The sequence below is a fragment of the Marmota marmota genome, unplaced genomic scaffold (assembly GCF_001458135.2).
Source record: "Marmota marmota marmota unplaced genomic scaffold, marMar, whole genome shotgun sequence".
Classification (NCBI taxonomy): Eukaryota; Metazoa; Chordata; class Mammalia; order Rodentia; family Sciuridae; genus Marmota; species Marmota marmota.
The window spans coordinates 9,621,159-9,765,337 of record NW_026000168.1 but is presented as its reverse complement, the minus strand read 5'-3'; the positions used below and the strand labels follow the sequence as shown (position 1 = coordinate 9,765,337).

General features: G+C 41.5%; 3 protein-coding genes and 1 long non-coding RNA gene across 23 annotated transcripts in view; 2 read left to right on the top strand and 2 right to left on the bottom strand.

Moving 5' to 3' along the window:
* The window catches only part of Itpr1 (inositol 1,4,5-trisphosphate receptor type 1), a 389,291-nt gene extending 382,300 nt beyond the window's left edge, over positions 1–6,991 (bottom strand). For 17 of the 19 annotated variants that reach the window (XM_048787038.1, XM_048787047.1, XM_048787040.1 and 14 more), the window contains exons 1-2: positions 6,730–6,985; positions 5,818–5,894 (exon numbers count right to left, since the gene is read on the bottom strand). The gene's annotated coding sequence lies outside the window, so the exon portion shown is untranslated. Of the gene's footprint in view, positions 1–5,817; positions 5,895–6,729 lie in introns of all 19 variants that reach the window. The other 2 variants (XM_048787037.1, XM_048787039.1) reach the window with 2 other exon arrangements.
* Positions 6,992–28,693: 21,702 nt separating this feature from the next.
* On the top strand, positions 28,694–111,754 carry Sumf1 (sulfatase modifying factor 1). 2 transcript variants are annotated; one of them, XM_015494945.2, is made up of 9 exons: positions 28,694–28,986; positions 39,499–39,672; positions 43,455–43,529; positions 61,914–61,996; positions 63,557–63,679; positions 64,405–64,519; positions 71,463–71,576; positions 100,274–100,333; positions 110,663–111,754. In XM_015494945.2, the coding sequence occupies exons 1-9, from the start codon at positions 28,717–28,719 to the stop codon at positions 110,771–110,773; spliced, it is 1,125 nt and encodes a 374-aa protein (XP_015350431.1). In that variant the 5' UTR covers positions 28,694–28,716; the 3' UTR covers positions 110,774–111,754. The 2 variants fall into 2 exon arrangements, with proteins under 2 accessions (XP_015350431.1, XP_048642993.1); XM_048787036.1 differs by lacking the exon at positions 71,463–71,576.
* Positions 111,755–115,265: 3,511 nt separating this feature from the next.
* Positions 115,266–117,195, top strand: LOC107150039. The gene is made up of 2 exons (XR_001504523.2): positions 115,266–115,492; positions 116,856–117,195. It is a non-coding gene; the product is annotated as an uncharacterized LOC107150039 (long non-coding RNA).
* A 14,439-nt stretch (positions 117,196–131,634) lies between these two features.
* Positions 131,635–141,905, bottom strand: LOC107150038 (histone-lysine N-methyltransferase SETMAR). Its single transcript, XM_015494944.2, has 2 exons — positions 141,711–141,905; positions 131,635–133,151 (listed from the first exon to the last, which is right to left on the bottom strand). The coding sequence occupies exons 1-2, from the start codon at positions 141,825–141,827 to the stop codon at positions 132,360–132,362; spliced, it is 909 nt and encodes a 302-aa protein (XP_015350430.1). The 5' UTR covers positions 141,828–141,905; the 3' UTR covers positions 131,635–132,359.
* Between the last annotated feature and the right edge of the window lie 2,274 nt (positions 141,906–144,179).

Below are 144,179 nucleotides of genomic sequence, written 5' to 3'. Positions count from 1 at the left end.
AGAGTCCCTGGTATCACCTCACAGAATTAATTTACTTGAACAAACGAGAAATGTGATACTTAATACAGCCTTGACCTCTGTGATAAGATAGTAACATATGAGTAATGTTTTATCTTCCAATTATTTTTCTGAAAAGAACAGAATAAAGCAAGTGAGAAAAGCTGCACTCGGTGGTGATGGATCTGAATGATGTATTTTTTTTCACTGTAGGGATTTCATACCTGCCATCACCCAGATGAAATCCCATCGGCAGGACAGACAACTTTCAGAAAAATGAAGTCACAGATGTCTATTAAGAAGGTATTCAAGATGTTCTGGGTGCAGAAAATAAGTTTCCATATGGAAGCTACTGAATGAGTTCCTTGTTATGAAATTTAAATACACACATAATTTTTACACGTGTATAATAAGGGGAAAGCCAGGAACCTAGTCTTGGATGGTTGGAACTGTTGCTATCCCATTGCTTATCTTCCTAACGTTTCACTACAATAAATACGTGTGTGTGTCTCTTCCCTAATAACTCAGTTTGAGGTTTGCACCAATGAAGACATCCACTTGGGTTACAAGCAAGAGTCACTGATATGGGGTTTCTTATTCCCCAGGAATGTTGGAGAGCACAATGGTGGTCTTCATTCTGTAACCTTAAAATGAGCCTGGACAGAAGACAGGGTGGCAGGAGGGCAGAGAAGGCTTGTGCCAAACCCCCCATGTTACCATGAGATCCTTAGAATCTGAGGTGCAAGGGCTGGGGTTGTGGCTCAGTGGTAGAGCACTTGCCTAGAATGTGTGAGGCACTGGGTTCGATCCTCAGCACCACATAAAAATAAACAAATAAAATAAAGGCATCTGTCTATCAACAACTACAAAAAAATTTTTTTAATAAAAAAATTAAAAAGTAAAAAAAAAAAAATTTGAAGTGCAAACCAAATTCAGGTTTCCCTATTTATCGACAAAGATTCCTTTCCTACTAAACTGAATTTCAATCCCAGGTAAGTCATGTGAGTAACCAGACAGTCTTGAAGTCTGGGTTTCCCACCTAGAGTTTTCCCATCTGATACGGGATCTTGCTGCCCTCTCCAGAGGCTCTTTGGAAAAGATGATGGAATCCAGTCATGTTGAAAACCACACTGAGAATTCTGTCAGGGGCTAGAAATCCTCAGGAAATCACTGGTGGCCTGAGGAATCTGGCCCTCTCACCAGGGGACCTCGACTCTCCTGCCTAACCTGACTCCTGTCACTATCCCTGAGCTGTGGTCACCCTGGCCCCCTTGCACTGCCTTCAACAGGTCCCACTTGCTCCCACTGCAGGGCCTTTGCACAGGCTGCCTAGACTTAACAAGTATCCTTTTTCCAAGATAGCTCCGCGGCTAACTGGTTGACCTTCTTCAACAAATCTCTCGCTCACACATCACCAAAGTAGCCCTTTCTGATCTCAACCCCTACCTAAGTACTCCCTTAGCTGGCCCCACCATTCCCTGTGTTGTTGCTATTATTTTTATTGTGGTAAAGCACACATAATTTTCCACTTTTAAGGATCACAATTCTGTGGTGCATTCACCTCACTGCCACTCACTTCCACAACTATCTTTTTTCCAAACTGAAACTCTGTATCCACTGAACAAACTCCCTCCTTCCTTCTAACCCTCCCACCCCCTGGCCCAATCAGCACACTATATTCTGGCTCTGTGATTCCTATCTTACTAGGTACCCCAGGTAAGCAGGATCATAGAGTATGTGTCTGGGTCCTTGTGTGTCTGGCTGAATTCATCAAAGCATCATGTCTTTTAAGTTACATCCATGTTGTAGCACGTGTCAGAAGTTGCTTCTTTTTTAAGGTTAAATAATCTTCCACTGCACCCACACACGCTTTGTTTATCCGTTTATCCATCCATCCATCAAGAGACTCTTTGGTTGTTCCAACCTTTGACTACTACGAATAAGACTCCTGATAACAAGGGTGTGCAGATACCTGCTCAACTCCCTGATTTTCAATTCTTTTAGATACATACCTATGAGTAGAAATGCCACATTCCATGGTGGTGATCTATGTTCAGCTTTTTTGAGGACCCACCATTCCATTTTCCACGGAAGCTGTGCCACTTTGCATCCCCCTCATTCTTGTTGATGCTTGTTATTTTCTGCTCCCCTAACCCTCTCTTATTTTTCTCCATAGCACTTAACAACCCGTCATACTCGATTACCTGCTTATTTAAATTGACTCCCCCCTCCCTAACTAAAACTTAACCTCTTAGGGACAGGACTGTTTTCTCACTGCTCTATCCTAACAACGGGATTTGCACATAGCAGCTGCACAAGAAAATCTGCTGAACAAATAAAATGCTTGAACCGCAACCACTTTAACAGGCTTTTCAATCTGCTAAATAGATTCGCCACACCACGTTCATTAAACTCTACTGGGTTTTGGGACTCTCAAAGTCTAACAGGTGATGATGATGATGATGTCGGCTCTATATTCAGCTGATCCTCATTAGCAATCATCCGGGAACCACAGACACGGTGACCATTGGAAGGAATCATAAAAATTGTGTCATTCATGTCATTAACTTCAAGCTTAATCACACAGTCACCAAAAGAGCCACAGCAAAACTTAAAACAGCAAAAGTGGGACAAAAAAAAAAGCACTTTTAGTTCATAGAAAGCCTGCAAATGCAATATGTTTTAAAAGATCAAACCAACAGCAAAAGACATGGGACAGTGGCCTTGTGTAGACTCCTTAATTAGACGTATCCAAGGACAGCTTGACCTAGAAACCTAACTTTAGGCCTACTTTTAAATTTTTTCCCCTGTCGTTCATATTTGGTGTTTGTTGTTTCATTTGGTTTGTTTTTTAAGAGCTGCATGTAAAAAAAAAAAAAAAATCAGAATTTCCATGAGCTCATCATAAATGAGCTAAAAAGCCACGTGAGTTTTTTCTCTGGAAGTCAGTGGGTTGTATTCCATGGATCAGAGGCAGAGTCCATCTCTCCCCCAGATCTACCTCAGCTGAAAATACTTCAAGGGAAAAGGCCACAGATCTTTCTTGTAGAACTAGTCTATTCTCCTCTAAGCAACCATCCCATCTCTCAGTCTTCAACAGAAGATGCTCAGGCTGGAGATTTCGTGCAACAGTAGAGCACTTACTTACCCGCCTACACCTGAGGCCCTGGGTTCGATTCCCCAGCACCAAGAAAAAAAAAATAGAAATCCATCTCCCTCCAAAAAAACACCCATTCTATTTCAAATGGATGACACTATTGTCAAGCTTTAAAGACTTTCACGGGACTTGATGTGAAGACTAATAGTAATTAATCTGGAACATGACGATCTTTCCCAGCACAATAAAGAAAATCTTGATGAGATTTTATGTACTGAACTGAATTAGTCAAAGAACAAGTTGTTCTTTCAATATGCGCACTCACATGCGCAAATACGCACACTTGAAAGAGAGATGAAAAACTGAAATATTCTGCGCAGCCGGTGACGAGATAAACAGGAGGGTAGATGAGAAACAAGTATTTAACAGATCGGACTAAATGCGGTTTAAACTCTTAAATTCTCCGCATGGAGAAACACCTGACCCTTTCAACCTGCGTGGACACCTTGATGTAAATGATCAATATGTAGTTCAGGTGGGCACAGTGGCGCACTCTGTATTCCCAGTAACTAGGGAGGCTAGAGGATTTCAAGTTCCAGGCCAGACTGGGCAACTTAGTGAGACCCTATCTTTAAATAAAAAGGGTTGAGCTGCTCACGCCTGTAATTCCAGCAGCTCAGGAGGCTGAGGCAGGAGGATCATGAGTTCAAAGCCAGCCTCAGCAATGGCAAGGTACTTAGCAACTCAGTGAGACCCTGTCTCTAAATAAAATACAAAATAGGGCTGGGGGTGTGACTCAGTGGTTCAGTGCTCCCGAGTTCAATTCCCAGTACCTAAATAAATAAATAAAAATAAAATAAAATAAAAAGGTTGGAGATGTAGCTCAGTACTTGCCTAGCATGAGAAAGCCTTAGGTTCAATTTCAGCACCCTCACAAAAACAAAAAATGTCTACGTCAGGTACACATCGACCTCAGAGGAGCCTAATGCTGAATGTGGACAATATTCCTGGTGATTTTGTGTGGTACTCTGATTCAGACTTTCGACATATAGTTTTCCAAATGAACTTGTCCACTATTAAAGGCCTCCTCAAATATCCACTCTTTTATCCCCATCTATGACTATGTCATCTCCTCCTTCTACCAAGTATAGTTAGCTCATCATCGGTACGACATAAGAATCATTTCATTAACAGCAGTCAGTTTACTCCCATAATACTGCTCCAATGTTTGGGGTCACATGTTGCTTCCGAGCAATGTCACACTCTATACCTTTTCTTTACATACCTGGCTCAAAGGTGTGTGTATGTGTTGTGTGTGTGTGTGTGTGTGTGTGTGTATATATATATAAATAAATAAAATAGAGCCACATGACATATGGCTGTGCATCTAGGTTACAAGAACGTAAAGTGCCAGTCTTGATATTTTAGCAATCCAGTAGTGGACAGTCTTTGGACCAGTTTCTCCTCGTCTGCACCTCACTCTGAAGGGAAGAACTCTACCTTGTCTTTGGCCCTATGAGCTCTCACACAGTCATGAGTCAATTAAACTCCAAGAATGAACTAGACCTTACACATCCAAATGCTTCTCACTCCACCAGCACTCCTGAGGATCTTATCAACAGGAAACAAAAGCACTATACTGCTATAATGAAGCGTCTGGCTTTTATTTTCTAATTAGAAAAGCCCAAAGATTGTAGCCCAGGGAACAGCTAAATATTTAGAATGTTAAAGAAGTTACCAAGACCCAGGCGCCCTCTGCCCCCCCACCCCCATGGCCCTGTTGTTTACCCTGCTCTAGACCATTTCAGAAGAAAAAACTTTTGTCGGCCAAATCTGCAGCAATGGGGATGTACATGCACCCGTTGAGACCTCCCTCGCCTGAAGTGCAGTCTGACCATTTTGGGGAAAAAAAAATAGGAGCTGTTGTGTTTACAGATAAACGCTGCCCTGGCTCCTATCCCACAAGAAGCACCAAAACAGTAGAGACACATCAGATTCCTTGACATGCAGGTAGTTTCAGTCAGGGTATTCTTCAAGAACTAACTTCCCATTTTAAAGTTCTAATTCTTTCAACTTGCCAGCAACCACTTTCATTTCTTGGAATTCAACCTACTCTAATTAAACACATGCTCACACTAACAAGAAAAAAAATTGACTGTTTTTGAAAGAGAGAGGCATTAAATTTTTGCTTACATATCTTGGCAGATGAAACACACTGCAATCATCAGAATCTAAAACATCAGCTTGCTTCTCAGGTCAGCGGTGTCCCCCGCCCCCTTTACAGCTCCATTTAATGCTTTACATCCTCAAAAGCCTTCATGCTGTTTCACTTTTACACGCCTGTAATCCCAGCCATTTGGAGGCCGAGGCAGGAGGTTTGCAAGTTTGAGGCCAGTCTCAGCCACTTAGCAAGACCCTAAGCAACTTCGTGAGACCCTGTCTCAAAACAAAGAATAAAAAGAAAAGCCTGAGGATATGGCTCAATAGTGAAGTCACCCCTGGGTTCAATCCCCAGTACAAATAAATAAATAGTGCAAAGCAGGGCTATCCACCAGCTCTCTGCTTCCTAAAGCCCTCATTAAAGGCAGTGACAAATTTTGAAGACCCAGCCATGGAGTTACCTTTCTTTCCTACTCCCCACTCCCATGATTGCTTAGAGAAAACTAAACAGATTAACAACAAAAACTCATTATTGACTACAGCACTCAGGCTTCCACACTCACCTGACCCCGGGTCAGGCACTCTGTTACCAAAGTACGCCCAGCCAGGAATGCGAATCCTACTCCTCAGTAGTCAGCGCCTAGATATTTAGAAAGAAAGACCACTGAGTATGAAACTCTCTGGGTCTCTTAACAGAAATGCTCCTCCTAATTTCACCTGTTTTCCCTCTTTAGACCCCTTCCCTGGAGGGACACTCTCCCCTCCAAATTTGGCAGAAAGGTTGGTGGGATCACCTGGCAAAGATTACAGGTAACTTCGCTTGTTTATTTCCAGGGCATAACTGACAAGTGAGACCGGGCACGCACAAACTTCGAACGAGCATGAAGCTGGGTCTAAGCGAAGTGTTTGGCAGATCCCAAAGCACTCGATTCCCCGCGCGGACGATAAGTATCTGAAACCCGCATCCTCATTGGGCAGGAGCTCAGTCCAGACTTCTGCCCTCATCGCTCCCCCAGGTTTCCTCCGTTTAAAAAAAAAAAAAAAACCCTCCCCGCGGGGGCCCCCACGCATGCATTATTCTCCTAACCATGCAGCGCGAGGGCTACATTTTTAGAAAGATTGCTTCCTTGAGCAGACTCACTTATGACACCCCCTCAACCCCCCTCCAAAAAAAAAAAAAAAAAACTATTTCCTGCAGCTGCTCCAACAGTTTCCAACTTGGGGGAATGCCATTTCGGTGCAGAATGGGGAGCCCTCAAAAGCCAGGCACAGGAGTCCAGGGAGGATATCTGGGTTTGTTTGGTTTTTTTTTTTTAAAGCCTGAAAGGAGACCTCCAAATAAACTGCCGGCAGTAAAAGAACCCCCACATACATGCCAAGTGCATGCAAGAACTCCCAGAAAGCGGGGCAAAAACTTCTGCGCCCGGGGAGCCAATGCCAACTCCCCGCGCCCTCTGCCCGGCCCCAGCCTCTACCTTGGTGCCCAGGGAGCCACTCCGACTTGGGGGAGCAGGACGAGGAGAGGGGTTAGCAGCCGCTAGGTAATCCCATGTCCGCGAAGAGGGAGCTCGTTCCGTTAGGATGGAAGCGAAACACCCACACCTCCTCTCGGCGTGCGCTTTCTCTCTCTCTCTCCACCCCCTGCCTCCTCCTTCTCCACCACCACCTCCTCCTCCGCTCCTCCCACCCCAGCAAGCTTGAGGAAACGCTTCAGCAGAACATCCACATGGTTACTGCACTTTGAAGCGGCTCCAGGCGCTTTATATAGGCCGGGAAGCTCCCTGGGCAATGTAGTCCGAGTCCCTGGTCGTGCCGGCGCCCGGGGCTCTTGGGAGGAACTACAAGTCCCAGAATCCCCTGGGCTCCCGGGGCTGGGCTCTAAATAGATGCGCGCGGGGACGGGGGAGGGGCGTCCTGCGGGGCGGCCCCACTGCAAAGTCGGCTCCGCTCCGGGGCCCGCCCGACTTGCAGCTCGCGATCCCCCAGGACAGCCGGCCCGGGGCGCCCCCCACCCCTGGGGACTTTTCTCCTGTGGCTGTGTCCCTTACCCTGAATCCAGGTGACACAGGGGACCGGGAAGCGGGGAGGGGCTTGAATTTCTGCTTTGGGAAGTTTTTTTTGTTTGTTTTTTTTTTTTTTACAAGCTGTTGTCCACCCTTCCACCCCCACCACCCCCTCTTTGGGTCCCTGAGCCAAGAATTTCAGAAATCCGGGGCACAAAAACGCCAGTGTTTGCGGTCAAGGATTAAAGGCGCGAGGTTGTCTTTATTCAATCTGCTCTGCCCTGCTAGTCTTTCTTGAAAAAAACAAAACACAAAAAAAACTAACTCTGGAAGCGACGGTCCACGCAACCAGGAACAGAGGCGGGTCGCCTGAGAGCACTTTTCTGAACTGCGTGCGTCTTTCGTCGCCCGGCAGGAGGTAAAGGAACGCAAACCTCTCTGGTGCGCAAATAAAGGAACCGTGTTGTGACTTGCCAGCGCAGCGATTGAGACGCAGAAAATAAATAGAAACGGCAATCTCGTTTCTGAGCCTGCTTCTAGCAGACCCCCTGCTCCTGGAAGCTGTAAATGCTTAAGTAAATAAACCGCAAACCAGAAAAATAAGGGCTTTGAACAGAGCCGCTTGCACAGAGATGCGCGTCCAGGCGAGGCGCCCTCCCAGCATCTCCAAAAGGGGCGAAATGGATTTCAGCCCACTGCCAACTAGTGCTTGAGGTCTCAGGCTATGAGATGGCGTGGGTTCTGGGTTTTGGAAGGAGAGGAAGGGCTTTGCTTCCTACCTCAGATGACGTGTATTCATTCCACAAACGTTTCCTGAGTGTCTACTGGGTGCCAGGAGCTGGGGCACAGTGGTGAGCCAAAACGCAACACAGCATCCCAGACAGGCGCTGCCTGCTGCTGCGTAAGACCTGCTAATAACAACAGTAATAATAATGATTAAAAAGCGGCTATTTTATCGAGCCCCAGACCACGTGCGCTTTCCATGCACCTTGCATGGAAAGTTTTACCATCTCTAAGTGTATTTTATTATCTTTGTCTGGCAGGTGCACAACTGAGGGCTCAGAAAAATCAGGTAACGTCCCAAGATGTCACTCACAGAGAGTTAAATCCTTGCATGCTTGCCCCCTAGAGTCTAGCTCCATCACCACTTCCTTAAACGGTCTCCCTCCACATTTTAGCAGCCGTCTTTGAGCCCTTAAGCAAGTCATTTTCATCTGTTTGCTCCTGTTCTGCCACCAGAGAGAGGCAATTTATTAGAATTTGCCTACTTTCTATCTGGATCACTTGACAGAAGAGCCTTGTGAAGCTTTAGGTACAGATTAGAGATGCACCACCGGTAACAAATTATTACTGTGATAATAATGCCCAAACTAATAATTACTGGCATTTATTGGGTGCATGCCACGTGCCACTCATTGTTTTAAATTGTTTATGTATATCATCTCACCAAATCCTATTAGTGACCTTTTTTTTTCCCTTTTTCTTTTTCTTTTTTTAATCCGTGAGAAAACAGGCACAGAGAAGTTACATCACGTTCCCAAAGTCACACAGGTGGCTGAGCTGGACTCCCAAAACCTTGACCTTTATTACTGCCCTCTACTGGCTCAGAGAGTTTAAACATATGCAATGTATTATTTAAGGCAAAGCTCTTAAGTTGACCAATTTAGGTTCATTATGTTTCCTTCCGCCCCTCCTCTCAGCACAATCCCCCAGTTATTGGGCACAAGAGTCTAATGCCAATGTCTCCCCTATCCTTCCCCATCATCAAGAACACCTCCCAACTGGCCACAACAAAGGAGTACAGAGCTTTATGTGTTCTAGTGAAAAGCACCTGTTCCATTTTCAAAGGGTTGTCAATTCTACTTTGCTAGCAAAGAAAACAAGTCTATGAAAATGTAACAAGTAAATCAAGAAGGGTATTCATTTCACATGCTTCTAACTCAGAAATGCAATGAAATTCGTGTGTGAGTTTTCCAAAGAATATTCCCATACATTTAAGAGCTGGAGTTAGGTAGCTTTCATCTTCGCTGTACAGTGGACATTTGTCCCCTGTTTGCTTTACCACTGTTTTCCCTCCCAGTTCACAAGTTTCATTAAAGTCCGGGACCTTGTCTCATTTATGCTCACATATCCCACTTTCCCCCACCCAGCAATACTTAGTCTTCTACTTTCACATTTTGGCAGATGTAAAAAAAAAAATTGTTGAAGCCTTTAAAGGAAAGGTGTGTCAGGCGTATGGCAGGTAGCACGACTGTATTTTTGAGCAATGGAAATCTCCCAGCCCACTCATATCATGGACTGCTTTCTCTGCCTGTTTGTGCATGCAGTTCTTTTCATCATTTTGCAAGTTCTGGAAGCTGCTAAGTCACTAGAAGGTAATTTTACTAATTTTGCTGTGATGAAAGAGATTCTCTGTGACGTCGTATGATTGATGAATGTCAGAATAAAAGGGTCATTTGCACAGTAATTCAACGTGGAAAGTACATATTAAATTTCAAAGATAGTGTCAAAAAGAGCAACATATCTCAATAATTTATATATTGATTACATGTTGAAATTATAATATTTTGATTATATTGGGTTAAATAAAATAGATTATTCAAGTCAATTTTGCCCATTTCTTTTTACTTTTTTTTTTACCATGGCTACTAGAAAATTTAAAATTACATATGAAGTTCATATTCTATGCTATTGGAACATAAAGATCTAGAAAACTAAAAACCTGATTCTCAAGATTAAAATTTAAGATGATGAGCAGCCACGAAAATTGCTGTTCATGACTCTGCCCTTGAAATGCCCATTCAGGGAAGTAGAGGGCTTCGCCGAGTCAGTATAGTGTTATAGAGTGAGCCAAAGTCTGAAGAAGGCTCAAAACTAGCACACCAGCCTACCCCCAGGGAAGCCCTACAAATAGAAACAGGTTTCGTTAGCAGTCTATGGCTGAAAACTGCGGCTGAATTCATCTGCCAAGACGCCCACCCTCAAGTGTTGCCCTGATTAAAAGGGCAAGATGTGCTGGAAAAAGGGGGACTCAGGGGGAAAAAAATGGACTTAACACATAGTAGCACTCTTAATATCCAGGTTTATGTTGCTGAGTTGATTGACAGGGTGATACCTCTAATCCTTCCCCTGCAAACCCAATGAATCAATGCGTTATAGGACAGGAAAGGACTCTCAAAGTTCACCTGAGCTGCACAAGAATAAGAGAATTATCAACTAGTACAGAGAAACTGATGTGTTCTGATTCATTACTCCCCTCCAAACTAAACCTCAGCTTCTCAGGACAGCACTATTCCCAATTTTTTCCCAGGCAGGAGACTTCCATTGCCTATGAATGTCACAATAAGCCTCACTTGCTTTCGTTAATAGCTTCTCTAAGTCACTCTTAAATGGCAAGACAGAACTTCTAATACTCAAGTCATAACAGTCTATCTATTTTTTGGTGCTAACTTATCACCTGGTGTGATAGATTGCCATTGACCGTGAGAAGTGTCAACAAAGAGAAATAGATACTATACAGCCAATACCAATATGGTCTTTCTTGGTAACTTTACCCATTTCCTGTGGTGGTGGGGTGGAGTCAGTCTAGCTTGAGAATTTTATAAAATTCATGAACGTTTGTCCCAGCACAACACAGACACTCAAAATTTTAGCCACTCTGAGTTTTTTTTCCTAAACACCCACAAGAGTAGATTATCTTCTAGCTCCATCTTTATATATATATTTATATTTAGTCATAAGTGGACTCAATATTTTATTTTTATGTGGTGCTGAGGATTGAACCCAGTGTTTCACGCATGGTAGGCGAGTGCTCTACCTCTGAGCCACAACCCCAGCCCTGGCTCCATCTTTCTGTGATTTTATCTTGCCAACCTGATAAGATCTTTGAAGACAGGGACTTGGTTCTATATTTATGTGTCTTTTATAGCACCTATGTCAGATCTGGATAGAGAGTGTGTGTTCAGCTTTAGCAGCTAATTAACTGTTAGGGCTACAAGAGTTCACGGGAGAAATGAGCTACAAACACATTGCAGTCCTACTTGAGATGGGAAGAATGTAGTTGGTATTCAAACAAGAGCAGGAGAGAGAATCATGTGGTATGGAGCTAGGAAGAGGAAAACATTTTCTCAGTCTAGTTTCCTGGCATCCTATGATGCTGGGACAGGTCATGTTTGTGTTGTGCTATCTCTGGAGTGCAGAAAAGGTTGCTTCTTCAATCACCTTGTGAGTGGTGGGAACTTGGATAAATTATCAACAACTTAACATCTGGAAAGCAGCCTTGTAGCTACAAATGAATGCAAACCTGGGGCTGGGGATACAGTTCAGTGGGTAGAGCATTGCCTAGCATGGTGTGAATGGCCCAGGGGTTGATCCTTAGAACTGGAAAAGAAAGAGCTACACTTTTTACCATCTCTGATGATAACATTGTCAATCTTGTCTACAGTCACCTAAGCAAAAAAAGAGAGCTGCTAATTTTTTTGCACATTATTTTCTTGTGAAATAGGCAGAATCCAGGGTTTATGATCAACTCTGTCACTTTTCCCAATCTCCTTCTTCCCCTCTGTAAGAGTGTCGTTGTTAATTGCTCTAGTGGACAAACTGGATCTAGAGCTTTGGAATGTCTTATTGTCTTATCCTACTGTTCGAACTGAAATGAAATCTGTGTGTCAAAAGAAAAACATGAAGCTCTTCATTACAGAAGAATTCAGCTAGTAGATGTAGGAGAAGTAATAAAATTAAAAATCACCATTCTGTAGCTTCCCGTGGAATACTTTATTTAGACTAAGATTTCACAAAGTATAATCTCATGTTATCTAAAACTCACTCTCCCCAAAAATGCCTATTTAATTTATAGAATATAGAGCATTTAATAATTTTCTACGTTTTTTTCCTAAATTCTCTACAGAATTTACAGAATATAGAATATTACTTCTTTTTATATTTACACTTGTCTGTCTTCCTCAAAAAAGCTACGTAGCTTTTGATGATGGTGCACACCTATAGCCCCAGCTACTGAGAAGGCTTAGGCAAGATGATCAAAAGTTTGAGGCCAGCCTCAGCAACTTAGAGATATCCAGTTTCGAAATAAAATGGAAAGGGCGGGAGTGTGTAGCTCAGTGTTAGAGAGCTTGTCTAGCATATACAAGGCCCTAGTACTAAAGAAGAGGAAAAAATAAATGAATTTTGTGAAATTAGTAGATATTTCTACCCCCTTTTGTGAGAGTTTCACAGGTAGGCTGTAAGAGTAATTATTTAGCTTTTGGGGTTTTGTATGTAAGAAATAAATTAAAAAAGAAAGAAAAAAAAAGCAAGCTAGTTACTCTAACTAAGCAACTTTTATATCAATAGCCTCCAAGTTATGAATAATTCTATTACTGTAATACATCCTTCTTAAGGTCTTTTCAAATCAACCAGAAGAGCAAAGGGAATTATGTATCCGAAAGGGTTAATGGAAAACCTGAGAACTTTTGCTGGCTTCTTAATGATCAACAGACTCAGTCACTAACCCAGGAACTGAATTCTACCTAATTCAGTTACCAATCAAGGGGAACCTGTCACTTCTTTCACTTCCCATCCTGTACCAATTACGCAGATTTAAAAAATAATTAACTGCTTCCTTTTGTTCCCTATTAATTCTGTTCCCAGATTTTAGGTAGTATTTCCCTCTAGTTGTATTTTTGGGATACGAGCAATTCATGAGGCTAGCCCAGGTGAAGAGCTGGAGGCCTGTGAAACAGATCTTTAAGGTAGGTCCAACCCTGGGAAGTGAGATTGGATGGGTGGAGGGTCAGGAGGAAGCATCCAGGGACATTTTATTGCTTGAGTGCTGGGCTGTCACTATTAGATTGATATTTAATGGGTAGCTACCTACTCTAGCAGGTGCTACTCTGGGTACTGGGGAAGATGGAAAGAAGGAGTAGAATGCAAATTATTATTATTTTTTTAATGCAAATTATTTTTGCTGTCATTACTTTCCTTGCAAAAAAATTTCAGACAGGATGCTTAGAGGATGACAAACAGGATGCAGAGACAGAAGATGGCAGGTTCAAGGCCAGCCTCAGCAAGGTAGCAAGGCCCTAAGCAACTTAGCAAGACCCTGTCTCAAAATAAAAACAAAAAACTGTGGCTCAGAGTTAGCATATTCCTGGGTTCAATCCCTAGTACCACAAAAACAAAGCAAAACAAAACAAAAAACTGTACCTGTGACAAAGATGATTCTTTGTCATTGAAACATTTATATTGAGCAAAGAAAGTTGCTTCTGAGTAGCTTCTCTAATCAACAGTCCACTTGACCTATCTTTTTTTTTTTTTTTGAGAGAGAGAGAGAGAGAATTTTTTTAATATTTATTTTTTCAGTTCTTGGCAGACACAACATCTCTGTTTGTATGTGGTGCTGAGGATCGAACCCGGGCCGCACACATGCCAGGCGAGCAAGATACCTCTTGAGCCACATCCCCAGCCCCCTATCTTTTTTTTTTACATTGATAATTGTGATACCTTTTAGGAGGAGGAGAAGGATGAGGAAGTAGAAAGTGAATGTATTTTAAAGGTAGTCTAGGTCTGAGTCAACATCTGAAATACCTTAAGAAACAGAAAAAACCAACTATCCTTGAAGCCATTCTGTAAAGATCAGTTTTCATTAGGAAAAAAAAAATGTCGGGCTGGGGATGTGGCTCAAGCAGTAGCCCGCTCGCTTTGCATGCGTGCGGCCCGGGTTCGATCCTCAGCACCACATACAAACAAAGATGTTGTGTCCGCCGAAAACTAAAAAATAAGTATTAAAAAAAATTCTCTCTCTCTCTCTCTCTTTAAAAAAAATGTTTTTAACTCTATAAATTTTATCATCAAAAATCAATAAAGGGGGCTGGGGTTGTGGCTCAGTGGTAGAGTGCTCACCTAGCATGTGTGAGGCCCTGAGTTTGATCCTCAGCACCACCTATAAATAAATAAATAAAATAAAGTTAAAAAAAAATCAATAAAGGTATTCAATCCAAGTGCAGTGGTGCACACCTATAATCCCAGCGGCTCAGGAGGATGAGACAGGAGGATTGCAAGTTCAAAGCAGCCTCAGCAACTTAGTGAGGTCCTGTCTCAAAATAAAAAGGTCATAGCTCAGTGGTAGAGCACTTACTTAGCACATGTGAGGCACTGGGTTCAATCCTCAGAACCACTTAAGAACAGATAACTAAAAAACAAAAGGTATTGTGTCCACCTACAACTAAAAATAATAATAATAATTAAAAATAAATAAATAGAGCTGAGGATGTGGTTCAGTAGCTAAGTGGCCGTGGGTACACAAGAAAAAAAAAAAAAAAAAAGAAGAAGAAGAAGGTATTCAAAAGAAAATAGTTAATGCTTCTTAAAGAGTCCTTCTCATAGGAAAAGCTAGTCCCTTCTTTCTAAGATTCTGAATACAATGTCTTGTACCCAAGGAAAGAAACATTGAAACAAAGCTCAATGAAAGAATTTTTATGTAGTAGCAACTAAATATATTTTTATTTTCCAAAAAATGATTCTGGTAAGAATTCACTAATTATTTTTAACTTGTGCATCACTGAACAATTATTTGGCTTTCAGAAAAAGCAAAGTTGTAAAGGCCATCTGGTTTTGGTTAGAGAATTGGGATGAGAAGTGACTATTAGAATAATCTTTGTATTACAACACTCGTCCTGGCTTTTCTTTTTTTTCTTTTTTTAAGAAGTTATACATTCTGACCCCAAATCACTATTAGAAACTAGGTTCTCAGATTAAATGGGCTTTTATTTCCCTCCACATATTTTCAGAGCATATCACAAGGGAAGAGACACCAATGCTAAAAAGAAAATGGGATTTCTTAAAATGCTAACCTATTTGGGAACAATGTTTTGAAGCAATAGTGGTACTGGTGATGTGTTAATCCACAACGCAAGGTAAAATAAATAGAAAAAAAAAAAACCTTTTCATGTGTTCTATGGAATAACTTTTCATCAGCAAGTAAAGTTGATGAATTGCAGCTGTTAAATTTTGAATCTTGTTTTGTGTCCTTCCAGTTAAAATGTGGTAGAGTTGGGTGTGGTGGTACACACAGGTAATGCCAAGTCCTTGGACGGCAGAGGCAGGAGGATTGCAACTTTGAGGCCAGCCTGGGCAACTTAGCAAAATTCTGTCTCAAAATTTAAAAGAAATAAAAATTAAAAAGGGCTGGGTATGTGGTCCAAAAATAAATAAATAAATAAATTACAGTGTAAGAGACTCTTGAGGAAATGAGAAAATGAATCGTAAAGTTTGCCTTAAAAGTCGACTTCCATCATGCCCCCAGAAAGAAGCCCGCTCAGGAAGAGAAGAAAATTTTTTTGCATATAGAATGGGATACCCTTTAGACACATGTATTTGGCAAATATCAACATCCATCAAACACTCGATAATAAGGAGGTTTGGGTAGATCTGATAATGAATTTTAAATTAATTTCTGATCTTGGGTCCTTTTTCCAAATTAATTTCTGATCTTGGGTCCCTGTTTCTACCACATGCTTGGCACATAGCAGATACTGAGTATTTGTGGGGCAGAATGTGTTGATTTGATACATGCACATACTATATAATCATCAAATCAGGGCAAGTAGAATATTTGTTGTCTTATGTATTTATCATTTCTTTGTGGTAAGGGCATGAAAAAAATCTCTCTTCTAGCTATTTTGGAACATACTGTCATTAATAATGGTCTCCTCCTGTTCCATAGAACACCTGAATTTACCCTCCTATCTAACTTTGTACCTGTTATCAAGCCCTTTCCATCCTCCCCTCCCCAATCTCTGGTAACTACTCTTGTACTCTCCTTTTATGTGGTCAGCTTTTATAAAATTGACATATGAGAAAGATAATTCAGAATATTTCTTTTCTTTTCTTTTTGAGATAGAATCTAGGGCTGGGGATGTGGCTCAAGCGGTAGTGCGCTTGCCTGGCATGCGTGCGGCCCGGGTTCGATCCTCAGCACCACATACAAACAAAGATGTTGTGTCCGCCAAAAACCAAAAAAAAGTAAAAAAAAAAAAAAAAGAGATAGAATCTCACCACATTGCCCAGGCTGGTCTTAAACTCATTAGTTCAATGATTCTCCTGCCTCAGTCTCCCCAATGCCGGTCTCAGAATTTGTCTTTTGAGTCTGGCTTATTTTGTTTAACATAATGTCCTCTAGGTCCATTCATTTTGTTGCAAATGACAGGATTTCATCATTTTTATGACTGAATAGTATTCCATTTTACATGTGTATACCACATTTTTTTATCCAATCATATGGTTGTTTTTTTTATCCAATCATACGTTATTGGATATTTAGGCCTATTCCAAATCTCCACTATTATGAATAGTGTTGAGATAAACATACGAGTCCAGGTATATTTTCAATATACCGATTTCATTTTCCTTTGGATATATGGCCAGTAGAGGATTTGCTTGATCATTAATATTTATACTTTTAAGTTTTTTGAGGAACCTCCACACTGTTTTCCAAAATGGCCAAGCTATTATTACATTTCCACTAACAGTGTGTAAGAGTTCCTCTTTCTCCACAACCTTAACAGCATTTATTGTTTCTTCTCTTTATGATCATAGCCATTCTAACTGGGGGGAGGTGACATCTCATTGTGGGTTTGACTTGTATTACCTTGATGATCAATGATTGAAAAGCAATTTCTACAAAAGGATACTTAATAGTGAGATGTTTTAGAAATTGGAGCAACTTGCTCAATCCCTTCTTTGGCTGATGAAGAATATAAAAACTGACTCTTAAAGAATCAATGATCCTAGGCCAGATGTGGTGGCGCATGTCTGTAATCCCAGCTGCTTGGGTGGCCAAGACAGGAGGATCTCGAGTCAAAGTCAGCCTCAGCAATGGTGAGGTGCTAAGCAACTCAGTGAGACCCTGTCTCTAAATAAAATACAAAATAGGGTTGGGGATGTGGCTTAGTGGTTGAGTGACCCTGAGTTCAATCCCTGGTACCAAAAAAAAAAAAAAAAAAAAAAAAAAAAAAAAAATCAATGATCCTTCCAGATTACACTATGCTGAGATGAGAAGATCAAACTTCCTGATCCCAGAATCCAACTCAGTCCACTGACTCTCAAGTCAGTGCAATTCAAACTACTAATTTAGCAAACTTTCCTACCTATTCTCTTGACCAGTTCTTTCATATTTTTTAAGCATTTATTGTCTTCAATGTGTTGGTGCTGAGTCCACCCCAGGTGCAGATATATATTTATTTATTTATTTTAATGTGGTGCTGGGGATTAGAACCTAGGTCCTTGTGCATGTGAGATAAGCACTCTACCAACTGAGCTATATCCCCAGCCCTCTTTCATATTTTTGAAACAGAAGGTATGATTGAAGTTCTAATGCTACTTGCTTTATTACATAAATTTTATTATATAACAAGTTGAAGTTGGAGGTATGGCTCACAGGTGGAGCACCTGGTTACCATGCACGAGGCCCTGGGTTTTATCCCAACACCTACAGCCATGTATGCTCAAAAATAAGTTATAATAAATCCACCTTTGATTATAGTGAGCTTCATTCCACTGAGTTTTGGGCTTGTCCATTAATAGGACTAATTTCCCCCAGGCACATTTTTCCACAGGGAACTCATAGAAACATCCCACTTTCCCAATGACCTAACCTGTTCTGTTCCTGTGACCCAGAGAATGAATTCCTCATAATGGAAAGAAAAGGGTGTCCTTCCAGGGGTGACCTCTTTTGTTCATACAATGGTAATATCAATTATCCTAGAATGGGAAGAGAGAGAGAAAAAAATATATATATCCAAACCCTTTCTTTCTTGTTAAATTTCCCAGAGGAGAGAGCCTGGCATAGTTTCTTTTTATTCTCTTCAATTATTTGCAAATTAATTTGCTCCTGGTCCAGTTTACTTCTATTCATTTCTACAGCTATTGCATCACACCTAAATGAATTTCCTCTTTCTATTGTTAGACACATTTTTTTTCCACAAAATATGTGAAAACTTTCTGCTTCCTCTTCATTCTGCTTTGGGGGCTAAACATTTTATTCAGACTCTTTCCTCCCAGAGTGCTCTAGAGTAAAAGAAGTAAGGTGATAATCCATGGGTGGAAAATTTGAGTGTTGCGGGGGAGCAGTTTGTGAGGGCACACTTATTGTCTACAAATGGCTTTTCCGTGGGTGTTCTTCTGGTGCCTTGTAGGTTTATTACACTCAGTAGCTTGTCTTTTAATCATCATAATAATGGTAAATGCATTATAATAGAAACTACTTATTAAAATCTTACTATGTGCTCAGTGCTTTGCCTAGACCAACCCTTTTTAAAAAATATTTTTTCTAGTGGTAGGTGGACACAATACCTTTATTTTATTTATATGTAGTGCTGAGGATAGAACCCAGTGCCTCACATACACTAGGTGAGCGCTCCACCGCTGAGCCACAACCCCAGCCCCTAGACCAACCTTTTGAATCCTCATTATAAGCTTAAGAGATGGGTTTTATTTAACTCTATTTGTAGGATGAAGAAAGGTAAAAATTCCAAAATTTACTTATATTGCCCAAGAGCATTTAATGGGAAGGAGCACGGGTTGCTTGATGAGCTAAGCCAAATCTATCGTCAAGACACATCAACCAGGGCTTCTTTGCAGAGCTGGAGTCGGTCACCAAGCTGTCTGTACTCATGTGATCACATGCAATCAGATAATAAGTAACCTCATGGAAACTCAGAGCAGGTTTGAAGGAAAGTCATTTGTCCCGAGAGCAAATCAGAAGCAGAGATGGGACTCGCAGGGGTTGCTTGAATCCTGAGCTTTCTTTTCTTTTTCTTTTGAACCCTGAGCTTTATTTTTTTCTTTCTTTGTCGTCATCTTCTTCCTTTTTTTTTTTTTTTTTTTTTTTTTGATGATACTGGGGATTGAACCCCAGAGCACTTTATCACTGAACTACATCCCCAGCCCTTTTAATTTATCTTGAGACAGGGTCATGCTAAACTGTTGAAGCTGGCCTCAAACTTGTGATCCTCCTGCTTCAGCCTCTTGAGTCACTGCACCAAGTCCTGAGCTCTCACTCACTCTGGATTCTCACACTATGGTTTTTAACATCTGCAGCAGCAGCAACATTACCTGGGAAGTTGTTAGAAATACAAATTCTCAAGCTACACCTCAGATCCACTGAGTCTGAAATTCCAGGGGTTGGGGGCAGGGACAGGTAGGCAGCAATCTGTGTTTTTTTTTTTTTTTTTTTAAACATATTTATTTATTTATTTAGTTATTGGCAGACACAACATCTTTGTTGGTATGTGGTGCTGAGGATCGAACCCGGGCCGCACGCATGCCAGACGAGCGTGCTACCACTTGAGCCACATCCCCAGCCCCAGCAATCTGTGTTTTAACTAGCCCTCCAGGTCATTCTGATGGACCCTGAAGAAATAGCAGCACCTGGCTATGCGTTCTACATACCATGCTTGTAATTAGGGAAATAGAGTCTGTCTGGAAAATGACTCCAGAGCTCTAACTTGCCTGGCCAGGAACAGGCAGGGGCTCATGACTTCCTGTTTCTCAGTGGGAGGCTGCAGAATTTCCATGGTTTCAGAGACCACCTCAAGAACCCCAGGGGCTGGGCAGTTTGGCAATCTTCTGAATTCCCTTAAACAGGGAGCTCAGACTGTTCTAAGCACCATGCAGATCAATTACTCTCCTCTCCTAGCAAAAAAAAAATAGCAAGGGGAAGAGGCTGAGGGGATAGACAGAGTCCTTCCAGTGGCACACAGCTCCTCTGTGATCCAGCTGTGTCCCCACCGAAGCACATCACCTCCCTCTTCCAAGTTTGCCAAGAAAATGGAGACTCATGCATCTGCTGGCCCTTCTGCCCACAAGTTCCAACCTTCACCGCGTGAAATTGCTGGAACTGAAATATATATTTGGACTAGTTTCCTCTTGCTGCTGTACAATATGCACAAACTTGCTTTCAATGATACAAATGTATGGCCTTACAGTGCTGTAGGATCAGAATCCCACGTGGGTTCCACTAAGCTAAGATTCACGTTAGCAAGGCTGTTTCTCTCTGCATGTGGGGGGGCTCTCAAGGAATCTCCTCTTGTCTTTCCCAACTTCTAGAGCCCTCACACATTCCTGGCCTTGGCTCCCTTCCTCCACCTTCAAAATCCACACTGTAGCACACCTGACCATTCTTCCACAGCTTCATGTCACTCTAGGCACCACCAGGGCTGGTTTGCCTGCTTAGGAGGACCCTTGTGGTGGGACATTGGGTAATACGAGTTAATCCCCCCATCTCAGGGAATCTAATCTGACCACATCTCCAAAGTCCTTTTTCGCCATGTAAAGTAATACATTTGTAAGTCCTAGAAAAGAGGATATGGACATCTTTGGAGGCAATTTGTCTGCTTGCCAGAATTTTCTCTTATAGTATAGGGCAGTCTTCTCTTTTAGAGATTACATTTGCAAAATTTGGTAGGAACAAGAAGAGAAGATGAACTCACATTTTATTTGTCAATTAGCAAAGTGTGGAAAGGAATTTTCCCTTATTCCATTTACTGAAATACAAACCTCTAATTTTATTTTTTTATTTTTTGGGGGTACTAGGGATTGAACTCAGGGGCATTTAACCACTGAGCCATTTCTCCAGCCCCATTTTATATTTTTTTTAGAGGCAGGGTTTTACTGAGTTGCTTAGCATCTCACTTTTGCTGAGGCTGACTTTGATCCTCCTGCCTCAGCCTCTGGAGCCATAGGGATTATAGCTGTATGCCACTGTGCCCAGCAATACCTCTACTTTTAAAAGGAGGGAAATGGAACTGTACCAAATTATAGGTATTGACAGCTCATAAAATATATCCAGATTTCAGAAACCATAAAATGGGAAAGAAGCATCTCTTAGAAGCACTGTGATGCCACAGAATTATCTTCTAGTGTTCATGTGTCTCTTCTTATACTTGCACACTTGATCTCAGTAAGGCACAGTTAGGAAACAAAGAAACTCAGGCTCATGGAAGTTTAATGTATATAATGAGTCAAAGTCCAGTTTTCAACTCAACTCCGTGGCAAGTTCCACCACATTAGGCGAGGCTGCTCCACATAGGGATGATGGTTTTCATCTGCCTAGAAAGAAGGTATTCTGCACGCCTGTAATCCCAGCGGCTCAGGAGGATCCCAAGTTCAAAGCCAACCTCAGCAATGGCAAGGCACTAAGCAACTTGGTGAGACCCTGTCTCTAAATAAAAAAACAAAATAGGGCTGGGGATGTGGCTTCGTGGTTGAGTGCCTGTGTTAAATTCCCAGTACTAAAAAAAAAAAAAAAAAAAAGATCATGNGGTAGCCCTAGGCAGGAGGATTTACAAGTTCAAAGCTAGCCTGGGCAGCTTAGTGAGACACTGCCTCAAAAGAAAAACTAGGGACTGGGGTTGTGGCTCAGAGTGCTTGCCTAGCATATGCGAGTCCCTGGGTTCTATCCTCAGCACCACATAAAAACAAATAAAATAAAGGTACTGTGTCCAACTACTCCTAAAATGTAAATAAATACACAAATAGGAAAAACTAAAAATGGTAGGGCACCCCTGGGCTCATTCCCCAGTACTGTGAAAAAATAAATATGCCTCTTTGTGATTCTGGTGCAAGCTCCATGTCTGCATGACCTACTGATTGGATAGAAGATGGCTAACCTGACTCCTCTGAGGGAGGTGGTGTGAGGAGGAGGAGCAAGGCAACCCAGGGTTCCCCACAGTGGCAGCTGCATGGGGAAACAGACACCCAAGTTAGCAGCAGCTGAAGGAGGCTGCGTGGTAGTGTTGAGGCCACCAAGGTCAAGAGCATGCTAGAACAGGAACTGTGACTAAGCAGAAGCTGTAAAGCCAACAAAACAAAACAAATTATTAAAAGGAGAGGGTGAGGAAGGCGGGCCAACCGGAAGAGAAGAAGCAAGCATGCAGGGAGAAGCAGATCTTGGAGAGGTGGGAAGTAAGTTCAAGTGCTTCTGTCTCTGAGGTCCCCGGAGCTGCCGTGGCCTTGAGACCAGGCAAGTGCTCTGCTCTGAGTAATACCCCTATCCACTGAAGCCTGACAGATTTTTTTGTTTTTTTTTTTAATATTTTTTTAGTTGTAGATGGACCCAATATCTTTACTTTTATTTATTTATTTTTACGTGGCGCTGAGGATTGAACCCAGGGCCTCATGCATGCGAGGCAAGCGCTGGACCACTGAGCTACAGCCCCAACCTGACAATTTTGGATTTTTATAGATCCTGTCTTAGTTGTTTTTGTTTTGTTTTTGGTTAATGGGGAACTGAACCCAGGCAAAGGCGCTTTACCACTGAGCCACATCCCCAGCCCTTTTTATTTTTTTGAGTCAGGGTCTCACTAAGTTGTTTAGAGCCTCACTTAGTTGCTGATGCTGGCCTCCTACTGGGATCCTCCTGCCTCAGCCACTGAAATCCCTGGAATTACAGGCATATGCCAGCACGCCAGGCTTAGGTTTCTTTTTTTGTCTTAAATTCTTTAAAAATGTTTTTTAGTTGTAGATGGACCCAACACCTTTATTTTATTTATTTATTTTTATGTGATGCTGAGGATTGAACCCAGTGCCTCACATGTGCTAACCAAGTGCTCTACCACTGAGCTACAACCCAGACCCTTATTATTATTATTTTATTATTATTCTCTTTGTGGTGCTGGGGATTGAACCCAGTGCCTCATGTGCCCTAGGCAAGCACTCTACCACTGAGTTACAGCCCCTGCCCCATGGGTCTTTGAAATGTATTTCTTTGTATTTTAAGAACATGTGGGCACACATATGCTTTCCAGGAGGGAGAGAAGACAAAAAGTATCTGAAAGACAAAAGCGGAAACAAATACTAACACAACATTCTCTGAATACCACCTTCTCTCTGGCTACACCACAAATTAGCAAAACTGAAAAGCCTAAAGCTAGCCCTGGTAAAGGGTGTGTATCTTTAGACTTAGCTAACTGGAAGGGGACACAGGAACCATGTGGGCTGAGTCGCATGGGAGCCAAATTCTCTACCATTAACACACAACCTGGCCCTCTGACCCTCTTTCCCATAGTCTAACCCTTGCTGATGCCACTGTCACCACACCAGTCTCTTAGCTGTTCAGTGAATACACAAGGCACTTCCAGACCCAGGGTCCTTCAACTAACTTCATTAGAGAGAAGTGGCAGCAAGGGCTATAGACATGGAGAAGGGGATGTAGCTTAGAGGTAAGACATTTGCCTCGCATGAGAGAAGCCCTGCGTGTGATCCCCAGTACTGAAGCCAGAATTAGACAGTCAGTCAGTCTAGACAGGTAAATCGAGTCAGGTAGATCAAGGAGGCCAATTTTGACTGAGTCCAGGAAGTTGGAGACTGTCCCCTGAGGGATTGAAATGTTAATTCCTTCAGAGCCCTTCCTCCACCCTGATCAAGAACCTGCCCCTGCTCCAACCTGTTGCTAAGGTAACCTGTCCCAGGAATAGCCCCTCCCAACAGGAAGCTATAAGATTGTTAATTAAAGTGTCCAGGGCTGCTCCATCCCGCCCTTCCCCCTTCCACCCACCTGTTTCCCATCTTTTGGCCATCCCACTGAGCATTCCCGGGCCTAGTCACATAGGGAAGGAGAAAGATAAGGGGGGAAAGGCAGGAGAACAAAGGAATCCTAGGACATATAAAAAGGGCAGAACAGCTCGCCTCTTGGAATACCAGGATACCAGCTATGGTCCCCTTCTTCCTCCTGGGAGAAATCTATGTTACCCCCTTTTAAATAAACCCTGCTTTATCTGCTTGCCTCCTTGTGCTTCTCTAACATTCAAATTTCAATGTGTGAGGGAGCAGGACTCAGTCACCAATAACTGGCAGTACCAGTAGCACCCAAACCAAACACATATGCACATATTAACCAAAGGAAACAAAAGACTATCTAAAAGTTATAGAAACAGATAAGAATTTTTGGGTTGGGGATGTGGCTCTGTGGTAGAGGACTTGCCTTTATGCATGAGGCCCTGGGTTCCATCCCCAGCCCTGAGAAAGGGAAAACAAAGCTTGCATAAGGACCTCAGTGGGAGACAAGGCAGGAAAACACCTAGAGAATCACCCTAATTTATACAGAGCTGACTGCGCAGAGGCCTCTTCACCTAAGCATTTCTCAGTTAATATTTTTCACTTAGTGACCACAAAGAAGTTCTATGATGGACAAAGAATGTTTTTCCTGGGGAACCCACAAAGCTCCATCTTTGACAGTGATTCCTAAAAACAGCAAATGTTTTTGGAGATATGTTAAATGTCAGGCATCAGGCTAAGCCTTACATATTTGATCTCTTTTAAGCCTCATAAAACCTCTAAGGAGGGTCTGTTTGTTTGTTTGCAGAGCTAGGGATTAAACTAGGACCCTGGGCTCTGATTGTGGCTCAGCAGTAAAGCACTTGCCTAGCAAGTGCAAGACACTGGGTTTGATCCTTAACACCACATAAAGATAAAGAAATAAAATAAAGGTATTGTGTCCAACTTTCAATTAACAAAACAAAACATAAACCAGGACTTCTACCATGGAGTTGCACTCCTAGCCCAAGAAGGAGGTATTATCATTCTGAAGCACACATATTTCTAGTAAGTGGCCATTTTGTGTGTGTGTGTGTGTGTTGAGGGTTGAGCCAAGGAGCACCCTACTGGTTTATCCCTGAGCTACACCCCCAGTCCTTTTTAATTTTTATTTTGATACAGGGTCTCCCTAAGTTGCTCAGGGCCTCACTAAATTGCTGAGGCTGGCCTGGAACTTGCCATCCTCCTGCCTCAGCCTCCTAATGGCTGGAACTACAGCTATGCAACACAGTATGATGCCTAATTTTGCTTGGTTTTGCTGAGACATAACCTGTTAAAAATGAGATTATTTGGACACTGCTCATCGTTTACCTAATCGTAAAGTTAGTTTATCTTCTATAATGGCTTACCTGAAGTTACGTCAGAGCCACTGCGCCCAGCTAAGTGAGCAGCTTTAAACACAGCTCTGTGCTAGTCTGCAACCTGTACCATTTTCTTAAGAATTGTCTTCCTCTTCGGAGAAAGATAATAATTTCTGTCATTTACTCATATATATCCATTAATTCAAGAAATGTGCACCCTGAGGGCCCATCATGGGGCCGACCTTTGCCACGTTGTGCCTGAAGGGCGCGTGACTCACCTGAGGTGGAGATTCAAACAAGAGATTTATTGGGGGGCTGCCTGAAGGGAAAGAAAAGGAGAGGCAGAGAGAGAAGAGGAGGGCAGAGAGAAAGAGAGAAAGAGAGAAGAGAACAGTGAGAGGAGAGAAAGAAGACCAAGAGGGCAGACAGCGTGAGCTTGCAAGCTTCCGCTTAAGAAGGCTTGCGTAAGCCACGTGGCGGATGCTGATTGGCAGGGTGACGCTCTTCCGGTTGGCGCCTTTTGGAGAGGTCTAAGGGATTCCGTGATGTTCTCGCGAGATGGAATCTCGTCTTGCGAGACGGAAGCTATACTTCAGCACGGAGTCTCCCACACACCCAACATTGCCGATATACCGATCAACAAAATATCGGGGTCCTCACCTTTATGGAGCCTCTAGCTTAATGCTGTCACAGGACTAGAACAAAGACCTTCAGGTCTCTGATGAGCAGTTGACCCAGCGTGTGCTGAGACTGACCATTTGAAAGAGATGAATAAAGATGACCTTTGACCTAGACTGTGGAATATAGATTGTGCACAGTAAATACGTAAAAATTTGGTTCAGACATGGAACTTGCAGCCTCATCAATGATGAAATGGGCAGAGTACAGCTCGCTCTTGTCAATTGTTTGCAATCGAATGAGAAAATGTGTAAAAGCTGTTATAAAATAGTCAACAAGGAGGAAAGGACTTTTCTTTCTTTTTTTTTATTTTTATTTTTTTTAGTTGTAGAAGGGCACAATACGTTTATTTTATTTATTTACTTTTATGTGGTGCTAAGGTTTGAACCCAGTGCCTCACACATGCTAGGCAAGCGCTCTACAACTGAGCCATAACCCCAGACCAGGAAAGGACTTTTCTTAAAAAAAAAAAAAAAATCATGTTAAAGCCAAGAGAGAATAATAAAATAAACACCCGGATACTCATCAAGCGGCTCTAACAGTCATCAACTGATGGCCAATTATACTTTTCCTTAGCTACTCATCTCATTGCCCATTTTTGGGGACACAAATTCTCAATGACATATCTTTTGCTCCATTCTAAGAAAGGGACTTTTTTTTTCCTTAAAAATTATTTATTTATTTATTTTTATGTGGTGCTGAGAATCGAACCCAGGGTCTCACACATGTGAGGCATGTGCTCTACCACTGAGCCACAACCCCAGGACCCCCTTTTTTTTCTGAAAAAGTAATTTTTAAGGAAACACAGTCACAAATACTATTGTTACTCTTAAAAACCTAAAATAAATTTACAGTAATTTTGTTTTCAAATATCATAATTCGATTCAGCGATCACATTTCCATTCTTATAGGCTGAATGTCATTTTTAAAATCCATTCAAAAATCCAAAATTTAGGGCTAAGGATGTAGCATGCTTGAGGCTCTTGCTTTGATCTTCAGCAGTGCAGGAAAAAAATTTTTTTCTAAGATTGTGAAATTGGAAGATTTTTGAGTGCTAATGTTATGGTCAAAAAGTTTGGGAGTTTGGACCATTTTGGATTTTGCATTTTTAGATTAAAAATGCTTTACCTGTGAAGTCTATGCCAGAACTCCAAAACTGGAAAAAATTTGACATTTGAAATACTTTTAGTTCAACTAGGTGTGGTGATGCAAACCTGTAATCCCAGTGGCTCAGGACGCTGAGACAGGAGGATCAGGAGTTCAAAGTCAGACTCAGCAATTTAGTGAGTTGCTAAGCAGCTCAGGGAGGCCATGTCTCTAAATAAAATACAAAACAGGGCTGGGGATGTGGCTCAGTGATCAAGTGCCTCTGAGTTCAATCCCTGGTGCCAAAAACAAAAAGTGAAAAACAAAAACTTTTAGTTCCAAGCATTCCAGATAAGAATAGACAATATTCCAGATAAAAATAGACAATATTTCTATTGATTCACCAGGTGGTACAGATACTGTTGGTGTGGGATAAAACTTTGGGAGGTATGATTTGGCACGTCCTGCAGCCTGGATTTCTCTAACTCTATCCCTTATTCAAACTATCTCAAAAAACTATATCAGTAGGGCTGGGGTTTTAGCTCAGAGATAGAGCGCTTGTCTAGCATGTGTAAGGCACTAGTTTTGATTCTCAGAACCACATATAAGTAAAATAATGGTCCATAATTAAATAAAACAAAGGTCCATCAGCGACTAAAAATATATACAGATAAATAAATTTTATGTCTTCAGTTTGAATCATTATTTAGATAAGGCTCGCGTGTTGCATCTGGGTGCTGTTTTTGGTTTTGTCTGTTTTTTGAAATAGGGTCTAGCTATATTGCCCAAGCTGGTCTCCAACTCCTGGGACTGAAGGAATCCTCCCACTTCAGCAGGCTAAGTAGCTGAGACATTGCCACCAGGGCAGACGATTGCTAGGTCAATTTTAATCAGTAAATTCTCTTTTCATCTTTTAATTTTGCATTTTGTTGCTCCTAAAACTGAACAGTGCTTTTTAAAACTGATGTACATTAGAATCATCTGGAGATTTTGTTAAACCACCCATTACTGTTTCCAGAGATTCAGTCAAGGCTACATTTCTTTGCTTATTTATTTATTTACTTTTTGGTGGGGGGTAAAAGAGATTGAACCCAGGGGCACTCAACCACTGAGCCACATCCCCAGCCCGCTTTTGTATTTCATTTAGAGACAGGGTCTCACTGAGTGGCTTAGTGCCTCGCTTTGAACTCGTGATCCTCCTGCCTCAGCCTCCTGAGCTTTTGGGATTACAGGCCTGCGCCACTGCGCGTGGGAAAAGTACATTTCTAGGGCTGGGGTTGTGGCTCAGTGGTAGAGCGCTTGCCTGGCATATGTGAGGCAATGGGTTCCATTCTCAGCACTGCATATAAATAAATAAAATAAAGGTCCATTGAGAACTAAAAAATATTAAAAAAAAAAAAAAGACAATATTGATTCACCAGGTGGTACAGATACTGTTGGGGTGGGATAAAACTTTGGGAGGTACCCTTTGGCACGTCCCGCAGCCTGGATTTCCCTAACTCTATCCCTTACAGTGGTATCTTTCAACATCTCTATTTCCTGTCAAGGGAAATTTATTGAATTCCATGAAGGAGAGGATAACAGTTTAAAACTCAGAGTTTGAAGTTAGATTCCCTAAGTTTAAATTTCGCTTTTGACACTTCACTGCCATGTGACTTTGGGCAAAAAACCACTCCATGGCTCTGTGAGACCCATATCACAGGAGAAACTTGAGGATGAAGGGAGACGATTTTGAGAAATAAAGGGCTGTCCCTTTAACGAGAGCGTGGCCACGTGACCCACGGGGTCACATGGCTCGTGGAACAACATGGCTGCGCCCGCGCGAGGGCCGGCTGGTGAACGCCGCGCCACGCCCGCTCCCGAGCTCCTGCTGCCGCTGCTTTTGCTGATGTGCGGGGCGGCGCAGGGCGAAGAGGCCGGGGCCGGTGCGGGCGCGGCGTCCCTCGCAGGCTCCTGCGGCTGCGGCACGCCTCAGCGACCCGGGGCCCCCGGCAGCTCCTCAGCCGCGCACCGGTACTCGCGGGAGGCGAACGCCCCGAGCGCGCTCCCAGGAGAGCGGCCGCTCGCTCCCGCCAAGGTGCGCCCTCAACTCTCCTCTGGCGGGTGGGGGGGCTGCAGGGCTCTAGGACCCGGTCGCAATGGGCGCGGTCAGGGGAAGGTTACCGGAAGGCAATCGAGGCTAGAGCCACACCCACGCCACGCACCTGCGGCTCCCATTAGACCGGCGCTCCTCCTGCCCGCCCTTCCCAGGCGGGCTGCGTCCTGGGGCTCCCGGGTTGTGAGCCCTGGACTTAGTTCCCCGCCTTCCTCCTTCCCCCGTCCCGTGGTCCACACGTGAATTTTAAGTCGGATAAGTTCAGGTTAAAATCCCCAATTCTTCTCTCACTAACTATAGAAAATTAGGATCAGGATCTCCAACTTTGCACTGCACTGATTTGCAATCGCCTGCCTACCTGAGGACAAGGACTTGGACAGTTTATTCTGTCACGCTGAACACAAGGAAGGTCTCAGCCAACTGGTTGCTTTATTATTTCTTACTTATCTGTTATGTCTTGCACAGTGGCTGGTTGTGGAGGGGCTAGGATTTGTACAGTATAAGCAGCAATAACAACTGGTGGTACCGATCCTACCTGCCAGGGACTTTGCATTCTGGTACATCTGAGGCAAACCTAATGCCCCTTCTCGTATACCTCGTGTACCCTATTCTTTTTCCATCCCAGTTTTCTCCTTTGGGATTTTTTTTTTTTTCTGGACAATATTCAGGACTTGGGTGAGAGGTAGCATCCACTGCTGGTTAACCTGACCTCCTCCGCTTCCCTCCCCTTCATTATTTCCATATCCTGTCCCAGTAGTATGTGTTTTTTTTTTTTTTTTGACATAACAATTACTAAGAATATTTGTCTCTTCCTGCAACTGGACACTGAGGGTGATGGAGGTTAGGACAATGATTTAGTCTTTGAGGTATGGAGTATAGGAGGTTGACAACTGGGCTTCTCATTATTTCTGTACACTTTTTGGCCTTTAAAGTTTTTTCGTTTTTTTTAAAGATAATGTGGGCAAGGGCCTCATTATTGGTGTTTACCTTTTATGGAGGTCCTGATTAATTTTTTTAGTTGATATTGACCATACTTAATTTTAACCTCTAAGTTACATGCTAACTGGTAATCTCTCCCTTTTTCTAAGAGAAAACTCCTTTATTAATCTATTTTGTAACTAACAGGACAGCTTTCTTATTTGCATATGCATATTGATCTTTCTCAAAATTTTGTCTTGAAACTTGTGGCCAGTGTTGAACATTTCTCATCTTTATATGCTCTGCCTTTCTGTGGGTTCCAGAATGGAATGTGAGTCACCATCATCTACAAGATACATATCTTTTGTCCCTGTAGAGTGGTTCTGTGCCCTTACTGAATATTGCCTGGGTCATCTTTTTTTTTTTTTTTTATTGTTGGTTGTTCAAAACATTACAAATTTCTTGATATATCATATTTCACACTTTGATTCAAGTGGGTTATGAACTCCCATTTTTACCCCATATACAGATTGCAGAATCACATCAGTTACACATCCATTGATTTACATATTGCCATACTAGTGTCTGTTGTGTTCTGCTGCCTTTCCTATCCTCTACTATCCCCCCTCCCCTCCCCTCCCCTCCCCTCTTCTCTCTCTACCCCCTCTACTGTCATTCATTTGTCCCCCTTGTATTATTTTTCCCTTTCCCCTCATTACCTCTTGTATGTACTTTTGTATAACCCTGAGGGTCTCCTTCCATTTCCATGCAATTTCCCTTCTCTCTCCCTTTCCCTCCCACCTCTCATCCCTGTTTAATGTTAATCTTCTTCTCATGCTCTTCGTCCCTACTCTGTTCTTAGTTACTCTCCTTATATCAAAGAAGACATTTGGCATTTGTTTTTTAGGGATTGGCTAGCTTCACTTAGCATAATCTGCTCTAATGCCATCCATTTCCCTGCAAATTCTATGATTTTGTCATTTTTTAATGCAGAGTAATACTCCATTGTGTATAAATGCCACATTGTTTTTTTATCCATTCGTCTATTGAAGGGCATCCAGGTTGGTTCCACAGTCTTGCTATTGTGAATTGTGCTGCTATGAACATCGATGTAGCGGTGTCCCTGTAGCATGCTCTTTTTAGGTTTTTAGGGAATAGACCGAGAAGGGGAATAGCTGGGTCAAATGGTGGCTCCATTCCCAGCTTTCCAAGAAATCTCCATACTGCTTTCCAAAAGCCTGGGTCATCTTTAACCAGTCTTGTATTCACTTTCTATAATATTTGGAGGCATTCCAAGCCGTTCATAAAATTAGTAGTTGATGAGAACTTAGCTTACAAACTTTCAACCCAATCATTGATCCTAAGGTAACCTTGTTATCAAGGCCAATGTCTTCGTTGGAGGTAGTTCTTCACCTGTTTTCCTTGGTTTTAAATGATGTAGTTTATATGCAAATGACTAGTTTAATTCTGGCAGCATTTGTTCTAAATTTTAGGAAGTACAATCTTGCAGGAGAGTCTAATGATCATAGTGGTAGTTCTTCTATTCCTCTTGGTTTTCTGTTTATTTGGTTTGGTTCAACCAATGTTTGTTTTATATATATATATCTCTGTTGTGTGTGCTGGGCGTACAGAACAGAAAGAGAACTGTTCTCCACCTTCATAGCATTTCCACTTTGGTAGGTTCTGTCTCTCATTCTTTCAGATACACAAACACATTTGCACACACACACACAACTACACATAAGTATAATTTTGTGAATAGTAACAGTATAATTTTGTATATAATGATAGGCAGAGTAATGTACAGAGTACATAGAGAGGAAAAAGGGTTTCCTGCTTCTTGAATATGTCAAGAGGTGCCTTTTAAAAAGGTCATTTGAGCTAGGTCTTGGAGGAGATATTTTCAGGAGCTGAGGATTGAGGGTCAGATTGAAGGACATTCCAAGGAGAATAGCTTTGGCCCAAAGCACTATGTAGGAAGCATTTTGTGTTCTGGGACATGTAAATGATTTAAGGTTTCCTGGGAGTGACATTTTTCACACTTTTTTTTTTTTTTCTGGGTACCAGGAATTGAACTCAGGGGCACTTGGCCACTGAGCCCCATCCCAACCCTATTTTGTATTTTATTTAGAGACAGGATCTCACTGAGCTGGTAGGCACCTTGCCATTGCCAAGGCTGGCTTTGAACTCGCAATCCTCCTGCCTCAATCTCCCAAGCTGCAGGGATTACACCTTTCTTAGGTGCAATTCCTTTTTTTTTTTTTCTCTTTTGCATTAAAACAATTTTTTTTTTTTAGTTGTAGATGAACACATACCTTTATTTTATTTCTTTGTTTTTATTTGGTGCTGAGGATTGAACACAGTGTCTCATGCGCGCTAGGCGAGGGCTCTACCAATGAGTTACACTCCCAGCCCTCTCTTTTGCATTTTAATTGATTTAATGAGCACTTGGTAAAGTGGGGACACAAAGAAGCAAGTAATACTAGGCTTTCAAGAAATTTGCACTTTCACTGAAAAGTATGGTAGTAAGAATCTCCAGGAAACAACATGCATTATAAATTTGACTTAAATTCCCTCTGATTAAGAAATACAGTTCTTACTGAGAAAATTATCCTAACAATGTTTCATATCACTTATTCTTTTGTAACAAAGTGACAGGATGTTTTAGTCTCCATGGATCATTTAGAAGAGGAACGTATAAGGCATTTAGGGTCATGAGGTGCCGAAAGTGTGTATGGTGCTTCTGTGCATAAAGTCAGTTAATGGCTTGTCTGAGGATGTTTCTGATGGTGTGACATTGCCTTGGCATAAAAGCACAATTGATGGCCATCTCTTCTGTGAAACCTTTCTTCCAAAAAGTAGGGTTTCTTTCCTCTGAATTTCCGTAGCATATTTTGTGGTTGTTGTTTTCTGATGGCAACTTATCTATTTAGTTTATTGGCGGAGTTGTCTATCTCTGCCAATAAACTAAATAGATAAAATGAAGGCATTTTTAGACCCATTGTAGTCTCTTTGTCCAAGGTACCTCACATATCTTAAGCATTCTGTAACAATTCCTCCAATGATCTGTTGCCTTTTATGTGGATACAATATTGAAAGATTACCTGAGGAATAAAGAATATCAGATACTTTTGAAAGACATCTTTATAAAATAAACTTTTGCTGTACTTATCTTCCCCAGAACCCTGTGAGACTTATCGAATCTCCCACTTTACAGATGAGGCAACTAAGGCTTCATGGGGATGGAAGAAACTTTGAATGTCATTCCATGTGTGATTAATGTCTGCGGAGGCAGGAGGGTGAGAGAATGGTAAAAATAAATAAGCTCTGTATGGGTGGATAAGGCCGCAGTTTGTAGACAGATCTGGAGAGCTTATTTCTTTTCTTTTTTTACCAGACTTTCTGCTTAGCCTTTAGCATTTGATTTAAGTTTGAGGAGTGGAAAGAAGGAAAAGGAAGCAGACCTACACAAAACGAGTTGGGTATGATATTCTTTTTGTGTATAAGACAAAAATCTTATAGGAATAACTAAAAAAAAAATGATAATTAAAACTGGTGTAAGCCAGGTGTGGTGGCCCATGCCTGTAATGTCAGCCACTTGGGAGGCTAAGGTAGAAGGATCACAAGTTTGAGGCCAGCCTTAGCAACTTAGTGAGGCCCTAAGCAACTTACTGAGACCCTGTCTCAAAATGAAAAATAAAAAAGAGCTGGGGATGTGGCTAAGTGGTAAAGTGCCACTGGGTTTCATCCCCAATACCAAACCAAACCAGGCAACCAAACAAAAAATGAAAGCAAAAAGCCAAACTGATATAAGCAGATTAAAAAAAAATTGGCTGGACCTCTTATGGACTCTTCTTATGCTTGTGAAGTTCAAGAGTTTCTGTGGCCCCAGACATAGTGAGATTTCAGGCATCAGGAACTTCTGCAAGTCTCTCTGTCTCTTGGCTCTTCTTTCTTTTGTGTTATCTTTGCCTTCAGGTAATCTCTTTTCCTACTGATAAACTAGTTGGAGGAGAAAGAATTCCTCTTTCCTGGTAGCTCCAGCAAACATTCTAAGGTGAACTTTCTCTGGGTCATGGGCTTATTTCCAGTTTCATCTGTGTGGTCAAAGAATGCCACAAGTCATGTGCAGTGGTACACGCCAGCAACTCAGGAGGCTGAGGCAGGAGGATTGTGAGTTTGAGGCCAGTCTGAGCACCTTAGTGAGACCCTAAGCAACTTAGTGAAACCCTGTCTCAAAATAAAAAATAAAAAGGAGTGGGGAGGTAACTCAATGGTAAACTGACTAAAGTACTTCTGGGTTCAGTCTCCAGTATCCATCACCCCCAAAAAATAAAAAGAAAAAATAATGCTATGATTGGCCAGGCCTGAGTCACAGGAGGTGGAGTCGGGCCATCCAGTGCCACTTGGGCCACATGTACTTAGTTTAAAAGGTGATTTTCTTTTTTTTCTTTCTCTGTCCTTTCTTGGTGGTGGTGGTTTTGCAGCACTAGGGATTGAGCACAGGGTTGATCTTATTGCTAATTTATATCCCCAGTCTCTTGATTTATATCCTCAACTCCCTTTTATCTTGAGGCAGGGTATCATTAAGTTGCCTAGGTTGGCCTTGAACTGAGATCCTCCCACCTCAGCCTCCTGAGTAGCTGGTATTAGAATCATGTGCCTGGCAAAAAGTAGTTTTCAAAAAGGACTTTGGGTACTTTCACAAGAAGTAGAGGAACTGGCAAAAATAGTAGGGACGAGGGGCGTAACTCAGTGATGAGGTCAGGTCGTGGGCTCAGTCCCTAGCACTGAAAAAAAAAAAAAATTATAAAGATAGATGCCCACTGCTCTTGGCCTGAGTGTGTGGCCCATTCACGGTGATAACAGAGTCACTCTTGACCTCAGGTAGGCTTCTGGCTTGAGTGGCAGTGGCAGATGCTGTGCGGTGGCTGAAGAGGTAATTCACCTTTAGACTCAAGGAGGAATGAATTCCTTGACTCTGGACCTTCCATAAAGACTCAGTTCAAAGGGCCTTTTTATTTGGAATGGGGTCCTCTGCTACGGGTTTTACTAGAGGGACATTTTATATTTGTAGGACAGAAAACTTGACTTTATCAGTATAAGTTAGAAATTTCAGCAGTGCAGAACTATTTTGTGTATCACCTCCAGAATGGAAACTTAGTCTGCTCAGTGCTGTGGCGGTTAATGAAAGAAGAAAAAGAAACTAGGCCAGTAGTCCACAGTGGAGGTCGCGATGGTATTAGCTTTGTTGGTATTCACCTTGAGGCAGAAGGGGATGAAAAAAAATTAGGTAATTGTAAAAATCCATTAGGCACAACAGGCAGAGCTTCCTGTGGGCCTTGTCTGAGCCCAGGGGTGGACAAGTGTTCTCATTCCGGGCCCCACTTCCCTGCTTCTGGAAAGCGTGATTTTTTTCTCTTAAGTCCTTTATGGAACCTTTTATTAGATCCTCTTAATAATCATTTTAAGACTACTCTGGAAACTTTTGCCTCAAGTCTAAGTTTTCCTCCCTCTTTGTAGAGCTGCTTAAAATTCTGACTTCTAAGGGCTGTGGAATCTTGTGTCCCAGACACTTAGACAACAATGAGAATAATGGGGCCGCCCAGTTCAGTCCCTGAGCTGAGGCTGTTACCCAGGTTTCACTGAGACACAGACATGTCACCCATGTCTGGGACTATGTTATAAATGAAATCGAATTTCTATAATTATAGTTATGAATAATTCAAATAATAAATCCTCATTATATTCATGATCTCACTCATTCAGTCAGTCAAGATTTTTTGCACGTCTACCAAGAACTGCACGCCATGCTAGGTGCTGGGGAATATAGAAATGAGAATATTAACTTCCAGTTCCCAGTGAGCCTAGGATCTAGGGGGGGATGAAAACGGGTAACTAAGATACCGAGAGAGAGAGAATTGTTAGGATAGATAGAGGCTTGGATCAGAGGAACCTAAATGGGGCACCCATAACCCAGGCAGCCAGGGATGTGTAGGCAGGAAAGTCTTCCTGGGGGTGATCCTTGAACAATGACACCATCTACAGAAGCAGAGTGGTTCAAGAAGTGCAGCTGAAGTACAGAGTAGGAAAGGTGGAGAGAACTTAGACTCTGATGTTTAGATATTTTACCCTGAATGGTCATGGGAATTCCTGAATAACTTAAGTAGGAAAATGATGTGATCAGGTTGACACTTATATTTCAAATAGATGGTACTTTGAAAATTTTAAAAAATATATGTGCGAATACTGAGAAATTTCCCCCTTATCTATTAACCTTCCCCTCCAACAACCACCCCATGCATTTCTTGTGTATTTTTTTCAGAGCTGTGTTCTACAAATGGGAGCAAATACAAAAAATATACGAGTCTTATATTCTCTCTCAGTCTCTTTCCACAACCTCTCTTTACAAATGACAGCACTTCCTGTGTAGGATTGTGCAATGTGCTTTGTTCACGTAGCACTTTATCTTGGTCAGATCGCTTCCTATCAGAATGTTAGATATTTCCTTTTTTTTCTTTTTCTGTGGTACTAGGGATTCAACCCAGGATTGCTCTACCACTGAGCCACATCCCTAGCCCTTTTCATTTTATTTATTTTGAGATAGGGTCTCCCTAAGTTGCAGAGGCTGACCTCAAACTTGTAATCCACCTGCCTCAGCCTCCAAGTCCTTGGGGTTACAAGTGTGCACCACTGTGGCTGGTTTTCTTCTTTCTTAAGTCTGCTTAATTTCCCATTTTCTAGCCCACAATTAATGAACATTTAGGTTGTGGAAAGAGGCTGAGAGAGAATATTCCAGCCTGTTTCTGTTATGGAGCTGTTATAAATTGTGCTGGACATAGAAGGCTTGAGTTTTGCAGAAAGCCCTGCAGAATTTTTTTTTTTAATGATCTTTTTACCTTTATTTTATTTATTTATTTTTATGTGGTATTGAGGATCGAACCCAGTTCTTCACATCTGCTAGGCAGGTGCTCTACCACTGAGCCCCAACACCCCAGCCATCTATGGGAATTTGATACTTGCTGAATGAATGATTGAATGGAAGGTGGATGATTTAGAAGTAAGGAGGGATATGAACCTGTACAGTTACCTGGGAATAGAAAAGAGAGAGAGATGTGAGGGAGATATTTGTAGCAGCTTCAGAAAGGCTGGGTGACATATATATGCTGGGATTAGGGAACAGAAGTAGCCAAGGATGATTTCTTGGAATAGTAAAACACATTGGGCAAACGCTATGTTTATTACTTACATAGATGAGAATAGTACCATTTTTATCAGGAAATGCATGCACAGAATTGTAGCAACCACCAGCAAAGAGAGTCAATTGGAATGGAAAGTAGAATCAAGATAATCATTCATTTCCTGATTTCTGTTTCTCCAATCTTGTTTTTGTGATTCTTCCACTCCTATTGCTAAGCTGTATTCTTTCTTTTTATCTCAACTAATTATCTCTTTGACTTCTTTGTTTTTTCCTCTTTGATTTGAAGTCCTGTTTGTAGAGACTGACAATTCCTAAGCTGCCAAGCAGTCTCTGAGGTGACTTGGACTCATGATTTTAAAGTTAGACATTGCATCTGCAGAGTACGCTTCTGACAGATGGTATGGTTGAGAGTCTGCTTTTTATTGAGATATAATTGACCCATCATACAATTCACTCTTTTTTTTTTTTTTTTTGAGAGAATTTTTTTTTTTAAATATTTATTTTGTAGTTTTTGGCAGACACAACATCTTTCTTTGTATGTGGTGCTGAGGATCGAACCCGGGCCGCACGCGTACCAGGTGAGCGCGCTACCACTTGAGCCACATCCCCAGCCCCACAATTCACTCTTAAACTGCACCAATCACTGCTTTTTTTAGTGTAGTCACACCATTATTACTATCTAATTCTAGAATATGTCATCACCCCTGAAAGAGGCCCCATACTCATTAGCAATCATTTCCCATTTCTGTCTCCCCCAGCCCCTGGCTGTCACCAACTCCTTTCTGTTTGTGTTTTCATTCTGGATATTTCACATGAATCAGTTCACACAATATGTGACCTTTGAGAAATGGATTCTTGCATCTCGAGTCTCATTGGCGAGGTCCATCCATGTTGGAACATGAATCAGCACTTCATTCTTTTTATGACTGAGCATTATTTCCAATTAAGGTACACCACGTTTGCTACATATGCATCAGAGGATGGATATTTGAGTTGTTCCCACTTTTGCCCATTATGAATAACGCTACTGTGAATGCTTTTGTGTGGACGTAGTTTCATTTCTCTTGGATAAATATCTGGGGGTGCAAGGGGGCGTCCTATGTTAACTCTTTGTTAATTTCTTGAGGACCTGCTGAATTTTTTGTATTGCCTGCACCATTTTACATTCTTTTTTTGTGGGGGGTGGGTACCAGGGATTGAACCCAGGGATACTTAACCACTGAATCACATCTGCAGCCCTTTTCATGTTTTATGTTGAGACAGGGTCTCACTAAGTTGCTTAGGGCCTTGCTAAGTTGGCAAGGCTAGCCTCAAACTTGAGATCCTCCTGCCTCAACCTCCAGAGCCTCTGGTATTACAGGCATGAACCACCATACCCAGCTCCTGGACTTGCATTTTTTAACTGAAAACTTTCTGTACCATCCTCAGACCCTGTGCTCAGTGCTGGGAATACAGCTAGGAACTGGTGAACATGACAGTCCCAGTCTCTTCCCCCTGGGAGTTTAAGTTCATGTGTGAAGGTAGATAGGAAGAAAGTAATTGCAATTTGGTAAGGAATTATACAAAACATAATCCCTTAGTAAACTTTTCAGATTTTTCTGTTTCAGTGATTTAAGCCCTTCCCATTATCTTTAATGGGGAAAATTCATGCAGAGATGCCTCTGAGTTCAATCCCCGGTGCCCACCCCCCCACAAAAAAAGTCTTTGCTAATCTGACTTCTTCATAAGAAGAGGAAATTAGGACACACAAAAGAGATACCAGTGATATGCACACACAGAAAAAAGGCCATGTGAGCTCATGGTAAGAAGGTGGGCATCTAAAATCTCAGGAGAGAGGCCTCAGAAGAAACCAAAGCTGCTGACACCTTGATCTTGGACTTCTAGTCTCTAGAACCCTAAGAAATAAATTTCCATTGTTTAAACCAAAAAAGAAAAAAAAATTCATGCAGTGAGTATTTGGAGATATTATATATGGCATTTTTATGTTTGTTTTTAAAATTAATTCAAAAGAAATGAAAATATTGAAGAAAATATGTACACATGTATCTAGTGAAAAAACGTGGCATGCTCTCCCGGCACCTGTGGCTCCCCATTAGACGATTTGGTTTCTATTAATCCTGTTTGCATCCTGTGCGCAAATTTAGGACATGTAGAATTTGGACTAAACAAATTACTCTCCTAAAGAATTTTCACTTTTTTTTTTTTAGTTCATGGTTCACCTTCATTGGGGCGTGGAGTGATTTTGCTAATTTTATGGTGATTTCCTGGTGGGGGTTACTAAGCATATGTGCTTACTGTGGACTGAGAACTATACGCCTTGCCCAGGTGCAGTTTGTCTGCGATGCATGACTTCTGTGTCTCCCTGTTCACTGCAGATGGTCCCCATCCCTGCTGGAGTGTTTACAATGGGCACAGATGATCCTCAGATAAAGCAGGACGGGGAAGCCCCTGCAAGGAGAGTCACTGTTGATGCCTTTTATATGGATGTCTATGAAGTCAGTAATGCGGAATTCGAGAAGTTTGTGAACTCCACTGGCTATTTGACAGAGGTAATGTGGTGGGGACAAGAGGGAAAACTTAATTCTTTTCCATCGCTCTGAGAAATGCTTTAAATCACAGTGAACATAAGCCCTTTATTTATGTATTTCACTTAATTTCTCCAGAAACCCTGTGCAGGGGGTTTTTCTTCAGGTAGCAACTGAGGGTGAGAAAAGTGATTTGCTCTAAGTTGTGTGGCTAGTTACTGATGGAACTGGGATTCCAACCTGCACAGTGGGACCCCAGAGCCTGTGTCCTTAACCATAAAGGTATGTTGTGTTAATGCTCAAGCATGCCAGAGATGGTGACTGTTCACTCAACTTTTTGAGATAACAGACGTCACATAAAGTAAGGCCACTCTTCCCTGTCAATAACGTGCAACTTGGATGTTCCAGAAGCATTACATGTTTTAGGAATGATAGATGCAGGAGTGCAGGTTTTCATTTTTGTGGCTTTATTCCAGTGCCTCGACGGTTCACAGGATCCTCTGTGGCAGTTCCTGGCATTATCACGTGGTCACTGAAACACCAAGCAGGGCTCTGGAATTGGATGTTTGCCCTAAATCAGAACAGGAAGGGGAAGCTTTGGAGTTTATGAGCGTTTCTGTGAGGCTCTGAAATAGACTTGTTTTCTAAAACGCATCCCATTTTCTCTTGCCAAAAACTTTCCCCTTGTCTTGAGTATGTGGAGTTCCTGTTTTCTTTTCTTTTTTTTCATTTTTTAAGCACCAACTATCTTTTTTTTTTTTTAATTTAAAAGCATTAATTTGAGAGTGCATATGAAAAGCAAACTAATGTCCAGATAGGATTTTGCATTCTCACATTTCTTTGAAATTTCCCCAAATATACAAAGTGGTTGTAAATCTTTTTTATAATATTTGTCATAAGCAAACTTCCGTGTTCTTTTTGTTTGAAAAGAATATTCCAAGGTCAAGTTGCCAGTACTCTGCTAAAGTTAGAAGAAGATTTCGTGGGAAGAAGGCTTTCCTTAGACCAGGGTTCTCCATGAAGATTAGATAGAATAAGCAGAATTTAGCCATCCATGAGCACAGAGGAGGAAAATTTTCAGCTGGATATTTCTACCTGAAATTTAGCATGCCCTTCAATTATGACACAGACAACACACCATGGTAAACTTAGTACCTGTGACTTTGTTACCAATAGAAATCACAGACTTCATCAGGTACGGTGGTGCACACCTGTAATCCCAGTGGCTCAGGAGACTGAAGTAGGAGGATTGCGAGTTCAAAGCCAGCCTCAGCAACTTAGCCCTAAGCAACTCGGCAGCACCCTTTCTTTGAATAAAATATTAAAAAGGCTGGGGATGTGGCTCAGTGGTTAAGCGCCCTTGGGTTCAATCCCTGGTACAAAAAAAAAAAAACGACAAAGAAATCACAGGTTTACTTTCTTATTGTTATTATTCCAGATATTTTGATATTATTCTAGATATTTTGAAATACTGTTTGCATTCATCCCACTTTGAAGTAGGATAATTATGAGAACTAGTATCAGATCTTACTTAATATATTAATAAAAAGCATACAGGTGGGACTCGGGTTGTGGCTCCTTGGTAGAGCACTTGCCTGGCAGGTGTGAGGCACTGGGTTTGATTCTCAGCACCACATATAAATAAAAGAATAAAGTAAAGGCCCATCAACAACTAAAGAAAATATTTTTTTAAAAAAGCCTACAGGTGACTTTAACAGCCATTTGTTTTATTAATATTTGGATGTAACGATTGTTTTAGTAGTCTTATTGATTTTATTTTATACATTTAAATGTTTCATTCTGAGAAGGAAGTTTCTAAGCTTCAGTATGATGCCAGAGGGTGTAAGGCACAGGGACTTAGAAGCCCTACCTTGGACAAAATGCTTCATTTTTTTGTAGCACTTTACAGATTCCCCCCGCCCCCCCTTCAACTTTACTTTACATCCCACGCCCCTTGCCAGCCCCACTGGTCTTGTTTTTATTCTTTGAGAACCAGACCTTCTTTCCCAGCCTGGGAGCTTGGTTCATAGTTTTCCTCTGCTTGGAATCCACAGCTGCTTTACTTATCCTCTTTTTATAGGTCTGTCTCCTTCTCCTTATTTTCCTTTTTTGATTTTTTGGGAGTCAGGGTTTTGCTAAGTTGCTGAGGCTGACCTTGAACTTTCAATCCTCCTGCTTCCTTCTCCTGAGTGGCTGGAATTGCAGATGTGTCCACTGTGCCTGGCTGCTGCTTGTTCTTGTCATCTCAGCTTGATTGTCACTTTTTCAAGGAGACTACCTCTGTTCACTCTGTCAGAAGGAGGCTTTTGTTGAACTTTTTTTTTTCTTTTTTTTAACCTTACAAGGTTAAATGAAGTTATAATCATTTTTTTCTTTCCTCATTGGGCATGATTTTTTTCTGTATCAGCACACTTAAGCACAATGAAGACAGGGATCATGCCTTTCTGATATTGACCTTGTGTCCCCTCATTTAGTTCCAAATCCAGCGCATAGTGGGTGTTGGGTAGATAGTGTTTGTGGAATGAATAAATGGCTTGGGTTCTTAGGCATGGTGATGTCACCAGCAAATACAGTAAGAACATCTGGGCTGAGGAAAGGATGATAAGCGCCACCCGGAAGGGGAGCTTGAGGTGCCAGGGTAAGGCCTAAAATGCAAGGATGCAGTGCTCAGTCAGTCTCATCAGGTGAGGACAGCATGGGACCGGGCAGAGCTCTGGAGTCATGGGAAGTGCTGGCTGTAATTAAAGTAACAACATGGGAAGTTGCCCAGCGGTTGACCAGTGTGTTTATCTTGAACCACTAGTGTCAGGACTACAGGTGTGACCTAGGCAGAGTTTTTGAGCCTTGCCACAGCCCCCAGAATCAGAATCCCCAGGGATGGGGAGCAGCAGCCTCTGGTTTTCACAGGCCAAGGTATGATCACAGAGCTGGAGGCTGCTGGCCCAGTGTGAGAAGTGCAGAAAGCAGGGACAGCGCTCTGAGAAGCCGCAGCATCTTAGGAACAGTAGGAAGAGCCCGTGTATTTCAGGGGATGAGGATGAATAGTCGGATATATGGAGGAAAACTAGAGGAGGAGTAGGGTCACGGATGCCAAGGGACAGAGTACCCGGTTTTCAGAACCAGATCTCACGCAAGGAAGAGAACCAGGTCTGTGAAGAATTGAGACGTTCATATTAAGTAGAACTATTAAAGTTCAGGTTTCCATCTAGTGCTTAAATTAACCACTTGATATTTATAAACACATTTAATACCTCGGTGGAGCCAGAATGTGTCAGAATATCAGCAGTGGCATTTAGTTATTTTTGCTGAATTCCAGGAGGAGGACAAAGGACAAGGCTGGGTTACACAGTCTCATATGTATAGATTTCTATTATTTCCCTGGGCTATTTGTAAACTTGGGTAAATGTGAACAGTTTGTTCTGAAAAGCTAATCTCAGCACCCTGTGCAGGGGTATATACCTGTAGTTCCAGAGACTGGGGAGGCTGAGGCAGGAGGATTGCAAGTTTGAGTCTAGCCTGGGTAACTTAGCAAGACTCTGTCTCAGAATTGGAAAAAAGGCTGGGGACATAGCTCAGTGGTAAAGCACTCTTAACAACTAAATGAAAACAGGTTCAAAGAGCAACATTAACCTGTTTTAAGAGGGAGCCAGATGACTATAAGTCATTTCTGGGTCTTCTGGGAAGATGTAGGAAAAACTCAGGTTCATTGGGAGAAGAATCCTGTTAGCAGTGTGCAAAGAAGATGGCCTGCGTGCACCACATCACTGCAACCTTCTCTGGGTTTCTATTTCTTACCTTCCCTGTAGGCTGAGAAGTTTGGCGACTCCTTTGTCTTTGAAGGCATGTTGAGCGAGCAGGTGAAGACTGGCATCCAGCAGGCAGTAAGTAACCTTTAACAGGCTCTCCTACTGCTCATGGCTCCTTGGAAAAGGTCTGGGGGAGAAATCCAAACTCAAGGACCCCCTTCCTCTCCCTCCTAACACCTGGCCATTCTGTGGCTACAGATTTGCCCAGAGTGCCAGGCCCACAGACGGATGGTATCTGAGGAAGTGTCTGTCTGCCTTCTGTCCTGGGCGTCTCAGTTATGCATTGTGTTCCTAAGTGCAGCTCCAAACACTGGTGGGTGTCCCTTATCATAGGTGTGTGGAGAATGGAGAGCCAACTGAATGTTCTATTTCCATGCTCTTGATATCATCAGGGGCCAGGTGGAGACGGAGCTTCCTGTTCTGACATTCATGAACTCACATGGTCAGAGCAGTTTCCACAGAGGGCCCCTTTGCTGCAGATGTTCATAATGAAGGCTGGGGACTGGTCCTTACAGGCAGGGGTGTACTGTGTCATAGGAGGACCCATGGGATTTGAACTAGGTGTGTTTCTCTTAGACTGGAAACGGTGCAGTGTGCTTCCATAATAATAGAAGTATTTCATACATTGGGTGGACGAGTGAATTCACAGCACTATTTAAATAATTACCTCCTTGTTCTTTTGAATGTTGATCAAAATTAGGGAAGATTCAATTTTATGTTAGCTGTACTACTGCAGTGTATATATAGAGATTATGTATGTAATTATATTATGATTAATTTAGATTTCTGTACCAGCCATTTTAGCAGGGTCGTGACGTTTATGCATTTGCTTGTGTACATATCTCACAAAAATTTAAGAACAAGGGAAGGTGTGAGGCCAGGCTGGAAAGTCACACAGCAAAGGGGGCAGAGAATGCAGAGGCAACAGGAGACAGAGGGGGAGGGGTTAATCTACTCAAGGGAGGCTGACTAAGATGCAGATGTGTTGGGTATGGTGGCATGGGCCTGTAATCCCAGCAGCTCCAGAGGCTGAGGCAGGAGTATCGCAAATTTGAGGCTAGCCTCAGCAACTTAGGGAGGCCCTAAGCAACTTAGAGCCTGTCTCAGAATAAAAAGGAAACAAGACTGGGAGTGTGCTCAGTGGTTAAGCACCCCTGGGTTCAATCCATAGTACCAAACAAACAAACAAACAGATCTGAAGATGAATCTAGTTCCAACCTCCCTATAGTTTCCTTTGAATTATTGCCTGCATTTCATCTTTTTATTATTCTCAGTGCTGGGGATGGAGCCCAGCATCTTGTGCATGCTAGACAAGCGCTCTACCACTGAGCTCCACAGTCCCACTCCTGAACTTCATGTGTTGGCGGCATTATGTCCTCTCTGGAGAGTAGCACTACCCGAAAAATTGAGCTATCCTGGCTCACATTTTCTTTCTTTCTTTTTTTTTTTTTTTTGAGCTAGTGCATTCCACATTTTCTTTCATTTCAAACTAATGTAGCAAGACTTGATGTGGGAGGGGAATAAAGTAAAACAAGACATAGTCTCAAACCATGTTTTAGTGAGTCAGGTCACTTTTTCTGTATTTGAGATAAGTGTTTGAAAAATGTGATTTGGCTCCATTTGAATTTCACATTTTCTTTGCTCTTTGCAAGTTTGTATTACAGGTCTGTTATGTAATCTGATCTCCCCATCTTTTTTTTTTTTCCCAAGGGCTTGGTGGTCAATTCTGGCTGGTGTTGATGACCCAGCAGCTTGGGATATGGTGTCTTGTTTTAAGATACAGAGTTGGGGCGAGGGAGGGCATATGTGCTTATTTCTGTTCTTTGTGCGTTCAGATACAGGACATCTTGTCCCTGGAGAACCTACAAACACATTGGGCATGAAGGCAGAGGTGAATTATTGCTGGGCTCCAAAGGTGCCCTTGTAAGTGCATAGGGAAGTGTGTGTACCTGTAACCAGGAGGAGGACAAGTACCTCTTACTGGGTCTCAGTGTTGTCACTTGCTTAAATGCTCATAATGGAAAAGCAAACCTTTTAAGCTTGTTTGGAGAAGGCTGAATGAATACAATCTGTGGGTGATAGAAGAGCTCAGGTTTGTTTTCTTCATCTCCTGAGGCCTGACTTAGTTTGATGCATCAGATCTCTCCCCATCTCAGTAGTGGGGTTGAACCCAAGGGCTGTACCACTGAGCTACACTCCAGCCCTTTTCTAAAATTTTGAGACAGAGTCTCCCTAAGTTTCTTAAGGTCTCATTGAGTTGCTGAGGCTGGCTTTGAACTTGTAGTTCTCCTGCCTCAGCCTCCCCAGTTGCTGGAATTGTAGGTATGCCCCATCATGCCTGGCACTAGATCTTTTTTAAATTCAGTGTTTCTAGAAGCATAGGACATGAAATGATTCATAAGATAAATTTAAGATGATATTAGGTGGTATATGGGAAAGCATAAAATCACCTTGAATCATATAATGAGCAGTATCTTCCCTTTTCAGATGTGTCTCAAGATTTGATTAAGTCATCGAGTCTCATTTGAATGCTGTCATGTCCTTAACATTTTAAAACATTTAAAAATATATTTATTTATTTATTCTAATTAGGTATATATGACAGCAGAATGCATTTTGATTCATTGTCCACAATTGCAGCACAGCTTTTCATTTCTCTAGCTGTACAGGATGTAGCGTCGCACCATATGTGCAGTCATGCATGCACCTAGGGTAATGATATGTATCTCATTCTGCCATCTTTCCTGCCTCCATACCCCCTCCCCTTCCCCCTCCCCTTTGCCCGATCACAGTTCCTCTATTCTTCCCCTGTCTCTGTCCCTGCTGTTATGGATCAGTGTCCACTTATGAGAGAACATTCAGTCTTTGGATTTTCGGGATTGGCTTACTTTGCTTAGCATGATATTCTCCAACTGCATCCATTTACCTGCAAATGTCATAATTTTATTCTCTTTTAATGCTGAGTAATATTCCATTGTGTATATATACTATAGTTTCTTTATCCATTCATCAACTGAAGGGCATCTAGATTGGTTCCACAGTTCAGCTATTGTGAATTGAGCTGGTATGAACATTGATGTAGCTGTCTCACTATAATATGCTGATTTTAAGTCCTTTGAGTATAGACCCAGGAGTGGGATAGCTGGGTCCAATGGTGGTTCCATTCTAAGTTTTCTAAGGAATCTCCATACTGCATTCTAGATTGCTTGCATTAATTTGCAGTCCCATCAGCAATGTATGACTGTGCCTTTTTCCCCACATCCTCACCAACACTTATTGTTGTTTGTGTTCTTGATAACTGCCATTCTGACCGGTGTGAGATAAAATCTTAGAGTAGTTTTGATTTTCATTTCTCTAATTACTAGAGATGTTGTGTTGAGAGCCGGTCAGAATGACGCCTGGCATTTGTTGATCGATTGTATATCTTCTTCTGAGAAGTGTCTGTTCAGTTCCTTGGCCCAGTTATTGATTGGGTTTTTGTTTTTTGTTTTTTTTTTTTTTTTAAAGAGTGAGAGAGAGTGAGAAAGAGGGAGAGAGAGAGAGAATTTTAATATTTATTATTTTTTAGTATTTGGCAGACACAACATCTTTGTCTGTATGTGGTGCTGAGGATCGAACCCAGGCCGCACGCATGCCAGGCGAGCGCGCTACCGCTTGAGCCACATCCCCAGCCCTTTGTTTTTTTTTTGATGGTAAGTTTTTTGAGTTCTTTATATATCCTGGAGATGAAAACAGGGCTTGGAATCTTTCTCAGCTAAAAATTAAATAGTATTACTTATTTTCATTATTTATTTTAAATGTTGCCTTGCATTTATGCAGGTTATGCTAGTGATACAATGCTCCCCCCCAACTTTTGAAGACCTTTTTATTGCAAAATAAAATACAAATAGAGAAAGGTGACATAACAGAGGGGTAGCTTTCTGAGTTATTCTAGGGCACATGTCTGTGACCATCACACAGGTCAGGGATTAGAATTTGGCTACCTAGTCCAGCAGCCCCTACTGTCCCTAAGGTAGTACCTATCTTGCTTTTTAAAGCAGATGCACCCTTAAGTTTCTTTCTAGTATTATCACCCAGGTTATGTCCCAAGTTTAACCTTACCCATTTTAAGGAAACCTATGTCTTTTGAGACTCTTATAATCTGTAGGTTTCCTTTCCGTTGCCCCATCCCCCTGTCTTCCCTCCTGGTTTATCCCTTGAAGAATACAGGACCTGCAGACTGGCCCACATCTGAATTTTGCTGATTGTGCTCTGACAGTGCAGTTCAGCTCTTCTGTCTGTCATCGGTGACCTGCTAATTGGTAACCACATCCTCAGGTCTGATCAGACCCATGTTCGCTCCATGGCAAGACATTAAAGTGGTGTCTTCCCCCATAGGAGGCATCAGATACGTGCTCTTTCAGCTTCCCTTCATGCTAGCTATTGTTAATGCCTGGTGGCTAACTCCAGGAATTTATTGGGGGTTGTAAGAGTGATTATCTAAATAGCTCTTTTTCATTTATTTATCTACTCTTTTCATTTATTAATGGGGATATTTTCATAAAAAGGTCAGTTCTCAGGCTGGGGCTGTACCTCACTGAGGCACTGGGTTCGATCCTTAGCACCACATAAAAATAAATATATAAAAAGATATTGTGTCCATTTACAACTAAAAATAATAATAATAATAATAAAGAGGTAAGCTCGCTCCTCTTACTATTTTCTTAACCATTCATATGGGTCATAGAAGAAAAATAGGTAAATGAATCTTTACTAGCTTTTAAAATAATGAGTTGATTTCCCATTACTCTGTATAGGTGATGGGTTTTTTTTCTTTTTTTTTTTTTTAAATTGAACTTTTCATTTTTCAGGTAATTATAGATGCACATGCAGTTGCAAAGAAATGATACAGGGAGATCCTGTGTACCCCTTACTATGTTTCCTCTATTGTTCTCATAGTAAATAATTATACTATATTTTCACAACCAGAAAATTGGAAATTAGTCCAACCCACTTGTCTTCATCTGATTTCACCAGTTTTATATGTATTCATTCATTCTCTGTGTGTATACAGTTCTGTGCAGTTTTATCATAAATGTAGATTTATGTACTTGGAACCAGATTTTTAAAATCATCTTTATGAACTCAGAATTTAAACACATGTTGTGGGTTTGATTCACTTGGAATCATGATCCCTTGACTTTTGAGCACTGGATGCCATTTCAAGTTCTTGGGAATCCTTTTTTTTTTTCTCTCTCTCTCTTTTTTTAACAGCTATACTGAGATATAATCTACATGCTATGAAATATAACTTTTAAAGCAAACAGTTCCCCGGTTGTTTTACCATGTATGTATGGAGTTGTTTTGCCATGTATGTACCATCATCACAGAATGGAATAGGACATTTTCATCAGCCAAGAAAGAAACCCTTTGTCCACTTGCACTTTACTCCCCATTCTGACTTTCTGCTTTGGACAGCTGATCCTGATCCCTTTTGAACTGACCCTAGGAACCCTTTGTAGCTTCTTTGCTTTTTCTAAGGCAGGATATATCACCCTCCCCTGCCTGGAATTGTCCATTACTCTAAGCAGACATTACTTTTTGTAGAGAATAGTGTTTCTAGAACCTTCTCCAGGATCCGGGTGAACTTGCTGCTGTTAGGTTTGTAGTTGTTTCTAGATCTCCCAATGGACAGAGCTAAGATACAATGCCCTGTGAGTCCACATTGATACTTCAGGTTTTTAAACCTGTTCTGCATGTCATCTTTTCCTCCTTTTTTTTTTTTTCCTTTTCTTGTCCCGACACCGGTAATCCAGATTCCCAAGGACATAGGGGATAGAATTAGAGTAGTCCATAATTACTCATTTGTTTTATCCCAGATTACATACATAACAGTCTCAAAATAACAACACCAATGCTATCATCACCAGTGTAATTACCGAGAACAGGTTTAAAAAAAACCCAGACTTTTATATATGCTTTTCCTGTTTCTCCCCAGTTTTAAAATAGTCACACTAGTTCTGTATTATTGGAACATATGTCCATGCATAGAGTACTCTCTGCTTTTTAGCTCCTGTTGAAGCTTAGCTATCCAAGGATCCACATGGTTGGTGCTTTGTGACAGTGTTGCCCCAGTCATTTGACTTGGCAAAGCTCTTCTCCACCAGGTTCTTCAGGGAGCGGCCAGGGGACATTCATCTCCAGACTTTCACATGGTGACAGTGCTTTGTTAGTACTCTTTCTACTTCACAGTCACTTTTGTTGGACATGAAATCTTTAGTTCACATATATTTTCCTTCAGTGTTTTACATACTTATTTTTCTTTTGGATTGAAGTGCTGTTCTTCGAAGGGCCGCTGATAATCTCATTTTCTTCATCTTTGGAGTTACACATTACTTTTGCTTGACAACCCAAGGATTTATTTTTCTTTATTATCTAGTATCTTGCTGTTGGTCCCTGTGGTTAGTGTTTTTCACTTACAGTTTGCTTTTTCTATGTGTCGTACTTTCACAATTTTTTAAACATCAAGAGAATTTTAAATAAATTACTATTTTCGTGTCCTATCTTCAGGAATCTGTAGGATTTTTTTTTTTAGATTTTTTTTAATTGTAGGTGGACACAATGCCTTTATTTTTATTTATTTGTTTTTACGTGATGCTGAGGATTGAAACCAGTGCCTCACCCTCGCTAGGCGAGTGCTCTACCACTGAGCCCCAGCCCCAGCCCATGTAGGATTCTTTTTACCCATTTTTAGTGTTCATTCTTTCTTTTAAACAATTTTTATCTTTTTCTTTAACATATTCTTCCTTTTTGTCTTTTGCCTCTTAAGCAATATTTCTGAAAAGACTTTTTGTTTTATTTTCATTTGTATTTTTTTTTTAATTTCCGTACTTCATCTGAGTTCACAGATTAGGATTTATTTTATTATTCACATATCATTTTCTTAATGCCATTCCCATCATTTTGAAACCGTGTGCTGGATTTTTTTTTTTTTTTTTTTTTTTTTTTAATTTGAACACATCTTCTGCTCTGGTTTGGATATGGTTTGTCCCCAAAGTTTCATGTGCTAGGAACTTGGTCCCCAGAGTGGCAGTATAGACAGGTGGTAGACCTTTTGGCAGCAGATCCTAGCCAGCTCCCTTGCGCAGGCCTGTAATGCCAGCCTCAGCGACTAAACAGGGTCCTAAGCAATTTAGTGAGATCCTGTCTCAAAAATATAAAGGGCTGGGGATGTGGCTCAGTGGGTCAGCTGCCCTGGGTTCAATCCCTAGTATGAAAATAAATAAATAAATATAAAATTGATAAATAAAATAAGAGGTGGAGCCTATTGGGAGGTCATTAGGTCATTGCAGGTGCTGCCACTAAAAGGTTTGCTGCTGGTCTCACCAAGGTGAACTGTGAGGAACGAGCAGGCCTCACCTCTGAACCCCCCTCTGGCTTCCCGTCTTGCCACATAATTCCTTCCTCTTGAGTGTGCTCCCACCATGATCCCATCTGCCATGACATGGTGTATCCAAGGAGCCCTCCCCAGTGTCAGCACATAGTGGTGCCGAGTTCTGGGGCCTCCGGCACCGTGAGGGGGTTCCTGGGGCAGGACTATTGAAGCGTGCTCACTCCTTCTTCCTGTGGGCTCCCCCTCACTTGTTATTGGTGGGCACAGTTCCTCTGGTTGTGCTGTTCTTCTCAAACTGTCCTGTGCTTTTCTGTGACACCTGTTGGCTGCTGGGGATTTTCCAAGCTTATTGCTCTGGAAAGGTCTGAGTGAGGAAGAGGTATTTGAAGGGACCCTTGCAGATGAGGAAGAACTCATTTTGGAAACCACAGGGCAGAGCCTGCAGCAGAGGGTCTCCCGCGCCCATCACTAACTCCCCCCTTCAGCCCTGTGTGGTCAGGTCTCAGCTGACCCGCCCTGGGCTGTCATTCAGAACACCCTCCTGACATCCACATTCCCCGGGTGTGTTCCTGTGGCTCCTCGTGCCTTCCTTTCATAGTGTTCATCCACTTATTTGTGATGACACTTATTTGTGTAGATATTTCTTGAATACTTTACCCTCTCTTAGATTCATTCTGTGAGGGTAGGTGGGAATTCACGTATTGTCCTCAGCACAATAACTGTCTCTTAATAAGCACTTAATATGTATTTGTCAAAAAAAAAATGAAATCATGCCATTGGGTATCATCTGTCAGGCATTTAGTTTTTGAAAGCCGCAGGACTCAGACCTGATGTGACCTGTGTCGGTTACACAGTCAGCTTTTCCTTGGCGAGAGACACTGGTCTGTCATCAGGGTTAAGGTGGGTTCACGGTAACTGAGTTCTGGGGGAGGCAGTCCAGGCCTGGCCAATTGGATAAGATAAGAAGGTAACACTGTCTCTTGTGCCTTTCTGAAGAGAGCATTTGTTCACTTGACTGAGCAGTCAGTGTGGCATGAGCTCAGGAAGTGAACCATGATAAGGCTAGAGGAAGAGAGCCCCATACAAGAGGATAACAGACACAGCTTCTTTTTTTCCCCCAACCCATTCCAAGGCACTTGATCACAATTAATATATCTGAGACATGCTGAGCCCCAGAGGTTCAGATTAGAAATGCCTGTGTAAGGTGTCCATAAATTTCTTTTCAAGTCATGGGTCTTTTGATGCTTAACTGGGATTAAGAAATAAAAATGGTGGGCTGGGGTTGTGTGCCTAGTGTGGTGAGGCACTGGGTTTGATCTTCAGCACTACATAAAAACAAATTAAATAAAAAATGAAAGCTTAAATTTTTAAAAGTTAAGGAAAAAAAAAAAAAAAGAAAGAAAAATGGTGCTGATATCTCCTGGCCCCAAATGTTGGGGTTTCACCATCCACCTCCCTAGAGAAACAGGTCGACTGTTGATCAGAAAGCCTGGCCAGCTTCAAGATCAACTTAAGAATAAATAAGAATTTAGAATGAATAGAACTTCCAAAATGACCCAGCAGAAAAGCCTTCCTCTTATAGGTGAGCCATGGCCCAGGAAGGGGAAATGGTTTTAGTCAGTTCTAGATCTGTTGGAGGGGGCACCTGTTGCCTGCCACTCTTCCCACCACAGACTTCTGCTTCAACCCTTAAGCCAGGAGTTGATTCTCTCACTACAAAAGGATATTTCACTGAAAAGACTGTATTTAAATTGGTGTTTATCCAGAAGAGGGCCACCCAAGATGAGGTGGGGCTTGAGCCAGCTAGTGGGTTACAGAGGGATCTGAATGTCATCTTAACATCAGTTAGAAGCCATTGGATCTAACTAACATTTTAGAGAGACTACTCTGGCTTTGTGATAGTCCAGGGGAGAGGTGATGGTGCTGGGAGGCAGGGTGGTTGGAGTAGAGATGCTAAAAAGTGGTCTGATGTTTGAAAATAACTTCTGAGAACCTAGAAAAGGAAAGAGGAATCTAATGGCTTTTGGATTTTGGCTTGAGGAAACTGGGGAGAGATGGGGATGCCCTTAACTTTGAGATGGGAGAGCTTAGAGAAGGTTGAATGGGCTCCCAAACCTAAAGAAGACCTAAGAGGTGAATGAGTGTAGCTTATTCTACAGATGTTTGAAAGGCGAATGAAAGAGGAATTTGATTCATGCTATGTGGCCCCTGGAAACCTAATCAGGGCAGCAGGTGGGAGGTCTCTGGGAGGGATATCAGTTTAGCTGTAAATCAGAACTCGGTTTCTTAGAAGGATCTGCATGTGATGGGCTGCCCATCAGAAAGTGATGTCTGACAGATTGTTCATACTGAGACTGCGGGGGACCAACTGTTGGTTGCATTATATGGCTTTCTGCAGATGCCTGTCTCTAACCATGGGACAGAAGTAGGTCATCTCAAAATGTGAGCCTGGGTTGCCTTTGCAACAAGAGCGCCTGTCCTCTTTTATTATAGTGCTGTGTGGGGTGAGGATGCTTTTCTTTTTTCATTGTTTTTCAAATAATAGGTGCTGCTATGGTTTGGATATGGTTTACTAGGAAAGTTCACCTAGTGGAAGCTTGTGTCCAGTGGTATTAAGGTGTTGGAATCTTTAAGAGATGGGTCCTAGTAGGTGATCAGATCATGATGGCACTGCCGTTGGAAGGGTTTAGTGCCCATCTTTTAGGAAGTGGGTGAGATCTCATGTGCCTGGATTGGTTCCCAAGAGAGCTGGTTGTTACTGTGTGAGGCTACCACACGTGCTTGGCCCCTTCTGCATGCATCCAGTTTCCTTTCCACTTACCTACCATGTTGTGATGCAGTCCAGTGACCGTCATTACACCCAGAGCCATGCCACTTGGACTTTCTAGCCACAGAATCAAGAGCTCAGTAAGCTTCTTTATTTATTATCCAGCGTCGGGTGGTCTGTTATAGCAACACAACAATGGACTAAGACAGCTGGGATTATTTATTTGGTCGTTTACTACAAAGGCAACCTGTGTAGGAGAATCTTTTCTTCTTAGATCGCCTTGTCTAAGTTTCGTTTTCTGTTTGGCCCTTCTTCTCAGAAGCTTCGGCGTTTGTAAAACATCAAGAAATAACTCAGATGCAATCAAATGGCATTCAGACTGTCTTTAATTCCCCTGTCTCATACATTGGAAAAAAATGTACAAGTAGGCCATTAGCAATTTAAATATCCTAAATAGATCCTCCTTCTAAAGAGTTCTAATAAATGCCTTCATCTGGGATGCCATGATTAATACGTATATACTCAGTTCTCTTTCCAGAGGGAAATTACCTATGCCATAAATTAATGTGATGAGTTTTTAAAGATGATGATTTTTTTTTAGCAAGAGTTATAAAGACACACTCTTAGGTATCGTCATGCTGCTGCCTTTTTAAAAAATATTTATTTTTTAGTTGTAGTTGGACACAATACCTTTATTTTATTTATTTATTTATTTTTATATGGTGCTGAGGATTGAACCCAGGGCCTCGTACATGCTAGACAAGCACTCTGCTGCTGAGCCACAACCCCAGTCCTCATGCTGCTTCTTTAAATTTTTTTTTTAATTTTCTTTTTTTTAGTTGTAGCTGTACACAATACCTTCATTTTGTTTATTTATTTTTATGTGGTGCTGAGGATCAAAGCCAGTGCCTCACATGTGCGAGGCAAGTGCTCTACCACTGAGCCACAACCTCAGTCCCTGCTTCTTTAAATTTAGCAGAAGTAAATGAAGACGTTTGAAGATGTTCACTGTCATGTTATTGATAAAGCAAAAAGGCGAGGACAAACTCGAATATAACTGAGTGGTTTGATGTTTAGAGATTGGTAATTTGTGACAGATTGTCTTCAGAAATACTATGAAATCACTAAAAAATGATTGTTGTGAGTCCACTTAAAACCTAGAGAAATATTTAGTAAGACCAATGAAAATGATCCATATATAATTTGAGAAAACTGTGTAAAACGTATATGCTTATTGGTGAAACTGGAAGGTGAATATAAAAGTGAAATGTGTAGTTCAATGGTAAATTAGTAATTTTTAAGGAACATTTAATATTGCCTGCTTTTGTTTTTCAGTGTTAATTCTCACATCTGTTAAAAGGAAAAACTGTAATTACTTGTATAAATCTTCACCATTTACTAAAAGTAAAATAGCCAATTATAAAAATGTCTGTATGGTAAAAGTTCAGTAAAAGATATGCCAACATGTAGAGAGACACATCAAAAAATTATTAGTAGCATATATATGGAAATGTTTGTAATCATTATTTCTGGGTGGTGAGATTGGAGATGATGTCTAATGGAATTTTTTAGGCCATTTTAAGTATCTGAATTATTTTGAGTTAGCATATTTTTTATATGGGTGTTTTAAGTTTTTCCTTTTTTAATACTTTTTTAAATATTTTTTTTAAATTATATATGGATATGACACCTTTATTTTATTTATTTATTTTTATGTGATGCTGAGGGTCGAACCCAGTGCCTCACATGTATGAGGCAGGCACTCTGCCACTGAGCCACAACCCCAGCCCTAGAAATGTTTTTCTGCATATAATTTTAATGACTGTGTTGGCCTATCTGAAAAAGCATGCATTTTTCTTTCCATAGAGTATAACAAGTTGTCAAGGTACCCAATTTAAGATTTAATTTGAAATAAGCTGTCAGACTCAACTACCTATCTGTTTTGATGACGAATTCACTCTTTCCCTTTATTTAAGGCTCATCTCCAACCTTCTGCATTGTATTGGGTGTTCACTGTTCCATTTGATTCTTTCAGTTGTTAGATTCCCCTCCAGTTTTATTTATACTTCATGAATTTGAGTGGATCTGTAGTTTCTCATTGTTCACTGGTGCCAGTTGAAAAATTCTCGCAGGCTGTTTTTATAGGGGTAACTGTCATGTTTATACTACATTTCAAGAAACGTCCATCTTTTTAATTTGCTTGTCTAAAAGCATTAAATTTTTAAGAGAGCAGTTGTAAAGTTGTGAACTTGACATCTTTACACTCGACGTTGCATAATTACACCACGCTCTGTCTTTTTCCAGTGCCATTTTTATTCTGGGCTGTGTGTGTTTAAGAAGCATAATTTATCACCTCTGGCAAGAATAAAGGCACCTTTGCTATCTTCCCCTTTCCTTTTCTTTAAGCTGTTACTACAGATCTGGGTATATCTCTTGGGAGAGGTGGGAAAGGATGTCTTTGCTCTCTCAAGTCCATGTCTCAAGGGGACATCAGTGCCCACGCAGATCCCATTTACACTGTAATTGGTCACTGGCTGGCTGGTACAGCTGTTTCAACTTAAAACCCAAGACAGTTGCTATGGAGATTTGACTAGAAATAGGTCATGTTAAAGTCCTTTTCCCCCTGGATATAAGGGAGTCTGTAACTCTGGAAGTTGTCTCAGTCGAGCAGAAAATGTGTAGGTGGACAATCACATCACACACACACACACACACAAAAAAAAAAAAACCCACAAAAAATACTTTTTTTAGGATGCATTGGAGCAAATATGTCAGTCTACTCATGTTGCTTCTGCTCTGTAAAGAACACACCTGGAGATCATTCCTGAAAAAGGAAAAGGAATGGAAAATGTCATTATTTGCATGTAATCTTGATAAACTAGCTAATATACAACTCAAAAGTTGTTCACAAGTTCCTAAATGTACTAGAATAACATTCATTTTTCAAGACAGAACCAGATGTTCAAGAACAATTTTTTTTTTTTTTTTTTTAATGCTGAGTTAAGAAACAGTGATATTAGGAAAAGAAAGATGTCTGGTGTCATCAGATGGGAGTTGCATGAATTTGACCAGAAAATTCCTTGGCTCTTCCAGGGCCTGCTGGTAAGGATGAGGGAGGCCCTGCCTCTGTTCCCACCAGTCCTTCCGGTCAGATTCTGATTACTTGACTTCCTTTCTTTATGTGTCAGAGGGGACTGGGATTCTGCATCTGACCGTTCCAGTGGTGACTTGTGGTCTGTCTCACAGACGGTGAGGTGTGTCGTTTGGTGCCCATATCGGTGCCCAAGCATCACCGACACCCTCATTGTGCATTTTGTTTCAGGGAGTGGGTCAGTTTCCCTGAACATGGCTCTCACATCGTGGGTTCGGTGGAAGACACCACTCCATACTCTTCCCGAGAGTTCTTCAGCGTGTCTTTGACCACCTCCTCTTCTCTGGCACTTTTCTTAGCCTGTCAATATTCTGAAAGGGTGAAGTGGTGGGTGGGTGAGCCTCGCTGAAGAACTACTGGGGTAGGTTTTTGACTAGTTAGGATCTTGTTCATTGAAAGCTCCAAGAGAATGTTGCACCCTGTACTAGTATAAACGAAAAATACCAATAATGACAGCTGACACTGCTGCGATTCTTCCTCTTTACCTGGCCAAGTGCTTTACATAGGTTTCCTTATTTAGTCTTCACAGCGAGCCTAGGAAGTAGATGGTAGTATTTTTATATCTGTTTCACAGATGAGTGAGGTGGGGCCTGGAGAGGGCAAAGAGCCAGAGGAGCCTGTGTCTTGTAAATGAACTACTGTGCTTAAACCCCAGGCAGCTGACTCTGGGTAAGATGCTTTTACCCTCTGTTACTATGAACTATATGTTAACACTTAAGAAGAGTAATCTCTTCCCGATTATTGGTCCAGCTGGTGATTTGCTCCTTTCAGGGAACATCTGGCAACAGTGGAGATATTTTTTGTGTTCTGCAGTTTTGTGCTACAACTGGTATCTAGTGGGTGGAGGTCAGAGATGCTGCTGACCTTCCTAGAGTGCACAGGCACCCCTCTGCACCAAGGGAGTATGTGGCCTAAAATGTGTGCCATCATGCCCTGTAGCACTGTGGATGCCTGTAACCCTAGTGACTTGGGAGGTTGAAGCAGGAGTATCACAAGGTCAAGGTCAACCAGGGTGATTCAGACAGGGGGCTACCCTGTCTCAAAATGAAATAAAAACGGGGATGGGGATGTCACTCAGTGGTGGAACACCACTGGGTTCAGACCCAGTACCAGAAAAACAAACAAATAAACCAAAGTTGGTAAATGCCAAGGTTGAGAAAACCTTTTGGTGTTGAATGTTCATTCCTAAAAAGTATTCCTCTCCCAGTCCTTCACCCCTGCAAAATGCATGTATGTTCTTCTAGAATCTTTTTCTTCTGGTCATGCCAGTATCATTTTATGTATGTATTTGTAGAAACAGAATCAGTGTGTATGGTACATGTCACCTTTAATACACAATATGTGTATTCCCATGTCAGAGCATTCTTGGGTGACTAGCTGCGCAGTATGTTTGGTATGGATGAACACCAGGGACAGTTGGGTTATTTTGTAATTTTTGTTTAGAACAGTGTCATATGCTATGCACATGTCTCTGCATACTTGCTTCAGATCTCAGTGTTTTGAACCAAAGAACTAGGTTTTGATATTTGGTCAGGCACAGTGGTATCCTGGCTTCTCCATGCCTGAGCCAAGCTGTGCCCTGTTTCTCTGTGCACATCACTGAGATTGCCAAGGATCTCATGGCTCTATGACTGTATGACTTGCGAGCTAACAGTCTGTTTCAGATGGGTTGCTAGATAATTTCAGAAAAGAAATATTCTTTTTTTGCAATGGAAAGCAAACGTCTAGAATGAGAGAGAGGTGAGAGAGACCTACTGATTTGAATCTTGGACATGTTTTTGAAGGAAAAAGAGATGATTAGGTTCACACTTGTATTGCACTTTTTGCAATCACAGAATTAATTATTTTATGTAAAACAAATAATTGTAAAAATTGTGACTATGCCAACTGTCCTGAGTGGTACTCTGAGGTTTTCTGGGACTTTGAGATCCCCTTCAGGGATTAGGCTCTGGGACTGGCATACAGTGGCACTCAATAAGTATTTGTGACCAGTTGGATTTAGGGGAAAAAGAATGGCCTGACTGGCCCCTGGAGCACACGCCCAGGCCTTCTGTTGGTAAGCCACCGTGGGAGCTCCCCTTTTAAAAAGGTCCTGAAACCCTGGGGGGCTTCTGCCTGGAAGGCTTGTGTTTGTCTCTGCTGAAGCTGGGTGTGGGTGTCATGATCCAGCAGTTGCTCTCCACAGTGTACAGAGCATGGAAAGGCATGCGCATGTTTATTAAAGGTCACAGACTCGTTGAAGAATATTCATGGAAGCAGCAGAATTCAAAATAGCTCCAAACTGGAAATGCCCAAGTGCCTATTAGTAGTAGGAAAGATAAACCCATTGAGATTTTTTTTTCCTCTTCTGTGTACTGGGGATTGAACCAGATGGGTGTTCTGTCACTGCAACTATAATCTCAGCCCTTTTAAAAAACCTTTTTAGTTAATGACAGGGTTTCACTAAGTTGCGAGGGCTGGCCTAGAACTTGCGATCCTCCTGCTTCAGCCTCTGGAGTAGCTCTGCTTACAGACTTGGGCCACCACACCCAGCTGTGAGTTTTTTTTTTTTTTTAATTGCTAATGAGGAAATATTTCAAAACACAAAAGGGTCTGAGGAGAAAAGCTACCCCAAATTTAACAAAGGTTTACATGTTTCTGTATTTTGCCATTTTTATTTATGCTAGCCTTTTTTCTTTTTCTTTTTTAAACTTAAGAACTAGAACTTCCTGTGGGGTGCTTAGTGCTGGGGGTGGAGTTGGGTCGGGTGAGTGATCTGAAGGTCGCGTTGAAACACAAGAGTGGAGTGACTGCGGCTCTCTGTGCACATCTTCCCTTGATATGTGGCAAACTGTCTGTCACTGGCACCTGAACATGGAGTGGTCCTGTCAAGGAGGATGTCTCAGATGAGTTTCTGCAGTGCCACAAATGAAACAGAAAGAAACCCTGCCTTTGCACCCTGTGCTCTCTGGGGTGAGATCCCGTGCAGAAGTGCTGTTTAGGGACAAAATGCCTTCTGTGTTGAAATGGACTTTGCCATCACATTGTGATCGAGACCTTGCATGTTCTGAGCTTGTTGATGTTGTTAGAGATCAGACCGATGAGGATAGAGGGAACATGAGATGAAGAGAATAATTCTATAGAATGGGCCCATGTGCTTTGTTTTCCAAGAAGCCATTCACTTGCAGCCCTGACTGGCCTAGGTGGACAAGCTATGTTACATTCCTCAGCAAACTACCTGTTCACTGCAAGAGAAATGCAGGCCCAAGATACTGCTGATGGGAGGAACCCAGGAGACTCTTGTGACCAGATCCTGAAACTCTGGGACGTAAGGATAGTTCCTCTTAACCATAAAATCTACAATAATGTATAGTCAAGAATCCAATTAGAACTGGTCAGCATGCGCCAAGGTGACTGACTTACAATTGTCATGACAGTGGGGACTTGAAAGTCTGAAGTCACCCTGTTGTGTCAAGAGGTGGACCTAGGTGGAACTGTCTGGAAACTTCTCTGGGATCACCAATAAAACTGGTGTGCAGGAGAGGTATATTGTACCTCTCTGAGAGAACCCACTCTCTCCCTTGAGAGTGTCCCCTTTCCCTTTTGCTTTCCCTCAATAAGCTCATTCCTCTTACTCTGAGTGACATGTCTGAAATCTTTCTGACTTGGTCTCAAGAATCGGGGTTTGAAGGGGGTCTTCATGTTGCCTCGGTTTCTTGGAAGATTCCAGCTCTGAGAAAGGATGAGTGAGAACGGAGTCTGGGGCTTCCAGTTATAGCTATTGCTGGTAGCAGGGACACAGCTCCCTGTCACTTCCACTCAGCCATGCTCAGCAGGATGCTGTGGATGGAGAGTACCATTGTCATGGAGATGACCTTGAGTCCCATGGAGTTTATATTAGAAGACTCCTTTGCAAATTTCTGTTCTTCACTTACTATCTTTTGAGCCTGTCCTTGTTACTGATTGTCATGGGGAAGATCATGTGAGAATGGTTCCCTTTACTGACTGCTCCTTGAGTCATTAGCCTAAGCTGCTAAGAGCTGAGGTCCTAAGCCCTTTGTGCTGCATTTCCTCTTTGCTAAAACTCAAGATGTAGGTGCTGTTGCTGTCTCAAGCTTAAAGATGTTGCCAAGGGTCACAATGTAAACTGCAAAGCCAAGATTCAAATCTAGTTTTGATGGCTTCAAAGACTTGTTCTTCACCACTCACTGAGGACCTTTGCTGTTATTATTTTTGTTAAGAAGATGAACAGAACCTTAAAGGTCCAAGTAACAGTTTACTGAGCCTTTCCAAGATCTGGCCTCCTCTGGTATTTTGCGTTAGGGGAAGCATTTCACAGATGAGGCTCTCAGGGGCTGGCTAGCTAAGTAGTGAACTTACCCCAGCTCACACAGCCCATGTGGGGCTAGAAATGAAACCAAGGTCTTTTAAAAACATACTCCATTTTTCCTCAGTGATTCAACTTGATTTCTGACCACCTTGGTTCACTTTTGGCCCCACACTTAATTTTAAGGTTAACTGTTTCCCCATGTGTTAAAAAGGAGAAGTACAGTCTGTCTTCATTTGTCAGAGATCACAGAGGGTTAGTCAGCAGTGCATCTTTTTTTTTTTTTAAGAGAGAGAGAGAGAATTTTTTAATATTTATTTTTTAGTTTTCGGTGGACATAACATCTTTATTTTTATTTTCATGTGGTGCTGAGGATCGAACCCAGCACCCCGCGCGTGCCAGGTGAGCGCGCTACTGCTTGAGCCACATCCCCAGCCCCAGTAGTGCATCTTTTAAAAATTCTTAGAAGCTGGGCACTGTGGCGCACACCTGTAATCCCAACAACTTGGGAGGCTGAGGCAGGAGAATCACAAGTTTGAGGATAGTCTCGCAACTTAGCAAGACCCTGTCCCAAACAAACAAACAAAAAAAGCTGGGCATGTAGCTCAGTGGTACAGTGCCCCTGGGTTCATGCCTGATATATATATAATCTTAGAGCCACGCATCAATTAAATTCATACTTATTTCACCACTGTGACATTTTATAATATCAATTGATACTTTCATTGAAGACTTATTTACAAACCAATCTTATGATGTTTTGGTAGAGGTATATGTTTGGTAACCCAGATGGGGCTTTGGTGCTGAGTGCAGTGTTCGACCGTCACAGTGGCTAACATCAGCCTCTTCTGGGTTGCTTCGAGGTTGCAGCCGCTCCCTGGTGGTTACCTGTTAAAGGCGCTAACTGGAGACACCCAGAGGGGCCCGACTCTACTGTTCTGCACAGGTGAGTCAGGTGAGGCCCAGGTGACACGCTTCGTTCCATACAGATTCTTGTGCTCTTGAGAAAGAACCCAGTGGCCATCTTCAGCTATAAGATTATAGCAACAGTGACAAACCATCAGTGATTGGTAGGAAAATGAGATGACAGGAAATAATGTCTGTGAAGACCTAAACACTGCGGCCTCCCAGAAGGCTCTTAATAGATGGCCTCTTTCCTTCCTCATTTGGCCTGTCAAAGAGTATCTTCTTGCAGATTTCCCCCTTTGACAGGCCTGTTATAGATCTCATGTCATGTTTAATCTTTCCAGTGTGTCCATTTGTTCTGCCTCGTGAGTGCATCTTTATGAGGAAGGACTGACTGTCTCATGGATGGGCACTTGTGTCCTGCCAGGTGGCCCTTGAGTGAAGGATCCAGGTGCTCTGTAGTCCCGGGCTGACATACTTTGGAGCTACCATCTGACTCCAAAACCACAGAGCAGCAAGTCGGTCAGCAAGTCTCCAGGGTGGCAAGGAAGTAATTATCTCGAGCAAAAATAGAGTCGACTTTAAGCCCGGAGGTGGAGAGGGTTTGGGTTAGGATCCGTCCCTCCACAGCCCAAGCAGACTGCTCTCCTAACCTCATTTTTCAGGTGGCATTTTCAAGTCTCTATCTTCAGAGCATTCCTGGTTGCTCCCCTGATTGTCGGAAGCTGGGAGGACATGAGTTCAGCTTTAGGGATAGGCCCCTGTGACAAAAGTCAGAAATCTTTCAGGAGGGCCGGCCCCTGAGCTCCCTATTCATAACTTCTTTCCTGAGTTTATGGGGAGAGGAAAAAGCAAGCAGAAGGGAGGCAGAAAAATCCGAAGAGGATTATTTTTTGCAGTGTTGGGGATCAAAGCCAGGGCCTCGTGCATACTAAGTACGTGCTCTACCGTGGTGCTGCCTCCCCATGGGATGTATTTTTAAATTCATGTAGTAAACTGAATGGCTGGCTGAGTCAGTCTTCTGAGAAAAGTGCATCTTTTATCAGTGCTGGGAATAGTATCTGGCACATAATAGCTACTCAGCAAACATTCGTTGAAAGAATACACGAAAGTCCTGGAGTAATTACTGTAGAAAAACTCAAAGATGTATGTGGAAGGAACTCAGAATGTGTAGACCACTTAAAGACAAAGTGAGCAGGGGATTCAATCCAAGATGCCTTCCCCATCCCTCTGTCCCTTGGGGAAAAGGGAGAACGAGTTGGGATCTGCTCCAGCCAGGCAAATATGACGAGTCAGTCCTTTGTGGAAACATAGAAAAGATGCAGGGTTTGAAGCTGGGTGTCCTAGGTTGGGTTCTCCGGAAACTGAGGCTGAGATAGAGTTGACCTGTAGAATATCCATTGTGGGTCCCCCTGTGGAGGGGACAGAAACGCTAATGCAGGCCCAATAAATGGCATGGAGCTCTGGGCTGTGCATGGCCATGGTTTTCATCACGGGGTCACCAACCAAACCCAGATGAGTAGACCGGCTTTGCTGGAGCCAGTTCCTGTTTCCTGTTCCGGTCGGAGCCTCTGTTCACTCTGCTCTCCCTCCTCCCCAGGCCGAATCATCCGGTGCTCCACGTCTCCTGGAATGACGCCGTGGCCTACTGCACGTGGGCAGGGAAGCGGCTGCCCACGGAGGCTGAGTGGGAGTACAGCTGTCGAGGAGGGCTGCAGAATAGGTACTGACAGCCTCATGTTGCCCAGCCCTTTTTTGTTTAACTCCATGGAACTTTCTTTGCTCAGAAAGTTGGACACAAGCAGCTCTTGTTCTTCCAGGGTTTTCCTCTTCCCTGTGAGGTGACCTAGGTGACACTGGTGAGCGACCCCCTGACCTTTGGCAGTCCCCAAAGCCAGGTTTCCGGCCAACAGGGCTCCCTGCAGCCCTGAAGCAAGTTCCAGCGGTTCACGTACTGCTTGTTAGCCCCTGGAGCGGCTTGGCAGGCCGCCTCGCTGTTAGCACTTTCTTATTTTAGGCATCTTCTGAAGCGGTGCTATTTCTTCGCTTCTAGAGCTATGAGACAGAAAACTCATGCTTGGGTCACATCTTCTAGGAAAAGCTCCTTAAAATAGCCACGGCTTTATAAAAAAGTGTGGTGTGGCGCTGCCTGATCACGCTACCAAATAAGTCCAGGATGAGGCCTCCTTCCCCGGCTGTCACCAGTCCTGCTGTTAGTGATGGGACTGGTCTCCAGCCTTCCGAGTGCTCAGGAAGGACTGAGGTTGTTGGTAACTGGACATGAGCTGTTACAAGGAAACTAGGAAAAACCGATTAAAAGCTCTTCTCTCTCTATATATGTATATTTTAAAAGCTCACTGAGAGCAAGAGTGTCGTTCCCTCATCCCTTGACTTTAACCCAGAAGCCCGTTCCCTTTGGCAGGCTGATGCCCGTGTCTCTTCCAACAGACTTTTCCCCTGGGGCAACAAGCTGCAGCCGAGAGGCCAACATTATGCCAACATTTGGCAGGGCGAGTTCCCAGTGACCAACACTGCCGAGGACGGCTTCCAAGGAACTGCACCCGTGAGTAGTGACCCTGTGAAGGAGGGTGGCCGCGGCTGCGTTCATCGCTGTCACAGGGGGACCCACAATGGATATTCTACAGGCCAACATCAGTATTTAATCTGATGTTCTTTCTCTCTCTCTCTCTCTCTCTTTTGTACTGGGGATTGAACCCAGGCGTGCTTTACCACTGAGCTACATCCTCAGACCCTTCAATTTAATTTTGAGACAGGGACTTGCTAAGTTGCTGAGTTTTCTTTTAGTTGCTGAGGCTGGGCTTGAACTTACAATCCTCCTGCCTCAGCCTCCCTAGTAGTGGGGACTATTGGCGATTGGCCACCAATCGCCAATAGCCCCCACTTTTATAGTGTATTTTTTCCCCTGATCCCTTAATAAGGTAGACTTGTACAAATTTTAGAAAAACAAGACCACCATAAAGAGAAAGCTAAATTGATCTCGTATTGTGCCACCCAGAGAGAATCCTTGGTAGCATTTTAGTGCTTTTCCTTTCTGTTCATTCTTGGCTAGTGGATGTTGAGTGCTTTCAGTGTGCCAGGCATTGTGCTTAGCCATTTGCATGAATTGTCTCTTTTACTGTTGATTCAATTCTGTAAGGTAGGTACTATTTCCCCCATTTTCCAGGTGAGCATTCTGAGGCACAGAGAGGTTAACTAACTTGCCCAGGGTTACACAGCAGGAAAGTGGCGCAGCTGGGATTTGAACCAGGTCGGTTTGTTTCCAAAGCTCGTGTTACCATACTGGCTGGCATACGTGTTTCTGGTGTATGTACATCATAGATTTTTTTTACATATAGCATTTGGATCACACTGGACACAATATTTAAAATCCTATTTTTACCTACTTAATATAGGGAACATTTTTTTCATCCTTTCTTTCTTTTTTTTTTACATGAATAGTTTTCACCAATACATTTCTTTCAGCAGCTGGATAAACAGTCAAAGGAATAAATTTTAATTACCTCTGATTGTTGCAGATTTAAGTTATTACTGTTTTGTTTTGTTTTTTTTTTTTGACGGGGTAAAACATACAGTGAGTATCTCATACATAAATATGGAGCTGCATTGCTATCTCTGATTTTTAAAAGACAGATGCGTAAGGCTGGGGTGTGGCTCAGTGGCAGAGCGCTTGCCTAGCACCCCCCAGGCACTGGGTTTGATCCTCAGCACCACTAAGAAAACTAAATAAACAAAACAAAGGTATTTTAAAAAAAAAAAAAAAAAAAGACAGATCCCCAGCAGTGAAATTAAAGAGTCAAAGGTTAGAAAATGTTATTATTTTTTTTTTTTCCTTTTTCTGGTGCGGTGATTGAATCCAGTGCTTTGTGCATGGCTAAGCACGTGCTCGACCGAGCTACATCCCTAGCCCTACAAAACTTCCTTGGATATGACTTTGGAATATATGGCCCTGTGGTTTTCCAGAAGGCCTGCAAGAGTTCCTTTCTCCCTGCTCTTCTGCTGCATAATCATACACTAATGAAACTGTTAAAAAACTGTCTTAGTCCATTTGTGCTGCTATAACAAAACACCACTGGCAGGCCAGTTTATAAACAGAAATGTATTTCTCCCAGTTCTGGCAGCTGGAAAGTCAAAGATTAAGGTACCAGCAGCTGTGGTGTTTGCTATGTCCTCTAGAGGGGTCTACTGCTGTGCCCTCACCTGTCTGGGAGGCAGAAGGAGCACTTCCTTCAATCCCCAGCCCTTTTGTAAGGGTGCTAATCCCATGCAGAATCACTCAGCATCTCTTAGTCACCCTCCCCCAGAGACCACCCTTCTTAACACTGTTGCTTTGGAGATTAAATTTTAACATAAGGGCTGGAGTTGTGGCTCAGTGGGAGAGCACTTGCCCAGCTTGTGTGAGGCACTGGGTTCAATTCTCAGAACCCATATAAATAAGTGAATAAAACAAAGGTCCATCAACATCTAAAAAAAATATAAAAAAAAAAAATTTAGCATGAATTTTGAGGAAGACGCCATCAATGAGAGTAGAGCCAAAACATTTTCATTTTCTCTTAACACACTGAGGAAATAAATCTTGTGGGAAAATAGCCCTATATTAAATTTGTTGTTTAGAGAATCATTTTTTTTTCCAACAGTCTTTCAAATAATTGTCATGTTTTGAAAGCGTTTGTATTTTTGTTTGACACAAAAATAACGCTTCCCAAATCGATTTGTGTTTATTTGGTACATGATCAAAGGATTACAAAACTGCTGCTAAAAAATAAAATAAGTGAACGACCAAGTCATTTTTGGAAAAGATGAAGGACAGAGAAGCTCGTGACCTACCAGAAATTGAAAATTAATGTGACCTATCCTGATTTCAGCATTGTATTTTTTTTTAAGATTTAAGAGCAGTGAGTTTCTATACCTAACAGTACAGCTTCAAAATATCTAAAACAAAAGCTGATCAAAGTATAAAAAATGGTTTATGATCCAGCTTACTTGGTTTAGAAGACATGACACGAACATATGCTTATTATAGTTGTACACTGGAAACCACACGTGGAAACCAGCACCTTTTCCACATTCATTGAACAAACCTGAATGTGGGGGATACATGTGACCACACTTCACCCAGCAGGCGGACAGCTGTAAGCACTGCAGAGGGTGTGGAGGAGCTGGATCTTCACAGGGGCTCGTGGGAATGTAAGAAACTGCAGCCATTGTGGACCACAGTTAGGCATATCTTCAGAAGGCTGAACATTAGAGTTACTTAACACCTCGTAATTCCACTCCTAGGTGTGTGCCCTTTCACTTTTCAGAACCAATGACATCCTCATCATTTAAGTGGCACTTGAACTCTGGAGGCATACCTTTTACTCAAAGTACTCTTCTATTTCCCAGGACAATAAAATTCACCACCTGAGCTGGGGAGCTAGCTCCACAGCTCTCCCAGCAGCTGGGCTGGGTGGGGAGAGGGGGAATCAGCGTGGTGCCCAAAGAACCAGGCTGGAGAGGAGGCCACGGCGCCCACCTCCTTGGCTACTTTGCCCCACTCCTCAGCATTGTAGTTTTCAGAGCAGAAATGAAATAAAAAAGAAATTGCATGAGAATAGCCCTTCAATAACTGCGTACATTTATGTGTGTGCATCAAATTCCATGTGTGTGAGTTATGCATATGATTAATTAACACAAACCCATGGGAAATGCATGATTGCACAGGGGCAAAGACTAATCAAACCATGTGGTGCCAGTTCCTCCCTAGTTTCCTTCAGGGCGACTGCTGCCCTCCCAGGACATAGTTTTATTCAGTGAAGTCCATGACTGGAGGTCTTGAGGAAGAGATGATCTCAGCCCTTTTCTCCACTTCAAATGGGAGAGGAGCCAAGCTTGCTGCATGGAGCACTGTGCTGAGGGCACCTAGTGGGCCACCTTGGGGCAGCAGAAGTAGCACTGTGGGGTGAACAGAGTGCCATTGGAGGTGCTGATGTGGGTGCTGTCCTCCGAGTTGGAATCTGCCAGGGAGTGTGTGACATCTCATCTGAACACACAGCAATCCCTAAAAATGGATGGCACTGCAGTGTAGAGCTGGCACCTGGCCTTCTTGGCTGTGGATCCACGAGAGACTGTCAGGAAAAGGGCTTCAGCAGCTGGGTCCACTCAAGGATGGCATGCTGTGACAAGGAAGGCCACTGCTGTAAACCTCGAAGCCAAGAGGGTGCGCCTGAGCTGGGTGGTAGGTGCAGGTCTCAGTAGTCGATATGCACATGAGAGCTTTGAAGGCCAGAGTGTGGAAGCAGCCACGTGATCAGCAGTTGGGCAGGATCACGTGGTCCCCAGATGGGCCAGCCCCATTTGAGAGGCATGGGTAATGGCCTTCATCCCTGCCCTCATTTGGATCGGTCTGTGATAACTGTTTCTGATAGATGGGACAAATGATGGAAGTGCCTGTTTTAGCAAAAGGCCATGATACGGCTGTCTTGGGCCATCGTGCACTTGTACTGCACAGCACTTGCCATTACAGCAGCGCCTAGCTCTGTTTACCTGGCTGCCGAGGAAAATCGAGCTAGGTCCTGTCAAGTCTGTGTACCCTTGCAGAAAAACACGAAATTTGAGGCAAAATAAGGACATTCTTCTGATATTTAGAGCTGGAACATTGGATGGGGGAGATTAGCACATCTTCCTACCTGAAGAAGTTGCCATGGAAGCTACTAAGACAAAGTTAGAACAGTTACCAGGAGCCTCGAAAGAACTAATTTGAGATGCAGGTGTGGTGGTCCATGCCTATAATCCCACTGGCTCAGGAGGCTGAGGCAGGAGGATTACCAAATTGAAAGCCAGCCTCAGCAACTTATTGAGACCCTAAGCAACTTAGGAGAACCAATCTCAAAATAAAAAATATAAAGAACTGGGGATGTGGCTCAGTGATTGAGTGCCCTTGGGTTCCATCCCCAGTACCAAAAAATAAAAAAAAGGACCAATTGCAGAAACCAGACCTGAGGAGAAAGCAAGAAAGCCAGGGAGAGGTGACCCCCACCTGTGTTTGGAGACTTATTGTGACTCAGTCTTTCAATTGAGGCTTTTCCTGAATCCCCCTGAGCTGCTCTGCTGCTGTTCATGTGCTCTGGACAGTTGAGAGCACATATGTACTATCGTAAAGTGGCTTCCTCACTGGATCATACATTTAATTATTTCATATCTGACTTGAAACCAAGGAAAATACGTGGACCACGGTGAGCCTAAAGAATTGAATGCAGGGGCTGAGGTTGTGGCTCAGTGGTAGAGCACTTGCCTACCATGTGTGAGGCCCTGGGTTCGCTTCTCAGCACTGCATATAAATAAATAAAATAAAGGTCCATGAACAACTAAAAAAGTGTGTATATATATATATAAAAGAAAGAATTGAGTTTATATTTTGCTGGGTCACCCTCGTACCATTATGAGTTCCTTCTGGTTTTAATGGGTATCGCCTTGTTTACTTGAAGGTTAGCTTGTCAGAAGCCCTTGTCTTGTACATCTGTTTTCTTTTGAGGCTCCTGAGGGTAAGCTCTGGTTAATATGATTAATTTAACTTTGAGTAGTTGAAATTTTCACTTTTCCTACAGAAATACATACAGTAATTTAGGGGCTGGTGACCTTCTGATTTTACCTCAGACTATTTAAAGGGGGGAGAAAAACACCCAGATCTTTGGGTAGGTCCCATTATTTTTCCATTTATGGATCAGCAGCACCCAGAGAGGCTGAAGTACTTGCCTGATGTTAACTGGTAAGTTGGGACCTCAGCCTGGCTCTTGAGAGTGGCTCTGTCTGTTCTTTCTAGAAGCACCCCAGCCCCCCAATAAATGCTTCCTCCAGAATGTTTAATTTTAAAATTGTGCTTATTCTCCTGCTTCTCCCCTTCCCTTACTGAAGCACATGAATTTCTTCTTTCTGACCCTCTCCAGATTTTTTTAAAAAACAGCTCGTGTTATGGCCTCTCCCCGTCTCTGATCTGTCTTCCAGTGTCTGCTGAGACACCTCCACCTCTGTGGGAGACAATACCTTGGGCCAGAAATGTTTTCCTCTTGGAATTTCTGTGGCATTTTCTTTCCCTCTGTTACCCCGCTTGTCCCTTCTGCCTTTTAGAACTGGATTTTTAGCTTGTGGAAATTCCTTCTCTCCTCCCTCATTACGCTCTTGGGATCTTAGTCACCACTGAACCTCTCCCTGCCTGTAGTTGCTGGGCTTGGAGTAACTGAATGAAGCAGTGCCCAAGCACTGCTGTTTCCAGAATGAATGGTGATTGTGGAGGCAGAGCGTCAACAGTGTTCAACTTTCCAACTCATCAGATGAGCTTCTTTTCAGAGTAGCTTCCTAACTTTGATTGAAATGCTCTGAATTGCCCAAGCAGCAGATGCTTCCATATTCATGTGTACATGTGAAACCATCTGAAGCCACATAGAAATGAATGTTATTTTATTCATTCTTTCAGTCCTACTTCGTTAGCTTGGAAAAAGCACACATTTACCAAAAGATAAAAAGCTCCAAGGATAACCTGATTTTTTTTTCATTGAAAAAATGAAATTTTCCTTTCCATTAACAATTTCTTTTAAAATATTGGAGGGGAGGGAAGGAGAAGGTACTGGGGAATGAGATCTATCAAATTAAATGCATACAAAGATATGGTATAATGAATCCTATTGCGTGTAATTATAATGCACCAATAAAAATTTTAAAAAAAGATTGGGAGAAATTTTAAGTTATGAAACTAGCGAATCTGTTCTACATTTACTGTTATTTAGTTAAAGATTTTTTTCTTGCCCTCCTTTTTTGGATGCTTTTAGGCTATGACTGTGACAATTGTATGCGTCACTGTCTGACCTGCCTTTCAAATGTGGTATAATTCCTACCTGAATATGTAATTTGCTTCAGACTTCCATATGCCAGAGACTGCAAACCCACTATTTCAGGTACACTCAATAAGGAGTTCACATTTTCCATAAAAACAAATCCTCTCAGTTTTTAATGGTCATGGCTCAGGCAGGTCGGAGGGGGCTGATGGAGAAGACAGAGTGGACCTGGGGTCTGTCAGTGCTGAAAGACACTGTGGCCGGGGAGCTGAGCTCTGGGGACAAGACTCACAGTGAGTCCAGTGTGCTATTCCTCTTAATGATCTTGAAGGTCTCACTGTCATCCGTGAACACGTGTGTGCACAACACACACAAACACACACCATTGGAGATTTGACTTAGGATCAGTACTAGTCAGTCTATCAGAAATAATTGCACAGGCTTCCATGCTATTTAATGTAAACTCCTCTTAGATTTCTACAATCCCTTTGAGGACTCAAAGTAAAATAAAAAATGCCTTTTTCTTTGTTTTCGTGTTGGTCAAATTGTATTTTGACTGTTGGGAATGAAAATTAGTATTTCTACTCTGAAATTATAGCTCTTAGCACATTTCTGCCCCAGAGAGGTTCTTTTGAATGAGGGCAGTGCTTTGACAGCATTTCCCTTCTCTGCCTTTAGGTGGACGCCTTTCCTCCCAATGGTTATGGCTTATACAACATAGTGGGGAACGCGTGGGAGTGGACTTCCGACTGGTGGACCGTCCACCACTCTGCTGAAGAAGTGCTCAACCCAGTGAGTATCTTCCACTGAGCTGGTATCCTGGAAGGTAGCTCTGTCCTCTGGACAGACGAGAGCAAGGATTTCTGTTCTCACGACATGAATCTTGAATTTCTCTAAAGGGACACTAAGCATACCTTGCTTGAAGACTTCAAGTGTCATATAAAGTGTCTATGAACATTTTTTTCCCTTTTTGGTGTCAAGGATGAACCTAGGATCTCATGCGTGCTGGGCATATGTACCACTGAGCTACATCCCCAGCCCCTATGATCTTCAATTAGCTGCTGGATGGTAATGGTCATTAATATTTGAGAAATTATACTCAATCTCATAAATTTAATCAAAGAATGATATATAAATAACTGTGCAAAATTCATTAATGTTTTAGTATTAACTCCTAAGATCTGTTAGATGGTATTTTTCATGTAGCTACTTGGCTGAATTTTGATGGGTTAAAGTTTTTGATTCAGCAAATTATTTTGACAAAATGAGAATGTTGAGTAAATGTTGAGCCAGAAATTTGAGTCCTTCAGTGATTATTTATTTCTTGAACCTCTTCATATATCAGACTTTGTATGACATTATTCACTAATTTGTCCCTTTTTTGTATTCTGGTATAGGGATTGTTGAATGCAAGCTAGTATATTTCCCTACCTCTGAAACCACATTCTTCTACAAGATACATAAAAATTAAAACACTAAATGGGCATATGTTTGGAAAGCTCTTCCTTTAAAAAGAACATCTTTGAATATTTTTTGTTGTGTGAACAGATTGGGGGAAATTTTATGTAAAATTCCATATCTAGAAAACTAGGCATTCATAAGTCAGCTCAAAGGACAACAGTAAGCTGGCCATGCTGGGAACTGGGTGTGCTTGGTGTATGCTTTTGGACAAGCACAAAACACAATGATAAGGAAAATGAATTCTTCCAGCCTCTCCCCATTGGAGGGTCAAAAAGCTCAGAGTTATTGAAGAACTTGTCAGACTCTGTGACTCAGTTCATTTTTCAGAAAGTGCAGATAAGTTTCTGTTGGATATGCTTAATTTGTCCTCACAGAAAAAAATGTGCATAATCTAGAGACATAGATCTACTTTTTTGGGTATGAAGGCAGCAGCTGAGTTCTTCAGAAATTGTTGTTCTCCCTCCTTTTCTTTTACTTTCTTGGGGGACCTATGGAAGTAGCACTGAAAGACAGCCTGTCTCTTCAAAATGAGAATAAGATTGTGAAATTCTCAGGGAGTTTGTGGATGCCATTCTCTACTGGCAAAATGTGACTTGGCATTTGCTATCAGAATCAGAAATAGGTTTTTTTTTCCCTCTCAGATAAAAAGCATCTGCATGTTTGGAAGGGTGCACAAGGCTTCAGAAATCCTGGCAAGTTGTGAATGTATCTATCTGGCCATCTGGTGTTGAGCTGAGTGCTTATTAGCTTTCAGTCTTATAACTGCTGGGGCTTCTTCTAAGGATTTGCAGAAAAATTCAGATTTTTTTTTTTTTAATTTTTATTTTATCAGTCCCAGGCTGTGAACTGGAAGTTGCCCTTGTTCTAATGAAATTGCTCATACTTTAGATTTGTGTTTGTCACAGTGGCCTTGATTTGACCGGGCAGCAGTTGTAAGGACTGAAGAAAACTCACTCCATCCTTCGGATCTTTACAGCTTTCCTTCATTTCCAGTGCACGAGGTGTCATCATCTTTCACCTGGCTTATTGTACCAGGTTTCCTGGCAGTTGGGCTTCCTACCCTCACCCTGTTTGCTGCCTTGCAACTAGAGTGATCTTCATGGAGCAAGTTAAATGCTGTCACCTCCCTGTTTAAAATCATAAGGGGTTTCTTACTGTCTGCAGAATGAAGATTTCTGAATATGACTTCTGAAGCCTAAAATAATCTGGCCCTTGCTCATCTCTCTTTAGCCACACCTTTTTCTTTTTTAAACATTTAATTATGAAATGTCACAAAAATCCAGAAGAGTACAGAAAATAGTATAATAGATACCTATGTACTTACCACTTAGATTGAAGATGTGTTAACAGTTTGCTATATTTACCTCGATCTTAACCAAAGAAAAGGAACAAAACTGTTCTTTTCAACACTTGGTGAACTTCCAGTTATCCGTTACCTTGGAGTCCTGCTCCCCTGAATGCTGAAATGTAACATCAGACAAGCACCTGAGGCAAGTGGAGAGTAGAAAGGAAGAAGCTTTATTTAAAGGGTAGTAGAACAGACTTCTCCCCAAAGGAAGAAGGGGACCCAAAAGGTGGAATCCCTGGGATGAGGAAGCCCCATCCCTTTATACATCTAAAGTTTTCTTTGTTCTTTTACATTCTTGCCCCTTGTTCATTTCCCTTCTCTGCATCCTGTACAAGTGACTGGGAGATGCAGGTGGGAAAGGAAGAAGTGGTAAACAGGTGGGCTGAAGGGGTGGGAGGTGGGGAGGGGGGGGAGTGATCCCAGCAGGAAGCCGGGTGCAGGGTGAATTAATTAGCAGTTCCCTGTCTGCTCAGGGGTTGCTTTATTAACAGTTCTTTGGGAAGGGCAGTATCCGCCAGGCTTTTGGGGACAATAACATTTCAATCTCCCACAGCAGAGTCTTGAACCTTTTGGACCCAAACCGGTTTGGTCTGTTTCTCTCACCTTGGCTCCATTCATCCATCTATGCTGACTACCTATTTTTAATTCTGGCTTCATTGGTATTATCTTTTCAAAAATTTCATCTGTTGTGTTCAGGGTATACTATTATTTCACTGTGGTTTTTAAGTTATCATTTTTTAAAAAAAATATTTTTTGATTGTAGTTGGACACAATACCTTTATTTTATTTACTTAGTTTTATGTGGTGCTGAGGATCGATCCCAGGGCCTCCCACATGTTAGGCGAGCGCTCTATCGCTTAGCCACAACCCCAGCCCCTTAGTTATCATTGTTTAATGTCGTCCTCTGATAAGGAATGTCAGTTGTTGTTTTTGGGTTTTGGTCACATCTTGTTTTCTCACGTGTTTAGTTATTTTTGATTGAATTCCAGACATTGTATGTGAAAAATTATAGAAGTTATTTGAGATCTAGGTAGTTTGATTCTTCTCTAGAGCATATTTACCTTTGTCTCTGGATACTTCTATTTCATCTTAGTTCAGTGCAGTCAGGAATTGAGATCTGAAGTTGAGCTTTAGTCCCTTGAGGACTGGTCTATTTTCAGTTCAGCCTGGGAAGAGTTCTTCAAAGTGCCAGCCACTTTGTCTGGGGGGGTTTACCATGGTTTCTCCTCCTTTCAGGGCCTGAACTCCATTTCCCCCCTTAGGCTGTGAGTCTATTGAAAGTCCTCTTTCACATCTACTGCTGTTTGAATCAGTTGACCTCTAGGGAAAATAAGGTCACCTTTCTGGGTTTCCCTTCTCTCTGGGATTTGAGCTCAAATTATTCCAGCTCTAGTAGTTCTTGTCTGGTCTGATTAATTCCTATTTTTCTTTTAGGTCTTAATTTATTTGCCTTTCTTCCCTAATGGCTGCGTATCTCTAGTGCTTAGCAAAGAACCTAGTTTGTAGTCATTGATTCTTCAATATTCCAATTCCAGATATGTAGAACTGGTGGGAGGGGGTGCGATCACTGTTCAGACTCCAGGCATTTCAAAAGCAAACGCTGGGGCTGGGGATGTGGCTCAAGTGGTACCGCGCTCGCCTGGCATGCGTGCGGCCCGGGTTCGATCCTCAGCACCACATACAAACAAAGATGTTATGTCCGCCGAGAACTAAAAATAAATAAATAAATAAATATTTAAAAAAAAAAAAAAAAAAAAAAGCAAACGCTGGTTAGGAGCTTGCATTTTTAAGGAATGTTTTGACCCCAAATACACCTATGATTAGTAAGCATTTCAACCCACGATCTGACCTCTTCAGGTGTCACATATTTATGTTAGCTCCAAGACTAAGTCCTGGTGGCAAATAATTGTAAAGGTTTTTATAGAGCTTGGGAAAAGTCAGTTCCCTCTATGCAAAGGCTATTCAGGAAACACCTGTTTTCTTCTTCAGTGGCTTTCAGGGAGCAAAAGTTAATCATTAATTTTTATTTTATTGGGCAGTCGTTTATGGCAAAAGCAGTTTATGGAAGCAGCCTTGTGTGCTGTGTACACAGAGTCCTGAGAGGATGAGGTATCTGACCATATGAAGTGAGGGTTGGTTTGGTGCTGGGATGTGTGTGTGTATGTCCCTGTGTCTGTCCTTTTCTGGCGGTTTCAGAGCTCCCATGTTAAAATGGTATTGCGTCCTTCCACACAGGCGCTGCCCACAATGTGGCCATCACTGTGATATATTTTAACCCAATAATGTTTTATTTTATTTTTTTTGGTACCAGGGATTGAACCCAGAGGCACTTTACTACTAAGCCATACTCCAACTCTTTTAATATTCTTTTTCTATTTTATTTAGAGACAGGGTCTCACCAAGTTGCTTGGGGTCTCACTAAGTTGCTGAGGCTGGCTTTGAACTTGTGATCCTCCTGCCTCAGCCTCCTGAGTTGCTGGGATTTCAGGCATGCACCACCATGTCCTGCTAATGTTGTTTTTTTTTTTTTTGGTAAATGTGGTCTGTATTTTTTTTTCAGTTGCCTAAATGCAAAATCCATACAATCTGTGACAGCACGTAGTGCTTTCTAAAAAAAAAAAAAAAAAAAAGTAGACCTTATGTAACATCCTAGTTTCTCAACATCTGCCTTCTCGCCCTCAGTAGACAAGTCCCAGGCTGGTTTCTGAGGAAGACAGAGATGTGATAGGACAGAGTGATCTAAAATATTTTCTTCCCGCTCTGAGAAAACACTGCTGCACTTAAAGGGCTTCTCTTCCCCGTGACCCCTGCCCCCAGGAAAAGAACTCTAGTCTTGGAATTAGTCAAAATATCAGTTTTTTTAAAAATTTTTTTTTGTTGTTGATGGACCTTTATTATTATTTATTTATTTTTATGTGGTACTGAAAATCGAACCCAGTGCCTCACATGTTCTAGGCAAGCACTCTACCACTGAGCTACAATCCCAGCCCCCAAATATTAGTTTTAAATAATAAAATTAACCACTTAATAGTAAAGTTATATTTCTAAACTTAAAAATATAAAAATATTTCTTAAACTTCCTTATGTACAAATTGGGAATAATGATACCCCTCCCATGAAACTGTTGTGGAATCAAGTTTGTTAGTGTGTGGGAAAATACTTTGTATACTTTGAAGGCACTGCTGTTGGTGTTTTCCTTGTTTTGTTTATGTTATGTTTTGGCTGTTTTATTGATATATTACATGCTTGTAAGGGAGTTAATGAGAAATGTTGGCCCGTGGAAGCAAGGGAAAGAAAATTATAAATAATGATTTCTGGTTGTTTCTGGTTGTTGTTTGTACTGGGGATTGAACCCAGGGGCTTTCCCACTGAGCCACATCCCCAGCCCTTTTTCTTTTTTTATTTTGAGCCAGGGCCTCACTAAGTTGCTGAGGCTGGCCTTGAACTCTTGATCCTCCTTCCTCAGTCTCCCGAGCCACTGGGATTCTAGGCATGCGCCACGGTACCTGGCTCTGTAAGTGGTGATTTCTTGGTATTCCTCCAACCTGTGCCTTTTGTTGGCATATCAGTCGTGCTAACATCGGAGCCCGGGAAACAAAGTGTTCCACAGTGTGTTCCTCCTCACCCCTGCAGCTTGCCACATGTTAGCTAGAGATCTGTTTTGTTTCTGTCAACAGAAATGATATGAATCTGTTACACAATGGATTTGGATTTGGTTGTACAGTAGATTATATTAATGCTGGACATTTTGGAAATGTGCACCTTTTCTCAGAGCTGTTTCCATTTGGCGTAGAATTTATGAGAGAAGCTGTAAACCTCCCTGGTGGTGTACAGTTTGATCTTCACTTGTTTTGAAGTTCACCTATCCACATGTGGCATGTTAAAGGAACTCTGGGCACGTGCCAGTCCTCTGACTGAGATCCACATGTGGGCAGGTGCCAGACTTGTTAACCCTTCTTAGATACTTTGCCGTCCCATGATTGGCCTTGGCTTACGCGTGCATTCCTTTTTTGTGTCTCAGACCACCATGCTTGAATCGCTCCTCTTCCCTACATCCCTGCCTCTGGCCTCCCACTGATGCATGTCTCAGTGTATAAGAAAACACTGAAGAGCTCCGCAGACTGTCTTCTAGTCCTCCTCTCCCTGTGGCACTAGATGGCCCTTGATAAGACAAAGCCTGGCACCAAAGGTAAAATGTCAAAGTCATGCCATCCTCTGCCTTTGCTGGGACTGCCCCGCCCACCCACAGGCTCACCTGCTCAGCAAGCACCCTCCAGTGTCCAGTAGGTGCTGGGAAGGAGCCCATGAGGAATCCTTACCTCCCCTGAGGCCTTCACTCACTGTTTTCAATGAGGACATTCCTGGGGCAGGCACAGTCAGTCAGATGAAGGAGTAGCCTCTTGTTCAAAATGCAAACCAGCTTGGAAATGTTAATGGCATTCACTTCATAAAATATTAATGTGGCTGCAAATTATAGTTAAGAAGGGCTAAGGGGAGGGCTTAGTTGTGCCTCAGTGGTAGAGCGCTTGCCTAGCAAGTGTGAGGCACTGGGTTCAATCCTCAGCACCACATAAAAATAAAATAAATAAAATAAAGGCATTGTGTGCATCCACAACTAAAAAAAGTATATATATAAAATATTATTTTTTAATGTGGTGCTGGGGGTCAAACCCAGTCCTCACGCATGCTAGGCAAGCACTCTACCACTAAGCCACAACCCCAGCCCTAAAAAAATATATATATTGGGCTGGGGATGTGGCTCAAGCAGTAACCCGCTCACCTGGCATGCTCGGGGCACTGGGTTTGATCCTCAGCACCACATAAAAATAAAATAAAGATGTTGTGTCCACCGAAAACTAAAAAGTAAATATTAAGAATTTCTCTTTAAAAAAAAATACACACACACACACACACACACACACACACACATATATATATATTTTTAAGATTTTTTAAGAAGGGCTAAAGGAAAAGCAAGGGGATCAAAATGTCAGCCTCTTGGGACTGTGTTTCAGAAAATAATTTCATCTTTTTCTCCTTAGAGGAAGATGAAAATCTTCCAGAAGAAGTACTATGTTTCTCCTTTGCACTTTTTTCTTCATCTAGAAAAACAAAAACTAAAAGAAAAACCAAAAAACTATTGAGAAATAGAAATAACCATGAATGCAGATAGCTTAGATATTTACATCCTGTACACACATTTTCCAAATACATTTTTCTTGAAAATGGTGTTAATTCTTTCTAGTCTATTATTATAGAAATAGTCTTTGTTTCTACTTCATAATAAAATTGCTTTCAGAACCTCTTGTTATAACTGTTGATTCTCCTTGAGCAAGGAGAACAGGACACCAAAGTGCACCCTGTCCTCCTTAGTTTGGGGGAGCAGTGGATACAGGAATCCCTTCTTTGATGTCCTGGGCAGCTGTGGTCCTGCAGCCTGGGGGTAAAACCTTCCCGGGGAGCAGGAACTTTCTAACACCTGGCAGGTTTTTGGGTTAGCAGATGTCTCACCTTTTGAAGGTGCCTGTGGGCACCCGAGGCAGTCCCCCTGGAGTATTGACTCACTGGTCCTCATCCTGCCCTAGGTGAGCAGGGGAACATGTCTTCCCTCTGTCCTGAGCACAGAAGTTCCTAGATGCCTGAATGCAATTGTAGCATTTATTTATTCTCTTACTAGATGAGTCTCTCCATTTCTTCTGCTGCACCTGGGTTAACTTACTATTCAGGGCAACATAGTTACAATCCTCTGAATATCATGAGTGAAAAATAAAGCCCACNCTTGGAATTAGTCAAAATATCAGTTTTTTTAAAAATTTTTTTTTGTTGTTGATGGACCTTTATTATTATTTATTTATTTTTATGTGGTACTGAAAATCGAACCCAGTGCCTCACATGTGCAAGCCTAGAGCTCTGCCGATGAGCTACAGCCCCATCCCTAAAGTCCCTTTCTATGAATGGCACTCCAGATTACTTGGAACAAGAAGAGTTTCAGATTTGGGATGTTTTGGGATTGTTGAATATTGCACATACGTAATGCAGTATCCCACAGATGGAACCCAAGTTTGAACAAGAAATCCATCTGGTTCATATACACCTTAAACACATAGCCTTCAGGGAATTGTATATAACACTTTGAATAATACTGGGAGGAAATAACGTTTGTGGACATTGAACTATCAGAGTTGGAGTATCATTTCAGTGCTCAAAATGTTACGGATTTTGGAGCACTTTGGATCTTCAGATTAGGGATGTTTGATTTATAGTAGCTTTACCTTCCAACTTGTTATAACTAACAGACTGGGCTGTTTTTAAGTCGCTGATACACTGTGCATAGGACAGGGTTCAAGACAGAGTCTACTAGGGTTGGGGATGTGGGTCAGGCGGTAGCGCGCTCACCTGGCATGCGTGCGGCCCAGGTTCGATCCTCAGCACCACATACAAACAAAGATGTTGTGTCCGCCAAAAACTAAAAAATAAATATTAAAAAATTCTCCCTCTCTCTCTCTCTCTTAAAAAAAAAAAAAGACAGAGTCTACTAGAGTCAGCCCACATTCCTGAGCACTTGATGTGTGTTGGGCTACACCTGCTTTGGGGGATACAGGCATGCATGACAGGTCCCACTGTAAGGCCCCTGGGCAAGAGATTGGATGCTGAGCACAAGGATCAAAAGGTCCATCAGGTTAACATTTTCTGTGGGTAACACTGAGGCGGAGCCTTGGTGAAATATTTGTTCTCTGCAGTGGGACCTGAAGGCTTCTCAGCAAGGTCCTCTTAGAACACTGGCAGCAATCACCACGTCACTTTGCTAGGTTAGGGGGCTCCAAAGATAAGAAAGACAATGCCTGACCTTTTGGTGACTTCAGGACAAGCAGTTCCTTCAGTGAGTGCCTTGCCTTCTGCACCCTGAACCATTGCGGGGCCCTTCAACCTTGAGCGGGCCCCTCCTCCGTGCTCAAAGTGGCTATACAAGAAGTCGGTGTGCTTTGCGGGTGCATGTTGTGTATAGTTTGTGCGCTGAGTTGTTTCTTTCTGTCTTTCTGCAGTGTGTTCCCCACTCCTTGTGGGAACATGGAGCTGTTTATGGAATTTCTGTGGGCTAACCAACTAGGGGTGTTGCAGTGACTTGTGAATCGTCTTCCTTGCTTCAGTATGTGCAATAAAAGACTTTTGGTTCTGTTTTTCACAGCACATCACCCTCCTGGGAAGGGAGAGCCATATGCTCTGTGAATGAGGTGGCAGAAGGTCAGCATGATGGGTTGGGTTGTAACAGAATCGGTCAGTGACAAGAGCAGAGAGCTTGCTAATGTGGCTGCTTGTTGTGCTTCCTCGTGTGGGCTGTGCTGAGCCTGGGCAGGCCCTTCCGGGGTTCAGCTGCCCTTCCAGGGTCTGTGGCTGCTTTGGAGAGTAGGCCGTCTGTGAGCATGCCAAGCCAAGGGTAATACGGTTTTAAAATGATTCACACCTCGGTCCACATCCTAGCTCTGCCACTGTTGGCATGGTGACCGGGACAGCATGGTGAAGTCCTTTGATTCTGTTTCCTCATCTATACAACAGAAGGAAGAATAAAATTCACCAACACTGCGTTGTTCTGAGTATTAAAAAAAGTGATTAATGCTCTTAGCATTATGCCTGCACGTAGTAAGTGCTCAGTAAACGAGAACTAATGGTTATTTCCAGCATCTCTCAGTTGGGACATTGCCTTTAAATTCTTCCTCTGTCAGCACCACCTCTTGTTGTTTAATAGACTGGATTATGTTGTCTTCCTTTCCTCTGTTTAACAGCATTTTTAAGTACTTACTCTGTGCTGGCGGCAGACACAGACATCCCCTGGCCCTTGCCCACAGAGTTTGAATTTCAGATTCCTAATTGCAGTTACCATTTGCACAGTAATAGGCAGTTTTGGTCCACTGATGCTCAGGAAGCTGGAACCAAAGTCCAGGTTTATGGCTTCTTTTCAAAGGTGGTTTACTCCTTCGCTGCACCTTTCTTTACGTGGAATGGACTGGGGCAACAGGGCCAAGGGTTTGCAGAGCCTCTGTCTGTTGGCTCCATTAGTTATGCCCACAGCTGATAAAAAGTCAGGCGTGAACAGTTTTTCTGTGCTGAGCCAGAGACTCTGAATTCTAGGTGGAGCCAGGCCTCCATTTTGAGTGAATTCTCTCTTTCTTTCTTCTAATTAGGTGTATATGACAGCAGGATGCATTTCTATTCATTGTCCACAATCGCAGCACAACTTTTCATTTCTCTGGTCGTACAGGATGTAGTGTCCAGGCATATGTGCAGTCATGGATCTAGGATAATGATGTCCATCTCATTCTACCATCTTGGATTTTATTTTTTTTTAATACACTAGAAACTGAAACCAGGGGCACTTTGCCACTGAGCTATATCCCCAGAACTTTTTATTTTTTAAAATTTTAAGACAGGGTCTTGCCAAGCTCCTGAGGGTCTTGGTGAATTCTTGAAGCTGGCCTCTAATTAGTGATCCTCCTGTCTCAGCCTCCCAAGTCTCTGGGATTACAGTCTTGTACTGCCGGGCCTGGCTTTGATTGAGTTTTTTTTTTTTTTTAACTTCTTGTGTTGGTGTGCTTTGGGGAGGAACTGACAGCTTAACACTCATCTAGGGCCAGACCTCCCCTTCCAGTCTTAGCTTCCTATCTTCCACCTCTGTGAGCTTCTTTCCCATGACTTCATATCTGGGACCTCCCTAGACTGATTGTGTTTTGTTGACACTACAATTTATCCTTCATTATTCCTGCGGTATTTCTGCCCTGATTTTTTTTTTTTTTTTTTTTTTTGCTTTGCATTTTCATGTAAGTCTCTTTCATTACATTTGGTGTTCAAGAGTTTAACGTGCATCTGTATTGTGATCCACAGAATAATTCTTCTTCATGGTCCATATACGTGAATGATTTTCAGTTCTCCATAGTCGTGGACAATTTTCCCATGGTGTTCCTGAGCCAGAGATGGAATTATTACAAATGGATTGAGAAGGAGGAGAGTGGTCTCTTCCCACTTGAAGATGCTTCCTCAAGCCCTTCTCCATTCATTAATAATCTAGATTATTAATGTAAAATGTAGACTGGATTAAATGAAGGGACATGCCTAGGACTCTGCATCCTGGTGTAGTCGTTCAGACTGTTCCCCAGACTGCCTTGTGCCTTTGTGAGAAGTAAAGTCAAAGTGCATTTATGTAGTTTTTTTCCCCTTCTAAATTGTGCAAAATGCTTTCCTGTGTACCTCTGTGCCGCCCACCCTTCATTTACGCTCAAAATGTTACTATATGTGAAAGAAGGCCCACGCTATCACACTCATTTCTTTTTTTTTTTCACATTTAATGAACATTTATTTTTTTTTTATTGGTTGTTCAAAACATTACAAAGCTCTTGACATATCACACTCATTTCTGATGTTAATTCAGGGAGGGGAAAGAGGCTTTTTTTTTTTTTTTCTGGTTGGGAAGGGTACTAGGGATTGAACTCGGATGCACTCGACCGCTGAGCCCCATCCCCAGCCCTATTTTGAATTTTATTTAGAGACAGAGTCTCACTGAGTTGCTTAGTGCCTTGCTTTTGCTGAGGCTGGCTTTGAACTCGTGATCCTCCTGCCTCAGCCTCCTGAGCTGCTGGGATTACAGGCATGTGCCACTGCGCCCCATAGGAGAGAGGTTTGACTTTGTTCCAGATTCTGAGCTTCCTTTACCATCAGGATTTAATCCCAGCTCTTATGATCCCCAAACCTGTCCATGTTTACTGGGCTCCAGATATTATTTCAAATACAAAATAGAAAGGGATGCTCCTTCCATGTACTAATATTTCACCATTAACCTTGTATGTTAGATCAAGAGTTTCAAGAAATGTTATAAATACGAGAGATAATTTAAGAACCGTGGACTGCTCTGTCATGCTGTGACTTTCCAAAACCAAGTGGGAGGCAGAGAATCACACTGACAGCTTTCAAGATCTTGAGACTCTAAGTCAGTTTCTTTTGTTTCTTACCTTCATCTCTTATTTCCATTAAATTTTTCTTAAAAAGTGTTGACTTGCCAAGTTGTTGTTTTTATATCTGGCATCTAGCTTATTAATGAATTGAAGAATAATGTAGTGTCATTTCCCATTCCTGTAGCTTACCTGTAGTGACTTCCCTGTATCTCAGCGTGACTCATTTGTTCTTTCCCTAAGGCTCTGGAAATAAAACCAGAAGAGAAAAATAGAATAGTTAAATTATCTATTTTTTCTTAATCAGGTTATGCTGTGATTTTTTAAAAACGTGGACTCATTTTTAATATAGTGACGTGCATATCCACATGTCATTCTTTGCATAAGCGAATGCGGCCAGGTTTTCATATCCTTGACTTCTTCATTCAAGGATTCTACCAAGTGCAGGTTGAAAATATTCAGGAAAAAAAATTGTGTCTCTACTGAACATGTGTCAACTTCTTCCCCTGTCAATATTCCCTAAACAATATAATATGACAGCTATTTATGTGGTATTTACATTATATCATGTATTGTAAGTAATCCAGAGATCATTTAAAGTACAGGGGAGGATGTGCACAGGTTATGGGCAGACACTTCACCATTTTATACAGGGGACTTGGGGGGCAGGAACCCGGCCCCTGGGGACTCTGAGGGATGACTCTACTTTTCTCTATTTAGCAAAAATTATCAGCAATGTGCTAAGTGTCGGATTTGTGTGCTGGGTTCAGGGAATCTACAGACATGATCCCTTTCCCTCATGGAGTTTGTAAATGATAAGGAAGCCAGCAAATACACCAAATCCATAGAAATGCAAGCATATTTAATTTCATGCAAGGAGGAAACGTAGTAGGAGTGTCGAGAGCCTGTAGTTTGGAAATGGACCCGTGTTTAAGTCCCAGCTGAGTCATCCATGAGTGCAATAAGCCAAGGCAGGTTTCTTAGAATCAGCTTGCTCATTTGTAAGAAAGGAAATGGTGGTCTCCCTTGGGGATTATGAAGAACTTGCAATGTGATACTGTAAAGAAAATGTTCAGCGGAGAAGCCAGTGTGTAGCAAGCTCTTGATAAATGCCAATTATGACTACTGTGTTTTAAATGTAAGGGAAATTTAAATGAAATAAGCTAGAAAGCTATGAAATTATACCTTACTCTGAATCTAATCCATGGAAGACATTTATTCTGGGCCTTGTTAGGGATGTGGAAAGAGAGATGCCATCTGGTAGCATGCAATTATAAATTACAACACTTCTTTCTGTGGACAGTCTCCACATTATACTCAGCACAGGAAGTAAACACTGCATGTAATCAAGTGCCAGAACATACAGAATTGGGCTTTAAACACTTATGCACTTTTGAAATGTCCAAATAAAAGCATGGAAGTTGTCAAGTGGTTCTTTGAAAATAATGTTTAACTAAGAATATCATTTGATACAAGCTACTTGCTTTATTCTCTCCTAACTTGCTAATGAATTGTCCCTGAAAACAGAACACAGAAGACAGAGAGCCTAAGAGAATGTGATAAAGCCTTAGTGTATGTAACTGGTTATTTTTCTCACTTCAAGTGATGGTTAGAGCTATATTTGGCCTTCATAGGACTGAGCAGTTTCACAGTCAATCTGAGAAGTAGAAGTGACTGACGAGTCTGGAGCAGATCTCTCAGCGAGTGTAATCTGGATGTTGGTGTCATGTTGATGGTTTGGTCCAAGTTGACCTAGAAGTTGTCTTTGTGTCAGATGATGCCACTGTACACTCCTGTTCAGGATGCAGCAGACTGAAGAGTCTAGAAGGAATCCCTCTGGGATTGGACAGACCGTAAATGTTCTTTTCTGTTGTACATGAGCATTATAAACTTTCTGGGATTAGAGAACCACTTGTAGTAGTAGGAGAGACATTTCATCCAGTTGCTCATAGATGATAATAAAGTTTCTTTTTGCAGGGTTCACACATGACATTCTTTCTCTTAACAGTGGGTTTTCTGTGTGTAGGTAGACTGGTTTTCAGCACCTAGATGCTTCTTTTTCTTTTTTGTTCTAATCAGTTTTACATAACAGCCAAATGCTCTTGGATTCATTATACACAAATGGAGCACAATTTTTTACTTCTCTGGTTGTACATGAAGTAGAATCACACCATTTGTGATCTAGATGCTTCTTATCCTTGCATTGAGAAACTACCATTGATTTTCCACAGTTGTACTAATGTAAGCCTCTTAAGCATACGTATCTGCCATTGCACAGGGGAGCACATGTCACCATTTTCCTGGGGCCTTGTTCCACTTTGTCTTCTCTCCTTCCTGCCCGCCAGCTGGGGAGAGTGGCCAGGAGAGCTGAAGCCTTTGAATGAGGCATCTTACAGAAGGTTGCAGTTGTTTATCTCACATCTCTGCAAAAATCTGAGGAAAGGTCCCCAGAGTATGTGAAACAGCTTGATTTGAAAAGGTGCCAAGATGCAAGGATCTGGGGATCCAAAGATCCAGCTCTTGGCAAATGGCAGTTGAGGAAAGACTTCATGGGGTCTCTCGGGCAGCACTTGCCTTTGACAAAGGAGGGAACTCAGTGGAGTGGAGGGACCAAACTAGACACTGGTTCTCCTAGTACTTGTCCTGGGTGGCAGCACCCTGGTGATGCCTCTTGCCTGGGGTCTTCCTGTGGGGTCTCTGTAGGTTTTGTAGTCACTTTCTACTTGCAGTCTGTCTTAAGACTTTTTATTTTGTGCTTTTATAATGATGAATCAGGGGGGCCTCTTAACATATTTTTCTTCTTTCTTCCCTTGTTTGCTGAATCTCTGCTTTCTGGCCAAGAGTCATTACATAGAAACTTAAGTGCACGCTGACGGTTTTAGTCGGTTTTCTCATTTCAAAAAACCTGACAAGAAGAGTTTTAAGAAGGAAATATTTATCTGGCCCTCATGGTTTCAGAGGTCTCAGTGCATAGACGGCTGGCTCCTTTCCTTGGTGCTCAAGTTGAGGCAGAGCACCATGGCAGAAGGATCAGTTATATGTGACAGCAGAATGCTCTTGGATTCATTGTACACAAATGGAGCACAATGAGATGAGAGAGAGGGTGCTCTGCTCAAAAAGAACCAAATAAAATCCCAAAGGCCCACCCCCAGTGACCCACGTCCTCCAGCCACGCCCTACCTGACTAGTTACCATCCAGTTAATAATTCCTATCAGTGGATTCAGAGACTGATTAGGTTAAGGCTTTCATAATCCAATCCTCTTACCTCTAAACTCTTTGCATTGCCTCACTCATGAGCTTTTGGGGATACCTCCTATCTAAACCATAACAGAGTGGTCATCCACTGATTGAGCAAGTAGCTACACATCACTAATCTCAGACACTGTTGAAGTTCTAATGATAAAGCATGCTGTCAAGCTATCTGCCTTGTAGTAGAAGAAAGATAAATTTATTATTTTTCAGGAAGTGGTAAGAGCTAGTATGTTTTGTTTGTTTGTTTCTTTTTTTTTTGCATCAGGGATTGAACCCAGAGATTTGTAACCACTGAGCTATATCCCCAGCTCTTTTTTATATTTTATTTAGAGACAGGGTCTCATGAGTTGCCTAGGGCCTTGATAAGTTGCTGAGGCTGGCTTTGAACTTGAGATTCTCCTGCCTCAGCCTCCTGAGCCGCTGGAATTACAGGCAAGCATCACCATGCTTAGTTATGTTTTTTGTTTTTTCTGATACCACTTCTGACACCAAATGTGTGGGTATTTCTCCAACAGGGAATGCATATTTTTTTCTTACACCTGTTCCCCAATTCTCCAGTGACACTGGGTGTCCAACAGTTAATTCAGTTCTGACATTAACTCCTCAGCTCAATCCTCTAAGGTTTCCCTATTTCACATGCTAGCTGCAAATGGGGTTCCCAGGATACCTACACTTCTGCCTCACTGAGTGCAAATTTGGGAGTTCCCACATCCCCCTCTTTAGGTTTCATAATTTGTAGAACAACTCATAGAACTCAGAAAAGCACTTTGTTTGTGGTTACTGGCTTATTACAAAGGATACAACCCAGGTAGAACCAAATGGGAAGATGCGTTGGGCAAGGTAAGGGTGGCACAGGGCTTCTGTGCCCTCTTCAGGTGAGGCCCTGTCCCAGCACGTGCACATGTTCACTGCCTCAGGAGCTTGTTCTTGTTAGAGGATTTATGGGAGCTCAACTGATTAGAAATCATAGGCCATGGGGGATTTAAACCCGTGTCCAGTCGGGTGGGGCCAGAAGTGCCATCCCTCCAATCCTGGCCCTGCCTTTGTGGCACCCAGCTCTATCCTGACGCTTGCTGGGCCTCTCCTCTGTCCACTCTCCCCTCTTGCCCTGAGTCATCACATTAGCATACTGAAGAAAGGTGCTTTCCATTCTAGAGTTGCCAAAGGTTTCAGCAACTCTGTGCCAGGAACTGGGAAAAGACCAAATATTTATTTTTGGTTACACCACAACTGGGATAAAAGGAGAGAGAGATGTGGTACACACAGGAAGGAGGGATTGGGCGAGGTGTCATTTAACAGAGACCCTGGGTGGAGTAGCAAATCAAGTCCTGTGTCATGTGAGGACAGATAGAACAGTAAGGGCAAAGCACAGTGGATGTCACCTGTATGGGGGAGTATAATGTGAATGTGCACTACAACATTGCTTAAACCGCATGTCTGTTAGCAGTCTCAAAACACTGCCCACACGAATTCTGGCTCATTGAAATTTTAGGGCAATTGTCATTTATTTTTTAAAGAAAGGAAAATGTCAAACTCCTCTGTATTTATTACTTTATTATTCCTGTCCATGGAAGTGTTTGAAAACCATTCCAGTCATACGTAAGGGCTGATGAAACTCGACCAAGCATTTTGTGAAGTGGAGCAGTGGCGTCTATGGTGTGGGAGAAAAACCCAGGTGGCCTGAGTCAGTGAACCACCCATGACACTAGTGGTGTCGCCCTAAGTACGGATGTCCGAGTGGTAGGTGTTGCTGCTTTTGGTGTGTATAACCCTGAGTGGAAGGAGCAGGAGAGCCTGAGAGTTGCTCACTGAGCCAGGGGCAATGTTGGCTTCATCCACAGGCTAATGAATAGAAACAAATATGGAGGCTGGGATTATGGCTCAGTGGCTTGCCAGGCACGTGTGAGGCACTGGGTTTGATCCTCAGCACCACATAAAAATAAATAAATAAAACAAAGGTATTGTGTATATCAGCAACTAAAAATATTTTAAAATAAAAACAAATATGAACTCTTGACTCACATTTCCCTTGGATTTAAGCTGTTTTCTCGAAAGGGGTTCATAAATATAGAAATGTTCATGCACTACAATTTGAAACACTTGAGAGACTTACTTAAAAAGTATGGTACTCTATGAGGCAGCTCACAGGGTGCACTTCACCGAGGGGTGAGTCTGACCTTGGAGCCGAAGCCTGGACTGGAGCCCTGCTCCTCCACCTACTAGTTGAGTGACCTTGGCAGGCTGTTCAGTTCCTCATTAGTAAAATGGGACAAAAGACTCAGTACCCAGACATTCATGGTTTCTGTCTGTGCCTGGCACGATTGTTGATAGCTTCCCTTTCACTCCTTGAAAGTATTCTTATCAGAATAATAAATTACGTGATTTTACACAACTTATAGAAGTTGTGTCTAAGGTTGTTTTGCAGATTGAAAACAAGAAAAACAATACCCAGGTAGAACATGTGCTCAGTAAATATCAGCTACTGTTATTTATGTAGGTGCCACTTATTCTACCATTAGAATTAGTATTTTAAGTACCAAGTTTTATGCATATTACTCTGAAACTGGCAAGAATTGTTACCATAGACCTTGGACTATGAAAGGTATGTACTTTCTTGGGAAATGAAGAGCCATCATGGTGTGGTGTTAGTTAGTTTTGAGAATTCTTTTCCTTTTAAACCTAGCATGGAGGAAACGACTGTTTTCATTCATTTCACTAACAGAGTCATTGCTGTGACAGTGTGTGCTAGCTTCACAGAGAAAATAGCGTGGGGGTTGTTAATTTGGTTTATGTGTTTAATGTGCGATTCTTTTGTCTGATCTCTGCTTTTCTATCTTTGACCTTTCTTTAGGCTTCACCTTCCTCTTTTTTCTCTTCATGCAATAACTGAAGCTAATTTCAGTTTCTTTTTTGTTAGTCCTTATCCTAGGGGATAAATAAAATTCCACATGATTCAAAAAGCTTTATTTGAACTAATGATTTTATCTGCCCACTCCTAAAATCCTTTGTCATGTTGACATTGGATATAAAAAAAATGAAATTATTGGGATATTTTACTTTATTATTTCACATATTCACCTCCATTACAGGTGCTGCCAAGCCTAGAAGGCAGTTGGTCTGGTTAGGCACTATTATGGTTTGGATATGAGATGGCTCCCAGAAACTCATGTGTGAGACTATGCAAGAGTATTCAGAGGTGGGATGATTAAATTTTGAGAGCTGTAACCTAATTGTTGGATTAATCCAGTTGAATTGAATAGATTTCACTAGATGGTAACTATATCTAGGTAGTGGGTGGCTGGAGGAGGTAGATCACTGGGGGCATGTCCTTTTGGGCTTATATTTTGCCCTTGGTGAGTAGAGCTCTCTGTTTGCTGGTGGTCCTGTTCTGATCTGCTTTCCTCCACTATGCCCTTCCACCATGATGTTCTGTCTTATGTTGGGCCTAGAGCAATGGAGTTGGCCAACCATGGACTGAACCTCTGGGAACCAAAATAAACTTTTCCTATTCTAAGCTGTTCTTGTCAGGTCTTTTGGTCACAGCGATGAAAACCTGACTAGAATCGGCCAGGTGGGGTGGGTAAGTTTGAAGGCGTGTGGTGTGATGGTCTTTGATTGATGGTTCTCTGTTACCAGCCGTGTGACCTGACACACCAGTTATTTCATCTTGCCAAGCTTCAGTACTCCTCATCTCTAAAACAGGCATAATGATACTTCCTGCTTTCCGGGGTTATTGTGAGAATCAGATGAGATGATAAGGGTTGGGATGCTTCCAGTGAATATCAGGTAGCATAATTAACAGAGTTGCCAGTCATTTTAAATTCTGGGATGCTTGAAACAAAGTATTTCTGAAAAGATGGTGGAGATAATTGAAAAGAGAACTCCTTTTCAAGGTAGGTGAGCCAAAGCTGTCTCTGTTGATACAAACACTGCTCCTGTTTGCGGGTTTCTGAGCTGCTTATTGTTGTAGTGCCTGGTAACTTAACAGTGATGCTGCTTCAGTGTGCATGGAATCTTTCAAATAGACAGCAAGATGACTTTTCTGTTACCCTAAACTTCAGGCTGCTGGAACCAGGCCTGTGGGAGCCCGTGTGATCTGCTGGCTTGAAGGCTTGCCTGGAAGCCAAGTGTGCCAGGGAGCCCCTCTTCAGCCAACCAGGGCAAGGGCAGCTTAACTCTCCAAGGATCACACCCACCTCTCAAGGTTACAGAGTGGAGAATAAAATCTGTCCTTATGAACTCTGAAGTTTTTTTGCACTTGAACTTCTAAGGAAGTCTTTGATTGCTAATATTTTGGGGTCCTGGAAAGCATAGTCTTTTCTTCATTTCATTTACGCTGGTTTATAATTTTATATCTTTAACTTAAAAAAAATTTTTTTTACAGAAAATAATATGCCAAAGTAGAAAAAGAAATAGTATATTAAACCCCAGTGTCCTTAATATTCAGCTTTAATAATTATCAACTCATGACTAATTTTGTTTTATTTGTGTTTTCAACTTCCTTGTTCCTGGTAACTTCTTCTTCAGGATTATTTGAAACAAATCCTAGACTTCATATTTTATTTAAAAATGTCATCTTCTTGGGGCTGGGGCTGTGGCTCAGCGGTAGAGTGCTCACCTAGCACGTGCAAGGCCCTGGGTTCAATCCTCAGCACCACATAAAAATAAATAAATAAAGCATTGTGTCCAACTAAAAACTTAAAAAAAAGTCATCTTCTTTATTTTCATTTTCAAACAGCTTTATATTTAAATACTTTAAAGTAACATGCCCAATATGTTAACATAAGTACACACTGTCTTTATAATAGGAGTCATTAAAGAATTTTTTTTAAGAACAAATTTTGTTTTAATATTTATTTTTTTTACATGTAGATGGACACAACACAATACCTTTATTTTCATGTGGTGCCAAGGATCGAACCCGGCCCTGCCTGTGCTATGCGAGTGCTCTACCACTGAACCACAATCCCAGCCCCTAAAGAATTATTAATACTGATAAACTTTGATGGAGAGAGGGAAATACATCTATGAAATCACCATTTAGGACACTAAAAAAGTTTTCTTGTGCCACTTTGTAATCCCTTGGTCTGCCCTTCTCTGCCTGCTATACCCACACAACTCCTGATCTGCTTTCTTTCTGTCATAGTAGAGGTACCATTTTAGAAGCCTCAAGACCTGTTAGGAGGCTATTGTAGTTGGTCCAGATGAGAAATGCTGGTGATCTGGACCAGGCAGGTTACCATGGAGATGATGGACTGTAATCCTTTAGAGATCTTCTTTGGAGGCAAAGCTCATCAGACCAGTCGGATGTTGGGATGAGGGTAAGGGAGGAATCTAAAATTACTCCCCAGGATTCAAACACTTATAAGGTAACAATAGGATTGCTGGATTTTCTCACAAATATTTTAAATAAAGGACAGTTGCCCTTGTCAAATTGAAAATAATGAGCTTTAGTTTTCCTCTCAGATGTTCATGGTATAATTTGAGCTGGGTGAGGGAAAAGAAAGTAGTGCAAAGGCAAATAACATCTTCAGAGTTTTAAAAGTGCCTCGAGGTTGAAGTTCACTCTGCTGTGTCTAATGGCCACAGGATATTTGTGTGCAGGTATAGAGGTGACTGCCTCTGTACCTTGCTAAGTACTTTCAGTGTAATATAAAACTCTGTCTTTATCCTATAAATTATTAATATCATATATTTTATTAGAAACTTGGAGGCCATTTGGGAATTTGACCTTTATAAAACTAGGCCAAGTGGTCTTTGAGGGTTTAGAATTTGAAGAGTTAATTATATGCCACCAAGATTACTAAATTTATGGTTACCTTCGGGAAACCTGAGTTAGTTATTAACTAATAACGTGTAAAAGTAACATCAGTGTGACATTTATTCTTCATTATTTGCTATGTGCTTCCTATATATTATTTAATCCATATATTAATACAGTAAGTAGGCTCAAACATTATCTTCATTTTACACAGGAGGAGCCTGGGAGATAGAGAGGTTCTAACTGGCCCACAATCTCATAGTCAGTATTAGAGTTAGGATTTGAACCCAGGCAGGTTGTCTCATAAAAGAGCCAATGCCCTCATAAAAGAGAACATTTGAGGCCAGGCAGGGATGGTAGACATCTTCAATCTCAGCTACTCAGGAGGTTGGGGCAGGAGCATTGCATGTTTGAGGTCAGCCTCAGAAACTTAGACCTTATCAAAAAGTAAAAATTAAAGAGAGCTGGGTATGTAGCTCAGTAGTAGAGCATTTGCCTAGCATGCACAAGGCCCTGGGTTCAATCCCCAGATCCACCCTCTTTCACACAAAAGATAACATTTTAACATTTGGATGGATAATGCAAGATGAATTGGAGTTTAATGAACAAGTGCAGATGAGCATATTAGGCAGAAATAATCAAGTATCACTGCAAGAACAGGAGAAATTCATTGTCCCAGGGCTTGAAGATAAATGGTAGTGATGTTGGTAAGGTAGGAAGAATGTAGGATTTGTAGACCATCTGTTTTGGCTAACCTGAGTAGATATTTCATCAATAAATGTTAAAAGGTCTTTTAACATTCTCTTGGAAACTTGAAAAATTTCAAGGTCCAAGTTTTATTTTATTGGATGCAGGGAATTTGCACTTTTTGCTTCCCAAAGGCGTTTTCTAATTTCTGTTACCTGGACCTTACCCTCCAGAAGTAAATCATTTGCTCCCACCTTTTCTGTGAAGCTCTGATTCCCATTAGGGGTACAGGAAGGATCCAAATGGTTGTAATCTGCATCGTCTTTCCAAACCTGCCCACTGTCCACCAGTAGCTGACGGGCTATCAGCCAGCATCTGATGTTTTAAGAGGTGACGGGTGTAAAGGGAAAGTCTGTGTGGTGGATGCTTCTTCCCGAGCTACCCTGATGCATGCCAGAGCATTTTGGATTTTATTCCACTGAATGTGTTCCTATTTTTTTTTCATTAAAAAACAAATAAGTAGGGCTGGTGTTGTGGCTCAGTGGCAGAGCCCTTGCCTCGCACGTGTGAGGCACTGGGTTCAATCCCCAGCACCGCATAAAATGAATAAATAAAATAAAGGTATTATACCATCCATAACTTAAAAAAATAAAATAACCCCAAATAATTCATGAATGCAAATTTTCAAAGGTATGAAATTCACACCCTGTCGCTGAATCTCTTCTTCTTTTTTTCTCTTCAGGTAGCAGTAGTAAGAGTTCTTTAATGGCTGCATTTATAAGGAGAGTATGTGCTAATGTTAACATATTGGGTCTATGTTACCTTTTTGGCTTTTTGTTTTAAAAAATATTAGAATATAACTGAAAATAGAATATGCCCATAAATCAGCTTAATGACTGTTCACTCTGCCAGCCATGATTCAGTCACATAGGTGTCTGAAACGCAGAATCTGTTACAGAGTGGTCATCTTATACAGTGACTGTACTCTAGTGCAGGGACTTGAGGTCTGGGCAGAAAACAGTTGGAAAGAAAGGTGATGTCCAGTGGGGGAGCAGAGGTGAACTGAACTTTGTAAACATGCCCTCAAGTCCATCCAGGTGGATTGGAACCAAGGCTTTAGCCTTGATGATGTGGGTTCATGTACACGAAGCTGCTGTTCTTCATCCCAGGGCTCAGACTACACCTGCCCCAGAGTCACAAAAGCCAAAGGAGGAGCCAGAGCAGGGTAGCAGGAGCTGTAGGACAGCCTGGTGTCCTCATATCAGTCTCCTGAGCATAAAAACACCATGGCTGCTACTTTTCTTCTCTCCCAGCTTTTCCAGTAAATGTTTCCTGTAGGTCACCCTCATCAGAAACAGAAACAAATGAGAGAGAATTCGGGGATATGAGGTTCATTCTAGCCAAGGTGACACATTGTAAAGCTGTCACATTAATAATTATCCACTTTAGTTTAATCTAACACCTTTGGGTTATTTTAAAACAAATCCCAAATGTCGTTTGAAATTTTTTTCCTAAAAAAACTTCAGTATGCTTTTTAAAAAAGTAAACAGCTCTTGTGGCATTATCAAATCTCAAAAAAGTTTAACAGTAAATCTTTAATATTACCAAATGCTCAGTCAGCATTCAAATTTCCTTAATATCTGATGAATGTTTTTCTCTAATTGGCATGTCGAAAATGAGGATTTCAACAAGTTCCATACTTGTTGGGGGATCTGGATATTTTTGGTTGGGTCCTTATTTCAGTAACTACAATATGAAGAGGTCAAGTGATTCCTAATACAGAAAACAAACATGGCACTGGAAATCTACTAAAGAGAGAAAAAATTGAGATGTGTTTATTCTTTAGAAACTTGTAGAACTTTGGGCAAGAATGGATGGGAGTACCTGACATTCTTGCCTGGGACTAATCTCAAATCCTCTGTCTGCAAAAATAAATTGTAGCTTCGCCAGTTTGGGATGGTGGTAAAAACCATTTGCCTTACAGCCAAGGGTGGTAGTGTTGACTCGGGATGGAGGGAGTGGGCACTGAAAATGTGTGGCTTTGTTAGCTAAAGTCATCAGCTTCACCTCAGAATGTTCTCTGAAATCCTGCAGCATGACTCACCCAAGTTAGCAGTTCTGACGTGGAATGGGTAGAGGACCAACCAGATACTTAAAAGGGAGATCATGGAAGTAAGAGACCTTAAAGGGATAAGCTTTGCTAGGATCAGCCATCCATCTTCAGTTATTGCTAAATGTAAGGTGGGGAAGACCCAGGAGAGTCAAGCAAGGTGAAGGCAGGGGGGACTTGAGATGACTCACATTTTGAATGCTATTCCTTATTAGTTGACAAAGGGTGGGAGCCTCATGGGCTCAAGGAGTTTTAGCAGAACCTGTGCCTAAGTAATTGGCCAAACATTAAAGTATGCAGCACGGGTATGGCCTCAAGGGAGCCAGGTTGGAAAATAAAAAATTTGAGCGGAGCCACCAATGGTTGCAAGATGATGAAAAAACAGAGTACACAGTTTATATTCAGGTAAGTTATTAAAACAACGTCCTTCAGAAAAATTCAGGAAAAAAAAAAAACAGTCCAAAGTTGCTGTTATATGTATTGATCTACACATACACACACACACCACACTGCATTTTATATGTAGGAACGTCATAAGTACTCACTTTTCAGCTAATATGTGATGAACATGCAGACTGTCACTTAAGTGTGACTTATACTAAGGAAAAGATTATTAAAATGGAAGCTGACTCTCAGTAGTCCCAGATGTTGGATCTAACAAAGACTTAAAAGCAGCTAACATAAGGCCAGTCTGAATCATGTGCTTGTAGTCCCAGTGACTTGGGAGTGTAAGGCAGCAGGATTGCTTGAGCCCCAGGAGTTTGAGGCCATTCTGGGCAATATAGCATACCTTATCTCCAAAAAAGAAAAAAATAAAAGCAACTAATATATTTAAAGAACTAAAGAAGAATATATCTGTTGGGAGATAGAGAAAATCTTGAATGTAATAAGAAAAAAATAATTATATATAGAGCAATAATAAGGTGATTAATTATTATTTTTTATCAGAAACAACAGAGACCAGAAGTTAGTGGTGTGACATAATCAAAGGGCTGAAAAAACAAACAAACAAACCATCCATTAACTGTGTCATTTTACCAGTTATATCTGTGGTATGATGCGTGCATCCAGATTCCTAGAGTAACTGTTAAAAATGCTACACAAGGGCTGGGGTGGTAGCTTAGCGGTACAGCGGTTGCCTTGCATGCGGGAGGCACTGGGTTCGATCCTCAGCAATACATAAAAACAAACAAATAAAGGCATGTTGTCCATCTACAACTACAAAAAAAAAAAAAAAAGCTATACAAAGGGATACACTGAAAAGCCCTATAGTAAAAATAAAATTGGAATTCTTGAACAAAATATTGTTTGAAGATACCCAAAGGAAGGCAGGAGAAAGAATAGGTAACAGATGGGAAGCAAAAAATGAAATAAAATCACAAATGTAAGTCTTAACATCAATAATTATATTAAAAGTACATGGTCTAAATACATTAAAAGACAAGTCCAATAATACACTATCTACAAAAAAAAAAAAACTCACTTCATGTATAGAGATAGAAACAAACTGAAAACGAAATGATGGAATAAGATATTATGCAAACATTACTCATAGGAAAGCAGAAATGGCTATATTAATAGCATTTAAAGAAGACTTCAAAGCAAAGAAAATTACTAGTCAGAGAAGGACATTATCTAATGACAAAATGGTTATTCCACCAAGAGGACATAGTAATATTATGGCCTAATGAATATAACTGAAACATGAGAAGCAAAGACAAAATAGGAAAAGTAGAATAATCCACAAGAATAGTTGGAGACTTTAGTTCCCCTTTCTCAACAATTAATGGTAACAATTAGAAAATTAGCAAGTATATAGAAGAATTCAAAAATACTATCAACCAACAGGATCTATTTATTTGACATTTCTAGAACAGTTTACCCTGCAATAGTATAATACCCATTCTTTTTAAGTGCTCATGGGATGTGTACCAGGATAGATCATATCATATACCATAAAATGAACTCACTAAGAAAAGTTTTAAAAATGGAAGTCACATAGGATGTGTTTTCTAACCACAATAAAATCCAACTAGAAATCAATAACAAATGCAATAGGAAACTCTCCCAACACATGGAAACTAAGCAATGTACTTCTAATCCTTGGGTCATAAAGGAAGTTCAAGGCAAATCAAGCCATAGATTGAATGGAAGGAAAAGGGAAATACAACATGAGAATTTGCAAGACTTGATAAAAGCAGCACTAATCAGGAAATTTGTAGCAGTGCATGTATACATTACAAAAGAGGAAAGGTCACCAGGTGCTTAGCCGTGGTTCAGTGCCCAGCACCAAAAGAGGAAAAAAAAAAAGGAAAAGAGGGAAAGCTTTGAAAGAAGAGCAAACTAAGCCCAAAATAAGCAAAAAGAAGGAAATAATAAAAGAGCAGAAATCAATGAAATTGAAAACACAAGAATCAGGGGAGAATCAGTGACACAAAGAGCTGGTTCTTTGAAAAGATTAATGAAGATTAGAAAAATCTTCATTAGTAGAGTAGTAAAATAATTCACAACTTTTAAGGCTCTGAGTGACCCTGAATTTTTGGAACTCTGTTCAATCTAGTCCATCCTCCTAGTAATTTTTCTGCCTTTTGGCAAAGTGGTAAGCATTTCCGACAGTTGTGGCTAATCTTACGTCAAGTCGTTTTCCAGCAAAAATAGTCTTATTTATAGCAACCAGCTGAATAGTGTTAACTGCTGCTATCAAATCAACATGGGATGACTCTCAGTAGTGCTGTCACTGAGATGAGTGTCTCATTGATCGATTGCAGCCTTGGGTTATTGGAATATGTTCTCAGATCTTCCTGTTGGCAAATCAGCTCCTTGTTCTTAGATGTATCTTGACGGAAGAATTTAATCTTGCATACTAGCAGATATGGTGAGGCTTCAATCAGAATTAATCTGTCATTCAGTACATGGTCACAGCATTTGGAGAACCAGCTGAAGTAGTGTGATTCAAAAATTTCCAATCAAGGGTTGGTGTTATGGCTCAGTGGTAGAGCGCTCGCCTAGCATGTGTGAGGCACTGGGCGCAATCCTCTGCACCACATAAAAATAAATAAATAAAATAAAGATATTATGTTCATCTACAACTAAAAAAAAAAGAATTTGCAATCAAGTTTAATCCAAGAGAGTGTGATCATTTTATGGGACAGATACACGGGTGTGAATACTTCCATTTATGCTCTGGTGTATGTCTTGCTTTTATATAGTAAACTCACCAGAGGATTCTGCTGTGATGTCTGTCAGGTTTGGGATATTCCTGGAAAGAAAGCTGTGATGCTAGTCCTTATTTTTGCATGTAGCTTTCTATATTTTCCACTTGCCTATTATAATCAATAAAGTTTATTAATTTAACATTAAGCCCTTAATGCCTTGGAAATACCGTGACCCGGTAGATGAATAATGAAGAGCCAGTGACTTTGCCTGCGACAGTTTCTGAGTGTCTGGAAATACTTAGAAGAAAACATGCACTTCTGCCCACACGTTACATTCACAGGACAGCTACATCAGCCATACTTGGAGAAAATGTGGTTCTTGTAACTTTTGCCACTTATGCAATGGCCCTTGACAATAGGTTGTTGACAAGAAATAGGGAGATCAAGACAGGAAGAGGGTTGTCCAGCTTCTCTTGTTTTCAATAAACAGAGCAGAAGGCTGTGCTATTAGTTGTCTTTTTGAAGATCAAAGCAAAAGCAAAGATATCGTTACCCCAGCCTGCTCCTCTAAGGGGCTCTGGCTCAGAGGAGCTTGTTGGTACTTCTCAGATGTCCTTTGCACAGCTTTCCTGGTACTGAGGCATTTAATCTGGCAGTGGAAGCTGCCGGATCTTCATTTGCCTTGCCCTGTTATCAGACGCTCTTTCTAGAATCTGGATCCTAATTTAGTGATAGTCACTTCTCCTTCTTGCCTCCTTTTACGCTGTCCCCAATTTGCTTTAGTTTGGGTTGCTAACTGGGAGCAAGGCAGAGTGATTGGGAGCATGGACCCTGGAGCAGGGTTGTCTGGGTGTGAATCCCACTCTGCCACTTACCTAACCTACCTGCAGAGTGGTTGTGGGGCCACGTGAGTTAATATTTGCAAAGTGCTCAGAACTGTGCCTCATTCAGAGTTGACACTCTACAAATCTATTTTTTAAAGATACTATATTCTTTATTTTTGATTATGTTATGTGGCTGTATATAGTTGTCAAAACTCATTGATACTGTGTTTTAAAAGGAGTGATTTTAACTGGGTGTGTTGGTGTATGCCTGTAATCCCAGTGATTTGGTGTAGGCTGAGGCAGCAGGATCACAAGTTCAAGACTAGCCTCAGCAATTTAGCAAGGCTATAAGCAACTTAGTGAGACCCTATCTGAAAATAAAAATAAAAAGGCCTGGGGTTGTGGCTCAGTAGTTAAGTGCCCCTGGGTTCAATCTCTGGTCTAAAAAAAAAAAAGTGTTTTTTACTCTTTATAAGTTAGGCCTCAATAATAAAAAATTTATTAAATTGGCAATGGGTTTATTGGGTATTGCAGAGTGGAATTATAACAACATATAATGCAAAAAATCTTGCCTTCTGGTTGAACAAACCAATTATAATGCAGGATAAATTTGCATGTCAGTATTGAGAAGGCAAGAGATGTTTCCAAAGGGCTTTGTATCCAGGCATCTAGGCTAGAAATGGGATTAGGGAGGGGATTGCTCCCTATAGTCACAAAGACTTCTCAAAGAGTGGGAACTTGACATGCAATTTAGAAGACAGTGGGAGGGCATTTGGGATTGTGAGCATTTGGGAAGGTGCGAGGATACAGGTGCAATGCCCAGGTAGAAATAAATGCATATGAAGAGTTGAAGTAAACTCAAGATGGCCAGATGAACCCAAATGGACTCTCCACTGTGTGAGGGGCACCCATGTTGTCTGGACTAACGGAGTTTTTTTCTCTTTATCCTTAGAAAGGCCCTCCTTCTGGGAAAGACCGAGTGAAGAAAGGTGGTTCCTACATGTGCCATAAGGTAAGTATGTCACTAAGTTTTGTTTTGGCAGTTTATGGATCCATTATAGAAATAGCCCCAAACTCACTTCTGCTCATACATACCTATCTCCACTGAAACCAGAACACAAGTAGGAGAGTTGTGTCAAGTTTGGTCACAGGCATGGAGAGAAGTGGCAGAAGCAGAGGTAGAGGTTTTGAGTGCCTATTAACCAAATTCTATAGGAGGCCTTTGATGTCTCACGTGTCAAGGTGGGCTTAGTATATTTTCTCACCTGCAAGTTCTACAACTACATCCTTAATATTTGAGCCTTCTATAAATTTCTCTGATAAGATTTGGGTGAGAGTTTTAAGTGGGTGGTGTTCGAGGTATACCAGAATGGAAGCACTCCAGATGTAAAGATGTGCCTTGTGAGATAAGTGTCATTCTGTCATTTTGTTTGAGAGCACATCTGCTGGTTGGGCTTAATTTCATAGTCCAAGCTGACAGTTCTTGGTTAGTCTGAGTGACTTTGTGTTTTCTTGGGTAAACTCGGTGAAGCATTTTGAAATTGAATCCTATCTCCTCCCTTTTTTCTTCAAGTCATAGAATTTTAGCTTCTATCTCTGTCCCTATAAGAAGATGGTTATTGCTAAGAAGCTTTGCACAGTAAGTTACTCAAGACAGGCTGTTAGAGACTTAAAACTACGTATAATGGCTCTAAATTAAGTTACTAATTTGATAATGGAAGCACTAGCAAACTTTGCCCTGAAGTCTTAGTGCTCAAACTTTATTTCACTTTGGAATCACCTGAGATCTATTAAAAAGTGATGATGCCTGTCCCCAACCCCACAGACCCCGTCTAATTTGATTTTTCTGGGGTGTTACATGGATATCAGGATTTTTTAAAGCTTTCTAGGCATTGAAAATCTACAGCGAAGGTTGGGAACTGCTGTCCTAAAGAGAATCTATCTAGATTATGTACAGGTGTGAGTTTGCAGTAAATGTGCCTTCTGCATTTTAACTTAGAATTTTTTTTAATATTTATTTTTTAGTTTTTTAGGTGGACACAATATCTTTATTTTATTTTTTATATAGTGCTGAGAATCAAACCTAGTGCCTCATGCATGCTAGGCAAGTACACTACCACTTGAGTCACATCCCCAGCCCCTAACTTAGAATTTTAATCCATTGATTCAGGTGGAAGTTCATAGAATTGACTTCAATATATTATTTACACCTACAATTATAACAAGAAGCAGACATTTTTAGCTTCATAAAAGCCTTTTTATTTTATTTGTTTATTTATTTTTGAGATAGATGTTCCTCTATATAGCCCAGGCTGGCCTCAAATTTCTGGGCTCAAGTGATCCTCCTGCCTTAGCCTTCTGAATAGCTGGGTCTATCGGTGGGTCCACCTTAAAATCCTGTTTTTAATTTAAAATTAAAAGCATCACCACATGTGTTCTAATATATTTATTTGTTCATATACATATCACAGTCTTTAGTTCCAGATTGTTTATCTTATTAAAATTGTTACTACAAGTATATTTCAGTCTTCTTGTTGGGGAATCAGACTTTCATGGAAAATAGGTGAATGTCTCTTTGTAGTCTTAAAACCCGAAAACCACCAGTTATGTCTCTGACATCTGGCACTTTTCTTAATTGAGAGTCTATTTAATCTGAATAATTAGGAACCAGATTATTCTATCAAGAATCAGTAGGGAAGATTAAGATTATAAAACAAGCAAACATTTTAAATAAGTAAAGAACAGTAAAATATATCAGTTCCATGTTCTTCCACTGAATGACATCCCCAGCCCCCCAGTTGACTTTTAAAAATATCTTTTAACTTAATATATACTTTTATAAAATGTACTTATGTGGTATAACTGTTTTTTGTGTATTCATCTTGAGTTCTCCTCAACCTTGCTAAACTCTATTAGTTCTAGTAATGTTTTTATGGATTTTATTAGATTTTTTACAAAAGTGATCATATGATTAGTGAATAGACAGTTTTCATTTTTAATCTGGATGCCTATTATAATTTTTTCTTGTATATTACATCATCTAGAATTTCCAGGATAATATTGAATAGATATGGTAAAGCAGACATTTATACACATCTCATTCTTGATCTTGGGAAATAAATTTCAGTTTTTTTTTTAAATAAGGCATGGTATTAGCTCCAGTTTTTTCATGATGTTCTTTACTGGAGTGAGAATGCTTGTTTCTGTACCTAGTTTATTTGTGTTGTTTTGTTTTTGTTTTAAATTAGCAATAGATGTGAATTAGCAATGGATGCTTTTTCTGCATCTATTGAGGTAACTGTCTGGGCTTTTCATTATGTTAATATGATGACTTATACTAACTGATTTTTACTTATTAAACTCTACTTACATTCCTAGGATACATCCCACTTTGTCATGGTGTGTTATCCTTTTTAGGTAGTTTGGACTCAGTTTGCTAACATGTTGACCATTTTTGCATCTAGTTTGTGGTTTGTATAGGTCTATTGTTTTCTTCTGATATCCTTATCTGGTTTTAGTACAAGGAATTGCTGTGTTCATAGAGTGAATGAACTCTTTTAATTTTCAGAAAGAGTTCATATAAAATAATATTTTTTCTTCTTGAAATGTTTGATGAAATTCCCCAGTGAAGATATTTGGGCTTGGAGTTGTGTATCAGTCTTTTTTTTTTTTTTTTCATTATGATAATGAAATACCTGAGGCAGACTTACTTTTAAAGAAAAGATGTTTATTTTGCTTTATGGTTCTGGAGGTCCAAGGTCAAGGGGCCATATCTGGTGAAGGCCTTCTTACTCTGAGTGGTGCAGGGCATCCAAAGGCAAGATATGGGGGTCTATATGTGGGGCATATATGTGTGTGTGCTGGTCTTTCTCCTCCTTCTTATAAAACACCCAAGATTTAATCATGAGGTCTTTACCTAATGACATTATCTAATCCTAATCACTCTCAAAGGCCCCACCTCTAAATACTAGTGGGGTTACATTTCCATCTTCTTAATACCTTACAATGGGGATTAAATTTCAACACATGAAGTCTTGAGGGACACTGAAACCACGTTCAAACCATAACAAGTTGTTGCTATAAATTTAATTTATTTAATAGATGGGTTATATAGGGTGTTTCTACTCAATTAAGTTCTGATAAGTTGTAACTGTAAAGAAATTTGTCCATTTTATTCAAGTTATTGAATTAATTGGCACAATATGCCTTTTAATTGTGGTATTTAGGTCAGTTATATTTATTGTGATTATTGATATGGGTGATTTAAATGTGCTTTCTTGATATTTGTTTTTCTCTTTGTCTCATCTGTTTTTTTGTTACTTTTTTTGTTCTTATTTGTCTTTTTTGGACTAATTAATTTTTATCACTCTCCTTTAATTTATTAGCTAGAAGTCTTTGTTTAAATAGTGGTAAGCCAGGTGTGATCTGTAATCCCAGTGGCTTGGGAGGTTGAGGCAGGAAGTGCACAAATTTAAAGCCAGCCTCAGCAACTTAGCAAGACTCTAAGCAACATAGCAAGACCCTGTCTCAAAATAAAATATAAAAAGGGCTGGGGATGTGGCTCAATGGTTAAGTGCCCCTAGGTTCAGTCCCAGTACCAAAAATAAATAAATTAAATAAAAATAGTGGTGGATTTAAAGTTTTTATTTATATAACTTAAACTTTTCTTAGTCCACCTGAAGTGTAAGTTTTAATTTAGTCAGGCTCAGAGTGATGGGAGTATCCTCAGAAGAAGAGAATAGAGAATAACAAAACTTATTGGAATCACAGCCTTTTCCAGAGAAAAATGGCAATACCATGATCTTGGCCAGTAAATCGTACATAATATAGGTTTTTGTGGTTATTTCAATGAATTTAGGAAAACAGCAATGTTAGCCTTTCCACCAGATTAAGAGTGGCAGCTTTTACAAAATGATTAAGAAGTGAATTATGGAATTAGATCTGGGTTGGAGATCCACAATGGTTGCTTGCTAGGTATGTGACCTCGGGCAAATTCCAATCTTCTGTTTTCATATTTGGAAGAGGCATATTATAATCACAGTTACTCTGAGGTTTTATGAGGAATAAATGGGACAGCATATCTAAGTACTTGGTAAAAGTTTAGTAATGTTTAGTGCCAGAGGAAACCAAACACATGCTGGGAAGTGGGTTGGCAGAGCTCCTTCTGCAGAAGGGTGCCCTCCAAAGGGGAAACCAGGGAGCAAGCACGCCTGCGCAAGCAGTCCACCAGGGTTTACCCTAATAAGGTACTGCCGCTTGCTCCTGATAGGAAGAGTTTGGGGGTACAGTCTACACAATTAGCTAATTTTAAAATTGGGGTGGGCATGGACCAGGGCCTAGTTGTGATTAGGTACCTGTTAGAGAATTTTTAAAATGGCTCCATTCTGATCACGACTCCCTAATTTAAGATGGCTCCATCTGACATTTCCCTAACTTAAGATGACTCCATTATACACGGGAAACAGTAAATATGACTTTGTTGCATTGCAGGTTTAACTTTGATAAAAACGAAAACATAAATCTTAACAGTCTTAGCTACTTGGGAGGCTGAAACAGGAGTATCTCAAGTTTAAGGCCAGCCTGGGCAATTTAGTGAGACCCTGTGTTGAATTAAAAAACAAAGAGGGTTGAGGATTCAGTTCAGTGGTAGAGTGGTTGCCCTCCATGTTCAAGACCTTGGGTTCAGTCTCCAGTAAACACACACACACACATGCACGCACACACGTTACTCCTCTCATCTTTATCCTGAATCATTATCTTTATTATAATTAAATTGTTTTACCTCTTCTGTTTTGAAGAAGGAACCAAAACCAAACTCCTAAATAGTTAGAATTCTAGAAATATTGTCATGACATAGCTGACAAATCAATAAAAGAAAGGAATTCAATAAGAAGGAAGAAAAATATAATTTACTTTTTATTATTACCTTGCTTAGAGCCAGGCTCTGTGATGGGCTTCTAATCCCAGCTGTTGACTGGGACTCAAGGCCAGCTTGGGCAACATAGTCTCAAAAAGCAAAGCAAAAGAGAAAGAGGAGAAAAATTACCTTTCACAGAAGATAGCTTACTTTTGATCCTGGGCCACAGCTAGTTTGCCTGGGAAAGTGAACTCTGATGACCTCCATAACTTTCTGAAAATCTGTCTAAAGTACAACTTTAGTGAGGAGATGAGGGCATAGAAACCGTGATACAGAAGAATGTGAGTTAGGAGCAGAGGTGGAGATGGGATACAGTTGGCTAGAATCCTGGATCCATGCTTGTGAAGCAGTGTGACCATAGGGGGACACTGTTAACATCTCAACCTCCATTTTTCCTCTTGTATATAATGCAGATACAAATAATTCCTTCCTCATACGATGATTGAGAGGATTAATTGAGTGAATACATTTGAGGTTATTAGAACAGTTTTCATAGTAGGTATTTGAGAAATACTAGTTTTGTGATTGTTGGTGGTGTTAGATTGAACCTCCGGGGTCTTCAGAGCAGTCCATGAGGAAATGCTTACCCACCCACCCACCCACCAAGATGGTGAGCAAAGGAGCTGGTCTGGTGTCAATTAGAAGAGCTGTAGGTGGGAAATCCAGAGACCTGGGTGGTGGGGCATGGTTCCCTAGAAGGTTTTATTCCAGACGTGCTGCAATTACCTTAAAAATAACCTTTCCCTCCTAAGAGCAATATTATGGTCCCACTTGACTGCAGAGCCCCAAGGCTGCTAAGTCATTATCTTAAAGGGATTGATTTTCTGAGTCCCGGGTCAAATTCTTAGCACAGATATGGAGATCAATTTCACAGAGTAATTAGCTATTTTGATGAAATGGGGCTGAAACAGGCCCTTCCTACTACTCCTGTTCTTAATTAATAGAATGACCCATTTTTCAGCCACATTTTAAAAGTGAAAGTGCTAAAAGTAGAGTTAGGAAAAACAAGAAAGAGCAGTGAGGGCATTTATAATCAGGCCATTTACTCTTCTAATTGTCTGCTCTATTAGTTGCTTGTTATTAACATTTAAAATGAGCAGCGTATTAATAAATATTTGCAGAGTGAATGAGTGCATTTGAAATGGAATGATGGTGGGAATTGACTCTTCACAGGTAATGAACCTGGGCTCTCAAGGTTTATTGCAGTGAGACTTGTTTTTAGGATTAAGTTCTTTACTGTCCTTTTTTTAAGCTTTTCTTTGTATTAGCAAAAATTTTTTTGCATAAACATGAGAAAATGAATATAAAGATAAAAGTGAAAATAACAAAAATCATCCATCTTCTTCCTAAAGAAATCTATTGATAGTTTTCTACTATTGATGGTATTCTTTTCTTTTTATTTTTGTAATGGGAATTGAACCCACGGGTGCCTAACCACTGAGCCATATCCCGAGCCATTTTTATTTTTCATTTTGAGACAGGGTCTTGCTAAGTTGCTTAGGGCTTTGTTAAGTTGCTGAGGCTGGCTTCGAACTTTCGATTCTCCTGCCTCAGCCTTCAGAGCCTCTGGGATCACAGGTGTGTGCCACTGTGCCCTGCCATTTGATGGTTTTCTGTCAAACTTTTTATGTACTTTTTTTTTTTTTAAATAATAAGCCAACTTGGCCTTTTTCATTTATTTATTTATTTTAGTTTTCGGCAGACACAACATCTTTGTTTGTATGTGGTACTGAGGATCGAACCCGGGCCGCACGCATGCCAGGCCAGCGCGCTACTGCTTGAGCCACATCTCCAGCCCTATGTACTTTTTTTTTTTTTAAAAAAGAAGGAATTATTTTTCCTTCAAATATGGCCATGGTAGAAGTTTTTTTTTTTATCTATCACAGATTTCTTTTTTTCTTCGGCACGGCTGGAAAATCTTTCTCAACACAGTGCTCTGGATGAGTACTAATAGTTCTTCAGAATTCTCAAATCTTGGATTTTGTAGTACATGGAAATAGACCCATTCAACAGAAATCAGAGTCTTATATCATAGCATTGGAGATACCACTCAGCTTTGCCATTGATGGAAAAATAAAACTTTCCCACAGTCAAACACAGTATCTCTAAGGGCTGACGAAGAAAAGCTGGCCAGTGCTTCCCTTGTCTTATCGAGGAGGAGGTGACCCAAGAAGTCAGATAAGACAAGCAAAGTGAGTTTGTGTGATCAAGAGTGTTAGTAACAGTTATAAGGACTTCATTTGCCTAGTGCTTTACATGATTTTGTAAAGGTAAAGGTGAGGTGTGTTAACAATTCTGGAAATAGCTCCATTTTATCAGTGAGGGAACCGATCCTGAAAGGCTCTGCCTAAGGTTAAATATTAAGGAGCTTTGGATTTTGCCCCTGCTGATGAGTAAATCAGCAAAATATAAATTCACCACAGTTTTCATTTCTACCAAGTCCAAACTCCTCTCTGTGCTGAGAGTAGTGTAAGGTGACTCTGTCCTTTTTATCCACCTGCATTTCCTGCCTCTTATCATTACCTATCTTTGTACCAGTCATGGCTATCCCCATTCTCCAAGCCTTTGGGCAACTCAGCTCATGTGCCACAGCCTCAGCACTCTTTCCAGAACACCAGGTCAAGCTGCCCCCGTCACTCTCAGTCCTCTCTCCCTGTTTCTCTTTCTTTCTTTTTAGTTCAAGATGGACACAATACCTTTATTTTATTTATTTTTATGTGGTGCTGAGGATCAAACCCAATGCCTCACACGGGCGAGGCAAGTACTCTACCACTGAGCCACAGCCCAGCCTCCTCCTCACTTTCTTCAGAGATGACATCTGCCAGAAATAGTCTTTGGTTTATCAGTGTTTTATTGTCCAGCCACTCCCTGTGGAAGGTCCCTGATAACAGGTATCTTGTTTGTCTTACTCTGATTATATCCCTCATGCCTAAAATAGCATCCAGCATATTAGAAGCTGTCATATATTTAATGAATAAATAAAGCATGCTGTGACTTGGCCAGGTTATGGTCTTGCTGTCATCTTCTTAATTTGCCTGACATTTTTCGTTTTCATGCTTCTGACGTCATTGTTGATTCCACTTACTCTTTCTTCCTTCCTCCTTTCTAAATCCTATAAATCAGGGCCACTCACAGTGTGCCCCATGAGGAAGCTTGTTACAAACGCAGATTCTTGGGCCCCACACCAGACTTAGGAAATCAGAATCTCCTGGTGTGTGGCATAGGAACCTCTATGTTAAACGAGTGCTCTGGGCTGTTCTTGTGTGTCCCAAAGTCAGAAAACTGTTGCTGCAATCATATATGTCCCACCTCGGTCAAGTATTGCCTTCCACAAAATATTGTAGTATTGCCTCTCCTGACTTCTGCAAGGCCAGTTCTTTCACCCCTGTGATGAGGTGGTGTAACCCGAGCGTGTTTGATAGCTGTTTGATGTGTGCTCTTTGTTTCCTAACCAGCCTGTGCCCTCTAGGAGACTGGACTGGGCCTTGGCTTGGATCTCATCTCTCGGTGCATACAGTAGGTGATCAGGAAATGCTGGATTGTTTCTCAACACATGTGACACAGTCACGGGGAAGGAATGTCAGAGTTGTCTGCCTGCCTGTCTCCCCTGGAACTTGATCCTTGACGCAGTATGGCTGCTGGCACCCTGGGGTATCTGTGGGAGCTGTTGTGTCCCCGCAGCCCATGGGTAGAGCCCGTGTGGAGTGAGGTTTCTGCTGTGTCCCCTCATGTGGCCACCTCTCAATGTCTGAGAGCTTCCATGCTGCTGGGGTCAAATAGTGATAGATGCCTTTCATTTTTTATTATTTCAAGTACTTTTTAAAATTCATTGTCCCTTTGTCTACCTGAGGTAATATGTCATATTCCTCTCTGGCCACAAAGAACATGAGAAGATTAGTCACTATTGTTTTTCTGTCTCTAGAACAGAAAGCAAATGTCTTTCTTTTTATGGTGGAAGTGCTCTCAATAATTGCTCTGTCAACTTCAGAGATAATTTTTATGAAGATGAGAAGCCTTTGACTTTTGTAAGAGAAGAGAGAATAATAGAGATTTTTTTTTTTAACTATGCATGCCGACCTATTTTCCTTTCCACAAATTATCTCTTTTGCATGAGTTCCATGGTTCTTGTGCAGAGTCTTGACCCAGCTGGCAGGGACCCGAGATTGACCCCGTCAGCTCAGAATTTGTGCTCATGATGTGCAGGATGGCTAGTTTATTTTTACTGTTATGTTGGATCACAGAACAATCCTAGTTTTATGTCTAGTTATATTTGGAATCGGGGAGCTTTTGAAGTGTTTGTATCAAGTGATCTATCCTCATTCCCTGAATACCTACTGTGTGCTGTCCTGAATGTATGTGTGTGTGTGTGTGTGTGTGGGTGTGTACATTGCAGGACCTGTGTGTTGTACTGTGGGAAAAGAGGGTGGTACCCTTCCTTCCAGGGGTGCAGAATCTTGCTGGGGAGGCAAGCACCGGAGTTGGAATCTTACTTCCTTTGTCAACTCTGTCTTCTTGAATAACTTGTTCAGTGTCTCCAGACTTTGTAATCAAATGAAATAACAGAGGAATACACCCAGCACCTTGCCTGGCATGTACTCGGTGCTCAGTGAGTTTGTGTGTCTTTATGTACTTGTACCTTGCTCTTCGCAATTTATACATAAACGAAACACACAGAAAACTGTATCGCTCCATGAGTTACTGTAATTTCAATTTCACAAGGATTTTTTTTAAAGCAATGTTTCCCCACAGCCTTGCTTGTCTGTGTTATTCCTAAGCTTGCTAATTTTTGGCAGTCTGTTGGCTTGTAAGTGATGTTGTCATGTTGTTCTTAATGTTTTCTTGATTGCCATTTGTCTTTATTATTATAATGTCAAAACTAATATATGCATACTATAGGAAATTTGAAACCCCATTGCTCAAATGTAGGGACCTCACATATAGTAGTGTGTTCTAAGTCTTCCAGTTGCCCTACACTTTGGCTTCTGTGTTTATACAGATGGGGGGGGGTCAAACCATATATACTGTTTAGTGTTCTTTTTCATTTAACATCACAGCATGAGAATTGCAGTGTGATTAAATAATTGCATAAGAACACATTTTCAGTGGCTGCTGACTCTCATATCAGTGTGCCGTAAGTTACCAAGGGTGTATAGTTTTCTTTTTTTGCTGTTATGAGTAATGATGACACCAGCTTCTTTGTTTGATGTGTGTGTCACAAGGTCAATGACACTGGTGGATGAGGTTAACTGGAGCAGGCTGCCCTTTGCAGAGCATGCCCGGCAAGCATCGTGAGGAAGCTTTGTGGGGAAATCCAGCTGCGGGTGGCATTGCTTGTCCACAGCTGGTGCCTCTGTGTAGTTCAGAGCCCTGAGCCCTAAGTTGAGGGTTCCAGAAGCACTTATGTCACCTCTCCTCTCTGCACAGACCTACTGCTATAGGTATCGCTGTGCCGCGCGGAGCCAGAACACACCCGACAGCTCTGCCTCCAATCTGGGATTCCGCTGTGCTGCCGACCACTTGCCCACCAGGGACTGACAGCCAAGAGGAGCCTTCCCAAATCCAGGAAGTCAGTTTCTCACCTGCACTCGGCTTCCCTCAGAACTTTGAACAGTCTTGTGCAAAGAATTCCCACCCCGAGATGGAGGTGGGTGACATATCTGTCCAGTGGCCAAAGGAACTGTTTTGCAAGACCAAATCGCTGGCTTGTGTCAGCACATGCGCTTTATGGTGTGGTGCATCTTGACAGATCATCGCTGTATGTTACTCTTGAGAGCCTTTTAAATAAGAGGAAGGGGAGAGCAGGGGCCTTGCACTGGGCTTCCGGAGGCTGTGTCCTACCCTGGCTCCATTACAGGGTTAGATCCCGGGGCCAACAGTGCACGCCTGGGCCTGCGTTTCCTCATGTATTGAAGGAGAGGATGGACCACATCATCTCTGAGGTTCTCAGATTCTGTGAGTGGTATCAGATTCTACCATTACTGCATAGTGAAAATTTATGACAGATTATTTTTTAGCTATTTTTTTCCTGTGTGTGAACCTGGGGTGATACTAATCATGTAAAGTGAGAGTTCTAAGTATTATTTTCAGAAGAGGGTGAGGGGGGTGAGTTGTTTATATTCACACTGCACTTTGTTTTTCCAAGGAAATCGGTGTCTTTTACATTGTTATGATGAATCCCACGTGGACCAACGATGGTATGTTACTGTTCAGTACTCTGAACCAGGAATGTCCGTGGGTGACTCTGCTGTGCTTTATCTTTTAATATTAAGTGCCTTTGGCTCAGAGGGGCAGTTATAAGCCCTATTAACCCCTCTCCCCAAAGCCTGTGGTGAATGTGAAATATGTATTAAATGGGGAAACCTGTTTAACTCTGTGTATAGAAGAAAGAGACCTTGGATTAACCATATCCAGGGCATGCTGTATTTTGTAACAGAGACCTGGGAAATCCTGGTGGTTATGGAATATCAGATGCTCGAATCATGTTCTGTGTCAAATAAACTGGTGTCCACCACGTCAGAGTTCACTCTCCTTGGTTCCTTTTCTCATTCCCTACTTTCTGTTTTTCTTTAAAGAAACAACTTTGTGATCTTTGTGTATTTTATTTGCTAGAAAACTTTCCCACCTGCATATATTTCTTGCATCATTATATTTATAGTGAGTATATTTTGACTTTTTCTCTTGTTAATAAATATATTTTGACTTCTCTTGTCCATTAGCTAGTTGTTAACTTTGATATATGGGCAGTTGATGACAATTTTTATTCCAAAAAGCAAGGCTGTTCTGCCAGGAGCCATACTATGATCTTACTTCTTAATGCCACTGTAGATAGTGCAAATCCAAGGCCAATGCCTCAGTCGGTCGTCCTGTCAAACCCAGCAGCTGCTTCACTTCCAGGACAGCTCCTTGTCTTAGAGGGATGGCTTCCAACCTCAGGTCCCTGTTGTTAGAACCCATCCAAGTCCCTTAGTCCTAGGGATCCTGGAGAGCTCATCACTTGAAGGAAAAGCTTGTTTTTATGTCAGTTTTTCAAAAGTAACTCAAGTCACATTCCTAAGTGTTTACATGTGGTTGCTACCTTGTGCATAACCTTGTAAGGCATTGAAACTTTTGTCTTGAACAATCTTGAACAATGTCTGTTTAGCTACATTTGTTGGTCACTTGTTTTGTGGATATAAAGTGTTTCTCTGTGAACTTCCAGGAATCGATGATTAATCCCAGGCAAAAAGAAGAAACAAAGAAACCTTGGTAAAAAGTAGCTAATGTAGGAGTGAAGGTATTTTATTCTCAAAGTCACCACTACGATTGTACAGTTTCTGTTTTTACTTGTTACCTCCCACCTGCATTCATTTCTTACAGTATTATATTTATAGTGAGCATATTTTGACTTCTTGTCTTGTTAATTAATGTTGTGTAGCATAAATATTTTTGGGTGCTTTTGGGCACAGCCTTTTAGAATTGCATGTTTTAGCAGCAGCATAAAAATCAGAGCACATTTACATAAAATCCTAACAAGCCCTTTATTTCAGAACCACAAGTGTAGGTTACCAACTGAAGAGCACCCCGATGACAGCAGTAGTCACTACACTTTATAATACTGATATATGAGCAGACTGATGTTTTTGTCAGTATGATTATTTTGGTTTTAGTGCCATAGAAGTATTCCTGAAGAACCTCATCTCCTGCAAGATTGTGCACAAATAGCATAAGGAAAAAAGAGGGGCAAAGGCAGACCACTCAGAACTTAAGGAACTTCGTTCATTGTGCCAGAGCACTAGCAAAACAATTATCTGAATGAAACCAGCACTTTAATTAAATCTCCACTGGCATTTGCAGCCAGCGTTGTAGCTGGCCAGTCCTTTGCAGCACTACCCTCAAGCCTCCTTCCTCCGCCTCCAAGACATAAGCTCCTGTAGGCATGTGCTCCTCAAGGAGGCTGCTTCCATCAAAAGGTAAAAAAATCTGGGCTTGGGGATTTGGCTCAAGGGAGTATAGGCTCTTTTTTTTTTTTTTTGTACCAGGGAATGAAATTAAGGGCGGTTAGCCTCTGAACCACATCCCCACCCCTTTTTATTTATTCTTTATTTTTGCTTAGGGCCTCGCTGAGTTGCTGAGACTGGCATCTTACTTGCAATCCTCCTGCCTCAGCCTCCTGAGTTGCTGGGATTGCAGGTGGGCCTCACCATGCCTACCCAGTGAGTATAGACGTGGTTACATGATTTTTTTATTGGGGGGGGGCAGTGTCTTAGCATCTTTATCTTCTTTTCAGTCCATCAGAAAGCTTAGCCTGGTGGAAAGTGTTGTAATTCTAGAAGCCACAAAGGTGCAGTGCTTCCAAACAATTTTTAATTTTTTTTTCTTAAAAGGTTTTATATATTGCTAAGATTTTCTCTTAAATTACAAGGAAATTGCTCTTAAATTGTGCCTCTTTGTTCCAAAACATTTTTCGGATCATCTGTGATCCAGCCCGACTTCTACATCCTACTGTCCTCCATCTTTAGTTTTCTAGTCACTTAGAAGGGTATTTAAAAAATTTTTTTTCTAGTTGTTGATAGGCATTTTTATGTGGTGCTGAGGATCAAACCCAGTGCCTCACACATGGTAGGCAAGTGCTCTACCACTGAGCCACAACCCCAGCCCAGGAGGGTTTTTTTTGTTGTTGTTGTTTGGAAATTGAACCTAGGGGTGCTTTATTACTGAGCCACATCCTCAGCTCTTTTTATTTTTTGAGACAGTCTCACTGAGTTGCTTAGGGCCCCATCAAGTTTCCAAAACTGGCCTCAAACTTGCAGTCCTCCTGCCTCAGCCTTCCCCGTAGCTGGAATTATAGGCGTGCGACTACGCCTGGTTTCTTACTTGCATTAAAGAAACACATGTAAAGTGGGTGTAGTGGCACATGCCCATAATCTCAGTGACTCCAGAGACTGAGGCAGGAGGATCCCCCAAGTCTAAGGCCAGTCTAGGTAATTTATCGAGAACTTGTCTCAAAAAGGATTGGGATTGGGGATATAGCTTAGTGAGCAAGGCCCTGGGTTCAATTCCTAGTACTGCAAAACCAAAACCAAAACCAAAAAAAAAAGTTATAGCAGAACAAATCATTTGTTTGATGGGTGAATTTCATTATTGAAAACTTTGGTAGCTCTCATATTAGGTTGGTTTCTAACTCTCATTTCTCACCCCCATGGAAGCATGGAAGGAATCTGAAGCTTGTTCTCCGGTCTGTTTTGGTCCGGAGTCCTGGACAATCTTTCCTTATTTTCAGGGTGTTAGTTGAGTGGGATGTAGGCGTATCTTCCTTCTTGTCTTGTAAACATGATTAGAAGGGGTGGGGGGGGGCAATGATGGTGGTGGTAATCAAGAGTGACATTTCCTTCTTGGAAAACATCAAATGGCACAGATGTCTCAAACTTCGCACGGTTCATTCCACAGCTTAGAATAGAATGCAGATCTACATCATTATAGACATTTCCCTCCTCCCTGTTCCCCACCCCTTTTGGACAAAGCAGTTCAATTGTCCATATGACCCTTCAGGAAAAATAGAAATGGAAAGGAACATTTATTTACGTAAGTGTTGATTGGTGCAAGGGTGTGGGGGAATAGTGTGTTGCTCATTTCTATTTTCCAGGGACTATCTTTCTGATAATTCTGTTGCTAACATAATAAAGTAGTGGCCTTTCATCCATGAGAATTCTAGAATTAGTTCCTTTTAATCACCTTTTCAAAAGAGATCATGTTTTTATTCTGAGTTGTTAAGTTGCAATTTAAAACTTTGTGTGTGTAGTAAATCTGTAGTTGACTTAGCAAAAGGAATATTTTGGGAGAAAAAAATACCTTCAACAGTTTATGGTGCTTTCTGTTCTGTAACCTCAGGAATTTTACACAAGGGACCAGTATGGGTTTTCTTTCTTTCTTTTTTTTTTTTTTGTACTGGGGATTGAACCCAAGGGCACTTTACCACTAAGCTACATCCCCAGCCCTTTTTATTTTTTATTTTGAGACAGGGTCTCGCTAATTTGCTGAGGCTGGCCTTGAACTTGGAATTCATCTACCTTAGCCTCCCAAGCCACTGGGATCAGCCACCATGTCTGGCATCATTTTAAATATTTAAGGGATATTGTGCTTGTGATTCTTTCTCTTTGCTTCCTTCAACAGATATTAACTTTGCCATGAGTGGTGTGTCTCGTGAGAGAATTGATGTGCAGGCTGGCTCTCAGGAGGCTGAAAGGAGGTGCAGAGCCAGGCAAGAAACGTCACCAGGTAAAGCAGGCTTCGTGGAGTTGCTTGATGATGGGACTCCTGGGAGGAGCAGGATATTAAAAACTCATCAAGTCTTCTGAGTTTTTAATGTTGGCAGCCAATTCAGATTTTAAAAACACTGTGAAAGCTTAATAAATTGCTTCTGTAGCCAGATTCAGCCTGCGGGGTACCAGTTTACAACGTAGGTTATAAAGAGATGATTCATTCCATGGAGCACAGAATCTCGTGTAATGTACAAAAAATAAACAAGAGTAAGGAAGAGGTGGTTATTTTCCAGGGAGCTCATTTTACTAGAAATTTTACAAGACTCCGTTCCCCTGTCCCCGATGGGTGATCTCAACAGAGCCACTCATGACTCATTTTCATTAATACCAGTGGTTATTACAAAGTTTGCAGATTAATATCAGAAAATAGAAGAAAGGCCAGTTTCTTGATGGTTTCATTTTACTTATGAAAACTTAATTCTCTGTAATACAAACTACCCCCAAAGCAGGCCTCGTTTTTATGGGTTTGCCAGGATTGGTTGTGCTATTAGTGAAATCTGGCCTTTGTTGTTTTTCATGCTTAAAATGCCATGGAAATTATTAACTCCAGGAGCCTCAGCTGGAGCCTTGGCAGCTAGCCAGCACTCCTTCCTTCCTGTGACTCCTGTTTAGACCATTAGGGCAGGAGCTTAATTAATTTTTTGATTAAGCAAAATCGTTACAGACGATATTCAGGTAGGAGATGAAATGAGAAATGCTATTTTCTGAAACTTGTCCTCTTTAGGATTGGAAAGTTCAAGGGATTAGCACCGATGAAGGGTGGAATTTTTCAGCTTCAGATCAGATTCTAATCTGCCCCCAAATGGTAACTGACCCCAAAGTCATCATGGTGAGAATGCCGGTAGGACTTTGGAATTAGTCACAGTTGTCAGGCAACAAGGTGATTCCGTTTCAGAATAATTGAAGTTGGGATAGGATTGCTCTCCCTGCCCTGGATCTGGGCCATGTTTGACAAACCCCTTGTTTTCTTTGCTGAGGGAAATGGAAGACTGATCAGAGGGACTCTCCCCCAACATGTCAGTTTGGCACCTCAGCAGGGTAACTTTATACGCTCTGAATTAATGCTTAGGGGAAAAGTAAAACCAGCTAACAGGCCATCAGGGGAAAAGAGATAAGCCTTTCCTTGCCAGGTGGCACTGATAAAAAGTGCACCTACACTTCCTTTGTGCCTGTGGGGAAGGCCCCTTGTTGATTGCTTTTTCAAAGTCCACAATTTTTCTCTACTCCAAAACTTGCCAAGTATGATTTTACCTATTTAACTTTAGATGACATAGAAAGGATGCCTTTTAATTTCTTCAGTTGCTTTTTTTTTTGAACAGGCAGTTGGGCATCTTGCAACAAGAGCATTGGTGTGAGGTTGCCTGGGATCGTATCTCGGATGGATTCCATACGTGACCACCTACTTACCTGGGCCACGTTTAGGGAGATAATGTTCTCTAGAGTAAAATGTAATTAATTAATACTTGCCTTAAATTGTTTTGCACAACACACTTGGGTAGGTGCAGGAGTTGACCAGATGAGTCTGGTCAGCTACAGAGATGCAGCCGTCAACAGACAACCAAATGCATTTAGAGCAAAGAAAAGAAAAAAAAAGACTGCACTTGAACGTGTGAATTTGACTCCCATTAAAAAAAATAAAAATAAATGCTGGCATTCAGACCTCTGAGTTTGGAAATCCCCCTATACTACACGGCCTATCCATCCCATAAAATTATCTTCCTAAGGGAAAGTTGGATCTGGTCATTAATATATTGTGAAATTATGAGGCTACTCCTCTTGAATCTACCTCATAACTGATGAAAATGCCATTTGTGGGCATAACAGTGATTAAAAAGAAGGAGAACAGAAAAGGAGGGCAGTGTGTTGGCCATGAGATGTTGACCAGCCTGTGAGATGTTTTCTGTGTTGTTTTCAGAGCTGATTTGCATTTTAGTTTTAGAGAGTACTTGTTCAGGTACTTCTGCCTTGTTTTTTCAATTCTACATTCTCATTTTATTCTTCCCTGGATCCAGATTCTAACTTCATCAGTTACCTGATTTAAACATCAAGATGATGTCTAAAGGACAATAGTTTAGGAGACTGATGGGAATTGGTGTAGTGGGTTTTTTCTAACTTGGCAGTTCTTACAGTGTGGTTTAGGGACTCTGGCCTCCTTTCAGGGGGGTCTGTGCATCAGCATTATTTCTTTAATAATATTTAGATGATGTTACTTACCTTTTTCACTCATATTATCTCATGAGTATACAGTAGAATTTTCCAGAAACTACATGGTGTGTAGCCTGAGAGCTCCTGGAGTGGGTTTATAAGTTTTTATGTTTAAAAAAATTCCCAGTCTTAATTGTTAATATGTTAGATGTCTCCAAATATAATCCACATTAAAAATGTTCTTCAGAGTATTATAAAGGAATCCTGAGACCCCCAAATTTGATACCCGCCAATCTAGGGAAAAAAACAAGACTAGGTCTTTTCTGGGAGAAAATGACCAGCCCTTCTCCAGCTCTTCAGAGGACAGTGATGAAGAAGTGGGTTCCAGTGACTATAAGAGCAAGTTAAGAAGCTGACTTGGGCTGTCTTATTTTTCACAGAGACTGTGATAATGGATCCAGTTTCTCCAAAAGAAAATTCTGTGCATGGCCTACCCTACCTGGTTCTGCAAATGCAATCACTTTGCTATAGGATTCCCAAAAAGTGCTTCACAAAGTATTAGGTACATGTCATGCAAGATTCTTGGAGTGGGGCTGGGGTTGTGGGTCTGTGGTAGAGCGCTTGCCTAGCATATGTGAGGTACTGAGTTTGATCCCCAGCACCACATAAAAAAACTAAATACACAAAATAAAGGTAGTGTGTCCATCTACATCTACAGATATTTAAAATGGGTGGAGTAGAATTGGTAGAATGCTTGCCTCAAATGTACTGGGTTCAATTCCCAGCCCCATCAAAAAAAAAAAAAAAATTCTTGGACTATTACAGCCTCCACCCAATGTTACATGGTGGGTTACATGGTGGTGGGACTCTGCATTTATGCCCTTCCAGTGGTGACTGTGTTATAAAGCCAAAAAAGGTCAAAGTGTTTCTTTCTGAAATAGTTTGCTTTTGCATACTGGATCCTGTCTTCATTGTGCTGGAAACTGTTGTCTCCTTGACATCTTCTCTGGTTTACCTTCCAGCTAACAATTTGGGACATCTCTTAGGTGCCAGGCACTGTGCTGGATGCCTTAAGTCCATGATCTGATTTAATACAAAGCACAGTAATAGAGGGAAGTAGTTATTCTTAGTTTGAATTCCCAGTGTACACGTAGGAAAGAAAGTAGGACTCTTAAGTGTTTGCAGGTGCCTGGGTGACAGGGCTGAATGAGGCAGAATCAGGACTCATGCCATTTTTGTAATTTCTGTCCTGTTGTTTTACTGAATCTGCAGTTTTATTCTGCATGTGGGGTGGGAAGAGATGGGTCAACTAGAGAATTACTAGGGCAAGAGATAGCCTCAGGGAGAAAACAAAGGAAAGAGTGAGGAGGTGGAATGGATTAGTGGTTAAGAACATGGGCTCTGGAGCCGGAGTGTCTAGGTTTAAAGTTTTATCCTGCCACTTACAGATTTGTGACTTTGGTCACAAGTTGCTAAGCCTATTTTTTCTTCAGATTTTGAGAATTAAGTGCAAGTACTTCTAGGAAAGGTAGTTGAGGCAGGAGGGTTGAAATAGTTTAGGGTAATTTACACGTGAATCTCTGGCCTGCTTTAAATCCATAGCAAACTCTCAAGGTTGGTGCTTAGTCACACTGCAACATCTCACTGTGGCCATGAGACATCCAAGTTAGGGCCCCACATTTTCAAAAGAAATGTTTTCATCACATCTTTTTCCCCCTGAAAGTACTACTTTTTTTTTTTTTTTTTTAACTAAAGGATTTGTTTTAGGGGTGGAGTGGGAGAAGGATGAGTATATGGGACACATTCATTCCTGGAAGTAATGACGATCAAATGGTCCATTATCATCTTATTTGTGCCGGGCTCAAATCTGAGAGGAGTGCAGCTGATGAAGGGCTGAGATCAGGGAGTGGAGGATGGAGTGGAAAGTGTGCTGCATCCTGCTCCATCGGAAAAAGTACGTGGCAGGACATCTCCTGCAAGATTGAGTCCCCGGTCTTTGGGAAAAGATGCTGGAGTTTCTTAGTCGCTTCTCCTAACTCTGCCAGTGGCTTCAACATCCGTCATTGTTTCTTAAAGACAGTTTCAGGGCAGCTTCCAACTGCACATTTGCTTCTGTTCAGGAACATGTGTTGATTTCCAATTCAGCAGGGGGAGCTTTGCTAAGATGCAACCACATTCACAGTGGGAATTTGATATTTATTAATGAAACCTCTGCTTCAGGACATATTAGGCAAGCTACAGGCTGAATCATTGGTTATTGGCTTGTGGGCTTTCAGCCTGGAACAGTCTCTTTGGGAGCCCATTGTTGTGCTGCCATCTGTGGGAATGTTTCTGTGAAATGTCAGTTTAAAGATGTTTTATGTGTAATGTTCCCCCTCTAGTGGCAAGATTGTTTTCTTGATTGTATTTTTGTAGGTTTTGTTTTTTTAAATCAATGATCTCCAAAGTTGGGGGACCTTTTATTTAGGGGAGCTGTGGATTTGGGAGGGTTGGGAGGAGAAGGGAAGAGATACCTAGAATGAATTCTCATCTTTTCACTATTTTCTAAAATTCTTCTACCGCCTTTATTGGTACCAGTGATTGAACCCAAGGGCGCTTAAAAACTGAGCCACAACCTCAGCCCTTTTTAAATATTTTATTTAGATACAGGGTCTTGTTGAGTTGTTTAGGGCCTTGCTAAGTAGCTGAGGCTGCTGTGAACACATGGTCCTCCTGTCTCCGCCTCTTGAGCCACTGAGATTATAGGCATGTGCTACTGCACTGGGTTCTACTATCTTTATTAGGAATTAATCCTAAACATCAAGTTTCTTTAGACAAAAGTTTGTATAATTATTTTTAAATTATCAGAACAATAAAATGCATAAAACCAGAAACTAAACAATTTTTTTAAAAAGTAAAGTAGTGTAGGAGTCATTTATCACTTGACTTCTGTTCTTCTCTGAACCCCATGCCAGTAGGTTACTACTATCAATAGTTAGTCCATCTTTCCAGACTTTTTTTCTATGCATTTATAAATATATATAATACATATATTGATATATAGTGAATACTGATGATTTGTAAACATATATACATATAGTCACACATAGAAATCATACATAAATGTGTATATTTTGCATATAGTTTTTATAAAACAAAATCGAACCAGGCCTGGGATATACTCAGTGGGAGGGTGCCTGCTTAGCATGTGTGCTCCCCTGGGTTCAATTTCTAGCATCCCAAAAAACCAAGTCACATACTATGAATATTATTCACTCAATATTTTGTACACCTCATGAAAGTATTATATAGGTGCAGCACATTTTATTTACTTTAAATTTTTGCATTATAGTTGTACATAATGGTGGAATTTTTTGTTACATTTTCAGACATGCACACAATATAACTACATAATTTGGCCAATATCACTTGCCAGCACTTCTCCCCCTCTCTTCCTGTGTCCTACCCTCTGGTCCCCTTCCTCTACTATCTCCCTTTGATTTTCATGTGGTCCCCTCCCAACGTTTCTTTTCCTGTTTCCTCTCTAGCTAGTTGTAGCTCTGGTTGAATTGGGGTTGAAGGGATAGCTCAGTGATTGATCCTGTGCCCAGCTAGAACATATGAGGCACTAGCAAGGAAAAAAAAATGAGTTAATTTATTTAAGCATTCCCCAATTGATGAATATTTGGCTTATATACAGTTTTCATTGTTAAAATATGTTCCAAGAAACCTCATGGTATCTGTTAGTTAGCCAATTTGTGCAAATATTGCTATGGTATGCAAACACCTGGGAGTCTTAATTACTGTATCAAAGCATATGGTTGCCTTTTTTATTATTATTTTATGGTGCTGGGGATCAAACTCACGGCCTCACATGTGCTACCAGTAGTGTACCACTGAGCTACACCCTCTGCCCCTGTGGGTATTTTAAATAGTGACTGATATTGACAGCCCTCTGAAAAGACAGTAGGAATTTATATTCCCACCACAGGGAATCTGCAGCATTGCAATGGTTCTTTATCTTAAAAGGAATGAGGATAGCTAAGGTAACTCAGCAAAGGGGATATTCTTCTGTGGGGTTCAGAAACAGTTTTTGGGGGAATGAATGAAATCAAACAGGTCCTCATGTGGCCCAGTGCTGCAGCCTGCCTGCTTTCTGTGGCTGACATTCAACCCTAGGCATCAGAGCAGTTCAGTCTTGGTTGCAAATGACTCCAGTCTGCAAAAGTGATTCAGGGTTAATGAAATCAGTCTTCAGGAGTAAACTGCTTCAACTCTTTCTGCCTACAGTTTACAGTGATCTCTTAACTGGCTGAAGTTACTCTTTTGCTTCTCTCCCTGTTGGTTGGTGATCTGGAGCCCCTCACGGGGTTCATAATTCCAACCTTTCCTACATATGGCTTGATTGGTCTCCTTCTGACCTCATATGCCCCAAAGAGGTTTTTTAAAATCTGGTTTGAAAATCTGGGACCTGATATACCTCGTCTCAGCTTCTTCCCCTAACCCTCCCTCTTCCCACTCTATGTGATGGTTCTCAGAGCTGGTCCCTGGACCAGGCCTGGCTTGTTGTGTTACAAGTAACTGGGGGAGGTAGGGGAGGGCTGAGGATATAGCTCAGTAGGTAAAGTACTTGTCTTGTATGCAGAAAGCCCTGGGTTCCAGTAAAGTACATGCAGAAAGATGTACTTTCTTGTGCAAGGCTTCCCTCTTGAAAGCTAAGTATACTGTATAAAAACGAGGCCTGGGATTATATAATTTCATATTTCCCTTGTCACTCCTAAGCTGTGGGGACTCTTTGTTTCTTGGGAGCTTTAGTTGAATTATCTGTAAAATGAGGGCTGTGGAGCTCTCCTGTAGGGGAAGGAAAGAAGGGTTGTGAGATGAGGAGACTTGCTCTTGGTGGGCTCTACCGAGTCCATCTTGATGGCCCTGTTACTGGAAACGTCCTTATTTCTCTTCTGAAAAACAGAAAACCAGTCAGGAGGAAGGCAAGGCTGGAAGAACGTGCCACCCGCCTTGGCATGGCCCTGATGCAGAGCCTTCATTCATATTCTTTAAGGATCCTTCCGTTCTCGGATTCTGTAAATAGGGCCTAGGGCTGATGTAAACCCTGATGCCAGTCACATATGACTAAGGAGTGATTCTTATTTTATAGTACTTTTGAACAATGAGGACAGAAGGCTTCATCATAGGATTGAATGCAGGACCTTGACAATAGCTGGTATGTGGTGGGCACTTAAATGTGAGCTTATGACCTCAGCTTTTGGCATTTGTTGAATTGAGAACCTGAAGCCAGCCTTCTGGCAACTTCTTGATGCTATACGGACTTTAGGATCTGCTTGACACATGCTTTCTTGGTTGGAACCTGTGGATTTTGCAAAATGAACTTGGAGCTTTCTTGGTTAGAACCTGTGGATCTGTAATATGAATTTGGAGCTTTGGGACTTTTATATCCCATAGTCTCTATGAGACTCTCATAATTAAGTTGGGTTTGTGAAAAGGGATAAATGATTTACTAACCTGTAATGTTCCCCAGAGTGGTATTACTTATAAATGAGCAAGGTGAAACTGGAATTGGAGTATTCCTAGTGATTTTTTTCTTAGTTTAAAAAAATAGTGCAAAGAGTACTTATTATATATTTTGTAGCAGTGTCCAGGGAAGAAGGCAAGAAGTTTAACCAGTCACAGAAATATATTGGCAAAAAGAAATATTTAAATGAAAGTAAAAAAAAATAAAAAGTGTTTAAAATGGAAAATGAATCCATTTGATTTTTGGCCAGTGGGAGATGACTAATGAATACTTGTCATAACTTAACCCATTGCAAATAACAAATGCCCAGGTCTCCCTTGCTTGTAGCTTACAGGTCTTCCAAGATTCTGATATATTTTAAAACCTATTTTTGTCTGATCTAACACTTCGTATTCTGAAAACAAAACACTTTTTGTTCATTTGGTGGAATTTTTTAAAAAGTATATGTGTGTGTGTGTGTATCTACCTTTATCTATCTATAAATATATCGTTATCAGAACTAGAGAAATACTCCTAACTCTTAAATCTAAGTTTAAAGCCTGGCATTCCATATTCCTTTTATTTTTTAAATTGGTTTTTTCCATATTCCTTTTAAATCACCAAGATATTCTTCATCTCCCGGGGGCATCATTATTCTAAGCACCTCTGCTTCAGGTGGGAGGCATGCTTGAACTGATGACTGTGTCTGCACTGTTTGATCAGACTGTCCTTTGTGTCATCTCTCTTCTTTTCTCTTTCTTTAATGTTGCCATCACAGTGGCCAGAGCCGTGTCTGAGGTGAACAGATTTGGTGAGATTCTTGTGCACTTTCTGGCAATAGTGCCAGCCCCGGTGTTCTTTTTTCTTTTTGGTGCAACCAGTTCGGAACGAGATGTTTCTTTCATGAACAGTAAATCAGTTTTTGACAGTCAAATATTCAAAGAGGCGTTCCCTGAAGACACGAGAGCATATACATCTCCTTATGTGGGGGGAAAAGTCAATGTGTGTACAGAAAGAACAGAAATGAAGCAATTAAGGAGTTTTTTTTTTTTTTTTTTTAACATTTGCAATTTGACTTTTGAGAAGAAAGAATCAAAGTTGTAAATGCTCTGTGTCTGAGGCTGTCATGTCCTACCAGAAGTTTCTCTTCTGTGTTTGGGAAATGCTCAGTTCATCCAGTTACATAAGCAGAATCTGTAGAGCCTTCTTCCACTCAGATATTTTCTTATCCTCCATGTGTAGTGCGTCTGTTGCCGCTTAAATAATTACTGTTCTTCTCCATCTTTAGTAGTTCAAGGTGCTACCTATCTTGGTCAGCTTTTTCACTGTTATGACCCAAAGACCTGACAGGAACAATATGGAGGAGGAAAAGTTCATTTGGTGCTCTTGGTTTCAGAGGTCTCAGTCCATACAGACGCTGGCTCCACAGCTCTGGGCCAGGGGTGAGGCAGAACATCAAGGCGGAAGGGCATGGCACCCAGAAGTAGAGTGCTTCACTCACTAGGGACAAAATATTTACCCCAAAGACACAACCCCAGTACCCACCTCCTCCAGCTACACCCTACCTGCTTACAATTACTACCCAGTTAATCCTTATCATGGATTAATCTCTCATGCTCAAGTCATTTCATCTCTGAAAGTTCTTGCATTGTTCTACACATGAGCTTTTGGGGACACTTCATACCCAAACCACAACACTATCAACTCTTACTGCACTACTCTAAACAGCCTCCTAACTGCTCTACCTGAATCCTCTCTGGCCACTTCCCTCTGCTCCCCCCTGCTCAAGTCCTTCTCCCCACTGTAGCCGTATTTTAAAATATGAATATGGTGATGTCCTCATTCTGCTCAGATTCCTTAGTGGCTCTCCATGTACTCACTGAAGAACATAAGCCATAACATGCACTCCTAAAAGGATGCCCAGGGCAGCAAGTGGTGAGCTCCATGTGAAGGGGCAGAAATGAGTGGCTGAGCTTTCTGTGCTTCCAGCATGCAGAGCAGTCGAGCTCCAGGTGTGCTCCTCAGCCCAGCATCACCTGGACACTAGCTGGAAAGGCACAGTCCCAGGCACCTCCCCATCTACAAAATCAAGGCCTGTGTGAGTCTGGGCCAAGTAGGCTGTTTTAGTAGTAAGCCTCCTGGGAGATTTGGGTGGGGTGTTGTGTGCACTGCCAGATCCCCCTGAAAGATTTCTTCTTGTAACTGCTGAGAGTGCTTCAGCCCTCATAGGCAGCCCTCTTCCAGGGGCAGACTACAGCAGATGGCTGGTCGGTGCAGGAATGTGAAGGCCACACTCCAGGCTACAATATGGAGTAACCCTGAAGGGCCAGCCTCGTTCAGAGCTCCTTGGGGGTAGCCTGAGGTCTTGGATGAGAGTCTACCTCACCCTTGTCCTCTCTTCTTCCCTCCGTTCCATTCCACAGGTGTTAGTCCTAGCAGCACCCCATGTTAATATCTTCTGTGCTCCAGTCTTAAGAGTCTGCTTCCCCTGCGGGCCTGTTTAGGAACAGGAGGGCCACCCACATGGGCCAGGTTCTAAAGGAAGGAAGGAGAGACTGGGTAGTAGGAGAGATGGCTGGCTCTCTTGTTGTTTTAGCTGCCTCTTAGCCATGTAAACAAGCCTGGAGATGGAGCTTTAAGAAATTCCAGCAATATCCAAAAAAAAAAAAAGACGTCAGAATGAGGAAAACATAGAGTAGTCTGCAAAGAAGGCAAAGGTAAGTGCAGCACTAAGTAAGGCTACACACACACTGCAAGGCCTTTGAAGGCCAAGTTAAGACATCTGCTCCTTGAAGCTTCCTCCAGAAAGTATCGCTGTTGTCAAGGTTAAGGGCAAGGCTTGGGTGAAGGGCAAGGTGAAGGGCAAGGTGAGGAAAGGCTCATTTTTTCCTCAGAGAAATGAAGGAAAAGAGGGAGAGGTGAGGTGCAGAGGTAGGCAGGGACCTTCTGGTCAGGTTTAGAAGTTCGGTTGTCATCCTGAGCGATGAGCAGTCATCAAAAGTTTGAGAGTCCAGAATGCACTGTGGGGAACGGACGGACAGGAGAATGTCAAAGCTGGAGGCCGAGCGGCTGTGGCAGGGAACAGTAGACAGGGGCTTGAAATATGATAATTGGGGTGTAAAGTAGCCTCTGTGTAATAATTTGACACTTTGTTACTTTGACTCTGATAACAGGGAAGTGGATTCCTTCCCTCCCGCAGAGCATCAAGGCCAGGAGAGTCCGGGAGAAGCACATGTAATATGTGGGAACATTTAAAAGTTTCAAACAAGTTATTTTCCTCCTCAGTGAGAGTATCCTCATAACTACAAGGATGAAAACCACATAGAGAGCCTTGGTTTTATGTGACTTAAAGTTGGCAAAAGTGTGGAAAATGTCTAAATTTAATTATCTTTGCTCATGCCTGGGCACGCAGCTCACCCAGTGGTGTTTGGATTGGCAATAAAATAATGACCTGATTCATAAGTCATTTTATATTTTCCCATAAAATTTGTTTTTCTGGCCTTTTAATGCAATTATAAATTGTATTGTTATAAATGAGATTTTCACATAGCTATTCTGTTCATGATCACAAACAAGACCCATTTTTTTTGAAGCACTGTAGCTCTTTGATTTTTTTTTTTAAACGTCAATTTGAAAAAGCTTTACTCTACTGAGACAGAGTTGACAACTAACCATGAAAAAAAATTTTTTTTGTACTGAGGCTTGAATCCAGGGGCACTTTACCACTGAGCTATGCCTTCAGTCCTTTTTATTTTGAAACAGGGTCTTGCTGAGTTGCTTGGGACCTTGCTAAGTTGTTGAGGCTGGCCTTGAAGTTCCAATCCTTTTGCCTCAGCCTCTGGAGTTCCTGTAATTACAGGTATGCACCACCATGCTAGGCTGAGTGCATGAATTTTATATATCATGCTCAAATCTTGTAACAGGGTCATATATGATAAATTATTATTCGGTAGGGTATGGTAGTGCACGTCTGTAATTCCAGTGACTGAGGAGGCTGAGGCAGGAGGATTGCAAGTTCATGACCAGCCTCAGCAAGGCCTTAAGCAACTTAGCAAGCACTCTCTCAAAATAAAAAGGGCTCAGGATGTAGTTCAGTGGTAAAGCATTCCTGAGTTAAATCCCCAGTACCCATGATGCTGGAATGTGATGATCATTATTATCCAAAGTACATGTATGAAGACACGAATTGGTGTGAATATACTGTGTATATAACCAGAGATATGAAAAATTGTGCTCTGTGTGTGTAATAAGAATTGTAATGCATTCTGCTGTCATATATAAATTAAAAATAAATAAATAAAATGAAAAGAAAAACAAAGATTTCAGAAAACAGAAACATTTTAATTTCATCATATAAACTACTACCACTTTATTGTAATTTTCTCCAGCTCTTAAACACAGGTAATAATAAAAAGAGCCAGTATCAAACTTCTAAATTCATAAATATGTAAATATAAATGTAATATGAATTGTCAAAAATTGCAAAATATTTCTCAGCCTCCTCATGCGACTATAATGAATACTTTGCTAGTTTGTGAAGACCTTTGAAATTACAAACTGGAAGAGGAAGAAAAGCAAGAAAAATGATACCCTACCACAGCCCCAGCCCTAGCCCCCTATAGCAGTATTCTTTTTTTTTTTAGTCGAGCACTTGCCTTGCAGGTATGAGGCCCTGGGTTTGATCCTCAGCACCGCATAAAAATAAATAAATAAATAAATAATTTGTGTTCATCTACAACTAAATATATACATATATGTATATATATACATATATATATAAAATAAAAGTATTGTGTCCAACTACAAAAAAAAAAAGAAAGAAAAATGATACCCTACACTATAAGAAAAACAAACACAATTATTCAAGGATCAAGTGTATTCCTAAGAAAATGGATCTAAGTTAATGGACTTACTTCTTTTCTTATCAAACCAAGCACGTCTGTTCTTTCCGTTCTGCCTGCACCCAAAGCAGTGTCCAGCTCTGAAAGCAAATGGCCCAGTCCCCAAACATCACCCAGCATTAGGCACAGTTAGGTTTCATTTTGTGACAAGCAGGTGGAGAAGCATTTTCATGGGGCATAACGTGTGTTAATACTGAGACAAACCTTCAGAGTTACAGACTACCAGTTTCCAAGTGAAAGGCACCCATGTGGGACATTATCCTCCTCCTTCTCCTATACCCCCTCCTCTTCTTCTTATAATAGCTTTAGAGATATAATTCACAGAACATAAAATCCACCCCTTTAAATTATCATAAGTTGTATAATTATGATCACTAAATTCTAAATCCTTCAAAGATGCTAATTTACCTATTCACAATTAGCAGAGTCATTCCCTATATCCCCACCCCCATACCCTAAAAACCACTGGTCTCTTCTATCAATCAAATTGCCTATTCTGGGTTTTTCATATGAACAGAATCATACTGTTTATGACATTTTGTGTCTGGAATCTTTCATTTGGAATAATGTTTTCAATTTATCCAAAATATTTCAATTTCAATAATGTCTCCAATTTATCCATCATGATCCATACCAGTATTTCATTCCTTTTTATGGTCACATAATATTCCCACACATTTTGTTTATTCATTCATCAGTTACTGGCCATTTGGGTACTGTTCACTTTTTTGCTATCATGAATGATATTGCTCTGAACATTCATGCACAAATTTTTTATGTTGTTGTTTTGTACTGGGGATTGAACTCAGGGGCACTCAACCACTGAGCCACATCCCCAGCCCTTTTTTGTATTTTATTTAGAAACAGGGTCTCACTGAGTTGCTTAGGACCTTGCTAAGTTGCTGAGGATGACATTGAACTTGTGACCCTCCTGCCTCAGCCTCCTGAGCCACTGGGTTTACAGGTGTGTACATCACACTTGGCCATGCAGAAGTTTTGTTTTTAATATATTTTTTAGTTGTCAATGGGTGTGTTATTTATTTACATGTGTTGCTGAGGATCCAACCCAGGGCCTCACACATGCCAGCCAGTGCTCTACCACTGAGCCACAACCCCAGCTCCATGCACAAGTTTTTTGTGGACATGTTTTCAGTTTTCTTGGCTGTAGATACTGCAGTAGTAACTATTTGTTTTGATAAAGGGTTGAACTGCTTTATAAAGTAGTTGTACCATTATGTGACCCCACCAGCAATATGTGAGGGTTCCAGTTTCCACATTCTTGTCAACAGTAGTTATTTTATTTTCAGTTAGCCTGGTGGGAGTGAAGTCTATCTGATAGTGGCTTTGATTTGCAAAATTCTTATCCCTAATAACTGATGTGCTTACTGGCTGTGTGTGCATTTCTTTGGAGACATAGTTATTCAACCTTGTACATTTCCTTTTATAACAGACTTTAAGGAACAGTTTCAGATTGACAGGAACACTGAGGGGATAGTTCAGAGCTCCCATATACCCAGACCCAGCTCACCCTATTATTAACATTAATTATGAACATTGACATTCCATTCCATCTTTGTGCACTGCGTTTGCTGTAATTATCCAGCCAATATTGATACATCATTATTATTAAAGTCCATAGTTCATTCCTTAGTTTCACCTGCACCTGTACCAGCCCCAGCACCCCAGCCAGGGCACCACAGGACATTTTTGATGTCATGTCTCTTGGTTTATCTTGGCTAGGGCAGTTCTCAGACCTTCCTTGTTTCTGATAATGATAAATTTTGTTGGATGCCTATCTTAATTTATCAGTATTTTTCTTATGATTAGGTGGGGATAATAGGCTTTAGGAATTACGGGTTTATATATGTATGTATATATTTAGTTTAGTTGGACACAATACCTTTATTTATGTTTATGCAGTGCTGAGGATTGAACCCAGTGCCTCACACATGTAAGGCAAGCGCTCCACCACTGAGCTACAACCCCACCCCAGAAGTGAATTTTCTAATGTTTTCTCTCAAAAATGTTGACATTTTAAAGAATATGTCAATAATCCAAATGCAGTTAGCTTGCTGTTTAGAAAAGACTTGGAGTAAAAAGGTCTTTGAACTTAACCTTAGGAACTGGAATTCCAGGCCTAGGAATAAACTAGTGCAGGAGGACAAAAAACAAAAAAAAATTCCTTTCTCTGGCTGAAGCATCAAGACGGCTGGTGGTGTTTGTGTCCACTTCTCTTGACTGGAAGATTGTCCTCTGTGAATATCCCTGGATCATAGATGGTGATATTCCCACCATATATGAGGGTGAGAGGAAGTAGGAAACAGGCAGACATTTTCCTTCTGACCATCTCCTTATTGTTTCTGAAGTACTCAGTCATGAGAAGAATTTCTGAGGAGAAAGGCCATTTTGGAGGAAAGGTTACGAGTTGACTTATAAAAAATTGGACTGCTTCACAGAAATCAAAGGAAGCTCTGCAGGTTGGAAGGAAGGCTCTTAGTTCGGAGGAAGACTGACATTATACATTTGTAGTTGGGGGCATTTTATGGAGATTTGCTGTCTCATTCTACGGGGAATCACTCCTGATAATGCTATGAGAGCATGTTCACTACTGGAAAAAAACAGCTTTACTGAAATAGGATTCACATATCATTTCATTGTAAGTTAAAGCACACAGCTAACATGATATTACGCAGGAATAGGGCGTTCTACCTCAGATGGATACCTGTGATTTCCCTTTTAAATTTAAGTGCAGGGCCTCCTCCTGGCAAGAGGTAGGGTTGAAATGTTCCACGGAAGAAACCAAGTTATTTATTAAATAATACTGTAGGGCCTCAAATAATTGTCTTTCAAAATGCCTAATGTCCATAGTAATTTTTTAAAATATTTATTGTTTTAGTTGTACACAATACCTTTGTTTATTTATTTTTATGTGGTGCTGAGGATCAAACCCAGGGCCTTGCACCTGGTAGGCAAGCATTCTACCGCTGAGCCATATCCCCAGCCCCTCCATAGTAACTTTATTTTTGCAATATTCTTGTTGTAAGGAAGGCAAAGATCTTTGTTTCCCCAAAAGCTTACAAGAGATGAAACCTCCATGGCCTTTTGTGGTAGTGACAAAGTTATTTTTGTGTTACTGATACATGAAGAAGTGAGGCTGACAAGCTCTAGAGTACAGCCAACTGTAGAGTGAAAATTTTACAGTGTGCTTCCTTTTCTGACTTTTAGGTATGACACGACGTCACCTTCATGGTTACCTTTTTTTTTTTTTTGTCATTGGTGATTATTATTAGGGTTTTAAACGGGTGATAATTAATAATGCCTTTTCCTTAATCCATGTTTAAAAACAAATGAGAGGGGCTGGGGATGTGGCTCAAGCGGTAGCGCGCTCGCCTGGTGTGCGTGCGGCCCGGGTTCGATCCTCAGCACCACATACAAACAAAGATGATTGTGTCCGCCGATAAAAACTAAAAATAAATAATTAAAAAAATTCATCTTTCTCTACCTCTCTCTCTCTCATTTTTCAAAAAAAAAAAAAAAAAACAAATGAGATATAAGATGCAGGTGTCAGACAGAAAAAAATTAGCTTTATTACTGATAAAATCTGTTGAAAAGGACCAACTTTAGATCCTAGGGCAAGGTGTGCACCCTGAATCATGATTAGGTTCTTGCAAGTGCAGAATAAGAGTAGCTTAAATAAGGGAGAGACTATTTCTCACCTACAAGTCTCCAAAGGGGTCTGATCATAACCGGTGGCATTTTCTACATTACCAGACATCCATGCTCCTCTCTCGTGTTGATTTGCTATTTGTGACCCTTTCCTGGGGTCATTTTGGAGTTCAGGATGGCTGCCCTGGCTCCAGCCTTCATGTATACATTCCAGCTTACAGGATGAAAGAGGGGGAAGGACAGGATATCTCCATTTAAGGACACACCATTTTTGCTTCTATCCTGTAAGCTTTAACACAATCACCTAGCCACAGCTAACTAGGAAGACAAGTACTCTGGTTAGTCATGTAACTAGGTAAAAATGAGGATTCTATTATAAAAGTAGGGCGGGGAGGGGGGAGGATATTGGTGGACAACTTGCAGTCTCTGCCACATTCCTGAATTTAACTTACTACAGCCAGGCAGACAACCACTGCCCTCCTGGCAAGCTGCTGGGCACCGAGCAGACCTGCTTAGAGTGGAAGCTGCTTACAGAGGGGAAAGTAGAAGTGAGTTGAGCCCCATGTGCCCACTGCCCTTGGACTCCTGCCCCTGGAGGGAGGCATTGGGTGGCAACTGCCTTCCTAATTGCTGTCCGGCTTTTCCAAGGGACAGTACAGTGAACTGTCATAGGGCAGGAAGGCGAGGCATGACTTGGCGCCACAGTGACACGGTTTTCTCAGTTTCTCATCATGTGGCCTTTCCTTGGCTTCCCTGTCCATTAGATTCAGAAATCTTCCCGAATAATCATAGGAGAGTTCTTCTCCTGGCCAAATGTCTTTGGCTGCAAAAAGTGCCAACTTGGGTACCATGGAGTCTATTCGGACAGGAATCATCAACAGGTTGGGCTCACAAGAATGATTCAGGAACCTTCCTGCATTCCCCACATAGGTGGGGTCAACAAAGGTCTCCATCACCTGCCCGTCACAAACATGTTCCCTGATGGCTATGATGTAATTTGAGTCCTGTGCTGTCTGTAAGTGAACTCTCCTCTGTACTTCAGAGAATCCCAGAACCTCCCCGGCATATTCACAGACGAACCTTCCCTTTGGTATGAATTCCGGGGTGCGAAGTCCCCAGCCCTTCTTCTCCGTCTTGAACACCTGGAGGTGGAACTGCAGACCCCTCTGCACCACTCGGTTTCTGCAGTGCTCGCCACACTGGCACAGGATGTTACATTCGAAGACAGGCCGGGCATACGTGGCTTCCGATGATCCCATGTCTCTAAGGCACTGACTGCCATCGTAGTTCTCTTCGTGGCGGAGACAGGAGCAAGTGCCAGGGACGCAGGAGGTGGTGACACATGTGCACCCAGGAAAGGTTATTTCAGAGGGATCGATGTCTGCTCCAGGTCCCACGACATGATCAGGAGTATACTGCAAAAAAACACTGCAAGTTGATCTGGCAGGTCATGTGCACACTCACACATACACATGTCACATCAGGTAGTGAAAAGCTACCTGACATGTCATATACCTATGACATCATATAGCTTTTGGCTTGGATACTTCCTATTTCTAGCCTACATAAAATTGAGGGCAGAACAAAACAAAGCTAACAAAACACAATACACCAAAATACTGCCCCAAAAGCTGTCTCTCCAATTTAAAAGATATCGAGTTTTAGATTTAAATGTGTGTGGTTTTATTTTAGGATTAAGGATAACAACAAGAAAGATGTGCTTTCTCTGAATTTAATGTCTACATACATGCACTTCAGTGTTTTAGCTTAGATTTTGCTGTTACCTTTATCAGACAGTGCATGTACATATTTTTATTGTCATTTACTTCAGATCCTTTTCAGGGGGATAAATGAGAAGTCAATTGCAGACAAAATTTCAAAAAATAGTATTTTTCACATAGATAATAGATAAATTCATTATAAATGGAATATATATGTAAATTCTGTTCTTATTAAATGAGAAAGGGATAAAGGGATAATATGAAAATATTTAATACTTCTTGGTCTTTAAAAAGTACTTGTACTTTCAAAACATGTTTATAAAATGTTATGGAGAAAGAAGGAAACCCTAAAGCTAGAATCTGTGTGAGTGCTGGTCTCTGGTTACTTCCTCACCGTCACCATGAAGCCTGTTTTCGAACCCTGAAGACTGGAGTACCCCTCAGGAGCCCAGCACATTTATTTACATGTAGAATAATTCTTATACGGAATTTAACTCATTTATTTATACTGCTTCTTCCTAAAAGGACTTAATGAGATTCACAAAGGTAAGATAAATGAACAACAATTGAGAAGATGAGGTATGCTATGGGCTTGATAAATGTACCTGAGACGCCCGTGTGTTCAATGCTTGGTCCCAGCCTGCTGTGCTATTGGGAGGTGGTGGGACCTCTAAGAGGTGGGGCCTACTGGGAGGTCATAGGGGTACGTGTGGGAGTTATTGGGACTCCAGTCTCTTCTTGTCCCTCTTTTGTCACTGCCATGAAGTGAGTACCCTCCTCTATGATGTGCTCCCACCATGATGTTCTGCCTTGTTACAGGCCAAAAAGCAATGGAGCCATTGAAGCACACACCAAAACCTCCAAAACTGTGAGCCAAAATTAACCTTTCTTTTTAAAAAGTTTATTATCTCAGGTATTTTTTAACAGTAGCAGAAAGCTAATACAAAGTGAGAGGGGAAATAAAACCAAGCCAATCCATTGATCTTAGACATAACAATGTGTGTAATAGAAGCAGGCTCTCAGCTCCACCTGAGTGCAGCAATTTCCAAGATGGACATTTGATCAGACATAAGGCTTGTTCTCTGTGTAAGGAATAATCTCACTGTTCAGATACAGCACTGACCTCCCAGTATTGGCACCAGAGAAAACTTTCACCCATGTTCTTCCAAACCATTCTTTTCCAGGAAGTGGTTTCCAGGGATGATTTTTCTTCTGACCCTTAATAAAGTCCACTGGCATGCTGTCCCATGTAGCTGAGTAAGGGCAGTTCCGAAAGGCACCGGCAGCACGGCCTTTCCTTTGAGGACAGACTTTGGAGCTCCTAGAGGAATGTTCCTGCTGCACATCCTTCATTTATGGAGCCAGCTCTCCACTGACACTATGTCTCCCAGCCAGGATTTTGAAAGGCACTGAACAGCATGTAGCTACACCCTGTGGAGGCCTCAGCGGAGCTATGCAGTTAAGTGCAGAACCCTATGCTTAAGAAAAAATGCTGAGCTGGGGGTGGGGGAGGATTGACATCTCTGGTGAGAGATGAGGAGGTGATTCGTGGGAGAACCTGTGGGGGCAGGCCAACACTCTGCTTAAAAAGTGATTTGGGGGTGCAGAGTGAAAGACCTGTTGGTGTTTCTTACAGTTTTAGCTCAGCAGGGATGTTCCAAAGGGATGAACGAAGGCTTGGGAAAAGATGCCTCTATCAGTCAAATTCAATGAGTGCCTTCTCATGCAGAAGTTACCTCTGGCTTTTTAAAGTTCAATGTTGAAATGTGAAAGGTTACCCAGGCATCTCCCCCCGCCCCCCCCACATCTTTGGATTACTAAGGATTAAACCTAGGGAGCTTTGACACTGACCTATTTCCCTAGCCTTTTATTTATTTATTAATTTTGAGTCAAGGTCTTGCTAAGTTGCTGAGGCTGGCTTTGAACTTGGCAATCCTCCTGCCTCAGCTTCCTGAGTCACTGGGATTAGAGGTGCACATCACATTTGACAAGAGGTACTTGTGAAATGAAGATTTCACCATCTCTTTGTAAAGTTTTCACAAGGAATTATTTTAAATTGATTTGTTCTTCAAGGTGTACACATTTTTAATGTACTACATAAATCACTAAAATATTTTTGACATAGATAATGCCTTTTAAAATAAAGTTTGACTTACTGCAGTGTTCTAACTAGAAGACCATATTATTTCTTGCTGAAAAAAATAGTTTCATTTGCTTATTTTTACTTACAAATTAAAAAAAATAAGAATCTAAAAAATTTTTGAAAATCTTAGATTAAAATCTTAATTTAAAAGACTCTAAAATGTGGTGGCTGAGGTTGTGGCTTAGTGGTAGAGTGCTTGCCTAGCACATGTGAGGTACTGGGTTAGATCCTCAGTACCATATAAAAATAAATAAAATAAAGGCATTGTGTCCATCTACAACTAAAATGTTATATTTTTAAGGGATGGGGGTGTATAGCTCAGTGGTAGAGTACCTGTAGCCTGTGAGGCCCTGTTAAACTTGATGCATAATCTAACATGCTTTAGGGGCTTAGGTTACAAATGACAGTTAATGCTAAATGAGTCACAGATACCTTCAGGAGGATAAGACAGACTTCTGGGTAAATTTCCTGTTTAAAAAGAATAAATTTTTTTGATGGATGTAGTCATTGATCCTGCTATCTATGGTCGTTGAAAATCATTTTTATCTTTATTCATCTCCATTTTCTCCTCCATCGTGTGGGGAGAGCACAGCTTGGGCCTGGTAGCCATACAGACATGTTCCCACCCACCCAGCTCCATTCTTTTGATAACACAGCCCCAACTCTTCCCAGCAGACCCCTCACTGCTCTGGCCTCCGTGGTTTGGATGAGGGTCCTTGTTGGACAGGGATCTAGACCTGGTTAAAGGGAACACTGCTTGGTTGATGATGGACGCGTGACCTAAGCTGGATCCATGCCGTGCAGCCCTGGGACTTGTTCCTGAACAGTAGAGGAGTGGCATTCTCTTTCCATCGGAGTTGCTAAACCGCAGATGTCTGCCTGGCATCCCCCAGTTTGCCACATAGACAGACATGTGAATGGACAGCCAGCTCTAGCAAGGGGAAGCAGGAGGAAGAGGGAATGTGGTGGAAGGAGCATTTGATGGCACTGTCAGAGTCTTGGATCCAGGCATGCCTATCCACTTTTGGACTTTTCTGTTATGTGAGGCAATTTGTTCCCTCTTTTGCTTGAGGCAGTTTGTGTTGTTTCTTGCAAACAAATGCGTCCTGACTGATGCAGTAGGGGGAAAGCTGAGGATGGTCTAGGCAATGGCTGTAGTCAAAGATGGTGTCCAGATGGAGGGTGAGACTAGACCAGAGTGTGCAGGAGGCCACACAGAAAACTAGTGACTTCCAGTTGTGATAGCACATGCCTGTAATCCTGGCAGCTCAGGAGGCTGAGGCAGGAGGATAGCAAATTCAAGGCCAACCTCAACAACTTAGTGAGGCTCTGTCTAAAAATAAAAAATAAAAGGGGCTGGGTGTGGGGAGCCACTCTGAATGATTCGCGCCTTCCATCCTGGAGCAGAAAGGCTTTGACCGGTCACTACATTTCATAGTGACCTGGACATTGCCCCGGTCCAGGAAGTTTGAGGGTGTGTCTTCAGATGTAGGCATGTCACCCATGGAGTTGAGCTACATTCACCTATTCCTTTGTAATACTACCCTTTGCCCTGTTGGGATAGAACGTTCCATGGAAACGCCCTTTGTGTGTCTCCTTCTCTTGCTCTGCCTTTGGGTGTGGCCTTCCTAGATGTCATTCAACCTGCTGACAGCAGACATCATGAAGCTAGACTCAACCCCCTGAAACCTGACCCCTTGCCTCATTTGAATGGCTTCTCTTCAAAAAAAAAAGGGTTCAGCACATGCTCTGTATCTCTCTCTCTCTCTTTCTCTCTCTCTTTCTGCAGACCCTTCAGGTCAGAGGAGCCATCACAGGATCCCAAAGAAAAGGTATCTCTCTCTTATAGGGTTATTTTGTGCAGCCCAAGTTCACCTGGAGTGACCCTGAGTGTTTTTGTTGCATGGAATGCAACAGCTGGAGATGCAGCTTGCGATAAAGCACCTTTAGGTTCAATCCCCAGTTCCAAAAGAAAAAAGAAATAAAAAGAAAACCCATGACAGTGGTTGGGAATACTGTTCAAGTGGTGGAAAGCTTCTAGTGCAGAACATGGCCTGTCCTAAAGGAGACGTATATAGAACCAGGCTCATCAGCATGGTGAGTAGGCAGATGACTTGCTAAGCTTTGGATGGATGAGCAATGATAAGATGGGATGATACTCATTCTTGGGGTGGTTATCATGAACTGGAAATAAAACACTGTATTCAGTGCCAAGCACTTCTTTTAAAATTTTAGCTTCTCCTAATTCTTCTTGATACTATATTTAGATGTAATATTTATAACATTTCTGGTAAATTACTTAACCCCTCTAAACACTTTGATCTGTTTCATAGGTTGCTGTAAAGCAAAATAAAGTGAAAGATTCCATGTAAAAAGTTTACTCTAGTGGCTGTCACATCAGTGTTCAATAAAAAACACACAGGCAGTTTAGTAGGATGGTAAAGGAGAAAGTTCTGGAGTTATACTCTCCAGCTTCAGACATATTCAAGCCAAAACTGTGTCTGGGAATTAGTTTTCTATTGCTTATACATTAGGAGTGTTGAAAAGCCAAGAGCTGACCCAGCCCAGACTTCTTTCATTCATCAACAAATACTGCTTTAATACCTCTCATATACATGTGCTGGGATGTGGGACCACCCAGAAAAATATAAATGAGAACATGAAGAATGCGACTTTTATCATTTTTGCATTGTCACAATTTTTTTTTTTTTTTTATGTATCAGAGAACTGAACTGCTCAGGAAAGAGTAGGGAACATGCAAAATGGTCAGTACAAAATGATGCCCTAGAAACCAGATCCTTGAAGCACTGGGTGGAGATTTCAAGTTTTTTTTTTTTTTTTTTTTTTTTTTTAAGAAAATTGAAGAGAATTTAAAAAAAAAAATAAAACAATAATTACCCAAGAAGCCAAAATGGAAACAGGATACAGCAAGTTGAAGAGCAAATATACTTTGGCTACTCTTGTCCACATTATTTCTTCCTTCTCTGAAGTAGATCAGCATTTATTAACAGCATGAACTTCAGGGTTTGAGTGTCACAGACTGTAGGGCCCTCTAGTTGTGCTTAGTGTGAAGGTCTTGTCTTTTAAACAAATAGGACAGGCATGGTCATCAGGTTTGGGATATGGCCTGGTGATGGAGGGGGTACCTATCCAGAGTCCTGGGCACAGAGCAGGAGCTGCAGAGCTATTTCATGATTGTTTGATTGCAGCTCTTGATAAAACCTTTAACTGGAAGTTTGGCTTTTTGAGTCACATTCTGTATCAAAGCCCTAGAAACTGAAATATGACACTGCATGATATCCTGGGCTTAAAACCTGTGCCTCCATTCTGAATCTCAAAAAGTGTTGTGCAAATCTTCTTTCCTTTTTTGGTTGTGTTGAAACCCCAGCTACAAGAATCTTTGTACTTGGCCTCTAGCCTCATAAGTTTGTTTTTGCTCCAAGCAGTTATTAGGAGACTGTGTGCCAGATAATTCTCATCAAGGTCCAGTTGAGATCTTAAAAATAATGTTTGAAGCTGGTTTCAGAGACCTAAAAAATGATTACATCTGACTCTTAGCTTAAGAAAATCAATTAATTTATTTTCTACTTGGCTTTCAACACCAATGACATTATGATGTGCTTGTTTCCAATGTGAATATTTGAATGTTCTTTTTGCCTTTTTGCACAATACCCAACAGCAAACCAGACACAAAGTTATTTTTACCTTGCATTTTTCATGCCTTAATTCTTTTGTGTGCATACTTTTGTGAAGAAAGGGTTTGGCAAAAGTAAGCTGTTTTGACCTTTTATAAGACTAGTTTTTGTTCCCTGAATATATGGAAAAAAAAATTAGCTGAGGTGGGCTGGGCTGGAGCTCAGAGGTGGAGTACTTGCCTAGCATGTGCCAGGTCCTGGGTTCCATCCCTAGAATCACATGCAAAACCATTAGTTGAACATACTGTAAGGCTTGTCTTTCAAATGTATCAAGCATGTTTTAGCTTCTTGGTAAGACTATATTCCTTGAGGAAAGTATCCTATCTTCTTGTAATACTCCCTGCCAAGAGTTGTGCACAAACACAAGTAGCTACAACTGCTGGAGTGTGTTTCAGTCTCTTGATTTTCATTTTTGCTGTCAGCTGCAGGTCTGAGATCAATCATAAGGCTTCCCTTTGTCTCCTTCCTCCCCCATTTGAAAACAGACAAGTATTTATTTTAATGTGCATTTTGAAAACTATAACTAGCATGTCAAACCCCATGATTTATGAACATTAATGATTATGAGGATTCTAAGAAGATACATGAATTAATTTATTCTTGTGTTAATTTCATCCTTAAGTGAATTATTTTATTTTTTGAGATGAGGTCTTGCTATGTTGCCCAGGTTGAACTTATCAATCTCCTGCCTCAGCCTCCTGAGCTGCTTGGGATTATAGAAACACCACCCCCACACTCAGTTTGAAGTTGCAGAAATACTAATAAAATAAAATACTAATAACCTAATAAAAGATTACTCAGTTGTTAGATCTTTGAGGGCCAGAAATACATTTCTTTGCTCATTGTGTTCTCTGAGGTTCAACTCACCACCTTACATACATTTAGTTTTCAATAACTATTTGCTATAATAATTAATGGAATACAACTGCATTTATCATGTTAGAAGCTCTAAGTAAAATGCATAAACCATAAAGGCACCCAAGCACTTTCTATAGCCCTAGGGTGGAAACTGATCCAGCATCTCAGCTTCTGGGCCTGGCCTAACAAGTACATGGCACACTACAGGCACTCCCTTATTGTTGAATGAAGAAACACACATCAGTGTTCTGACCAGAACTGCATTCAGCAATGTTTGGTCTTCAATAATCTTTCAGGAATTAGTGTTTCATATAGCACCAGCCACTTGTATTATTAACCATAACCTGCCACTACAAATATTGACAGTTGTATTATTAGCCATAAACTATTGTTTGAGAGAATAATAAACATTTCTGACATTAATATCCTACGTGCTCTTTGAAAATTGCCATTGAATTTGTCATCTCATTTGAAATTCACAACAACTCCAGGAAGAAGAAAAGGCACATAGGACTCAATGTTAATACTGGATGTGAAAGGGCTATAAATATTTAAATTATTGCAGATGAAGAAACTAAGGCTCTTAAATAACTAAGATGGCTAAGCTCTATCTGAACCTAGATCTCCCAATATCAATCTCTTGACTTTGACATACTTTGGTTTCTTTTTAAACTTTTTGTCATTCTGAATTCCTCAGGCAACTTTTATGCCAAGATCAGAGTGGTGTGAAAGTTAGACAGAGGCCTTCAGGATAGCAATAGTAGTGAGCATTATTGAGCATTATTGAGTAGCAAACCAGGAATTTTACTGTTAATTCTCAAAGCCATTGGGAACAGAGGTGCTATTATTTAAACTGAACACTGGAGGGTTTTGAGGTTTCAAAAGGTAATTTGTATTTGCTCAAGACCTCACAGCATGAGGGATCCCTCAGCCAAGACTCTAGGGGCTGTTTTCAACTTGGGGCTGAGATCCTTTACTAGGCCTTAAGCCTTATCTTACACATGAGGCACCTGAGACCAGAGAGGTAACTGATTTTATCTTCTCCGGATATCTCACTGCATTCTGAGGACAGGTCTGAACAAAAAGCCAGACTGTAAGGGAGCTTTCCAAGGGACCTCAAGAAGCCTCTGGTATTTCACGCCAGGCAATTACCAGTCTAGGGACAGAGGGACAGAAGAGGACAAAATCCTTCCTAAGGTCTTAACGACAGGTTTATAGAAAAAGACCCAAGCCTGTGCATTTCTGAACTTTTCCCAGGAGCCAATAACTGTGTGGCTAGGTAAGAAAAAAGGTCCACACTGCCGGCAATTCCAGTAAGTTTGAGAAGTGCCACCAGGTGGGGGAGCTGCGCGACTACCTGTCGAAGACATCTAGCCCCGCCCCGAACTGGAAGGGCACCGGCCCCGCCCCTGGCGGCTGCCCTCAGCTCTCTGGGCCGCCTAGCCCCGCCCCTACGTGGAAGGGCACCGGCCCCGCCCCCGAGACTGCCCTCAGCTCTAGGCCGTCTAGCCCCGCCCCTGCCTCAGCTCTCTCACGGCCTTCTAGCCCCGCTCCTACCTGGAAGGGCGCCGGCCTCGCCCCCGGGGGCCAGGCGCTCACTGGCAAGTTCTCCAGGCCCCGCGCCACATCCAGCAGTCCTGTCAGGGCCTCAGTCTCTTCCTCAGACGCTGCCATCCCGAAAGGCCGCTTCTTCGCCACAACTTCCGCGAACACTGAGCAGCCTCACGCGGCGCCACCGGCGGTGCCGGGCTGGAGCCCCGCGGAGGATGCCGGGAGCGTGGTTCCCGCGCCCCCACTGCCTCATGGGAGTTGTGGTTTTCCCGCCTCTTCTCTCAGCTTTCGTCCAAGGCTTTGGTCTGGCTCCCCCTTGTTCTGAGCCCAAAGCCTACCCGCTAGTAACCAAACCGTGTGAGGTACGGGCAAAACTTGGGGAGCACGGAAGGACGTGTTGAGTTTCTCCTGAGCGCGGGAGGGGCCTGGCCGGGGCGTGGGCGTGGACAAGGGCTGAGGAGACGGGGTGAGGCGGGAGACCCGCGCGCCGGGTTTGAAGACCCGGGACTGGCTGGGAAGTGGGAAGACGGCAGCTAGTGTTTGCGCCCAGGGGTCCGAATAGACTTTTGGGGTCCCTTGAGGAATTTGTGAGGGTTCCGCCCTCTCTGGTGGGGGTGTCCGCTCCCTGACCGGCGCAGAAAGGTAGCGAAGGACCCGGGGAGCCTCCAAATTTCTGCCTCCAGTGGACTATTTGAAGCCTTAGCTTATCTTTTCTGATATCCTGCTTCTCCTGGACACTTTTTTTTTTTTGGGGGGGGGGTGTACCAGGGATGGAACCCAGAGCCTCTTAACTACTGAGCCACGTCCCCAGCCCTTTTAAATTCATTATTATTATTTTTTTTAATTTCTGTTTTGAGACCGGGTCTTACTAGGTTGCTTAGGACCTCGCTAAATTGCCGAGGCTGCCTTCGAACCTTCAATCCTCCTGCCTCAGCCTCCTGAGTCGCTGGGATGGCAGGTATGCGCCACCTCGCCCAGCTTCTCCTGGAAACCTTCCCTGGCCATTGCTGTAGGACCAGCGACTTGAGTGCAATTGGGTCTTGCTGGCATTATTTATTTATTTATTTATTAGTTTGTCTTTTTTTTTTTTTTTACTTGTATATGGACACAGTGCCTTTATTTATTTTTATGTGGGGCTGAGGATGAAACCCAGTGCCCCACTGGTGCTAGGCAAGCGCTGTACTGCTGAGCTACAACTCCAGTCCCTCTTGCTGGCTTTTTCATCTTAGTTTTGTCAAAAGACACAATTACAGCAGGTTGAAGATCTTTGTGAGTTTTATTTTTATTTTATTTATTTTTTGATCCCAGAATCGGGCCACACTTCATTCCATACAATAGAATAAACATAAGCATTCTGATGGGCTGAGCAGAAGAGATTGTTTTTACAGAGGAGGGCTGGGAAAAGGAAACAATGAGCAAAAACCAATTGCTTATTCAAAGTTACTTTGGCTACAAGAACAATAGAAAAGTAACCAATTAGTTAAATCAGGTTACTTTGTGTGTGTTGTAAAGATTAAGGAAAAGGAAAGTCCTTATAGATATTTGGCTGTTATCTCCCATCCTTGTTTTCTCCAGAAAATGAGATAAGCAGCTTAGTTTCAGCTGAGTGACATGCACCTTTAGGGTGACTGACTCCATTTTATTTTTATCTTTTTACTGGAGATTGAACCTCAGACTCTCTGTACATGCATTGCACCACTGACCTACACCCCCAGCCCTTCTTAGTTTATTCGGAGACAGAGTCTTGTTAAATTACCAAGACTGGTCCTGAACTTGCCATCCTCCTGCTTCAGCCCCCAGGGTAGCTGGCATTACAGAGAGGAGCCACTGCCACTGGCTCCATTTTTATTTATAGTCTAGTCCCTTTTGGCCCAGTGCAGAAGCTTAGTCCAAAACAACTGGACTCCTAAAACTTTTAACAACAGCATCCTTTTATCATTTTCCTGCCTCTAAAATGTGGCTGTCACTCAGATTTGGTCATTTTCTCACCGTCCTTGTAAAAACATCTATTCACATACCTTCAAATATAAAGGATTAGGAGGTCAGTCTTCAATCCCCATGTGTTTTTCTCCCAGTTACACATTTCCTCCGAATCAGTGGGCATTCCTACTTTCTCTCCTGTAGGCTCCTCAAGCTCAAAACTACCTGAGTTCTTTCACTTTCGATGCCATTTCTCATAGTCCCTGCAACTCCTTAATATACTCACAGGCAAAGCCCTCTTATTGAACAACAGAGTGGGTAGTGGAGAAAAAATTATTTTGTTTCACCGTAAGCAGTTTTGGTACATATATTTGCTAGTCTTTTGATATTTGGTCATGAGTTTGTATGTGAGTATGTATATGGTTACTGATTAGAATTCAATGGTGTGCTTATTCAGGGATCTGGTTTTTATCTTTAATGGGGAAAGAGCTGGGAGTAGCTCAATAGTGGAGCCTAACGTATTCAAGGACCTAGGTCTAATTCCTAGCACTGAAA

Bases quoted from the DNA above. Each gene is read 5' to 3' on its own strand.
- LOC107150038 (XM_015494944.2), bottom strand. From the start codon at position 141,827: ATGGCAGCGTCTGAGGAAGAGACTGAGGCCCTGACAGGACTGCTGGAT. The intron at 133,152-141,710 runs GTAGGAGCGGGG...GTTTTTTTGCAG, and splicing joins CGAGGCCGGCGCCCTTCCAG to TATACTCCTGATCATGTCGT.
- Sumf1 (XM_015494945.2), top strand. From the start codon at position 28,717: ATGGCTGCGCCCGCGCGAGGGCCGGCTGGTGAACGCCGCGCCACGCCC. The intron at 43,530-61,913 runs GTAAGTAACCTT...GGTTGCTTCGAG, and splicing joins AGACTGGCATCCAGCAGGCA to GTTGCAGCCGCTCCCTGGTG. The intron at 63,680-64,404 runs GTACTGACAGCC...CTCTTCCAACAG, and splicing joins CGAGGAGGGCTGCAGAATAG to ACTTTTCCCCTGGGGCAACA.